This window comes from Lytechinus variegatus, chromosome 1 (genome assembly GCF_018143015.1).
Source record: "Lytechinus variegatus isolate NC3 chromosome 1, Lvar_3.0, whole genome shotgun sequence".
Taxonomy (NCBI): Eukaryota; Metazoa; Echinodermata; class Echinoidea; order Temnopleuroida; family Toxopneustidae; genus Lytechinus; species Lytechinus variegatus.
This window is the reverse complement of record NC_054740.1, coordinates 79,637,547-79,756,786: the sequence shown is the minus strand read 5'-3', so window position 1 is coordinate 79,756,786 and position 119,240 is coordinate 79,637,547. Positions and strand designations below refer to the sequence as shown.

The window sequence follows — 119,240 nt, the reverse complement described above, 5'->3', positions numbered from 1 at the left end:
AATCTACCGGTTTGAGGCAGCCCCTCACTAAGCATAATGTATAATCAGCAAATCGTTTGATAATTTTTCTTTCTATATGTATGCTACTTAGAGTTGGTACATCTTGATTGAATTCAAACGCTTCGACAACTGTCTGAGTGATTCGTGTATCAACTTGCAGGTTCTTTTATATAAAATAACATGAAGGTAAAAGGACTATCATAATAAAAATAAAATGAATGTAGACTTTGAACACCGAGTGTGTGAAGAGGGCCCAGTTTTAAAATGGACTATACGGCCTCTCCGTTATTATATCAGTATCCAACCTTATTTAAATATGTTATCATCATCATTATCGTTATCATTTATTCGGTCATTAATAGTCATATAGTACAATGTACAAATTTTGTCAATTACAATGTTGATATGAAATACTTACGAAATGACAGGAATGTTCTCGATGGGCCGGGAACGAAAAAGTAATATTCAATATTGTTGTCAAGCTCTCACGGAAAATGCATCATTACAATGCGATATATAAAATTTATTTGACTGAATGTGAATAATATGTTATGTTTATTAACATACTCTTCATTGTGGGATATTAAGATAAATCGTCAGGAACTAAATATTGATTATATTTTTTGTTCACAGCAGGGGAAGTGCTGGTGGAAATACAGTTTAGAGTCGTCAGAATTTTTCAACCAACAATACATTTTATACATTCCAGGTCAGATAGACCCTGAAATTAGTGGGCTATTTTCCATTTTTGATATAAAAAGAAAAAAGTAGTAAAAAAAGAACTGGCCAGGAATCATCTCCCGGACCATTATGTGGCCCCAACTACATACGGATTTCTTGGTCGGATCGGACCTGGAATTTGGAAGATTGCCTATTTTTTTTAAAGCAAAATGCATTAGATTTCATAATCATCCAGACCATAATCACAGTGTGGTCAAGATAATTCATTATTGACCACTCGATCTGCTACACATCTTATGATCTGCCCAAAAGATAATAGACAAATAAAAGATAGGAGAAAAGGCTCGTCATATAATAAGACGTGTACAAAGTTCATCTTGTTTTGTTGGGAAGGGAGGCTTCTCATCACCCTTCTTTCGTTTCTATTTGCCCCATGTCTTTGACGTTGGCTGCTTATTTGAATCTTCTTTGCCTCATCATTAATATTCTTCTCTTCCTTTCTTCATCTTCATCTGCATATGTGTATAGTTCTTGCTCTTCCTATCTATGTCTCTATCCCAGTAACATGATTTGATTCAAAGCTTTCCTATCCCTGCTATCCTTTATAATTTTATTGGTTTTTAACAAAAACTTACTTCAGAGATTTCCCAAAACTGGATTTTCGAGAGAGTCGTCCAGGAAGTCATCTTGAAATTTGCAGTATGGCTTGTTCAAGTTTCAGTAACGTGTTACGATAGTTTTCTTCTTTTTTCTATCCCCTTATTCATTCATCTAGGAATAACATTTAATTGTTAATCGATAATAGATTATTACTAATGCTAAGATGTCGGAGACAGGCAAAATGAATTTTCAAGTTCAAATAAATATACCAATCCCTTAATTCTAAGCTTGGTCAAATTTAGAATGTACTTTGAGGTCGCATAATAATGCGGCACGCCTCATTACGGCATCACGAATATAATTAGAATAGATAAGAATTTATTTTGTCACGTATACCACACCCAACCTGACCCTTTGTTTCAAGAGTTCATTTCGCTATCGAGCAACATTGACAGAGATTTCTCAACAGTTATTAGTTCACTATTTTCGTTTTCTTTTTCCCTCTTTTGCTTGTTAATTTTTTGGGAGACCCAATGTATTTCAGTTGGGAGTGATGAGTTTTTTGTCCTTGTCAATTTTTTAGGATCACACGCCCCCTTCAAACATTGAAGGGGTGCGGAAAATGGAATGTATGGGGCAAATTTAATATTTAGTTGCGAGTAAGGAAAGCGATCGAGGAAACAATTGTGTGACTTAAAAAAAATGGCAATCCCAGTTTGTGATAGATTTTGACATGATATATTCGGAAAATCATTATGCCTTTTTTTTCTTTCTTTCTTTTCTTTCTTTCTTCCTTCCTTCCTTTCTCTCTTTCTTTCTTTTTTTTGCATGGCACTTTTCCATTTTTTGGTGGGGGAGGGAGGAGGACCCCAAAGCTTCCCTTTTATACGTCAGTGTGTGTGTGTGTGGGGGGGGTATTTTGAAAAGAATATTGAGAGAGAATGAAGCGAGCAAAAAAGAACTTTTCCTATATACCTAATTAAATGCATGACTATAATGGATTTTAAAGACGGCTTGACGATTTAAAATGATTTATTAGCGGGCTAGCAAAATACACATTTTAGTTTGTTTTGATTTTGAAAGGGGGCGTGGTTGCCCGAGAAAGGGCTCGTGACCCGACCCGTAAAGGGCGGGGCAGCGCTTTTTGCGCCCGCGCCAAAGAATTTGGGCACAATGCCAGACATTTGCCGCGGTTGAGCTATGCGCGGATAAAAGTGCGGGGAATGCTTCATTTTCGTTTTGGCTTTCAATGAAGAGAGATGACGGTGCATGTGTAAAGCGTGCTTACAAAATTTTTTGAAAATTTTCTTTCGGCACTGGCAACTAGGCCTAGGTGGCAGATATTTCGACATTTGTCTAGCTACCTATACCGGATATCTACACAAAGGATTCATACTTTTATTGGATTATACAGACGCTGATTTCAGTTTTTTACTGTCTTCAGACTTCAGCCTCAGGAATTGTTGCCGTAGAACTAAGGCTAAGTTAGCTGTGCCGATTTGTGGACCTAAAAGATTCAGTTTGCAACTTCAGGATTGAATTTTTCTTGGCGGTTCGCTTGATTGAACTTTGGAGGTGATTGCATCCAGGATTCATTGGACTTGGGCTGAGTGACGGAGCTTCGAGTCTAACTCTAGTTTCGCGAGTTGATCATGCCAAAGGTTAAGGCCAAGAAAATAACGACCGCAGGTGCGAGGAAGGGAGATGACACACCGAAGAGGAGGCCGGGTCGGCCGAGAGGTCCACGGGCGACGTCAACCCCCGCAAGTGTGGATCTGGGGCTGGGAGGCGGCAACAACGGGCCAGGAAGGAGCGGTGAGTTAAATCCCTCTCAGTCTCAAGTTGTCGATGTTGATGAAAAAAGTGGTAGGCCTAGGTCTAAAGTTGGTGATAAAATGGCAGAGCTAGATCTAGATCTAGTGGGGCGGGAAGGCCAGGCGCCCGTGGGCAGATCTATTGCTTGGCATGAGATAGTAGCTCAGGAGTCGGATACCGGTAGCTCGGGGCAGGCTCAGCCAGCAGTTTCAGTGCCGGCGCGGTCGGCAGGGGTAGCCGAAGATCTAGGCCTAGATCTAGTGGAGGTCGGTGTTGAGAGATCTGAGCCCCAGGCGCCTAGGCTTTCTGCCGTGTTGGGGGCACCGGAACCATTTATTAGCGCATGCGACCCACTAGGTGTGGAAGTGGCTATCTCACTGAAGGAAAAAATTTGGGCAAGTGAATATATAGATTTGGGAGTGCTCCTTAAGCATAATAATGCACGTGATGAGTTTGGGGCCTTGAGTGTAGGTGACACCACTTTGAGTTTGTGTCAATCGGGATCTGGTCTTGGTTTGCAACTTCAACCTCAATCAAAGGCTAAGAAAATCATGTCGGTAGAGCAGTGGACTTCGGTGTTTCTAGTATTTGCCTCAATTTACGCTGAGAAGCACATTGAAAGGAGCAGGGAGCTCATGAAATATATGGATTTGATAAGGCATGCAGCCCGTGCGTTTGCAGGTTATGGCTGGCGTGACTATGACACTCAGTTTAGGAGCAAGCAGGCGCGTTTACCCGGGCGATCCTGGGCGAGCGTCGACGCCGAGTTGTGGTTGATGCTGGTGGCCTCTAATGGTCCGCGGCAGCGCCACAATTTACCCCATGCCCCTCGCCATCAGTTCTACAGAGGGGAGTACGGCGCGAGAAAATCTTTTCCCTTCGGAGGAAAGGGACCCGGAGCCAATGGCACACCCAGCCGAGGCGTGTGCTTTGCCTTTAATAGAGGCAAGTGCATGCGAGGCAAAGCTTGCATCTATGAGCACAAGTGTTCCCGCTGCCAGGCGACAGGTCATGGGGCTAAGCAGTGTAGCCAAGGGCGGGCCGGTTCCAGTCCCGCTGGCAGTAAATAGGTCTACGGCTAGTGCGGTGTCGTCTATTGCTCCGACCCCTATTAAGTTAGCACGTTTGGTGCCCATGTTAGCTACTTATCCTAATCAGGAGCATGCTCAGTGCTTGTATAATGGTTTTAAGTTTGGTTTTTCATTACATTTTGAAGGGACAGGGTCCCATTGGTTGTTAAAAACCTGAAATCAGCATTCGAACACATGGATACGTTGAAAAAGAAATTGAGGGATGAAATAGACTTAGGTAGGATAGTTGGGCCTTTTGTTGTTCCTCCCTTCGAGAATATGAGGTGTTCACCAGTGGGGTTGGTGCCCAAAAAGGCCCCAGGGGAGTTCCGTATGATTCAACATTTATCGGCACCCAGGGGAAATTCAGTTAATGATGGCATACCGGAGGGGCAGTGTACAGTAACATATTCGTCCTTTGATTCGGCGGTAGATATTGTGACGCAATTGGGGCGGGGTGCCCTTATGGGAAAGACTGACATTAAGTCAGCTTTCAGGCTCTTGCCTGTTCACCCAAAAGATTTTGAGTTGCTTGGGATGTATATAGATGGTCGTTACTATTTTGATCGTTGTTTGCCGATGGGCTGCGCAGTTTCTTGTTCCACTTTTGAATGTTTTAGTACTTTTTTAGAGTTTTGCGCGAGAAAAGTTGCGAAGTCGCAAAATATTGTCCATTATTTGGATGATTTCTTTTTTGCAGGCGGCCCTGCCTCGGAGGATTGCAGGCGGGCAATGCATTGTTTTGAAGCAATTTGCGAACGATTTGGGGTGCCCATAGCGCGAGAAAAAACGGAAGGCCCGACCACACAGTTGTCATATCTTGGGCTGGTAATAGATAGCGTTTCTCAGCAGGTTCGGGTACCGGAGGACAAAATTGAGAAATTAGTAGGGAAATTAAATTGGGCGGTACAGAAACAAAAAATTTCCCTAAGAGACATTCAGTCGATTGTAGGTAGTCTAAACTTTGTATGTAAGGCAATTGCTCCAGGGCGAGCATTCATGAGACGGCTCATTGACTTAACTAAGAGCGTTAAGCGTCCTTTTCACATGGTTAGGTTGACGAGAGGGGCTAAGGCTGACTTGCGGGTTTGGTTGGAGTTCTTGGCACATTTTAATGGTCAAGTTTTCTTCCGGGCTCCAGGCTGGTTTGGAAGCGAGGAAATTCAGTTTTTCACTGATGCGGCGGCTGGCATTGGTTTTGGAATTTTCTTTGGAGGCAGGTGGGCTCAATCCAGGTGGCCTGCTGATTTCCAGGCCGGTAGGAGGTCTATAGCTTTTTTAGAGCTATTCCCTATTTGGGTAGGCTTGGAGATTTGGGGCATGGAGCTAAAGGACAAGAATATATTGTTTAATTGTGATAATCAGGCCGTGGTGGCAGTACTTAACAAGCAGTCGGCGCTATGCCCTGATATTATGGTTTTGGTGAGGAAGGTGGTGATTATATGTTTAAGCAATAATATAGTGTTGAGGGCTAGGCATGTACATGGATGTGATAATGGTATAGCTGATGCACTATCTCGATTTCAGATGCCGAGGTTCCATGCGTTAGCACCGGGGCCGCCCGGGCGTGGAGGTTCCAGTCCGTCTTTGGAAGAGCTGGCTATCGAGAGAAGTCGACTGCTGATGGCTTCTAGGGCAGCTCGAACACACACAACTTACTCTATTGCCTTGGGGGCATACGTGAAATTTTGTAAAGTGTACGGATACGACCCCCAGCTACCCCCTAATGTAGAATGGGTGGCGCAGTTCATTTCTTATTTATCCTTTATGGGATATGCAGGGTCTACTATTCAAACATACATATCTGGGTTGGCATTTTATATGAGTTCATCTGGGCTAAAGGATGTGACCAAGAGTTTTGTGATTACAAGGTTAATTGAAGGGTGTAGGCGAAGTACTTTGAGAAGAGATGCTAGGCATCCAATCACATTGTCTGTGTTAAATAGAATGCTCGCCTACTTGAGGCATGTTTGTGGTAGTCATTACGATGTTTTGATGTACTCTGCTGCTTTTTCAGTGGCATTTTATGGTTTGTTGAGAGTTAGTGAGTTGACAGTAGAGTCCAGGCATAGATGTGAGTCTATTCTGCAGCACACAGATGTTAGGGTCACTGGCGATGCACCGCATCGCAGGGTGGAATTATTCCTAAGGAAGTCAAAGACTGACCAGCGGGGAAATGGGTGCACCATTTCGATACCAGAGTTGGGGACAGTTAGCTGCCCTGTGATGGCGGTTATTCGTTATTTAGAAATCCGCCCAAAGAATGGTGGAGCCTTCTTTTGTTCATATGGTGCTCTCCCGCTAACTAGGCGTGAATTTGGAAACATGATAAAACGATGTTTGACATACGGGGATATGCCGGCGGCAATGTTTTCATCGCATTCCTTTCGTATTGGGGCGGCTACGACCGCTGCCATGGCCGGTTGCTCGGATGAGGAAATCCAACGCATGGGGCGTTGGGTTTCGAGTGCACATCGGAGATATATAAGACTCGACATGGTTAAGTAAAAAAATAAAAAAAAAAAAAAAAAAAAAAAAAAAAGAACGAAAATATATATGAAATGATGATTTTAGGTTATTTGACATTTTGACCAAAATCAGGTGTAAGTTATCTTCCAATAATGTCACAACGCGTTTACTTTACACGAGGACATGTGCTTTAATCAAAGCCGTGGCCGATGGGTTGTTGGATATTTGGGTGTATAATTCTCAATATATCTGCTTACATGGTATTGTTTTATTTTATTCAGCCCTATTCAGAAGCAGGGTGGTATGTTCAGTGCCAAGAGGCTTGTTTACAAAGGAGCCCTTGTTACAGTATACATTATACATTATACATTATGCATCATATATTATACATTATACATTATACTTTATTACATTCTTTATACAAAATGAAGAAAGAGATGGTACTATATTGATGGGAATGTGTTTATACGTTATACATTATACATTATACCTTATACATTTTACATTATACATTATACCTTATACATTTTACATTATACATTATACATTATTATAAATTGATTGGAATGTGCTCAGACATTATACATTATACATTATTATATATTGGTTGGAATGTGTTTATACATTATACATTATTACATTATACAAAAGGAAGAAAGGGATAGTACTATATTGATTGGAAGGTGTTTGGAACATCAGATTGATCATAACGACCCCCCCCCCCCCCTGTACATGTTGATATCAATATACATGTATCATCAAAATAACTCTGGGCTTAATATTGAATGAGTAAGTGCGGGTTTAATGATATCACACAATTACGAGCATTCTGCTTTTTAGAGAGAATGTTACAACGGTATAATGACGTGTTTAATATCAATGCTTTCAGGATTAAGGGGAGGGGTCAAAAATGTGATTACATACATTGTATCTTGGAGGGGAAAACCCCGTGATGAAGGGGTGGTGAAGGGTAGCAGACCTTTCAGGGGGAAATTTTCATACTTCAAAATTCTGCCCAGCCCTCTTTTCTTGTTTTCTATTACAGGACCTGTGGTGTGGATCATAGGGGACTCGATAGTGTTTTGGGCACATCGCAGGGCGAAGAACAACGGCGAGGCTGACCTTGGACTTGGAACGTCGGTCCGCTGGTTGGGGAAAAGGGGGCTACGAATTGAAGGGGTAAGCGATTGGTTAGATAAGATGGGTCGGAGTGAACCAAAGCCTTCAGTAGTAGTATTGCATGTAGGAACGAATGACATTGAGGCACTGTCCAAGAAGAAGCTGGCTAGTTTGACGTATAGACTTTTTGACGCCAATAAGGACAAATTTCAAATAGTGTGGTCGGACATTTTGGAGAGGGTTTGGTACCCCGCTGGCTGTACAGGAGATCAAGGTAAATTGGACTTAAAGAGAAGGGCGGCCAATAGGTACGCCAAGGCTTTAGCTGCAAGATTTCATGGTAAAGCCATACCGCATCCATCAATATCCCATAATGACATTTCGCTGTACAGAACTGATGGCCTACATCTGGCCGATGAAGGGTTGGACAGATTTATCAGTGAGTTAAAAGTTGGTCTTTCATATCTTCGTTGAGTATGTATTTATACATTTTACCTTAGTCGCTCCGGCGTGACCGACTCCAGACCGTCCGATCCGATAGTATGAATAAGGGTTTTGGCTGGTCTGGAGCCGGTTTCACCAGTGTGTCTATGCTTTCATAATGTATCATTTGTTGTTATTTAGCTGCTCATGCATTTACGTTCGATGTATGCATGCATTAAATCATGTTGGGGTCAGTTATGGATAACCTAGATATACATTGTAATGGAGGAATGAGCAATGTTCCCTGGTACCCCCCCCCCCCTGGTAAAAGCACTAAGGATGATAACGTTGGTGAATACTAGTAGAATGATCCTGTAATGGTTGCTAAGATTTATTGAATATCTTGGTAGATACGAGTAAAATTTTGACGTGTTTGTTGGCGGTCGATCATATATAAATAAATTATATATTCTCGTTTGGCGGTAATTTGGCAATTAGGCCACCTGAAACACGTATTTTCCAAGAATAATTGGGTATTTCTGGTCATGCCAGGGCAGGCATGTGGATTTTAATCAATTATGTTATGTTATTATGTAAGTTGCAGGTCCCCACTCGTTACCTAGGTGAGGGGGACCTATTTGTACATACAAATGTTTGAGAACGCTGTTAAACTGAAATAATTGTGTCATGCTTAAAGTTTAATCTTAGCCTGACCTGATCTTAAAGGCGGGCAGGCTGGTCTATAGTCATGGGCATTCATATATCTCTATATGCTATATTTATGTCATCTGTAATCCACCGATAGCTCATAATTAATAGCTGTGCTGGGATTCCGGTCCGGCTAGCAGGGAACCAGTGGGAAAACAGCCATGAATTTTAAACATTGAAGAACTTACGAGGGGGGCCTTCTAGCCGGGGGTTTAACCCCTCTCCGAGGAGCTTATTAAACAAGGGTATCGGTTGGTTACAGACATTATCGGTATATGTATATGTGATGATATTCATACACTGTACACAAAAAGCAGAATTGGTAAAGATGCACATTCATCTCTATTTTCATTAAAGCCACGACAAATCGCAATTCACTTGTTCTTGTTGTTTTGTTAGCCGTGAATAATTATTTAAAATAATAATAATTGATAATAATTAAGAAGGTTAACAATGATATAAATAATAATAACGACTATAATAATAATAATGAAGACGATAATGATAAGAACTTTAAATTTATATCATTATAAAGAATAAACTTGTAATCACGTTTTATTCCTTACACTATGAAACCTGGGGGATGATTGTACACGTCGTCCCCACCCGGAAAGTAAGCGGATGCATCCCCTACCCCTCTGTTGTCAACGCCCCTGCATAATTATGATTCATGCCGAATTTTACATGAATGTTTTACATGAATTCTGTTAAACCGATATTTTTTTCTTTAATTGGAATGATGCTCTCCTCAGACGTCTTTGGTCAGAATCTCTTACGGTTGCACAACTGGAGCGCACGCATTTATTCGTTTAATGTGTAATAAAACAATTAAAGGGTCCCACCAAAATCTGCTAACCTTGTGCGACAGGGCGTCAATATGTTTACACTGTGTGTCGATTATCATTAGAATTATCTCATTCCTTTAAGATTTTTACAATGATCTTGCCAGTCACACAAGCACAATTAATCAGTTTATACAGCTTAATTCCTTCTACGTATACTTTAATTGATTCTTCTCTTTCAGTGTCTTCTTATACAGGGCCTGTTTCAGAAAAAAAATCAAATCTAAATGTCAAAATATGTGAAGGCAAATTGAACAAACCAGAAGAGATATAACTCACAAATGCAGCTCTTCTTGAAGCGGCACTCGTGGAAACATTTCTCTCAATACTTTCCCCATGATCCTTGCATTTTCACCCAAGAAGTTGGGTCCTAATATTCCAGTTGTTTAAGAAATATATACTAATAAATCATTCCACTATACCCCCCAACAAAAAAATAGAACTTACGCAAAAAATATGTATATTACAGTCTTTTTATTTAAATTTCACGCAGAATAATCTGAACCGTAATTTTAATATCAATCTAAATTTCCAAGAAGGTGAATTTGTTTTTATTAGGCAAAAATGAATGTTTAAGATCAAGCTCAAATATCCCTTATTGTTATTATGCGTATAATTAAGTATGCGATATAATTATATAGCTATGAATAGAGTGCTCGGGCTCATTATGTTCGAAACTTCATTTTGATGCGTGTCACTGATATCAATATTGATACATTATGTTGGGCCGAGATAAATCAATCCAAATAAAAGCATGTATTATGCCAGTATAGCTTGATTTTCAGCCATGGCTAATCATTATCGCAGTCAGATGATTCTTGACTATTTATTTATCCTTCTAAACACACCCTAATACCTGCATGATAAGTCAATAATTAATCTTTGATTCGAAAGGGCATCTACAAGTAGTCCCCAGCCAAGATTGATCTCTTGATAGCGACAGTGTGAACAGAAGCAGGCCTTCCGAACGCTTCTAAGTCCAGTTCCTCTCAAAACTTGGCTGAAACTTCTTCATGACCCAAGCCTGTTTCGTATCCTTTGGACTACTGAGTTTAAAATGGATGGCTAACGATCTGAAATAAAACTACTCAGTCACATATTGGGAAGTGTAACGAATTCTGATTATACGGGAGGAATCGGTATCATCATAGAGATAAAACAAAAGTGGGTATATCGATATACGATCCGAACTGACTTTTGGAGGTGTAATAAGCACCGAATTACACTATAAGGCTGCAACCATGGCTACGTCGTGGATAATATTCGCTTTGGTCGTTGTCTTGACAACTTCTACTTCATATGGTAATTTTTCTTCATTTCCACAGTTTTAACTAACTTTATTCCATCATATCCATATCATACTTAATTCATGTCTATACAACCCTTTAAAAATTATACATGTAGGCTTAAAATAAATCCTATAGAATGTTTCTTACTAGGAAAGTCATTATTGCTTATTTTGGTCATTTATATTGTATGAATTTGTAATTAATAGCCTTCGAGGTATTATTTTGGCAATTCCTAATAATTCCTTTAAAGTATATAACCCTCTTGTGAACTATATAATTTTACTCCCGGTGTATTCTACTTTGTTCAAAATATAGCTTTATACATGAATTAATTGTCTTTCAGTTATTATTGATTGATAAAAGAAATATATAAATCCTTTTCCCCAAGTTTATCGATGCTTTCTCACATTTTAATAATTTTCTTGATAATTATAAATCACATATTTTACTAATATTAATAATAACAAAGAGCGCTCACTCGTATATAGAGGTTTTGGACTAAGAAGGTACGTCAAATATCCTTAAAGATAGTTCGGGGTAAATGTTTATATGTAGAAAGTTACTTTAATATATTTTTTTTTACTTAATTAAGAGCTAAATGTTATTTTTTTATCGCTGTGAAGTTCAGAGGAAATGCCTTTAACGAGAACACGAAACATCCATTGGTGTTTTTTCATAAAGCCGTTTAAAAAGTCACCTATAACGCTCGACTGTAATAATGTTTGCCAAACTGATGTATTTAGTTATGTTCTAAGTTAGATCAATTTTTTTGACGGATATCGCCTAATACATAATAAATTATTTTCTCTTTTATTCATATATTTATTATCATTATTTTAGTTTTATTTATTTATTTATTTCATTTCTTGTGTTTTTTTTTTGGGAGGGGGTGGGGGTCACTCTATTTACTTTATGAGTATGTAATTGATAATTCCAAAGACACCCATAATGTGCCTTTCATGAACTGTAGATATTTCGTTGAGTGGTTGATTTATTAATGTTTCCAGAGACAATAATTGAATTTAGTTGATGAATGACTCGATAAGCCAACTAACTAATCAACAAAATCAATAAAAAAATTTAATAATTATCAACGGTTGGTTCATGTGATATGCACAATATAATATAATACAAATTGAATTTGAAGGGTTTGTTGGATGGGAGTTTTCGCAAAAAATCAATAAAAAATCAAACATTCATGGGTAAAACTCTTGCACTTATAATAGCTATCTTGAACATGTACAGTGTTATGATGTAAGTGCAATGCACACATGAAAGTGTTAGTAATAAGTCTGAGTCGACCAGTGCAATAATATTTGTTCTTTTATACACATCTGCCTGCTATATTTCTACGTTTATGTATTTATTGCACCATCAAATAATATACACAATCGAACTCCCACTCTAAAAAAAATTCAATGACATTAGGCAACGATTAATGATCAGTATTTCTATTCAGTGTATGCTTACTATTATAAAAAAATAAGTATTGCATCAATTGGACCCAAGAATAATTATTGTTAAAAATCTCATTCATATTTTATCAAAATAATGTAGAGAAATTTGTGGAAGATGTCTGGTATCAATTTAATGAATGAATATTGACAAGTATACGTACAAGTATAGACAATAATTAAAGCATATTTTTCCTTTTCAAATCTTTATTTCCGTATCGATGTAATGGAAATCACACTCTAGCATTACTTCTGAGTTTAAATATTGCGTCCTTATTTTTATAATGGTGGTATTTAGTGATAAAAATTAATTACTATTATCACGAGGTATAACTATTAAGGAAAAAAATCATGTTTGCGTTTTACTCGTCAATAGCACCAGGCGAAGTTTTAATTTTCTTTTCACTACTTTTCAAAGTCGGAATCAATATTGATTCCCATAAAACAAATAGAACGGTTTGGACTAAGTATAGATAATAGATTGATAACTGCTTAAATTGTGACAATTTCATAGATAATAGAACTCTGATCGGGGGGTAATTATTGCATTGGGGTGATAAATTCCATCTAACAATGGATATATGACGATCTTGATAATGTTATGGGGTCAAAGGCCGTTCATTTTTATTGCAATATGGTATATATTAAATAATTCATAAAATTTTCTTGATTGAAGAAAATATGTAATCCCCTAAAATAGTATATCGACATGAACAAACTACATAAATGCCTAATTTCAAGCGTGATTTTCCGATATGATATTGATCCATGCATATTATGTAAACAATGAACGACGCTTATCAAAGTTCATAATCTTAAGTGCGTTGTTTAAGTCCGTCACTCTAACAGGTATTGTTTGAGATTAAACAAGTTGTTTAAAACAGTTTTAACAATGGCCTAAAAGTTTTAACAACTTTATGTTAGAATAGGTTTATAACAACGTGTTTGAACTTTTAAACAGCTTTTTAAAGTGTATAAATGTGATTCCAGCCTTGGTCATAAAATGTGTTGGAAAGGAGAAAAAACACACAGAATGGTGAAAGTTTGAAAGAAATCAACAAGCAATCAGAAAATAATGACTGCTTTAAAATTGAGATCCCTAAATGTAGATTGCAAATTGGCAACTGGGTAAGTAAATTATGAAGAGGGGCGAGGACAACTTTCCCCTAGGCCATGTGGTTTTCTCCCGGGGTTTTCTCCTTAGTACCCATTCCCCTGGGGCATAAACTGAATGAAACCCAGGTACATGTAGTATACATGTATTGTTTTATATCCTCATGAAAGAAAAATATATTTTTAGTAAAAGTTTTGAAAAAAATGAAAATTTATCAATTTCATTTATATAATGGAATAAACTGAAGAGTAAGTCCTTCCTCTACATCCATGGGAATTATTTCCGTTACCGCTTACATCACTAAGTCATATGGGGCCAATTTGAATTATGCATGGGTAGGCTATAGTGATTACCAATATTTACAAATTTTAAAAATTCATAACTTTCTTACTGTTTGTCCGATATTGTTCAAGCTTTCACCTATCAACTTGTCTGATTTGTTTTCCTCTATCGCATATTCTTAAAGTATCATTCTTTATCGTTTACGTCATACATTATAAAGAGCATATTTTAAACGCTCGTTATTTTTAATGATATTTTAATAAAAATTACGCAGAAGTAGTAACAATATCCCGGATCAGTATATAGTTTATTCCAGTCCACTTTGAGCTAATCCTGTTCTTATCACCGTTGGCATTGCAAATAAGCACCACTCGCTGTCACATGATATATAGGTTCATGCAGATCGTATTTACATTTCTGTTTACCGGAAATAAGCCAATCTTGGAGAATTCAAAGCCACAAAAATATGACGTCATGATGAAAAAAGATTATCGTCTTCAAATTTGAATTTACCAGTCCGAATTTTTCGATATAAGTATATGCATTTTCTTTTCTAATTTACCCCCCCCCCCCTCTCTCTTTCTGCTTTTCTCCTTTTTCGGAGAGAAGGAAGTCGCTTTTGAAAGATCTTTTCATCTTAAATCTATTCAAATAGCTTATAAGTTTAGACTGGCCAAAGGAATTATTGCCACGTCAGGAGATTCACTTTAGTATCAGTACTTCTTTCTCTTCACCCAAGTGATCGGACATTTTCATAAGAATTACTCAAGAATGTTTTTATCAAAACTGACTAAGCCCACTGAGAAATCAGCAATGATAATACGAGGGGGAAAATACTATAGTGAAATATTATGCATGTTTATTTGGGTAAATAATTATTGTATTGTTTTAGGACCGGTTTAAAAAAAACTTGATAACAAACTTGCAATAATGTAGATGTGTTATAGAAGTTGTGCATTTGTAATGATATAAAGTCTTATGATACGGGATCTTGGTCAAGAATGGCGCTATAGAGGACGAAACCCTTAATGCCCTGTAATCAAACCAGGAAATTGAGAAAAGGAAACTTAAAGAAAAAAAATGTAGTTCTGGGGGGGTATTCTGAAAAGTCTCGTAAGTTTCCACTTAAATATCCTTTTAAGTTACCCATTTAATGGAGCGCTAATGTACCTCCAAATTCGTATTCTGAAAACTCTATTAGCGCTCAATTAAGTCCCTTTAGGCCACTCCCCAAATGAGCCGAATTAACCAATCAAATGCGCTCTTACAACGTAAATTTTTCTCCTAGCGCGCAGTGTCTCTTCACTTTGCTGCCTTGCAGCGCAGCGCCCGGCTGCTGCAGGTGCACTGCACCACGATCTTGATACAAAGAATTTTTGCTGAAAAATAATGCTTAAGCATATTTGCTTCGGAGATTAGAGGTTCGTTATGTTGTTGAAATTAAATGTTGTCTTTTCCCTTTCTCTCTCATTTATTGTACCTTTGAGCTTTTCTCTTTTTTCGAACGCGTTCTGATTTTCACAACCCCCTATCCATTGAATCCATTTGTAGCTTTCTTTTTTTTTTTTTTACAATATTTTATTTGCCTCTGTCTCGGGGCCATGATAGGGGGGGGGTCTTCTTTAACTTAATTCCTACTTATTTTAAAAACTACATACTTTTCATTTATATGAGAAATCTTCTCCAACAAAATTTGAATAAACATATTTTAAAAATCAAACAAGCATAATTTAAAAAAAGCCGAAATTTTATTTAAATTTGATGTACAAACGCTATGACATAGGTTTTTATAGGTGGAGAAAACGATGGCATCACTTCACTATTTTTTTTCTTTTGTATTTTATTCTATATTCGTTTAAATACTAAAGGGGTCTATGCTTATTTTTTCATTGTCAGAAACAAGGTTTAATTCACTCATGCACATTGCTGCATCTGCCGTGATTTGGCAATTTCATTATTGTCAAAAAAGGTGTGCAAAAACAAAATAGTTTATGATGCTAATAATAAAAGAAAATATAGAAAAATAATAGTCATGTTTTCCCTATAAGTACACAAATATTTCTGTCTCCTTTCTCCCCCTTTCTAATTTATTTATTACCAAATATATTATCCCTAGGCCCTATTCCTTATTTTACTTGTTTCTATACACCACCTTTTCCCCCTATATTCTATTCCCTTTTTAGCTCTCTCTTTTATTCTCTTCCTTCCTCCTAGTATTAAACCGATTTGATGATATTTATACGAAATGAAAGCAACATTTAGCAAGATATTGTGAGACTTAATGGACCTCTTATCACCATTATCTTTCCCCACTGGAAAGTCCGCTAATTGAGCGCTATGAGACTTTTCAGAATACCAAAAGTCTCGTAACTACTCAATTAAGTCTTCGCGCGGTCATAACGCGTAGTATTGCAAGTGCGCGCAACGCAACCCTGCCAAATAAGGAAAGGGGCACTTAAGTGATTTTTCAGAATACCAAAATGCTACTTGAGCGCTAATTGACCGCTAATTGAGCTTTCAGAATACCGCCCCTGGAAAAATAAAGTGTGAGTGTGTATGGGAGAAGGGGGGGGGGGGGTGGAAAAGGAACCTTATTTTTACTCAGAATTGTTTTCTCTAGATACGCCATGCAGACCTTCTTATCGTCGAGTATCTCCTTGATTATTTATCATTCTTGTCACTATCATTAAATATGTATTTTAATTGATTTGGTATTTATTCCTTTTCTCTGGATACGCCATGCGGACCTTGTTATCATCGAGTATCTCCTTGTTTATTTATTATTCTTTTCACTATATTATTAAAGATGTTTTAAATTGATCTGGTATTTATTCCTTTTATATCTTTAAATAATTTCATTTCATTCTATACTGATTATTCTAATTAATAGTTTTGTGATATAGGACTCTGTGTGGTTTGTCTGTTTTATTTTCCGCTTTTATTTCCCTTTTTGATAGAAATATCAAAATCAGTATCAACGTGGATTATATTCATATGGGTGTTGTAGGCCACCATTTCTCTTCACTTTCAAAATATGTTTATTTGTTTTTCATTAAGTTAATCAATTTTTTTAAAAATCTATTTGTATTTTTACTACACTGCTTAATGGTATCTTTAATTTTGTAGTTTATTTTCTATTTTTCACATTATTATTTGATATTGTTTTATTTACTTATTTATTATCATATTGCTGTTATCATTAATAATAATAATAAAAATAATGATAATAATGATAATGACAGTAATAATGATAATGATAATAGTAATATCATTATTAGTTTTATTAGTATTATCATCATTATTATCATTATTATTACTTAATAACAAATTAATTAATCAACAATCTATTTATTTATTTGATTTATAGGAGTGGTTTATTTATTCTATACTGATCGAGGCATTACCATAATTTATGCATTTATTCCTTTCCCAGGCGAAGAGATCTGTAATCCACCGAGCACCATTCCTGGCGTAATTACGTCACCGGGTTACCCCTCACCATACGAAAATACAACGGGAACGTGGAACTGTTCTATAGAATTACAAGCTCTCCAAGATCGCTTACGATTACAGTTCACAGACTTCGATCTCAGGGAAGGCGACGACTACGTGATGGTGGTCGATGATCACGGCACACAAACGGTATATCAAGTGAAAATATGCATTATAATGAGAGCTACTAGTCATATGAATGAAGAAAAGTTGATCTATTTCTGAAAATAGAATACGAGCAGCGAAGCGATATAATTTACAATTCTTTAGATTGCTAGGAAAAACTGATTAAAAATATAAACAATCTAATAAAGTTAAAATTCAATCTTATTCTTAATGTAATTTGGGATTTCGGCCCCACCATAATCTAATTGATTTCCAAATTAAGAAATTTGACATTATGTAACCTAATTCACTTTTGATGACTTAAATAGGCATCGGTGCTATTTTGGGGGTTTGTTTATAACTTCATCGACCATAATCTCTTTCAATTTCATATCTAACTTCCTGCCTGTCAATTTTCCCGGGTCATTCCCCCCCCCCTTCAAACCCCCTTATTTCTCCCCACTGACACCCTTTCATCATCTTCCTCGTGTAGATGTTAACAGGGAGTTCACTACCAAAGGATTTCATTGGGAGTGCTTTCGAAGTTACTTTCATTTCTGATGGAGTGGAGAACAATGCCACCGGATTTAGTTTTACTTATGATGAGTATACCAGAGGTATGTTTCAAATTTTTTTATATATTTTCTTTCTTCATGAACACTACAGTTTTTAAAGCAATATTAGTTGATAAGCTTTGTTTGTTCTTTATTTTGTAGTTATTCTCCAGACAGTATTATGAAATACGTTTGAAAATAAATATTGACTTTTATGATTTATATATACATGTATTCTCATTCAAGTAAATAATGTTTCTGTAATTCATCTTCTAGAATCTCACTACTTCCTTGCAATTAACTTTGTAATATTTCCCAATGTGAATAATGTTAGTTTTGTAAATACTTCTTAACCGACAAATGTACTGTCGTAGTTCTCACTTGCATCGAGTTCGGTATTTCGATTGGTGATCCGGATACTGCCTGCCCTTCGAACCGTTTATAACTGGAGTGGCTATATATCCTGGGTAAATCAATACAAGATTGAACTTATTTTTCCTACGCTGTTCAATAATTCATCCTTAAAATAAAAGAAGTTCCTGCAGCAGAGTCTCTAAAACACCTACGTAATCTTACATAATATCGTGTAAAATTACAGGAAATTAGTATTTGGTGTATGGAACCTTACAAATTTCCTTTAAAAAACACCACTTTTCCCTTTTTAAACAGACTTGTTCTGTTAAATTGTAGAAAATTTCATGTTTCATGAACTTAAAGAATTATTCTGTAATTGATTTCTGCAAAATCTGTTTTTTCCCCCTGTAAATCAGTTTTTTTTAACCATGTTAACAGTGTATTGTTATTGCACACACATAGTATTCCTTATTTAGTGCGAATTAGTGCGTTAAAAAGGGGGTAATAATGTGAATTAATATTCGAGTAAAATTCCAATCATATAAAAGTGTAGTGATCTTTAGATAATTTTAAACCATTACAATTCAAATTTGTCATTTTTTTCAAGCAATCCGCTTATGATGACAACCCTTCTCCTGCAAATTTTGAATATCATATAGTTAATCATTTTCGTCTGGAATATCTTTTTAGTACTCTTTATTTATAATTCATGACAAAAATGTATTATGTTTATTATGTTATGAAAAATGTAATATACGAATGTTATGGATGCAGAAGAAAACAATAAATCAAATCAAATCAAATTTGACATTGCTCCGTATCTATCGCCTTCTCAATGTTTTCCCCTTCTTTTTATTGGACTCTTTTGGAGTTATCTTACAACTTTGAGTGATTACACAGAGACCATATTCTGAAACTTTAGGCCCATTACATGGAAATGAATAGGTTTTAAATCAAAAGGTAAAAGACAGGTTTAAATTTTATTTGATCGGGAATCCGATCGAAGTTCATTTTGCAGTAAAATCGCAAATTTGTTCATATCCTCTGCATTTCGGGCATATTATTCATGTATTGGGATAGTGAATATAATACCGATGCTATAAAGATAGGCATTAAGATAGGATATTGGGTAAGATAATTTTTTTCCTCACTTTTCTGCCTTAATATTATTTCAGATCCGATCTCCCCTAAGCAAATTATGGACGATATCGACCTAAAACCGGGAAAAGCACTTCATCTCTACACCAATGACTACCCAATGCTCTACGACGATAATACGTATTATTTATGGAATCTTACGTCATCAAGCACCGGTGTCATGGTTATGACCATCGTTGACATGGACACAGAGGACCAACGTGATTGGTTGAAAGTTACTTCTTATTCAATGACGTCGGGCCCGGAAGTTCTGCTCTACGAGTCCGGAACGCCTACCGATGATGTCGGCCAATTGACTGTGAGGGATGCAGATTACGTTACAGTGGAATTTATGACTGATTATTCTAGAAGTGGGCGTGGTTTCCATTTAATCGTTGAACCAGATAGTGGTAAGAGCTTGTTTGAAGTCCCACACATTAATTATTCTGAATTCAAAGGGAAAGAAATTACTTTCCATTTTATTGTTTTTGTTACGAAGTGGTGGCAGAGATCAGAGAGGGCAATTTTCATCACAAATTTACAAACATGACAAATTGGGAGCAACAAGAAAAACGTTTTGAGCCGAGTCGATCTCTGTGACATTTTCCCCCCAAAATACTCTGACCGTTTCCACACCTGGTATTTATCTACATGTATTCATCTTTTCGTGGGGGTGTCGTATTCTAGTGATTCTGTCTCACGTCTTTCAATCAGAGGGACATGGGTTCGAATCCCAGCCATGGCATTTTTTTTCTTTCACCGTGCACTCGACCCTGGTAAGGTGAATGGGTACCCGGTAGGATTTATTCCTTCGATGTTTTAGCGCCTACACGGCGGCTCAGCTCTACAGCCGGGGTAATAAAGCACAGCAGTTGCGCTAAATAGTCCATATTATTATGATTATTATTGTTATTGATATTATTATTATCATTATTCACTTTCACATAGGTTCCATGACTCTGTGGTAGAGCGTTTTTTTTTTTTTTTTTTTTTTTTTTACCGGGCATGGTGGCTCAGCGGTAGAGCGTCCGCCTCATGAACGGGAGGTCGTGGGTTCGATCCTCGGCCGAGTCATACCAAAGATTTATAAAAATGGGACCTCTAGGCGCTCAGCATTTAGATTGGAGAAGGGTGATAATAACATGTTATGTTATGCAGGGCCCGCTGGTAGAGCAGTTTCCTAACTGAAGTGGCTACCCTGGGTAAATAAAACGTTATTATTATTATTATTAAATGCGAGGTTGTGAGTTCGAACCCCGGTCGAGATAAGCAAAGAATACAAAGAGGGCATTCTTTTTGCCAGGATTGTGTTTCTTAAAGCTGCAAAGTTACGCACAAATTAATGAACGATCGACTGAAACATGTTCATATACATGAGTCAGCTACATAGCGCCAGTCGTGAAACGGGCCACGAGAATAATACTAATAGTATGTCAAGAGTAGGATCCGCTAGGTGGGCAGTCGACTACTAGTATTATTCACCTGTTTTTCAATTTGATTTCATTGCCTTTATACTTCTTTAAATGCAAACAAATGCAAGGTAGGATTCATGTATCCACTTTACACCTTTTTTCGACAGCAATGGATATCATATCTGATGGACCTGATACTGGCTGTGGGGGAGACCTTAATTTAGGAAATGAAGGTAAGTTTATACATGTATGTAATAAGTCAAGAATGAAATAATAAGAACATAAACTGCTCTTTCCCGAATGAAAAACCAAATAAGCCATGCTGTAATATTTCTTCTATTATGTTAATTGTTGTTATTATACTAGTAATCAAATTTTGAAGAAAAAACAAGTGGGTAGGCCTACGTCATCAGTTCGTCATCATATGCTGACCAACCTCGATATTTATGTTACTGTTCTGTGAATGTTCAAAAATTCAGTATTTCAAATCCGAAATTGATGAACTTTTCAGCCTTACGTTTCATTCCCAGCGTTTATTAGAGTTTTCTTTCTCCATTTAAATCAACTTGTCGGGGAGGTCCTGGAGGGTGAGAAAACCCTCGTACGCTACTGTAAAAAAAAAAATCCGAAGGGGGCGGAGATATGGAGGTATGTCCCCCGTCCCCCGGGATCGCCGCACCTACTCCTCAGTCATTTCTCCATTCTCTGTTGCTTTAATTTAGTGTGTGAATCAGTCTCTGTAAACAAATTCATCCTGTATATTTTTAAAGGGCGTCCAAACCATTTAAACAAAAGTGACCTGATTTTTTTTATTTAGAAATGATTCATAGTCTGAAAATAAAAGAGGCGCTCAAACACTTAAATTAGGACAAGGAGATCTGTTTTGGTTTTGGAAAATTGGATGGCCATGCATGCTGTATATGACCTGTATCCAGATCTTAAAGTATATTGTCATATATTCTTGTATTTCTATATACTGAATGATTGCATTTCAGATTTATCAGTCCATTTGCCAGAGGAGACATCAAACCTGCACTGTATATGGAGGATCGAGAATAGTTTTAAAGAAAGGATCAGTGTTGAAGTCCATGGTCTCTTTGTTGAAGAAGGGTAAGACCACTGCTCCCATAACTAAAATGGGGATTCCCCTAAAACCCCGGGGAGCCAGATTTTTCAAACCAACAACAAATACACGTGAGATTCTTACGTACCTTGTTTTGTCAGTCAGCAAACACTTCCCTGGTTCATTCAGGGTACGGTATAAAGGATCTGTTCAAAGAAATTTTTATTTTTAACAAACACACTTCTCTCTTCGTCGATCATTCCTCAAGATATCATCAAAAACTTAGTTTCAAAACACCGATGGATTCGAGAGGAATATATCATTTATATTTATCATTTACTTCTCTCGCCCCATTTGAACTATTTTTGTTATGTTATTTTCCCCTTATTTTTGACGAAATAAATTTGAGGACTTGATTTGAAACTGCGTATACCCCAACTGGCCAAATCGTTTTGCCTGGCGGCAAATTCATCTTAGAGAATAAGTAAGGATTTGGAGTCTATTTTTCAATTTTTATCAATTGCTAACCAAATAGAACATTAATACTGAGGTATAGTTTCAAAAGAAAATTGAGGAATTTTGTCTTGATCGCTTAAGATCAAGCTTCTACTTTCTAGTCAAAACTAACGTCGTAACGCGGCGCGGTGCGTCGGTGATATTCGGAGCAATCACATAATTGTTAGCGGGGAGCGTAGGGGTACAAACTGCTGCACCTGTGTGTTGCAAGGCGCACCGTCGGACTGCAGCTAGGCCAAAAGAAAAAAAAAGAAGATGGTTAATGTCTGCACAGAGTGAAGAACCGGGGTGACGTGAAGAAGGCCTAGTACGGATACCTAGTTGTTGTGTGTCCGGACAGGTCGTGGGTCTGGACGATCAATTTTAGAAAGTCATTTGGAAAATTTACAAGCGAAGTTTCATCAATTTTAGTACAAAATGTTAGGAAATATTATAGAAAACAAAATAGAAGATGATTGAATTCATGTTTTTAGTGTAATCCAAAGACACTAAAAAAGAAGGCTTCAAAAATATAAAGTGTCCGGACACCTGACCCCCCATCCTACTAGTAGCCCTTGCCTTAGCGCCTACAAATGGACAATCTATAACGTTAGTTGAATTTATAGAAAATGCATGAAACATTTAGAGAAGAGCATGAAGAGCCATGCTGTTATAGCCCAGGGTTATATGTGCTTGCCGAAAAGGGGAAAAAGTATAGGTCTAGAAACTTTTGAATTAAGTTTATTGGCAAGTCAAGAGACTTCTGTAATCAGGAGACCGTTCTTACTTAGTTCAGTTTATATGCTCAAAATGAGAAAGTGCATGTGAACAATTTTACTTCTGCCCCTATAGCACAGAGTACCTTGAAATCAGAAGCGGGCTCAATCATTCAGACTGGAGAAGTTATCGCCGTCGCTTGACAGGGGTTGTTGCTTCTGAGACTGTCTTCATAGATGCTGATGAAAGTGTTACTTTGATCTTCTCTTCTGGCAGTGCTGACTTGAATAGAACCTTTCATGCCCATATTGGGCAAATGCAAGGTAAATGGTGGTGATTTTTTACCTAATTGCTAAGAAAGCATAAATGCTTGTAAGCAAGCAACCAGAGTACCGACGGCTTAAGGTCCTCTTCATGGGACTTGGTAATGAGGATTAATGCCTTACCAAAGGGCACTAGAGTACCAAGTTTGAATCAAACCGGGGTCATTGGAATCTGAATCCCCCACTCTACCGACTGACCATCTACCAACAGACTGGTATCTTTAATTCTTTAAATCATCTTATATCTGCTGTAGCAAAATTAACCTTTTTATTTTAACAAATAAAGTATGAATTATGCCAGTTGAATGAGTCGATTAAATTGATTTTATCCAATTGAAGCATGCACATGTAGCAATTGTATATTGGTTTGTTTCATAGTAGGAACTTTATGAAATTAATGTATTAATTCTCTCATTTGTCTATAAACAATGTTCTAACCTCGAGATATTTCTCTAACGTTTCTTCCTTTGTATGTGTCTAGGGACAAAAAGCAATGGAATGTGAGGAATGCGAAGTATGGTTTCACATTAGATGCGTGAATATGAGTGATGCATTATACAGAGTACACATGCAACACAATTCTTACTTCTGGATATGTTGTAATTGCGGGCTTCCAAATTTTTCTGGCTCGTTGTTTGATTTGACTGATTTGCGGATGTCGAACTCTTTTGAACCCCTGTGCTCTCTTGAAAGTCAAAGTAGATCCAATAAAAACTCCTCTAGATCTACTTCTGGCAGTGACAGTGGTGCCCCCACATCAAATGCAAATACTGGCATAGGACACCCAGTGCACTCATCAAGTCCGAAAAGAAACGAGAGAACTTCTTCACGCAAATCTAAATTGAATGATGGTTCAAATAAAAAAACAAGTGGAAACTTATTGAAGATACTAAACATTAACTTTCAAAGTGTTTGCAACAAGATTGCACAATTTCAGGCATTACTAGAAACTGAGAAACCGGATGTGGTTGTTGGAACTGAAACATGGCTTCAGGGGTCAATATTCTCATGTGAACTTTTATTACCGTCATCATATCAAGTATATCGCCGTGATCGTAACTCTGACACTAATGGAGGAGGAATATTAATAGCAGTGCGTTCAGACTTAATTGCAAAGGAGGAGCACACTTTTTCACAGCATGCCTCCTGTGAAATGTTATGGGCTAGTATTCATGTTAAAGGCCGCCCTACTCTATTTATAGGCGCATTTTATAGAAAACACTTTGGTTCATTGGCTTTAGACCAGGACCAGCTAAATGACCTCGAGACAGCAATTACTAAACTTCCTCCAAACAGCCAAATTTTCCTAGCTGGAGACTTTAACCTTCCCGATGTCGATTGGTCAAAAAATTGTTTTATAAGCGGAGGAAGATATCCTGCTACTAGTAAACAGATGATAAGCATAGCCGAAGAACAAAATTTACATCAAATTGTGGATAAACCGACAAGAAACGAAAACATTTTAGACTTGGTATTCACAAATGTTCCATCTTTACTTCAAAAGATAGAGGTACTCCCAGGCATTTCAGACCATGATGTCGTCTCTGTTCTGGTGGAATGGCCCCACAAGAAGATCAAAGTAAAGCGTAGAGAAATTTATTTGTTGAAAAGGGGAAACTTTGCTAAAATAAGTGATGATATGGATGAGTACGCAGATTCACTTTCTGACGAGGTTATAAGAAGTTCGAGTGTTAATGATCTGTGGATAGGTTTTAAGAACTCCCTATCTTCTTCAATGAAACAGCACATACCAACAAAGTTGATTTCGTCAAACAACGACTTGCCTTGGCTCAAACATACTCACAAAAAACTCATTAATCAAAAGAGGAAAGCATATGATAAAGCAAAATGCACTAAATCTGCAGACGACTGGACTATTTTCCGACACCTACGCCGAAACCTGGATAGAAGTCTAAGGAAAGCACGCAGTGTATATCTGCGCGAAATGGGGGAAAATCTAACTACAGAAAACAAAAAGTCCTTCTGGAAATTCATAAAGAGCTTAAGACAGTGTTCTACTGGAGTAGCCTCTCTGAACACTTCAAGAAGTATTGCCGTAACTCCGCAGGAGAGGGCAAATGTCCTCAACTGCCAGTTCGAGTCTGTGTTCACTCAAGAGGACTGTCACAGCCTACCTACACATGTAACTTCTTCTTGTCCATCTACATGTATAACTAAAATTGTGATAACAAGCCAGGGAATTGTAAAACTCTTGAAAGAACTCAAACCACAAAAGGCACCAGGCCCAGATGGAATCCTACCATCAGTTCTAAAAGAATGTGCAGACAGCATTGCTCCAATTCTAAAACAGATCTACCAAAAGTCAATAGATACTGGAGAACTTCCTGAGGACTGGTTAAGGGCAAATATCTCTCCTATATACAAAAAGGGGGATCGCTCCGAAGCAAGCAATTATAGACCTGTCTCGTTGACGTCTATTCCGTGTAAAGTGTTAGAACATATCATCCACTCAAACATTATGAATCACCTTGAGAAACATGGAATACTAAATAAAGAACAACATGGCTTCCGGAAAGGTCACTCCTGTGAAACTCAACTTGCAGAAGCTGTCAACGACCTGGCGGAGACTTTGAATCACCAGGGCCAAGTAGATGTTATCATAACTGACTTCAGCAAGGCCTTTGACACCGTCCCTCACCAGAGACTTCTTCTAAAGCTGAGACAATCAGGCATCACAGGACCCCTCCATATATGGATTAGAAACTTCCTTACTAAGCGGTCTCAGAGGGTAGTACTAGAAGGCGAAGCATCAGCCTCTGTTCCAGTAAGATCGGGCGTCCCCCAGGGTACAGTTTTAGGGCCTTTGCTATTCTTACTGTACGTCAACGATCTTCCCAAAGATATACAGTCACACGTTCGACTCTTTGCAGATGACTGTATACTTTACCGTGAGATAAAATCACAGGATGATGGGAAAGTTCTACAACAGGACATAAATACTCTGTGTAATTGGGAAGCTACATGGCAAATGAGATTTAACACCGATAAGTGTCATGTTATGCACATCACTCATAAAAGGAAACCCCTTCTAATCACCTACGATATGAATGGGAAACGTCTAAACGTTGTCACAAGTCACAATTACTTAGGTGTCGAGATAAATAGCAACTTAACCTGGTCGGACCATGTTAATACTACCATATTTAAAGCGAATAGGGTTTTAGGCCTCCTTCGAAGAAACTTGTATACTTGCCCCCGAAATGTAAAAGAAACAGCCTATAAAGTGTTAGTACGTCCAAAGTTGGAGTATTGTGCTTCTGTGTGGGACCCATACACGAAAGACCAGATAAGTAGACTAGAAGCAGTTCAACGAAGAGCCGCTAGATTTGTCTGTAAAGATCACAGGAGAACCAGTAGTGTTTCCCAGATGCTGAAGTTACTTGAATGGAAATCTCTCGAAGATAGAAGGGCTATCTCAAGACTTACACTTTTATATAAATCTATAAATCATAGTGCTTCGGTCGACGTAGGTCGATACTTAACAGCTCCCTCTCAAGATTCTGTTAGGACACGGAAATCATCGTCAATCTCTTTTTCCCGACCAACAACAAAAAAAGATTGCTTTAAGTACTCTTTCCTTCCAAGGACCATGGCAGAATGGAATCTGCTACCAGTAGACATACGTGAAGCTAAATCGGTCGATGGTTTTAAGACAAGGCTTAACAAAATTCAAATGTCTACTTTCATCCGGGGGCACATCATTAATTCAAATTCACCACTAGCCACACACGCCTGCAGCAATTATATCCCAATTGAGGAGTTTGCCTGCAGTAACAGGAAGATGAAGAAGAAGACTGCTAGATTTGTACAAATTTCCCTTTTATCAATTCATTTGGTATGCAGTTTCTACATTGAAAGTGACATTCTTCTACCTCTTCCCCATACAAATTGCCCCCACAAATTTTGTTTGCAATTGATTCCATTAAAAAAACATGAAAAAAACCCATAATTTATGTGTTTATTTGACTGTTGTTTATTTTACAGACTATGGCTGTAGTGGTGAGATTGACCTATCAATTAATGGCCGAGGTTATCTGGACATTGGAAATTTCTCAGACATGTCCCACGTATACTGCCAGTGGCTCATCAAAACTCCATTGCTCACTAACATTAATTTCCATGTTGATTCTCTACATATTGGTGAGTTTTCTCTGTAGTCTGTAGTATCTTCGCCAAGCTACTGTACAGCTTGGATTGGATGTCTTGTAACAGACTCCATATAGCTATTCTGCCATTAACTCTTTGTCCGCCAAGTTCGCGGATTGGCACACTTGCTGCTTCGCCAAGTACGCCGACCAGCACAAATCTCATGACAATCCGATTACATTGATTTAAACAATGCTATCAATCACAAAAGCTAAGCTCCCTAAGCTGCACTTCCTACCTTGCCATTGACAAAAATGGCCTAGGCTTGGAGTATTTGGCCTGTACTCTTATTCTTTGACAAAGGGGTTATAGATAGCTTGTTCTCACATTTTGTAAAAATCTGGGAATGAATAGACTGTACACGTATAGTTTGCCAATTGAAGCTTGAAGATTTCCATTGATCAGAGATATATCTTCTAAACATGAATAAATATTTATGAAATATACATGAAAGATAGCTAATTTCATACTTTACAACTTTACTGCAGAACATTTTTCTGTAGGAAAAAGCATACCAGAATTACAGCCATGTAAACTACGCATGCAAATCCAGAGCACCCATTTCTGATGTCCACAGAATTAATCCGGCAATAGGTGATTCCGTGCACAGCGGACAAAGAGTTAAGAGATCCATTAGATTGCTTTCAATGTTTGATTATACAGAGTCATGATTAAGAAAAATCTGAGTGGTCACATATTAAAATGAGTGAATTCTTGATTTTTTATAAAGCAAAAGATATTGTTCTAGCATCAGTTTTGCATCTAAGTAGACAATGACAGAAAGATGTGTTAAAAATCATTTCTAGCTACTTGCTTGGTTTAGCTTGAAAGTATAAAGAGATGGTAGCTTTAAAGAAACTTACATTTACCAAGGAATAGTCATGATGCCATGCTCAGACAGTAAGAAGATACTCATTTTATTCCTGAAAGAATTATCAACTCGAAACTGTCTGATTGTCACATTAACACTATCTTTTCTCTAGGGCTCATTGAATGTATTCTACCATTTGGATTATGCATGTCAGTAGAAGGTAATCCTATATCAGATGCCAGTTTACCATAAAGAATGAAAAAAATAAAGTATTTGACTTTCGTGTATTTTAGAACACAACTATGACGTCTTTGAAATTGGAACCGGGATGGATCCTACGGATGTTAGGTCTCGTCAGAAGCTCATCACACGGGACGTCATGGATCAGACCTTCTCAACGTATTCAGGAGAGATGTGGGTGGTCTTCTCAGCTGAGGATCTTATGCCAGGAGATGACATCAAGATCTCAGTATCACTGGATGATAGTAAGTTTGAGATGTATATATTTCTAGAAAAGTTACCTTTTTTTGGCTAGCGCTCTTGTTGCAATGCTGCAAACTTTTAAGATTTTCATGAGGACACAAGAAAACATGGTTTTTGACTTTGTCATGATCTTTGAAAATTTATCTGTTTCTGATAACTTTTGCCATGGTGCTGCATACTTTGTCAGATCTGTATCAATTACATTGGAAGTAATTCAAAAGTTGTTATTTTTACGTCACAATGTTGTTTTAATGTGCCACATTGGCAATATACAGAAATAGAAATAGTGCAATGTCGGACACATGGAATTAGGGAAAGCATAAACACAGGAAGAATTCTGCTTGTACAGTATGACGTTTATGAATATGATATCTTTGATGTTCTGTTAAACATATTGTTATTCACAAGCAAAAAATATCTAATGGTGTTGCAGGGTCTAAGGCTTACAAACTGCAGCAACATAGGCATCATCCGAGATCGCTCTGTAATCTCATTTTTCATTCTTTTCCACAGATGCTTGTATCCTCAAAACCATCCTAGAGAGCAACGGGGAGATTGATTCTCCCCGTGGTCTGAATGGAATGTACCCTGATGATGCAGACTGCCAGTGGATCGTTCAGGTCCGTGGGGGGTTCCAAGTACGTCTTCACTTCTTGGAATTCAATCTGGAGTATGGCCACGATCAGTTACTCATCGGAGGAACAAACCCTGATGAGGATGATGTGGATTCATCCTACTTGGTGAGCCTTACCTTACTTTCAATCCATTGACAAATAAATCTTCTTTTTCTTTCTTTGGTGATATATAAATACTACGTGGCTCTAGTAGCAATTGGTTACTATGTAAAACACAAGTCGAAAGTACCAGTATGCTCTCAATATATGCAATTTAGTGTAAAGGTAAAGCCTTGAAAATTCCTCTGAAAGTACAGTATCGTCAAGTGCTTAATGACTATGCACTTGTAGTTAGTAGTTGGAATTACAAGATATTTCTCAGAATAAATTGTAATACAATTTGTTCGTACATGGCAGTTTTATGCATGGTCATATTCTGGCATAGATAAATTGATCGTCATATCATATTGTAAACATCTTTACATTCATGGTCATGCTTTATTGATCCAAACATAATGGCATTGTTAGTTATGTTGTGAATTAATACAATTTTTTACACAGTGTAACTTTATAGGAATAATGGTTGACTTTACAATAGCAAAGAAGATTGATGAATACCTCTGAATATCAAACATATAGCATAATGATCCCTTGTAATTTTTAGAAATCGACTATTTCAATCACTTTCTATTTGGGCTTTCTGAACATCATATCAGATACTGACTGGTTCTGAAGTTCCGGATGATGTTGTGAGTCGCTTTAATGGTCTTAATCTCCGCTTCAAGACAGACAGCTCCATGTCTAGCTCTGGATTCAAACTCATCTTCCAAGAATTCTGTGAGACTTTGATTATGATTTGCTTTTTTTTGAAGGGCTACACCATTTCTCAATAATATTGAAAAGGGAAATGCTCTGTCACCAAGACTTAAGTGAAGAATAATTGGGTTTTGTAATAACATGATGTACCATCCTTCACCATCATACCCATAACTTGATTATGGTTTATTTCTGTTGATCACATTGATTTTTCACTAATAGTGAAGGTGATGAAGATTTGTGTTTTTACCTGGTTGCTAAGAAAGTATGAATGCTAATAAGGGACATTATCATCTAAAGAATGCACTTTTTGTAATATTGTTTTTTTAAAGAGGCAAAAATTTACCATAGGAAGTATCAATGTTCCCCCAAACCATGAATCATTTTGTCAGATACTTAAGTATGTCAAGGTTCCTCATGTCTGCACAGCACCCGTCTTCTGCACAACTCTTATAAAACAAGATATATCAATAATCACAAATTGCATCAAATGGACAGATATTCAATGAAAAACAATGAATCAAAATAACAAGAAAACATATTAATACACAGGGCTGAAAATGCAATCTCTCCCATCTGAATTTAATGGTGGTCTTGACATGACACCATTGGCATTTTCAATGTCAAAATGTTATTGTCCGTCAAATTTTATATTCTTGTATTTTTTTTAGCCATATGGCACACTTATTCTTCAGAATTCAAGCAACATTATGAAATATATGATGTCTTGTATTTTTTACTTTGTAATGATATGTCTATCATATTATGAACTGTGAAATGGAAATCAATAAACAGAAAGTCGAATTTGAAAACAAAGCTTTTGAGGAATATCAAAGAAATTGAGGTTTTATTAAATCATGTTCACATATACAGATGTCCCTCTTCATACAGATATGCTTTTTTGAAAATGTTTATATGTTGTCTTTCTTTTGGGAAGTTTAGACAGATGAGAATTATCCATGATCTAAATTTTTTCCAACCCAGTTGACTGTCCAGAGGGGTATGAATATGACCCAGCAAATGAGACCTGTTACAAGTTCGTCAAGACCCCAGCCTCATGGTTAGATGCTCGCTACGACTGTAACGATGTTGCCGACGGTGACCTGGTGGTGATCGGCGATAGTGATGAGAATGACTATGTATTGGAGAAGATCAGGTCGATGCAGGAATCCAATGAGACCGAGAATTGGTGGATAGGTAAGTTGTACTGCCATCTGTTATGCAGAGATGCTCACGCCTCTATCTGTTTTCCAGTAGAACCTGAAATGCATTGATTCCACCTACTGTGAATGTTGTGAATCAGCACCATGTACATGTAACTTTGGTAAAAATATGTACTAACTCACTGATGAATGAAATCGTGCTCTCTTATTCTTTCAGGTTTCTATGACCTGGCCATCAACGGGGAATGGGTTTGGGTGGACTGCGAACAGTCCACCTTGTATGGTGATAGCAACTGGCAGACTGGTGCTCCAAACAACACCGATGATCACCACTGTGCCTACATCTCTACCGAAGATGGAGAGTACAATGACGACATGTGTAGCAACAATCGGAGCTATGTCTGTGAAATCACAAGAAAGAGTGAGTTTTTTAAAAAGCTTGAGGGATATATTTGGTCTCCAATATAAATTGCAGACATGCAGATGATCATGATTTTCAAAGGAAATGCTGAAAAAAAAATTGCCAAGGAGGTCTAAATAGGGAATTACTTGAAGAGCCATGGAAATATTAATAATGTGAAAGGGCTGTTGCCGATAACGACTTTATTGCTAGTCCTGTCGATAATCGCTTGTTTTTGCCACTTAGCGATATCGATAACTTTTCTCTCATTGTCAGTAATTCCCGCTATTATGTAGGGACACAGTGATTTTTCGCGATTTCATGGAAATGGCCCTTTGAAAGTGGCTTTTCAAACAGAAAATCACAGAAAACATATTTTTCCTAAAACTGCACAGAACAGCAACAGAAATTACTCCAAAATCTCAACAAAAGACTAGCCACAAAACACGATCTCATCCCCACTTTGCTATTATTATAGCAAAGTGGAGGTGAGATCATGACAAACCAAACACTGACCGCACTTGACTTCATTCGATCGAATTGAAAATATCACAAGCGCAAGCTTAATTTTATCAAAGTACCAACTAACGTAGAAGGCAGCTAGCACACAGCCGTGTGTTGCTGCCCTCTATGATCAAAGATGTACAGCACGATATCAAAATGGCGGATAGGCGATAGACGTTGACTGCTAAGAACGATGTCCAAAAAGCCCCCAAATTATTGATAAAACTTTATCCAACTCTAAAATAATGCTAATAACGTGAAAGGTGAGGATTTATTAAAGCTTAATATGTTTGTTAATAGATGTTATGTAGTCATTTACGTCCAATGAACACGGATTTTAAAGTGTTTTTGGTACAGTGGCAAATACAAATTTTGACTAACGCGAGTATGTGACATCGCTGTAATGCATAAAAAATGCAACTTAGAATCAAGATCTCAATATCATAATAAATGAAAATATGAAATGACCTTTTCAATGCTTTAACACAGGACAACCCTTCTGGGATTGGAGATTTGTCTATTGGGAGTTGTCTTTGGAGAACTACCCTTTGGAGTTCTTAATAGAGCTGTCTTTTCTGTCATTCTTTATGTTACATCCACCAGGGCCATATCTTACAAAAAGTTACAATTGATCCAATCAATCGTAACTCTATTAAAATCCATCAATGTCATAATTCGCTTGCAGGAAATTTCCTCAATGTCTTTTTTAAGCAAAGAAAAGCACACTGAACTTGCAAGAAAAGGATGAGTGCATGAATATACAGCATATCTAGAAAATATTTTGAACCAGCATGCATTGTAGATGTTGCTGGCTTTCCATAGTTGCGATTGATCGGATCAATTACAACTCTTTGTAAGACGGTGCCCAGAAGTATATATTAAGTACATGTAATTTGCCAATGAAATAGATATTTTTTGCAATTTGTTTGGTCTTGTCTTTCTTGTCTGTCAGACTACGTGGATTCTGATTGCTATCCATCTAACTTCAGAGTCAGAGAAATATCATTCACCAAAGCTGATCTCGGGTTTACTGTCTCTGACTATCTTTGTGATGTGTCAGGTTACAAGGTATGAAGGAAAGAAGAGCAGATTAAAAGCTCTATTATGTTATTGGTTGTCTTCTGCTTCTCCACTTCATCCTGTTTCTCACCCTTCTTCCATTTTTTTAGTTCATCTAATTGATGTTGTTGTTATTGATTTCTTTCTCTGTCTTCCTCCTCCTTCTTCTTTTTTCTTGCCTCCAATGGAAGAATAGCTGAAAAAGATTTTATTTTGTCTCTGTATCCACTGTATCTTTCTTCTAGATATATATATATATATTTATATACCAGTATATATAGTTAAAAAGTGTGCTTCATGCAGTAGTGCACTCACAGCAATCCTTTTTTTTTGGCATTGTCCCTCTTAGTCAAAGCATAATATAAATGACACATTTCAGTGATGTAAATCGGATTTATCATCATAACCCTGGCTCAATAATTATCATTATTATTAATCATCTATTATGAATTTTACCCATAAACCTGATTAGATAAACAGGTATAGTTTTGTTTGTTTTGATGTAGATCCGTTATAATACCAGCATTCCTGGTGAATATATGGAAGAAGAGCTTCTTGGGGCCAGGACCAACTCCATTGTTATTGATGGACTAAATGCTTCAACCACCTATCACTTTGAACTGACAACATGCACAGTCTCGTATGGTTGTTACAGCTATAGAACAGCATTATCCATCTTGGCCTCAACTGCAGGTCAGTATTTGCCATCCTCTACCCTTTTATTTTCCTATTCTTTATTTCCCTCTCCCTCTTCTCTTCCCCTCTTTCTTATTTTTCCTCTCTCCTTTTCTTTCTATCCCTGTCACGTTATTGCTCTCTCTCTCTCAAAAATGCCAACTTTTACTGTTGTGTTGATATGACCTACTCTGACGTACTTATGAGATTGTGTTTTTGTCTCACCTGCAGAGTGAGACTATAGGCGCCGCTTTTCCGACGGCAGCGGCGTCAACACCAAATCTTAACTGAAGGTTAATCATGTGAAATGACAGCATAACTTAGAATGTATATGGACCTAGTTCATGAAAGTTGGCAATAAGGTTAATCAGGTATTACTGAACATTCTGCTTGAGTTTCAGGTCATATGACTAAGGTCAAAGGTCATTTAGGGTCAATGAACTTAGACCATGTTGGGGGAATCAACATCAAAATCTTAACCTACGGTTAAATTTTTGAAATGTCATTATAACTTAGAAAATATATGGACCTAGTTCATCAAACTTGGACATAAGATTAATCAAATATTGCTAAACATCTTGCTTGAGTTTTCAGTCACATGACCAAGGTCAAAGGTCATTTAGTGTCAATGAAATTTAGCTGAATTGGGGGTATCTGTTGAATTACCATCACAACTTGAAAAGTTTATGGATCTGATTCATGAAACTTGGATATAATAGTAATCAAGTATCACTTAACATCTCGTGTAAGTTTCAGGTCACATGACCAAGGTCAAAGGTCATTTAAGGTCAATGAACTTTGGCCATGTTGGGGGTATTTGTTGAATTACCGTCATATCTCTCTAAGTGGTCTAGTTCATAAAACGTTTACATAAGAGTAACAAAGTATCATTAAACATCTTGTGCAAGTTTCGGGTCACATGAGCAAAATAAAAGGTCATGTAAGGTCATTGAACTTTGGCCATTTTAGAGGAAATTATTAGATTGCTGTCATAACTTTGAAAGTTTATAGATATGGTGTATAAAATGTGGATATAGGGGTAATCAAGTATCACTGACAAGTTTTAGGTCACATGATCAAGGTCAAATGTCAATGAACGTAGTATTGTATCATTATATGGATGATGTTTTTTGTGAATAATGATTATTGTATAGTAGTCAGCACTGCTACTATATTGAATTGCGTGATACAGATGAGACAGTCAGAGGCATTCCACTTGTTTTTATTGGCGCAGCTTTTCCAACGGTGGTGGAGTTGTCAACATCAAATCTCAACCAAAGGTTAAGTTTTTGAAATGTCATTATATTTTAAAAAGTATATGGGCATAGTTCATGAAACCTGGACATAATGGTTATCACTTAATACGGAACATCCTGCCAGAGTTTGAGCTCAGATGACCAAGGTCAAATGTCATTTAGGGTCAATGAACTTGACCATGTTGGGGAAATCAAAATCTTAACCAAATGTTAAGTTTTTGAAATGTCATCATAACTTAGAAAGTATGTGAACCTATATGGGCCAAGTTCATAAACCGTGGACATAAGGGTAAGTATTACTGAAATTCCTGCCTGAGTTTCAGACCACATGACCAAGGTCAAAGATCATTTCCGTCATGACTTTGAAAGTTTAGTGATCTGGTTCATGAAACTTGGACATAAGAGTAATCAAGTATCATTGAATATCGGTTGTGATTTTCAGGTCACATGCCAAGGTAAAAGGTTATTTAGGGTCAATAAACTTAGATTATGATTGGGGAATCAAAATGAAATCTTAACCAAGGTTAAGTTTTTTAAATGTCATAAGTCTGAAATTATATGGATCTAGTTAATGAAACTTTGACGTAAGAGTAATCAAGCATCAGTGAATATCCTGCGGGAGTTTCAGGTCAAATGACGAAGGTCAATGAACTTTTGCCATGTTGGTGGTATATGTTAAATTGCCATCATAACTGAAAGTTGATGGATTTAGTTCATGAAATGTGGACTTAATTAAGGGTAATCAAGTATCACTTATCGTCTAGCACAAGTCTTCGGTCACATGATCCAGATCAAAAGTCATATAGGGTCAATGAACATAGTATTTGTCTTCATTTGAATGGTGTTTTTTTGTAAATGATTTTTCTCTTCATTTTCAAAGTCAACGCTGCTGCTATATTTAATCGCATAATGCAGGCAAGAGTGCCAGAGGCACACACTTGTTCAAAAAAAGTATTTGATATGGATAAAAAAAATGCCTATTACTATTAGTAAGTGATTTCTTTACCATCTCATCTTTGTTTTTCCAGAATGCCCAACTGGCTATGACTATTTCTTGGGAGAAAGCTGTTACTCTATCATGCCAGCCAGTTTGTCTTGGGTGGAAGCCAGAGACCAATGTATCAGTGGAGTAGCAGAAGATGCAGACCTTGTGAACATTGAGACAATGGAGGAAAACCAGTACTTGGGATCCATGCTTCCTGCTTCAGGAGATTACTGGATAGGTAAGGCTAGACTCTAGGGCCCGAATTCACAAAATTGGTTTTTAAACCATCTTTTGAACCCATGGTTTATGCAGATTTCCTGAATAAATTACACTTATTTACCGTACATATTAGAAAATATCCATTTTATTACCCCAATTTGTTTTGGAAAGGATTAAGTTATTTTGAATAGAACATGTACAGTGATTTGAAATTGCTTTTTCATACTCGATAGGGTTTAAAACAACATTAAGATTATCAATGGTTATTTAATTTCATCAGTTAAAGATTCGTCATGAAGATATAGAAGAGCATTTTAATAAAAAGAAATATTTTTGTGCATTTTTTTTCTTCAAAATTCAAATGAGATCATGAGATATACATGCACAGCCATGTTTTTTTAAAGGAATATTTGCACAAAATGATAATATTCAGGTTGATCTTAAAACCAGCTTAATGACACATCCCCTGTATAGAGAGTGGCAAAGTTAGAGTGATGTCTCTTCAGGAATTTCAATGAACATTTATGAATTGATATCAAATCAAAACAGCACCATATCACTTTTTGTTCATTTTCATTGAACTGGTTTTGTACCATTAAGACTGACAAGAACATTGAAATCAGTTCACTTTAACAAGGAATAAATTGGTAGTATCATGCCTTGAACTGGTTCTCATTGTTTTCTTAATAGGATATCAAACATTTAACTTTCAGCTGTATTTAGAGTTTAAAGGATTGTTCCTACTTTGGAATACATTGGGTTTTTTTTTACCCCTTCACAGGACTGTATGATGTAGTGGAAGAAGGAGAATTCTTATGGACGTACGAGTGTGTCCGACCCCCCTACCGTAACTGGGATGGTGGAGATCATCCTAAGGATCCCAATGAAAATTGTGTTACCATGGATACAACTGGACTTTGGAACGATGCAAACTGCAGCAGCCCCGCAGGATACATTTGTGAAGCAACAGCCAGATGTGAGTAGATGTTATGAACTTTTATTGCTATTCTAGAATGTATGTGATGTAGCATAAGTGGGCTGTACTGGGCTAGCGTGCTGCCCTTGTAGTCTCACAAAACCTGGTCTATATGCAATCATGCATCTCATTGAACTGATCAGATTCTCTCACAGACTATTTGCTTGGCCCAGTACATTAATGTAGCAAATGCCACATTCTAAAACAAATGATTCATACCTTTCAATCAAATAAACTAATTTCCTGTATTTATTTTGTTTTGCAGCGCTAGGTTCGGACCCAGAAGATGTTATTCCTCGCTTTTTCCGGGGAACACCCATCAACGAGACAACAGTAGACCTGACATGGAGCCCTCCTGCCCAATTTTGTGACATCACAGGATACAAAGTTTCTGTCTTCAAGTCAGGGGAATCTACGCCCTTGTCAGAGATAGACGTCGAGGGTGGAGAAACAAGTGAATTGAGGGTTGGCGGTCTAAGCAAGGGAATGTTCTATACATTCCGACTGGAAACATTGTCATTTTCCTTCACAGATGTTGTGCCTCTCGAAACTTCAGCTCAAACGACTGGTAAGGATTGTCCTCCTTCTTTATCTTTCCAACGAAATCATCCATCACTACGTATTAAATAAACGTATTTCCAAATCTGGGCCATAGCCAGGAATTCTTGTGGGGGAATCTTGAATAAGAAAACGGTGAACCTTCTTCGGATACACATTCTGAGCAAATACCAAGAAAACTCTTATTTTTCTGTTGGCAAGTGACAGGGTTACCTGGAACCCAGGGACCCCCCCCCCCCCCCCTCCTCCACCTGGCTACAGCCCTGCAATTATATTGTTCAAAATTATTGCATTCTTCTGCAACCAATAAAAAGAAATCCAACATTAATATCCTAAAAGGATTTTTGAGAAAGCTTGAATATTTTATAAATGGAGTAAAAGATGAAGAAAGTTTGAAAGTGATTAGACAAGGAATATTCCAGTTATGGCTGTTCACCATTTTGATCACCAAGACTGTGAATCTCAAATGGGCGATTAAGTAAGATTGTGATAAATTCAAGGGGTGACTCTCCCTTTGCTCATCAATTATGTGATATTATTCAGAATTGGGTTTTTCGGAATTCGGAATTGGGTTTTCCCATATTCAACGGATTCCTTATTATTCCAGTGATTTTGTTGTATGTCTCGATGAAAGACATTCTGAATAAATCTTTTGTAAAAAGGTGTCATTTTACTCATGTATTGGAGCAGATAAATGAATTGTTCCTAACCTACATTATCATGATTTGAACAAGTGATGTGTTACACAATGACTCACAGTAGCGCTTAAAGTCACACTGAACCCTTTTTGCAAAAGCTCAGCTGATAATCTATCCATTTTCTCTTCACGCAGGTTGTCCTCGTCTTTATGAGGGATCGGAAAATGGATTCTGTTATCGTTACTCTTCAGATGAGTTGACGTGGACTGAAGCTACGTTGGAATGTCGTCTTCAGCTGGGAGCCGACCTGGTTACCATTGTTGATGAGAATGAATTAGACTTCCTTAGAACATTTAGTGACAATGATGGATGGATCGGTATGTAGCAGTCCTATTTAGCAGTCCTATTTACTTGATTAAAAGGAACAAATTTTAGGGAGCGATTTAAAGAACATTGGGGTCTGAAGTTAGAGGTTCACTCAAGCATGAGATCTGCATGCTTGGGCTAGATCTGTTATAATGGCAGTCTGGACAGATAATCTTAAACAAAATACTTTTATCTTGATATAGCTTGAACTCACAATAATCAAACTTTGGGTGTAAATGTTCTCTATAGAGCTTTCTTTTTCAGATACACGTAAGCTTTGATTGTGGACGTTTATCATTGGAAGATTTATTGGCCTGTATTCTGAAGTTAGGTTTAACTTAAACTCAGGTTTAAAGTTGTGGTTTAAGTATGGGAAGCCAAAAGTATCAATTTTTTTTTATTAAGTTGAACGTTTCTTATGTTTACTGTGCTCTTCCTGATTCATCGATGGTGAAGACATTAATCTATTTATACTTCCCAGACGATTATATATGATTTGAGAGCCAATTGAGCTTAAATATGATATCTCTACCGTTAGTGATTTATGTAACAATTGGCTAGCCGTACTGAAACCACAACTTTAAACCTGCTATCAGAATATGGGCCATTGACTATTTTGGCTTATTACAGAGATTATTGTTCAGCAAGTTAGTGTGGATTTTGAGGTGAGTGGTCACAGCAGCAATTAAAAAAAACTAAAACAAACATTATGCTATGCTAATGATATCAATGGTTTATTATCATCCCCAAAGGAATGTCTGACTCTGAGACTGAGGGAGACTTCACGTGGTCGACTTGCTTGGATTGGACTAGAGATACTTGGAACACACCATCAGGAAACACAGATGACAAGGACTGTGTCTACCTTGACATTGATACAGGAGTCCTGATGGCTGAGAATTGTTCGGCTCAGTATGCATTCTTATGTAAATACGATGAAGGTAAGCTCATCTACATGTTTCTGTTCTGTTGAAGGAACTCCCGCAGGAACGAGGCAAAACTGCTTTCTGCCGCATTAATGCCATACTGTTATATGTTTCCAATTACATGCAGGAAACATTTTACGTCTATGACAATCGGTCATAGTTGACTGACCTTAGAGATGACAGATATTACTGTTAGGCCGTTTTCGTTAAAGTGGAGACAATTGTCAAGCTGAGATTCAAACTCAAGCCTTTCAGTCATGAGTCCAAAGCTATATCCACTAGACCACACAACCATCAAGACCAATTTTAAACTTATAAATCATTTGGGAAACATGATGTATCATTAAATGGTTAGGATCAAAGTGAAGCAGAAGCTTGTGAAGAATGGCCCACACATAAGATACGTAACACAAAAACAATAAAAATAAAGAATTAGAAACAAGTAATAGTTAGGAAATAGTTCATAATAATGAATAATAATTAATAGGAAATAAACATATTTGAGAAACAAACACACATACAGGTGTGGTGTCCATGTTATATTTACGTGAATAAAGAAATAATGTCAGGAATAGATAGAGTACCTTGGTGTAGTATAGTTAGGTGTAGTGTCCATGTTTTATTTATGTGAATAGAGAACACTCGTGACCTAGAGAACATTTGCAACATAGAGAATCATATGGGTAGAGTAAGGTTTAGGTTTGGGGTTGGGGATAGTTTTAGTGTTAATTGCACTTAATATGATATGTTTACTGTAAGGATTAAGCATATGCTTTTATAGGATCATATATGTTGTAAGAGTAAAGATTGGGGTTAGGTTGTATTGCTAGGATTTGAGTTTAATGTAGACAGTGGAGATTGTGCTTTAATTGCTATATGTCTTTTTAACTTCTCTAGACTTAGCAAATGACATCTACCCAACTGATTTTGAGGCAGAGGTTTTGAGCTTCTCTGAGGTATCCTTGACGTGGACCTTACCAACAAACCTCTGTTCCGTGACCGGTTACCGCATTCAGTACTCCACAAATATCATCCGTGGGGAGGTTCAGGTACGCACATAAATGTGAAAAAAGAATATTTTTAAAAATCCTATCTCAGTTGCATTTTTATGTGGTTGAAAGAATCATGCATTGTTGTTTTAGAACAAAAAGGATGAAAAAATACGGCAAAGATCTTTTGTTGAGTCTTTTTTTCTGTTTTTGAAAGGATATTACTGTTGACAGTGTTTCAATCATGCTTTGCAGTGTCTAGTGTATTAAATATGTAATGTTCAAGGAGAAGTCTGGCAATATTTAAATAAAAAGTAGAAGAATTACAGGAAACATAATAATGAAAGATTGAATCCATCAATGAATAACAGATTTTTTTCAGAGGATTGGTTTTATTGTGTCACATGCAAGCAGCTCATTAAACACATACACTTTATTACATTCACATTTCATTTTCAATCTTAATGTTCAACTTGATGTTTGATTGGACTTCATGATTGCTTTATTTGAGATTGATTTGTTTGTAAGATCATTGATCTAACAGTTGATATAATTAACTAGAAATATTTTGTATCACCAATGTTGCACAAGTTTATGCTCTCAGGATTTTACAATGTTGTGCCAAAGTATTCAGTGCTAGTAGTATGTCATTCATGTTTCTCAATGCTAAATACACTTACGTGCCCTGCATTGCAACTAAATCTCATCTGTGCATTATTTGTATTATTTACATTCAAGGTTGATGGTGCTCAAAGTGATTCCGTTGTAGTCATGAATCTTGAAGAAGATACACGCTACTTCTTCACCATCTCTCCCATCGTCCCTGGCTCCGCCTACCCTCAAAGTAACCCAATCAATGCTACAACACCTCTGGCTCCACGTAAGTATCTCAAAGCTCTACCAAAATTTATTTTTACATTATTAAGTGAAACAGGTACATTAGATGGCTATTTTACACTGTGCTTTATTTCATATCACTACCCCCCCCCCATCCCCCTTCCATCCATTTGGTGAGATGGACAGAATGGACGTTGGTTTATAACGATGAAAAAACTATCCATAGAAAGTAAAATGTAGGTGTTCACTGTTAATGTAGTGAAATTATTTTTATTATCATTGATTTTATTATGTTTATTGAAATAGAAACAATAATCAATTGGTAGTCTGAAAATTCAGACCACTGTAGTATGTTTCAATAAATTTGCCCATGGAAACTAGGCCTATGGGTTAATGAGTTTACTTTGTTTTATATATTGCTTTACATTGTTATGCAGCCTGTCCTCCTGACTACGTCCTCGGCTTTGCTGGTAATTGCTTCAAGGTTAGCATGGATTTTGCATCTTGGACTGACGCAAGAGCAGACTGCCTCCAGACAGAGAATTCAGATCTGGTTGAAATCACAAATGAGACTATGACGGCATACCTACAGGGACAGACAGGAAATGGACAATACTGGATTGGTAAGTTAACCCCCTGCCTACTGTGACCCTGGGTGGTCTGTGTACAAAAGTCCATGGGAATGAGAGAATTCAGTATTCAGAGGGTTAAAGTGATTGTTTAACTTTGGTTTGACTTTTAAAAAATCTGAGCTAGAAGGTCATACTTGTCACCTGTGTCTAGGATATGTTACAAAAATGAAGCCCAGAAAAAATTGCGTTCGAAAATAATTATTTAGTGCTTCAAAAATTGAAATATAAAGTGACCGGAAACACCATCTTAATTTCATCCCATACACTTATGTGTACTATTTAGGTGTCTATAAGACGCCTAGTTACAAAATCGGGGTTTGCCTTGTAGTTTTAGCTTTTCATTCTAAAAAATTGTTGTTTTCAGGGTTTATTAGTTCTAATACATGCACTGGTACACATGTTTCATCTTGGTTTGAGAATTTTTTAATTCGGCTTCTCACAAAGTTAAACAATACCTTTAAGGGTGAGATGGGATGTGACAAATTTTAATGAAAGATCTCAGCAATATTTTGTGTAAGAAGTCAATGGGATATGAGGCAACCAAAAGAAGGTCACAGGGGCAAACATTTGGAAACACCTGACTATATCAAATTAGTGGGTCAGTGAAATTCTTTTGAAAAGTAGTGGGAAATATGACATTAATAATAACAACACGCTTTGGAATAGAATACAATATTTCTAGATAGATTGCGCTATATAAATCATAAATACCTATTATTATTATTATTGTTATTTTTGATGGAAATTAATTCCTGTAATATTTTTATGTGAATCTAATTGAATCAATATTCCTTGTATTCTTGAATGAGGAAAATTATTTTCTATTCATCACACTTTGTATTTGCCAGGTCTTTATGATGCAGTGAACGAAGGTGACTGGCGATGGGGTTCGGAATGCACAGCGCCCTCTTACACTGAATGGGGACCAGGTGAGCCAGGCAACAACGAAGATGTAGATTATGACTGTGCTACATTCGATGGTGTAACAGGAACATGGAGCGACCAGGTTTGCAGTAACACTCTCCTTTATATCTGTGAGATCAAAGACCGTGGTGAGTATTAATGAAATCTTTGCAATAGCTAGCGGTATTATTTTCCAGATAGAAGTAGAAATTTCTACATTTCTCATATGATTTCCTTGAAAGAAAACATGTTTTTGTGTCCAAAAGGCAAATTCTAGACATATTACCTTCTATGTTGATTCTTCAGAATCTGCAAGTGTCATATGTGACAATCTCGCTCAGAACCTTCAGATGTTAAGACAAAATGAATTCTGAGTTGTTCCTACAGTTGAAAAAAAAAATCACAGGGACTAATATTGAAAATAATTTATTATTTTAGTTATTAATTCATTTATTTGAACATAAAAATATGACATAATGCAACATATTTAGGATTAGGAATAAATCCAAACTACATTTAATAGCATTAAAATACTGAGGGTGCTTAAGAAGCAAGACTATATATGTATACAGTACCAAATAGAATTGAACCACTTGATTTAGTTCAGAAGCAGGAATTATTCACAGATTAAAGAAAAAAAATTGTGTTTGAAGCTTGAAATTCACTCAAACATGACAAGTACATGTCCATAGGCCTACTGTGCAAGATGTGTGGAAAATCTCAGCGGTGCAATGAAATGGTCTTCAAAAATGCACGTACATGTACATTTAGGTAAAGTGTGTATTAAACAGTTACCGAATCACATTTAATGGGTTAAAATGAATTTTGATCTTATTGCAGATTCGTCTCCTGATAGTGTGTCACCCTTGCTGTTAAGAGGCAACTCCCAAACCCCGTCTTCTATTACGGCAACATGGTTCCCTTCTTCACAACAGTGTGACATCCTGGCCTACATCTTAGGCTGGCAGGGCCAAAATGGAGATACCGGAACGCTGACCGTCCCTGGCGGAGACACTTCAAGCGCTATCATCAACGATCTGACCCCGGCCACAGACTATGTCTTATTTATTGATACTCTGACCTTCAGTTTTGGAAATCTTGGTAATTCAGCTGGGGTTGAGGTGTCTACTCTTGAGGGTAAGTGTCTTGAGTCTCATAGGGGAAAATAACAGCATAAAAGTGAGCTATTATCAGTGTATCTTGGTACAAATAGCACTTTTTATACCCTTGCCTATTGTATGTGGTTGCCATCCATCTGTCCGTTCGTCCATCCATCCGTTCTTCGGTCGGTCGGTCCGTCCGTCTGTCCACCCATCCATCCATCTACCTACTTACCTACCTATCCATCTATTTATTCATCTCTTCCTCTGTCCATCTTTCTACCTCTATAAATTCAGTGTGCTCTGTTAAGCCACTACTAGAAATATGAGTAAGAACTCCAAATTATGCATTCTTATTGAAAATTGTACTGCATTGGCAAGTATCTACACAAACTGTATATAGTGGCAGATACGGCATATTGCATGTGTGGCGTAATGAATCTCCTAATTGACTAAAACACATTGGCCTTTTTAATTTTTAGATTGTCCTGCAAATTACGAGCTTGGTCCAACTGGAGACTGTTATAGATTTGTTCCTGGTGTGGTTGAATTCCATGATGCTCGGGAGGTTTGCCAACAAACCAGTGGTGGAGATCTGGTCGTCATTGAAACCCCATTCGAACTGGAATATATCCTGAATACAACAAGAGGGGGTGATTGGTGGGTTGGTGAGTTGTCATGCAATCTTTGTGTTTTATAATACATGCACCACCAATGTCAATCGTCATGAGAGGCCTGTTGGTCACCCACCTTTTCCTGAAGACATAAAAGACAGTGTGGGCCGCGAGTGAGAATGAACAATTTAAGAATATTTAACCAAATGATGAAATCCAAGTGCCAAGGGGAATAAAAATAAATTAGTAGAACTTAATAATTTTGAATGAGAAATACTGGGATCACTGGATGGGTTTGAATACACTATGGAGGATAATTCTCTTTGGATTAATACATATGTATGACATCACGTTAAGGGCGCATCATGCGCACATGTATTATTAAACTCACACATTGTAAGGGAAGGTTTTTTTGAAATTACATATAAGTTATAGTAATGTAGTTTAATCACTTTGATCTCACCATCAGCTATGTTGAGATTTCATTAATTGTACATGCCCTGAAAGATGGGAGTTACAGACTTCAGCAGGCATTACAAATTAGAGGCTTCTGTAACCGGATGACCCAGTTCAAAGTCTGTCAGCATTCTTCAGGAGTCAACATGTTAAGAGAACTACTTGCATGAATAAACCTTTCGTTATTTGAAGCCTTTTGTGTCACTGATGACCTCTTTGTCCTCAGGATTGTACGATGTTGGAACAGAGAACAACCATCGATGGGTTGATTGCACCGAGATGAACATCTGGCAGGTGTCCAACTGGGCTCCTGGTCAGCCAGATGATTCTGATGGGACTCAAGACTGTGGTCAGATGATCTCTAGCGGAGAATGGATGGACTGGCCCTGTGACAGGCCAAACATGTATATCTGTGAGCTCGATCCTCGCAGTAAGTAATCTCAGAATATGGGGAAGCACTAGAATAGGAATATATTCTTGTATTTTCAAATAGTTTGAGGTAGTTTACAAGATGTTATTTAAGATTATAACAGAATATTTTTGTTTGTTTTTGTTGATGTTTTTTAAAAATTTTATTCTTTGTGTAAATATTGTTTTGATCATTATTACTACATGTACAGTCCTATAGCCTCCAATTTTGAAATGACAAAGGGCAATTCCATGAGATAAGTACATCAGACCCCATGTATGTGAGCCCTTCATGAAATTTTATGCCTCTGATTTCTGGTTCTTTTGACAGTCTGTAATGTTCTCAAATGATCATGACATGGTAAGGTTATGAATTGAAGTAAAACTTGAGAAAAATGGGGGTTGGATGGTTAATTATTTTATGGAATTGCCCTAAAACAATTACACCTTTCTCCTTTTCCTCTGTAAGATCTTGAACCAAGAGACCTAAGTCCCACAGAGTTCACTGCCAGTCCTCTCTCCATCGTCAGCATCCGCTTGTCTTGGGTACCATCTGATTTCAGCTGTGATGTGACCGGCTACCGAATCCTCATCTCTCAGGGTCTACTTACAACCACCGTTGACATTGATGGTGGAGAAACAAGCAGTTATCTTGTCAACGATCTGCTGATTGATACTGAGTATGGCTTCAGGATTGCTGCTCTGACGCTAAACGGGCCGCTGGCATACAGTGAACGTGTCGATGCAAGAACCAACAATGAAACAGGTTAGATGAAAGCCCTTTTTTTAAATGTCTTGTCAGAAGAAATCTCTGATGTCTATTAGAAGCTACTAAAATCTTGGCTTGCATATACGTGCAGATATCAGCCTGTGCTCTACGAGTTTAGAATGATCAGAAATTTATCCTTGTAAGCTTCGAGTTGCTTGCACTGCAGACAGAAATCCTCCCATGGGACTGCATGCACACATATGTTAGAAGAGCTGGACATTGTCGTGTTTTAAATGTAAGAGAATCTGCAGAAGAATTTGCAATAACTGATATCACCTTTCCTACAACTTGAGAGTGTGCTGTTATCTGTAATACTATGATCTCATCCTTTCAGTTGGTTGCCCAGCGGACTATGAAGAAGGTTACCAGGGTGGCTGCTATCGTTTTGTCAAGGGTTCTCTGACCTGGAGTCAAGCTCGTCTGGAATGCAGTAAGGACTTTGGAGGTGAATTGGTCGTCGTCGACAACCAAGAGGAATATGATTATATTCTTGATAAGACAGTGGAAGGAGATTGGTGGATTGGTAAGTAGCCAGACTCTCCAGGACTCAAAGGTTAGCGATCAATCGCTGTAAAATGAAATCAATGATCTTGCCACAGGACTTATATACGCTCGCTTGATTGGTTCACTCTCCATCTTGCATGTCTAATCTGTATTAAAAAAAAACAGCTTTACTACCAAACTAGCTGCCTTATGAGGCCATGATTACGGTGTATAATACATTCAAAATGCTATGGAAATCCTGATTATTTATATTTTAGTTGTTTTGTTGATATCATTATTATATATTATTACGATAATGTAATACCAGGATTGCAAGACCAGTGGTCGGAGGGTGACTTCCGTTGGACTGACTGCTCATCGATGACTGCATGGCAGATGACCAACTGGGCACCTGATGAACCGGATGAAGCTGAGGGTGATGTCCAGGACTGTGTCCAGATGATCTCCAGTGGTCAGTGGATGGATTGGCCATGTCAGAGGCCAAACCAATTCATCTGTGAGATCTTTGCCAAGGGTTAGTGAAGAAATCTATTTTCTTTTTCAGATTCATTTATCTATCAAGGTATACACATAAAATGCAATGAAAAATAATATTTATTTGATTGATTTACACTTGATCATTTTATATTATGCAGAACAGAGTGCTGTATAAGAAAGTAGAAGATGTGAGAAAGAAATATAAAGTCACAATAGAATTTGTGTGTGCGGTAACTCCAGCAGGATCGCCCTGTAAGTAATAATGTGGCAGAACATTAAATACCAAGCTTGTCAAGTAAAGTTCCTGTTATCAGGGGGAAGAGAACTTTAAAAAATAAAAAAAGATATCTTGGGTAACAAAGTTTTACCAGCAAGTTCGTTACATTTTTTCAAATTCATGTAGATTTTTGTCTTTATTTTTTTACATGGTTCTTTGAGCTGCAAATTGTAAACCCAATGGTAATGTTGAATATTGTATCATATGTAAGGCACCTTTCTTTTGTTTTATAAAGCAAGCATATTTTTTATGCAACTTTATGGTTAATACTGTAATCTGATAACCAGTAAATCAGAGACTGACACAATTTAAATACAAATTCATGTTGCAAACCTGATTCGCTATAAACATTCTTCAAGATATTCTTAGTTAATCCTACATTGATTGATGTCGGAATACAATCTATCTCCTCTTTCTATACCTCAACAGACTATGTCCCAATCCAGACTGCCCCAAGTAACTTCAGTGGTGAGGCGATCTCTGATTCAACCATCCTCTTGACTTGGGTTCCATCAGAGTTTAACTGTGACGTCATAGGGTACATGATTGAGTACACAGACCTCAACAATGCTGTAGAATTCATTGTGGAAGGTGGTGCCTCCGACAGCAGCGTGGTGAGTGGTCTTCGTGCAAGCACAGCGTATCGTTTCTCCATCAAACCAATGCTTCTTATTGATAGGAACTTGGATTATGGACTTCCGATAGAAGCAATCACTCTTCCTTATGCAGGTAATATTTTTGAATGATTTTCTTTAGTATTTTGTGAGAATTTAATAGGACTGAGCCAGTCGTGTCGGAGCAACAGAGTCCATCTAATGCGATGGATTTCGTTTATGTTCTTCCATTTATGGTGTTTCAAAGAAATAACTGACAGAAGCACCATTCTTGATAAGAAATTCTGTTTAAGAATAGAATATTTGGTCCTCTTTTCTTCTTTTTTTTTACTTTTCATTCAATATTGCAATTCAAATTTGAAGCTTATATCATTGAAATTGAACAATGGAAGTAGAATTATTATGACATGTTTCTTAATTTTCTTGGCCAATTTCTTCATCGTCTCCTTTGTTTCTCGTAAGTAGTGGTTGTTTTTCATTGCATCATTGTGACATTTGTCAGTGAAGCAAGCTCATGTTTATCGCTTTTATACAAAAAATAACGACAATAATCCAAAGAGTGTGAAAAATAGGTATTTTCACATAGTGGGTCATTTCATTAGATGAAGTGATGCATTTTTGTTTGCGTTTAAAACATTCTTTTTTTTTGCAGGATGCCTGGAACCTGTCATCATCACCGATGCCCCTGGCAACATCTCATCTCCCAACTTCCCTAGCAACTACCCACCCTCTGTGGATTGCGTATATACCATCTCCTTGGATACCCGCATCCAGCTGAGCTTCCAGCTCCTCTTCCTCCTCCCTGATCCCGAAGACTATCTAACGATCTCAGAGATGGGAGAGAATGGATATGAGGAGAGAGTGGTTAGTGGCTTAAACAATCTTATCTATAAGACTTGCATTGATAAGACTATCTTACCATCTCAAAGATGTTAAGAGAATGGATATGAGGAAAGAGTGGTTAGTAGCTTAAACAATCTTATCTATAAGACTTGCATTGATTTGAAGAGATACATGCAAATTTCTTTTGTTTTGGTTTAGAATTTGCAAATATGGAGTAAAAATATGGAAATGGCATCCATCCATAATGATGCAGTTAGTTCAAAGGTTGTTTAAGGAGTACAAGGGTCAAATAAGGTCAAATATTGGAAATGCACTAGCAATTTTCTACATGGAAAAGTTATATAACAACCTTTATGTTTATTCTTTTATAACCAAACTTTGGTGGTAAGAGTTGTTTAACCACATCAATTTTTATTTAGAGTCAAATGTCACACAACTAATGATGCAGGTCAAAGGTCGTATGAGGTATACCAGTGTGATATACCACAAACAGTGATCTATTGCACATGTTCTTTATCGTACCACTCTGTCAGTTTAAATTGTGAAATCTAGTTTTTTACCTGTCAAATGGGTGTGACCAGATAACCTTACATTTGGGTCAATCACTACAAGTGCATCCTCCATCCAAGTGTGTAACCCAATCCTCCTTCTCTCCTCCTTCACTTGCTTTTTCCATGTCTTGGGTCATTTCTTCCTCCCCGAAGATCAAATTTTGAAGCTATCAATTCTAGTGTATTCATTACCTTTGCTTTTTCACTTGTAATCGTTTTCAGAGGCTAAGTGGAATACGTTTGCCCAAGTCTTACATCAGTGAGGCCACGTCTATCCAGATCAGGTTTGTGACAGACGATCGAATTGAAGGATTTGGTTTCTTCTTCACCTACACTCGGTACAACGTTGGTAAGTATTTGTTTTGATCTCTGCTTGTCATTGACATGGCCCATGTTTCTCAAAACTAGTTATCAATGACAAGGCAAAAGCAAGTGTTCAACACTACCGAAATGTTACCATGTTACTGGCTCAGGACTGATTTTGTAGTTTTTATTCTCACATTTGTTATTGTTAACAAGATTTTTGAAACATGCACAAGCTTTTAAATCATAAAGTTAATTATCAGTAACGAATACAAACTTTCTGAGACAAATTTGCTAAATAATTCAATTTTCAGACCAATTTTCATGAAATGGGACCCTTTTGTTTCTAAATGCCATTGCACACCTTAAGATTGGTTCGTGACCTGAATTTGGAATAAAACGTAGCAGAATATGATGCTAATATTAAAACATGGAATATCTTACTGTGTAATGTTTAAAATCATCTTACAAATACAATGTACCTATGTTCAAATCTATGCTATCATTCTTATTTTTTTCTTAAAAATAGAATTACCTGCCGAGAAGCAGTGCACCAATGTTTACCCTCTCAAAATGGGACCAGTCCCATTGTTGTTCAATTCTCCTGGGTACCCCAATGGTTACGAAGACAACCAGGACTGCGCCTATGTCTTCCAACAATCCTCAACAGCTCTTGGCGATGTCAAGGTCGCTGCCGATAACTTCATTGAACTCAACTTCACCGACTTCAGCCTGGAGAACAACTATGATATCCTTATCGTAGGTTATGGCATGGATCCGTCCAATGGTACAACAGAGATTGATCGCTACTCCGGAACCAGCAAACCACAATTCTTACGTTCCAGTGAGGATGCTCTTTGGGTAAAGTTGGAGACTGATTCTTCTAACGCTGCCGCAGCTCGGGGATTCTCACTTACTGCTGATGAGAAAACTCCTAGTAAGTAATAAGCAAATGTTTCTCCCAGTGTCTTTTCCCAATAGGGAGACAACGTTCAATATTTTAATTATTTTTTTATCTTTATATATTTACTTGCAAGACCTGCATGTTTTGCTCATTTTTTGTTTGTAATTCCAGGGAAATCAGGCAGTGTATGTGCCAACAATTTGACTTTGCTGATATTGATCGAATATAATGAAGCATAATTTTATCAGGTTGAACCATGGGTATCCAATTCAAAATCAACATTAACCTGCTTCCTAACAAAAGATAATTATATTTTAGCAAGGTTAGGATTAAAAGTTAGTTAAACCCAGTAGGCAGATTACTGTGTCACACGTTATTCCCATCTTTCATCATTGTGTGGTTTCAGGTGAAATCCCGGGCACCAAACAGCCAGCACCGACAGAGAGCCCGGTCACAAACCTAACCTGCGGCGGCACATTGATCGTCCCCGTAGCTGGTTACCAGAAGGTCCAGTCTCCAAACTACCCTCAAGGTTACCCCACAAACCTGGACTGTGTCTGGTACCTACAGGCAGATCAGGGTGGCAGGTTTAGGATTGGTATGGACACCAATGCTTTCTTTACAGAATATGGGTAAGTTTTCAAATCATTGTTTGTCCGTCTCATAACAGGTCTGCACCCCTCGATATTTTTCGTGATTAATTCACCACACGAAATTTTTTGACCGCGCTGCTCACTGATTTTTTTTTCAAGTGTTGCGCAACTTTTGAGACCAAATTTGCGATGCCCAGGTATACGCGGTTACAAAATTAGGCAACATTATGAAAGTGCATGTCAGACCCAAAAGTGCTCAAAAATGTGAATTCATGTACAAATCCAATGCATATTGTGTATTTAGCCAAAATTCATAATTGTATAATTATTTCTACTTTTACTGATTAAAATTAATTAATTTTGTCTTGTTTATGATCAGAAGAAAATCTGCAACAATTTCCTTAAAAAAAACAATATAAAAAGTAAAAAAATAAAGAAGTACATAAGAAATTCAAAACACAATTAAATACACAAGAAAAAATTTGCGACACCAATTTTTTTTATGTACACTTGATCAGAATCCTACAAAGAGTTTGTGGCCATAATAAGTTAATTAGAACAAATGTTTTATTTCATGCATATGTTATAAATTAGCATTATTAATTCATTAACAAAAAAAAATTATTTTTCAGAAAAATCATACGGCCTTGTAGATTTTATCGCACACTACCACTGTGCAAATTTTTGCAGCACTCGTGCGATCGACAGCTGAGATATCGAGGGGGGGGTGGCGGAATCCGCCCCGCCTCGGCTGTGAGATGGGTCCAAATAACCTGGCGCGTTTAAGGGTTAAGGCTGTAACTCCAGATGCTGTTAATCAAAACATCTTATAGCCATCTTGATATCATTCTAAGGGTACCTATAATCGGTATGCTCATCTTTGTCACTAGGTATGATGTGGTTGAGATTGGACGCGGTAATGATGCATCCGATCCCACTTCTCACTATGTCTCGCTCTCTGGTACGGTGGAACCATTCTCTATCATGATTGAAGAGTCTATCGGCTGGGTCAGGTTCACATCTGACTACTCCACTGTAGATATAGGATTCTCACTTGATGCAGAGCAAGATAGAGGTAAGAAAGTCCTGTTCACATATGGATTGTAATTAAAGTACATTTCTTAGCCATGCAACTACTTGGTAAAAGTTTTAATCATACGAAGTACTGAATTGAAAATTATCGGGATAGAACATCATCTTCTCAAGATCACTTCGATAATTATGAAATCATTCGATTAATGTAAAGTTTAGAGAATTTTTTGTGCTTAGACAGGAAATGTTGTATCTTCATTTTAGAAAAATGCTCAGGAGATTGAAAAACATGTTGAATTCTGTATCCAATGGGATTGTCTTCCCTTTGATATGGTGCATTGGCTTCATTATTTGAGATAAGGAACTTGGTTTTAGACAAGATTAAAACGAAAGTGACCCCCCTCCATTATGAATTATGAGGTCTTCGAAGTGTTTTACTAAATGGACTTGTCAGACATTTTATCCGACAAGTCCTGTCTTATCTAGGTTACCATAGGATCTATGCTCCATAGCCAATTAAAATCAAGGAATTTTGTCAGATCTGACAAATTGTTTGATATAGATGTTGATGAAATGCTCCCTACATTACCCTAGGCCTATATGTACTAATGTTGAATTACTTTTTAATTGTTCTTTTTGTTTAGATTGTGAGGAGACAATCCTAATTTCCCCTCTTACCAGGACAATACGATCACCTAACTATCCTTCGCCCTATGACATCAACGGCTACTGCCTCTGGTCTATCGTTTCATCGTCTGGAGCCCCCATCAGAGCTGTCGTCAATGATTTCAAATCTGGTAATTTATATTTCATTCATTCTATTTAAACAATTAAAATATAGCAGTGATATTACAAAGAAAATTGGATGATTGATGATTCAGAATAAAAGAAGATAAAAACCCCATTTTTCTTTATAATTTCAGGGGGTAATAATCACAGTCCAGTCTCGAAATCTGCAACATTGTATAACCCATAATTGCAGTGAATGTGAATTTCTGGGGCCTTTTTTCATTTTCCAAAGTTCTTTTGATCATTTGGGGGGCAAAATTCCATGGTTTTTGCCCTTTAATACTTAAAGGAACGTTTCACTCATTAAAACTGAATTATATGGCACCATGCCTGATTTAACCTTTACGTTTCCCTTTCAGAGGGTCAGTATGACATCTTGGATGTAGGAACCGGTCGAGGTGACAACGCCGTCTCCTTGGATACCCGTGTTGCTCAGCTCTCCGGCCACGTCAACGAGTCCTTCACCACCAACTCTAATCTTATGTGGCTTGCGTTCACCACTGATGGCAGCAACAACTTTGGTGGATTTGAAATTACATTCTTTGATGGTAAGATTAGATGCATTTTTCTTCTATACTAGACTATATGCTCTCAGATCACAATAGGTGTGATATGAACATTGTTTTAAACACCAAAAATATTCATTGTAACATTTTTTGTGTAAGGTTATAAGCACTGTGTTTGAAAATGCACATATATGATGGACACATTATAGCATTGATGGCTCTGTAGGGAGAATTGACTTATTAGTATAATTACCCACCCTCCTAATATTAAAACGTCATCTGTTCCTTAAGCATTTTATAACTGTTCAGAGCTTGCACATGGGCAATATATTGATGAATCAATCACATTCCTTGTATTCGAAGCAATGGGGTGTAATGGTTCAGACTCTCGCCTCGCAATCAGAAGGTCATGTGTTTGAATCCTGTGGCCTTGCGTCACTTGGCAAGGGTGTTAAAAGGGTACCTGGTAGGATGCGAAAGCCTATGTAGTATGCCTAGAAATTGAGTCTTGGAACTCTTGTTGGAATGCTCCCCAGGGAGCGGAGAGAGTGCATACATTGTGTGCAGGCATGCCAGGATTCGATTGCTGGGGTAATAGTAATTACAATGTAAATCGCTTTAATAGAAACAAAAGTGTAGTAAGCACTATATGAATTATTCATTATTACACTGGTCCTTGTTGCAAGAACATTTGCTACCAATCACCAAGCATTCGCATCCATTCTATGAATGGCTTCACATGACTGAATACACTTTCCAACCTCCAAGTATTTCCCCTTCTTTCTTCATAGACATGTGTTCCAATGAGCTCATCACCGATGATTCAGGGACTATCCAATCGCCTGGCTATGGCTTCCAGTATCCTAACTACGCCTCCTGTAACTGGGCCATTCAGGTGGAAGAGGGTTACAACATCCGCCTATCCTTTGAAGGCTTTGACCTTGAGACCGGCCGTGATACGCTCAGCATCGTGGGAAGCCGTGCCAACCCTGTTGGATCCCTGGTATGTGTGTCATTATTATCCATTGTTTTGATATGTTATGTTTATCCCTCTAGACTAACTGTTTTTCTTCTGTTGGATATTTTGTCTTCCTGCTTTTATTGATTGTATTTTTGTTTGACATTCTATGAAATACCATCTTTCTGAAGAGGAATGTGCTTTATATCCTGCTGTAGAGTGGAATTGCATGTAATTGAATTTTCAATTTTTACAAACTGATTTTTCAGGCTTTTTCCTTAATTGTATTTTGTAAATTATTGTATAAAGATGAGGTCTTTCTCCACAATTTTTAAACAGATCCTTGGATGAGAGGGTTTGAACATTTAACATACATGTTTTACAAATCCATACAAAAGAGTAAAGAATGTACAATAGTTCATACTTTTGAAAGTGACCATTTGATATGAAGTATTTGAACACTTTATGAGTGAAATCGAGAATCCATTGAAAAATTTCTTTTTAAATCTGACTTTAAGCTGACTTAAAACCTATGAATATCAGGTTTCAATTCGCATCTTTCACATAGAATGTTTTTTATGACATACGTCTGAATTTTTCGTGGAAATTTTTTTAAACTTTGAAAACGAATAATCAATAAATAATCAATAAAACTTGATAAGGCATTAACGTTCACCTTGTTTTAAAATTTTTACTATTCTCGTAGCTCGAAAAGTTAGAATCATCCACAGTATTGTTATATGTAGAAAGAAAGAGCATCTCCGTATATACCTTATATGCCAAGTTTGGAAGTGATTCATATTTGATTTCAGGTTCTAACTGGTTCTGAAGTACCTGAGGATGTCATTAGCTCTATCAATAGTCTCATCATCCAGTTCACTGCTGACTCCTCCGTTGTTGGACGCGGATTCTCATTTACCTATGAAAAATTCTGTGAGTATTTAAAATTTTCAATAGGCATAGAACTCTAAATACATTGATGACGTGTGTACGGATATATTTTTTACACCAATATTTTGGTTTGGCAGATATATTCTATAGTTGTTTGTACACATTCATGGTTTCTATATGATTCTGATGCCCCTTTCTTGAAGCGACTGCAGTTACTTTGCTATTATGGCAACTACCATGGAAACAGGGCTCAGCGGCCAATCATGATCAAGATTTTCATGATAGTTTCTGTTATAGAAATATCACCATAGGGCCCATGTGTTTGTTTTGTATTTCATATGCAGCAAGAGTGATAGATACAAGATTGGTTTACCTATCATGGTTTGGACTGATATTATTTTTAGTTTATGTCAGGGCTGCATGATAAGACGATGGTATTGAAGTATCATGACGTTTATTGAATAAATGATAATTGTTCCATGATATGCTATCCCTGATAATGTCATAATTGCATTTTATGATCAGGATATCAAAATGTTGAGACATTAAAGCTTGTTTCGTGTAGATAAGATAATATGGGTTAGATAATATATATCACCTGCCATGATGTTAAATATTGGGATATTGATATGTTTGGACATTGCTCATGTTGCTATTCATTTGTGAAAACAGGTCATAAGCTACCGAAAGCCACAATTAATATCTCACCAGATCCAAGTTAGGGTAATGTCAACAAAACATTGGTTGAAAATCACTCATGGGGGAACCTCATATTGCCCTCTTGAAATTACAGCCAGTGATAAACAAATAACCTGATATGCTGTTTTGACCTGCCCTTATTTATGAAGAAAATTTCATTATTTAAATATTTTTTCCCTGGTGCAGTTGATTGTCCTGAGGGTTATGTTGAGGCTGATGTCAATGGCCCTACCTGCTACAAGTTTGTTGACAGGACATCCACCTGGTTGCAGGCCAGAGAAGACTGCCGTTCTACCCCTGGTGCTGATCTTATCATGATCAACAATGCGCTGGAGAACCGGTATATCAGGGATGTTTCTAATGGGGAAGAGTGGTGGATTGGTGAGTTTGATGCAGTAGATTGCATATCAAAGCTAACATTGAGTTAGATTTAGATCTTGTAAGTTCTGATATAATTCATGTAAATTGATTTTTCTTAATTAAATCTTTATTTAAAACCTAGTAGGTGTAAGATGGCCAACATAATCTTATCATTACTTGGAAAAAGATCTGTTTATCTGACAGAATGCCATGCTTACTTCCTGATTACCCATTTTTTACTAAAGTCATAAGACACATTTTGTAATTGTTTTATTTATGAATGCAAACATGTGAGTGGTCACTTTGTTAAATGTGTCGAATCATATTATTTTGCTTAACGATCGAATAACCCCTGCTCTTTTTTGATGAAAGGTTACTATGATGGAGGCCAAGAGGGTGTCTTCTCATATGTAGAATGTGACACTTCAACCACGGGATGGGCAATCTATAATTGGGGTGATGATCAACCCAGTCGCATACCTGGAAATGAAGAAGACTGTGTGTATATCCTTGGTACCGATGGGTATTACTATGATGATGAGTGTGATTTCGCCAAGAGGTACATCTGTGAAACAATTCCAGGTACACTTTATCTTCTATAATTAATCGTGTTGATGTTTTACCCTGCAGTTGTATAATTTTTTTCTGTCTCTGAAAGTTCAGATTATGTGTAAAATAATTCAATTTCATGTATTTTTTTAATGTAAAACTCTATCGCAAAATTCGATTTTTATTTTTAAAAAGTTCAAATTTTTACTCCCTCACTCGCTCGCAACTTTTTTTCCTGATATGCTATATCTGCCCCCCCAAAAAAAAACAATTGGCTCATTACTCAACTGGCATCAGGGGATTTAAGTATAAAAAACATTATGCATAACTTCATTATTGAGATAGAACAACAAAATATAATCATGTTATATTTCTGCTTTGCCACTTAATTTCCTCAGTTCCTGATGTAATTCCGGATGCATTCAATCCCAGTGACTTGAAGACGGAAGCACTATCCCCTGACACTATTCGTGTCAGTTGGACACCAAGCTCATATCGTTGTGATGTCACAGGATACACTATCACATACTCGCCAGTAGGCATTGGTGGAAATGAACTGGTCAGCATCTTTGTTTATCTTCAGACTTTATAACTTCTCAAATTCTTTAACATTGTAAATTGCTACATACATTTAAATGGTTATCTGACTGGTTGGATGTTCAGATAAAATGATTTCTTTAAGCAGCAAAGAATATTAGAATTTCACCCATTTCATGGACTTAAGCTTGTTCAAGTGGTGACTGCTGTGAGTGTGATTGAAGTGAAGTTATGGCACTTGGACATTGACTGTCCGTGTCAATGAATGTTGGGGCATGTGTAGAGTATCCCTTTCAAAGTGGACTCTTATATGATAACATTCTTTCTAAAATCATGTAAATAGGATTTGACAAAGGAAAGTGATTGATTTTTCTTTATCTTGATCAGTCCCCCAAATACAAGCTCACTAAATTGTAAAATGATTTTTAAGTATACCTATCAATATGTCTATAGGTGGGGGCGGAGTGACGTCACATCAGCTTAACGACAGCAGTGACCTTACTTTGATGAAACAAAGTGAATGTAAAAACACAATGAAATAATGTCAGAAACAGATCTGAAAATTTCAGAAAGATTTGTAAATGTCCAGATAGTGAAATGAGTAAACTCAATCATCACGATGTTCAGCAAATATTATGAATGGGATGTATTATGCATTGTAGGCGTGCCAAAACGTTGCGCTGCTGTACGGGTCGCTATTGTGTTTTCATCGGCCGGTCAGTTGCTAGGCTTGAGATTATAAATGCCTATGTTCACCTCAGCCTATTACCAAATATTGTTGTCCATGTTATAATGATACAACACTTCTTGAATTTATAGACCGCGGTTGTCGAGGGGTCAACCACTAGTTTCTACGATCTGAGTTCACTCAGTCCAAACAGGGAGTATATCATCACCTTAAGAACAACAACGTTTAGTTTTGAAGATCTCCCAGCCTTGCCACCTATGATGCAAACAACACTACCAGAAGGCAGTAAGTAGCAACCTTTCAGCAAGAAAGGCACATGTACACATCCTTCATATTTTTGAATCTCCACCAGAAAACGACTAAGCCATAATGTGTCTTGTATTATAATGAGCAATAAGGGAAATTAGGGAATGAAAAAATAGTCTTTATGGTTTTCAGGACTATATTTCAAATTTAATAATCAGCTATGAGATATGGTCTTCATTTATCAGGGTTGGAAAATGACATGCCCCACCCTCTTTATATTAAAATGAGAAACTCAAAGGATCATTAATCTATAGATAACTCTGAAGTAATTGACCGTAACTTAATGAAAAAGTGTTTTCAGACATCATATTATTATTATGAGATTATAATAAGCAAATAAATGCTGTAGTACTTGAGTCCAGACTATACCAGAGTCCCTATTTCTCAGGACTTGGATGCTTGGACTCAGACTCTGGTTGGAAGGGTTTGACTATATCGCTGATTAAAAGTCAGATATGATTCCAAATCATATTATAGTTTCAATTTTTCATTACTCTTGTTTCATCTTCGTATTTTCCAGCAACCAATTGTCCAACTGGCTATCAGCAGGGACCGGACTATACTTGCTGGAGATTTGCAGTGAACCCATCCACCTGGTTTGATGCTCGACTCAGTTGTCAATCAGATGATCCAGAGGCAGATCTAGCCGTCATTGACACTCTTGAAGAACTTGATTTCGTCAACAACACCCGTCTTTCATTATCATACTGGATTGGTGAGATTTCATTCATGCTTGACAGTATGATAGGCCAAGTGAATTTGCAAAGTCTTTGTATAGGAATCCTTCTATAATTGCACAAGTATCTTCATAGCAGCTCTAATGCATTCTTCATTTGTTTTGTCTATGATGAAACTTAGTAACTAGCGATTAAAAGATACTGAAGAAAGACTAAGCACTGACTTTAAGAGGATGTAACCCCCCCCAAAAAAAAATACATGAAATAAAGTAATACATAAGTAAATAAATAAATAAATAAATTAAATAAATGAATAAATAAATAAATAAATAAATAAATACATAAATAAATGAATAAATAAATAAATGAATAAATAAATACATGAATAAATAAATAAATAAATAAATAAATAAATAAATAAATAAATAAATAAATAAATAAATAAATAAATAAATAAATAAATAAATAAATAAATAAATAAATAAATAAATATAAATGAATAAATACATGAATACATAAATAAATAAATAAATAAATGAATGAATGAATGAATGAATGAATGAATGAATGAATGAATGAATGAATGAATGAATGAATGAATGAATCAATCAATCAATCAATCAATCAATCAATCAATAAATCAATCAATCCTTGGCCTCAAACAACATCTTAAAGAACCTTAACAGTCTTCAATATGTCCATCCTATCTGGTGGTTTACATGTACTTGTCTACAGTCGGTTCATTTCTAGCTAACAATTTTAAGACAATCAATGCTCTAACAAGTCATATTAAAGATGTCCACCTCATTCTCACTCTGTCTTATTTCAAGATGGGGAACACGACAAATGTTGATAAGATGTTGCGCTCTTGCACCATATCTGAACATTCTTAACCAATGTTGAACAATAACTTTATCCTTCTTTAGGTTTCAATGACCTTGGAACCGAGCGGTTGTTCCGTTGGATGGACTGCCAGGCCCCGGACACCTGGCAGACACTCAACTGGGCTCCCGGTGCGCCCTCTGATCTTCTTGGTAACAATGATTGTGTTGAGCTCAATGAAGCAGGCCTATGGGATGATATCACCTGTGATACCACCAGACCTTTCATCTGTAAGGTCCAGGCTAAGGGTGAGAGCAACTCTTTCATTACTATATATGCACAAAATGGCATGAAATATTTTACTTTGTTTCGAAAGAAAGGCTATTTTGACAAGGGTTTATTAATTTTGTTTGAATTTAGGTCAAAATTTGTACCTTTGCCAATAAAGAACAGACTGGGAATGTGATTGTAATTATACAATGATAATGATGATAATAATTTGCAGTAGGAGCAAGATAATGATGGAGAGATATTGAAGAAAATTGAAAGTAAAGATAAAAGATGAAATGTCAGAATGATAGAAAGAGAGAAATGAAGAGAGAAAGAGAGAGAGAAGAAAAGATTCATGCAGATACAGTAAGACAAAAAGAGGAGAAAATGGGAGAAAAGAGCCTCCAGAGACGGAGAGAGGGACTAAATAACAGAAGAGAGCAGAGGCAGATACAGAGATAATAAAGGCAAAAAGACATGACAGTAATGTACATTACATTTAAAGCAGGAGATAAATCTGTTGAAAACCCAGAAGAACCACATTGACTCCCATATTACTGTTTCCCACCAGGTTTCACCGAGGAAGACATGTACCCATCCCAGTTCACCGTTCAACCAACCTCTGCCCTGACCGCATCGGCAATGTGGTTACCATCCCTCTCCAGCTGTAACCTCCTCGGGTACTACCTCATTGCTTCCGATGGTGGTCTCAATGATGACATCATCACTGATGTTGTTGGTGCCCTGTCTGTACAGGGGGAGATCACAGGTCTCTTACCAGGCACTTTCTACGTCATTTCCATCGTTCCATACTCTGCTCAGCGTACTTTGGAGAACAGATACGAGACCCTGATCGAGACATTTGATGAATCCAGTGAGTTCAGTGAAACTGCATGATCTTTTTGCCAGTGAACATTTTTAGTGTAAAGTCTATCTTTTCACACCATATAAATGAAATAATTTGAAGTACAGTCATGATTTCGTAACAAGAAGATTCACCACGTCATAATTTTTAGCGTACTGTAATGTAATGTAATGTATGTCTTGGGGTAAAAATTTAGAAACGTGCAGCCTGTCATTAAACAATGCAAATACACTTAAAAATATCATTTGGCATAGGAGACTTCATTCTTCACCCATCAAATCTTTCCCAGAAAACAAGTATGGTCTTAAAATATAACAAATCAATCTTTATACTTTTACGTTCTCTGTTAACCAGTGCATTTAGTGTCATGAATCTTTTTAGTGAAATCAGATTAAGGTACCGGTAATCAATTTTCTATATTTTTTGTTAATCTTTAACACCCCCTCCCCTATCAGCGATCTGTCCCGACGGTTTCGAGCTCGGTTACAACTTTGGATGTTACCGCTTCGCTACTGAACCCAAGGATTGGGACGCTGCTCGCATGGACTGCATGAATACTACAAATGCAGATCTTGCTGTTGTCGACACGCAGGATGAGATGGATTTCTTCATCGAGAAAGGATTCGGTGGCTACGACTGGTGGGTCGGTGAGTAGATGATCATTTTAAACTTTGTTGCCTGACTTCCCTCTTTATTTATTTAGGTGGAGCAGATTAGATTAAAACTGAATGAGTTCCCTCCCTTAAACCTGACACGAACATTCAGAGATATTCCACAAACTATAGACAAGGGATTGTTCTGAATTACCACCGATCAGCTTTGTATGAATTCAATTCAATTCAGTATTTATTACCAATTCATGAATAGAAAAAACACAATAAAACAACCAGTCTCAGTAAGTAGGGGTTTAAAAATCAAGACAGAATTGGACTTGAGAACACAAGGCAATAATATGTCATAGACATTACGTCAGACAAAGATGTAACACGGTACTGCTGGCTACGAATCTATTTGGAATAGTGCGTACCCATCATGTTATTTTTTGGATTACTGCACATTAATTTGCAATTTATTGACATTAGAACAAAGAACATGAATATCATAAAATACTCAAATCATCTGGATACATGTATTCATCTAGGGATTTTGGTATTTGTTCCCAGTCTTAAGCCAGTACATATCAAGTAAGCTTTGATTTTCTGAGACCCTTTTCGTTGTTGTTCCTTAGGTCTGTATGACAGGGCGGACGAGGGATCCTATCGTTGGGTGGACTGTTCTGATCTCTCAAATTGGGGTCAATCCCAGTGGGACGTAGGTCAACCATCGGACATTGATGGCAGCGAAAACTGTGGTCAGCTTCAAGACAACGCCAAGTTCAATGATAGGGCCTGTGAAAGGGCCCTGCCTTACGTATGTGAGATCATCGTCAAAGGTAACTTGTATTGTAATTAATTGCTACTTAGGGGTTGTTGCAAGAAAACATTTGCAAGTGATTGCAAATTTCAGTTACAAATTTACAAGTGATGGAACAGATTTTTAACTCGAGAAAAATCAATCTATAGTTATTGATAATAGAAGCAGACCAGCAATCTATTCCAAATTTGCGATTAATAGCAAGATTTATGATTGATTTTGAGACCTGAAATTGACTTGCAATTGTTTGCAAGTTTCTTGCAACACTCCATTAGTCTAATCCAAAATACCTTATGATGCCCATTGGTCTGATTTTATCAGGGCCTTTATCACAAAACTTTGAGATTGATCGTATATGTAAATTTTTCATGTGTTTGCACATAAAAATCAATGTAATCAAGCACAAATATCAGCCTTGCGATCAATCGCCAAGATTCTTTATTGGCCACTGGTCTAGTGATGCCCATTTATGACAAAGTCACAATATTAGCATTACTTTGATGAATTATTTGATCTTTACAAAACGTAGTGTATTTAATACACAATAATTATTATTTTCCACTTATTTTTATTATTATTATCAGTATTTTGTTTGATGTCATCTATGCCTGGGTCCCGTGATTCTCTCCTTCGGACCGTTGTCCACAATGTATGATTTTTATATTATGTAAATAAATTGATAATTGATTGTTTGATGGTTTCAATTGTACAAATCGAAACCAAATAAGATTGGTGCTAAAACAGGCTTCCTACAAATTTGCGTTAGGTTATCAACTTTTAACTTTTTCCCTTTGAAATGCAGATTTTGATGATGAAGATGTAGACCCCATTCTGTTCACAAGCACGGCCGTCACAGAGAATTCACTTCTGCTTCGATGGTTACCATCAGATTACAACTGTGACATTGTTGGATATACGTGAGTAAAATGCCATTTCTAGCCCTCTAAATCTGTGCTACTCTTGGAAACTGTATTCTTCTTATACTCTGTTACTCTTGTAAACTGCAAATATGAAACTTTGATTTTATTTTTTGTAATGATGTTTGATTTGATGATATATAGTAGTTTTCAAAGTCAGCACTGCTGCTGCTATATTGAATCGCGTAATGCAGGTGAGACTGCTCGAGGTGCTCCACTTGTTTTTCAAATTATAGCCAATCGTACGATTGCTATGACATCATTATGACTAGGTATTGAATTAGCCTTTATTTTAATAAGGATTACAGCATAGTCACAGATTTGAACATCAATATTTGTAAGATGATTCAGAATATTACAAAGTGAAATATTCCATTCTCAATATTATCATCAAATTCTACTCCGTTTTATTGAAAAATCGGGTTGTAGACCAATCATAAGGTGTGCGATATCCTTTTAAAATTGGAATAAGTCATATGTGTCCACCCCAACTAACTTCTCTTCCCTGTCTGATGCACTTGACTAATGATTTTTATCTAATTAGATGTAGAAAATAGGTGTTGGAGTATTTATTTACAGCGAAGATGTATTATTGAAATACAACTGGTAATATCCCAAAATGCAGTAACATGGAACTAAAGTATACCCAACATTTATCCACCTTTTTTCAGTAATTTTATCTTACATCATTCCTTTACAACTCCACACCATATATTGCTTAGCCATATCATTGTGGGATCAGGAAAGTTATTGTGAAAAATGGTCATGCAGTGAAATTACTTCTATGTATGCTTGCTGGTTGCAGTCATATTTTCTGTACTCTTGGTGAAATATGGAAATGAAAGGAGGTTCATCCGATTATTGAAAGATTTATATGAATCCTTTGCATCAAATTAGAATTACCTACACCAACGATGGTCCCCAGATTGTTGATGTGCCAGGAGGTGACTCTAATAGCCAGCTGATCACGGATCTCATGCCAGAGACTACTTACACATTTACCCTACGTGCAAACACATACATGGGACCAAGGGATACAAGTCGAACAACAACGGTGACCACATTACCACCAGCAAGTAAGTTATCACACTGTTGGTCCTTTATCAACTGGGTGGGGGAGGTTGAGAGGGTCAATTTGACCCCCTTGCATGAATTTTGTGATAGCTCTGCAACTGTTCAAACTGCAACATATTGTGACATGGGTCTTTTTATTTGAAATCTTGCGCTCTTTTTTATACCAAATTTTGCAGATTGGACAAGTCTTGGTAGAGTCATGATGCAGTTTGTGATTACATGCCAGCTAAATAAAAAAGGGGGGCAGTTGCAAGAATTTGTGTATGAACAAATTAAAAATCCTGATGTTCATGAAATGCTATAAAACAGTGCTTATTTCACATCTAATGCCATAATGATTTGAATCATTGTTTAGACCTTTAATGTTCAAGGTCGGATGTGGTGGGGAGCAGTCAAGAATAGTTTTTTAGAAATCTGCCCTATCTTTCTTGATCTTTCATTAAGATCCGTGTCCTGAGGGCTGGTTTGTCGGTTACGAAGATCATTGCTACAAGGTCGCCAAGTCCCTTGTCACCTGGGATGAAGCCCGTCAGGACTGCATGTCTGTCGAAGATGGTGATCTAGTTGTCATAGAAACAGAAATGGAGAATCAATACCTGTGGAATGAGACTCTTGGAAATGACTATTGGATTGGTAAGCAGAAAATCACTCTAGTGTCTTAATTTGACATTTTATGTTATGATGATTGGCAAACTTACATATACTTTTCATTGATCAGACATCAATGTTCTAAATGTGAGAAATAACAATTAGACCATATAATAAAGTAGTCTTATATTCATTTCCCAAACTGTATATTAAATATGATGTAGGATACATGTAAGTGAATGATCTTGGTGTTATATTGGTGGGAATATCACTATTCATATTATGATGTATAATTTACAATAAACTTTTATATCTAATCTAAAAGAAATTGAAAAATATGATTAGAAAAAATGAAAATTTGCCATAGCTGGTTTACTTTTCATTTCACTTCAATTGGACTCCTGTGATGACAGTTTTACATTTTTTTTTGCAATGTCCTCTTTCATTCCTCCAAATCACCATTACCATTAAGCTGTCTACTCATCCATTCCTAATCATGTTTTTTTTGTATGTTTACCACAATTTTTGATTTCACTTTTTAATGAATTTTCCCAATTTCGTTGTTCTCTCATTTTAGTAATAAATGTTTGCAAGTATGTTCATTCTTTTATATGTTCAATGCAAAAAAATTTCAACTCGAATTCTGAACTCCAATATTCCTCAAGGTTACTATGATCGAGCAAGGGAAGGCCAGTGGAGCTGGGTTGACTGTGGAGCAGATACCGAGTTTGCCTTTTCCAACTGGGCACCCGGACAGCCTAATGACCTCAATGGCGTCCAGGATTGTGGGCAAGTTACCAACTTTGGGGAGTATAATGACTGGGAGTGTGATCGCACTATGATGTACATCTGTGAGATTTGGGCAAAGAGTAAGTTGAGGAAATGCTTAGTGCTTATAACTTGAGTCTGTCTTTAAATTCAAATTTGTACATCCTAGGTATGGTGCATTAGTAGCAGACTCAATCAGTCAGTTTCATTGCCTTTTGAATATATTGTATTTTCTTATTTTTGTAGGAAGATTCGACATCGCAGGCGTATCTAGTATGTGCACCTATATAAAACGCCGGCATCCAAGTCTTTGCCGTAGCCTTTTTCTTTGAAAAACATGTATTTCAGATCGCGTCTCAGTGTTATTTTTGATGCGCTATGGGGAAATTGATGGACCCAAAATGCATGATGCTGCACAATAAATTCATAGTGCTGCAAAAATAAAAAATGTACGGCTGGGAGGTTGCATGGAATTAAATCATGAACACGTGACTTGCATATGCACTCACTTTTGGCTTCATCCTTGAACCTGTCTCATAATAGAAATTAAAGTAATAATAATGTTGACGCTCATAGTAGTAGCAATGATGATACTGATAGCGATAAGAATAATTCTTATGATAGTAATTGAGATGATGATTGTGATGATGATGATGATGATGAAAAATGAATTATGATGATAATTATGTTCATAATAATAATGATTATGATTACATTAATAAAAGTGCTGATGAGAACAGTCAGCAACAAGAACTACAATGCTGAGATGATTTGTAATTCACAATATCCATCTTAATCAGATGTCCACTAATATGTCTGCTTTCCTTCCAGGTTACCTCCCATCACAAGCCAATCCAAGTTTGTTCCGTGGAGAAGCAATCAACCCCAACACAGTCACCCTTTCCTGGACTCCGTCTGTCCGCTACAGCTGTGACGTCGTCGCCTACCGCATCACCTACGAGGACCCAAGAGACACCATTCCTACAAGTGTAGATGTTCCAGGAGCAGATGCATCCTCGGTAACACTTGGAGACCTTCAAGATGGAGTGATGTACAATTTCTCCATCTCGTCGGTGCTTGCTTCTGGACCGGTGCTCGCTGCTCAGGAAACCATGGTCATGACTCCATCGATGGATGGTAATGCAAGATTCCCGAATCATTCAATTATTCATCAACCTATATTTAACTATGTCAGTTGGATTTACTTGAATTATATCTGCATTTGAATAATACAGTTGAATTGAATAAAAGAATAGCAGACTTTCCATGATTTGGATATCCTCACTGATAATACGGCAAACAGAAAAGATCTTTTCCCGCCAATGTCAACAGGTCCTCAGCAGAACACAAGGAATCACCAGTATAATATATTTATGCCTTCGCCCACCTTTCGTGTTGACAGCTACACGTGGGTGCAAAAAAAAAGGCGGACAAACTCTTAAAGATATTAATAATGCTTTAGCAGAATTACAGATCGTGAGAGCTGCTTGTAATACCCATAACTTTGGAAATCCAATGGATGTATTTTTTGCTATAAATATACCCCCCAAAAATACATTACCTTGTTGTTTTTTCTTTGAACTAGATCTTTGTGAACCAGGCTGGTTTCCAGGCTACAACTATGTTTGCTACAAGGTAGTCCTGGACCTGGTTACCTGGGACGAAGCTCGTGCTGATTGCCAGTCTATCCAAGATGGTGATCTGGTCATCATAGAAACTGAAGAGGAACTCAACTATATCCGTGAAAATGTGAATGAAGGCGATTATTGGATAGGTAGGGATCGTCCCAAAACTATTCTCATTAACTCGTTTTAAGAATCCCATCGTGAGTTTTTAAAATAAATTACTTAAATTGGATGCCATTGGTTCTTTTATATAAATGCATCTCATTTCTTAAAATATTGAAATCAGTTCAGTCAATTTAATCAATTAAATGCAAATCTGTAGTAGAATATTCTGATCAGTTAAAGTCATTAAAATTATATTAGAAGAATAATTTTAAAAATTCTATGCAGATGGATCCCACTTTAGGATGCAATTCATTTTTGTTGATGATCTCAGGATTTCTTGTAATATCAATTTATGCAAATATACATGTATAATCAGTTAAGAATGAGATAAACAAGTTAAAGTCACCTAAGCCTCCACCATAGCTTTGCGATTTAAATGTTGCATTTACTGTCTAAATCCAAATTGGCAACTTTTTACCTTTGAAATAATTCTTTATCAATTAATTTTTATGTATGGGACATTATATTTCTAAGGAACAGCAACAAATAAAACAATTTGTACCTTTGCCAATTTCAAGGGTAAAATCTGATCAAATAAGGCTTCAAATCTTAATGTTTGGATTAAGTAAAACAGTTACGTACTTGAACAGGGTTTCACTTTGAAATATCTGTGGGAATAACAGAATAGCAGGAGCGTAAGGGGCAATTCATAGCCATGAAAACAGAAATAAATTCTTTATTCTCTCACCTTTTAGGCTTCTATGAGGGTAGCGAGGGAGACTGGAAATGGGTAGACTGTGCCGTTCCATCCGTCTGGGCCAGGACCAACTGGGCTGTGGGTCAACCCAACGACCTCTCTGGAACCCAGGACTGTGGTCAGATGACAAATGCTGGAACGTGGAATGATTGGGAGTGTGAACGCACTGGCCAGTACATCTGTGAGGTCACCCCTAAAGGTGAGATGCATGTACAAATGTGATGGTGTGTGAATGACAAATGTATTGTTTTAATTTTTTTCCCCTTGTGCTGTTTCTGATTCTTTGTATAACTCTGAAAAGACTGGTGGAGCGGGGCTGATTTGGACCTGCTGACATTTTTAATAATATATTTTTAATAATGACTTTGTGATCTTTTTTCATCTTTTATACCAGATTACTGACAATAGGGTACCTAGTTCTTAATGTATGCATGTTATTTGTTTCTGTACAATTTTTTGTGATTATGATCTTGCCAAAAATTATCATTATAAGAAAAATAGAACAAAGAAAACAAGGAAAACATAATAGATTGAAAAAAAACTATTCAATTTTTTTTAAATCAAATTTACTTAAGATCAATTTGAATATTTATTAGCTAGATAAAGTGCCCCAAACGTATTTGTTTCCTGAGCAAAATCGGCATATATTACCATCAAGCTTTATCTCTAATGATCTAGAATTGTGTTTATTATAAATCAAATGTCCATTCAAAAGCATCCTTGGTCCATAGTCCTTGAACATTAGTTCTTTTGCAACAAATCTTTAGAACTTGAAATGTTTTCCCAGCCTCACTAATTGAGTTCAAATGTCATTCTTCTTGTAATTTAAATCCAATTAAAATGAATTGAATTAAAAAGTGATAAACCTTGATTCATCGCAAAACCTTTATCCCATAGATTGGGGCATTTTAGATCAAAATCCATCTCGTCTGCGCGGAGAAGCCATCGATCCCCACACCATTCAGCTGGAGTGGCGAACCTCTAGTACCAACTGCGAGGTCACGGGCTACCGCATCTACGTTGTCGTAGAACCTGACGAAGAGGCGTACAGTGTGGATGTGGTCGGCGGAGAGACGGACTCATTCCTCATGAAGAATCTGATGGCCAATACTGTCTATACCTTTGATATTGCTGCTATCACAACAATCAGGATCCTCCCACCGGTTGGAACTTTGGCTCGTGTCAGTACTCCTGCAAGTAAGCGCTCTCTCTGAATTAAACTGTCATTCAAACATGCATTTCACCAGCAAATGTTCGATAAATTTACTGATATTAAATCCGTAAAGTCAACATAACTCCAGGAAAATTAAGTGACTAAAGTTGAAGCAATTAGAGGGTCATTTGTTCAAATCCCACAAGTGTCCCCAATTCATCTTCACTATTTCACTGTTTGCCTTTGTTATAATAGGTACCTGAAGCACTGGTTACTTTTGGCGACATGGCTTTTGCTGAGGTGATGATGTTTAATACAATACAAGGGATCATTGTCACCTGGGGGGGCTAGTCAAATGTGTTGCTGTACACACGCGTAGCCAAGTTATTTCCAAACACCCCCTAAATGAGTTTTTCTCTGTGTGCAAAATAACCCCTTATATACAAGTTTTTCGTGGGCTTTATTTACACATTGTCCCTAAACAAGTTGTCGTCAGAATATAACCCCGGGGAAAAAGCTTGGGGGAAAAACATACCCTAAACACGTTAAGCTAGTCTTAAAAAAAACATTAGGAAAAAAAATACCCTAAATATGTTTGACCCTGCGATTGACCATCGACCAGTCTTTCAAAACTGCCCCTTTTTTTGTTGAAAATCTGTGTTTTTGATACCCTTATCGAGTGCATGCGCGGCTCGCTTTAAACGCATTCTTGGTCATGCATGTGATTGCAATATATTTGACTCCCCCCCGGGCATTATCATCATTATAATGATTCAATAATTTGATAGATCCATGCAAGAGCATAAATAGCCCAGATGTCACACAATGTCACCTTAACTTCACTGTTAATGATTGCAGGCGGAGAATGTGGCATCACTGAATTCCTTGAGGAGTCTGGTTTTGTCATCTCACCCAACTACCCCAATGCTTATCCAAACAACCAAGACTGCGTATACACCATCATGCTTCCAGATCCAACTAAGGTGGTGGAGATAAAGGTTGAGACCCTGGAACTTGAGCAAGGGTTAGTGGAGGAAATTTGCTTGCATTTTATTCATTTAATTGTTTATTTATTCGTGTATTTATTACATTGTTTTATTTTTTTGGTGTATCAAATCTATTTTCTTTATTTGGTTGTTTATTTATTAAAATATGACATTTAAGATTCAAGATTTAAGTGTACACAAATATTGATTGAATGAATAATATATTATAGGAAATATGTTCATTTGAAAATTTAAAAAAAGATAAATAACACAGAATTGCATGGCTCTCAAAGCGATATGAACATAGATTTGCATAGTGTTGAATTTTTAGACATGATAGAACACTATTCTGAAATCTTTTTATTATCTCATCTCATTATAATACATGTAGTCCTGAATCAAGTTACAGTTCTGCCTGAAAAAGCATACTCTTTGGAGAATCAACTAATTAAGAAGTAAAGATGCACTTGAATTAAGGCTAAGGGAAATGCTATTTGATATCATACCATTGCATGATATTCCACCATGAAGTCCAGAGTGAGCTTGTCCATGGTCACATATTTAAGAAGCCCTTCCCACCCACACCCTCTCCACCCTCACTTCAGATGATGAGAGCTAATTGGGCTAGAATCTCAGAGATTGAAGAAAATTTTATCCTGACAAAGATTTAGAATTCTCCAACTTGTGGTCATGAAGAAAAGGTTTTATTAATATCAAACAATAATCCCCACGAATGTTGACCATGTCTCCTTCAGGTGGATACTCCTATCCACCGTCATTGGATTCAGATTGAATTTCTGCCCAATCATAGCTTGAAAGAAACAAGGGCATTCAGGAAATTTCTTGATTTCTATGGCTTCCTGTTGAATATTGTAGATGGATGGATTCACTACGTGGAGTGAAGATGAATTAATTACCGAACAATTTTAATGAGTTAAAGAAAAAATCAACATGTTTGTAGGACAACCATTTTTTTCCAGCTTAAATTGGCAATATCCCACATTTCTACTAATGGTGCATTTAAAGATATGATTATTTTTTTAAAGTAGAATAATGCTATGTATGTTTATCATTATGATGGAAAATGCTTGCTTTTATTATTTTATGTTGAAAAATGATTATACTTGTACACCCCCTTACACCATCTACCTACGTAAAAACTTGCTCTTCCGCTTCCTATTACCTTCTCACAGCCATCTTATGGTTTCTCTCTGATAGTATTCTGATTTAAAATTTATTAATTTTTTTTTACACTAGTCACCTGTCAAATATGCCAAATTTTGTATTTTTTTCTCAGAAGTTTGAAAGTTTAGAAGAATTTAGATAAGCAGTACAAAATTTGTAACTATTTTATGAATAAGATTAAATGTTTTGATCTGTGACAAACAGTGAATGAAATTTGTTTTTTTATAGCAACTCTATTATTTGTAGGAAGTGCTCTCTAACTTTTCACCAATGGTAAACATATGAACATGTGAATGAAATTAAAAAAAATATTGGATTCCCTGTAAAGTATTTAAAGGTATTTCTTCAATCTCTCCCCAGGCAAGATTTCTTGCTCATTGGATCAGGTGCTACAGTTGATGAGGGCACTCTTGCCACCCTAAGCGGTGATACCATTCCAGAGCAAACCCTCATCACCGACTCTAACTATGCCTGGATGAGATTCATGAGTGATGAATCGATTTCCTCTTCAGGGTTCTCAATCTCTTATGAGTCCAAGACAGGTATGAGATTTCAAAGCCAGTAGGCCACACCCCCCCCCCATTGAATAGCTGCACCTTGAGTTGCTATTACAGTTTCTTTGCCAGCCAATGTTAACTGACATGAAATCCTTGATTCTGATTGGCTGCTGAGCACTGTAACCATGAAAATTACCATTGGATGACATTTTTGGCATTATAGTTAGCTTTATGCAACAGGCCCCAGAACTGCTCAATGGTTCCCATAATTTACCCACAATGCAACATTTTGACTATGTAGTTCTATGATCCAGCATCCATGCCACATAAGCATTGTCTTTTCCAGTGCCATTCAAATAGCCATCATGGTTTATACAGTTTACAATATAATTTTCTCTGATGATATTTCATCCAGACTAGTTCATAGCTCATGAGTCTAGTGAGACAATTTACTTCTTTGAAGGATGAACGCCATTGTGATAATCATAATAAATGATACAGAATGGGCAAACATACCAATGCACTATTCTACTCTCACTCCTTGTATATTGATGTTCCGTGAAGAAGTCATTTTGATAACAGCTGTCATAGAATAATTTGCTTTCTGTCTTCCTTTCAGTTGAGAAGGACGGAGAGATGATCGGTAGTGTAACCATCTTACTAGTAGACGAAACTGCAGAAACAGTAAGTCACTCTTTTAACTCTCTCAAGAGTGATTAAAAAAAACCATCAAAGTGATACATGCAATATTTCATGTAATGTAATGGAAATGTTGAGTGTAGCTTTTGAGTTTTGTATTTAAAATGTGGTATTTACACATCAGAGAATGATTTGTCAACAAGGTGTCTCCCTTTGTTGCTTGATTTCATCTGTTTGAATTCTATGGTTATTAACTCAATGCTTTTAGAGTTCTTGTTTGGATGATTAAATACAAGTTTGCATTGTAACCATCATCATAAGTAGATAATTAAAAAAAGCAAGGAAAAGGTTACTTTTGATAAAAGGCAAAAGACACAAAAATAAAACTGAGAAGATTTGCTCTTTCTAACTGCTTTGCAAAGACAAATATTTAGCTATTGTATTAGGAATGTTAGTGCTTCCAACATGGAATTATTATTTACAATATTTTATTTGAGTTGTGTTTCATAACCAGGTATCGATATTGTTGTGCAGAGGCGTAGTAATGTGATGTTACTATATTCAAGTATGGGAGGGAGATTACACAATAGATTATCTCCCCTGAAATAAAGATCTTCTCATCGATTGAGTCAGTTGTTTTGGAAATTTTTCTTTCTGAAAAATCAACTGAAGATACTCTGAAATTCAGAATAATGATGATGTGGCTGAATCATGGAGTCTAAAACGTGTGTTATTGAGATTAACTTTGTATGTTCATGATAAGAGTTGATTTGGTGAAATGTCAAGAATGTTGAAGGTAAAAGGTTTGACATTAATATATACATGTTTTTCTTACTCTCACATATAGTGCATGAAATGTCAAGGACTGAACCTTTGATTGACATTTATATTTTTTTTTTTTCCAGCTGACTCCCGAGGACCAAGACATGTTTACTTCAAGTGTAGCTGAGCAACTAAACGTCTATTGCATGGCTTCACAAGAAAATTGTCTGGCTGACATGAACGGAAACGAATTCACGTAAAAAAAAAATCTTATACACTTTTTTTGATAAATCTAATTGATGTTTTTCTTTTCTCTGTTGAAGTATTACAATTTAATGAATGGATAAAGGTGGTAGGGTCAAAATGATATTGTTTCCATGTGGAGTGGTTAGAGCATTGGACTCAAATTGCAGGTTGTGAGTTCGAGTCCCTACTCTGCCATTGTTTCCACGTTGATAAGAAGGCCTGAGAGTAATTTCTGTCATCTATATGGTCAGCCACTATGACCTAGAAGTAAAATGTTTCTTAGGTGATTTGTTATATACCAGCTAGGCGTTAACCAGCAAAACGATGTCCTGCGGAGTTCCTACTGGTGTTACTATTTAACAGAAACAAAAATGAGTGAACTAATGATGTCTCATCTCTTCATTTCCATTTGCATTTGATAGCATATTTTCTTTGTTTATTCTTTATATACAAGTGTAAACAAAATGATAGCGGTGCCTTAAATGGCATTCATTTCTGCCATTAATTATAGCTACCTATAATGCAATCCAGCATTTCAAGGAATAAATTTCTTCCGGATACCCTTATACCATACCTTTGTTGAGTGCTGTTAATGTAGAGAAATACCTTGCCAAAGGAGATTAGTGCTACAGCAGGAAATGAAACCCTCACCCTAATAATGTTATCTATAATCTGTAGACATATCCAGTAGACCACAACACCTCCACAAAAAGTCTGACCATCCTGTTTTGTTTCATTTTCTTCAAGCAGGATCATTCAATGATTGAAATTATATGTCATGAAATAGAAGAGAAAATTAGGGACATGTTGGCATCAGATCACTCATTGCACTGTCATAAGAAATATTGAATAATTTAGAGATTCACAACTTTTTCATCAATATTTTTCATCAATCTTAAATTGAAGTATCAATTATTATTTGAGTGCTTAGTTTTCAATTTATATTTATTTCAATCTGAAGTGCCACTTATCATTGCAATTCCACTATTCTGCATCAAGATTGACATATTTATATCTCTTTGTCCATCAGCGCTGACAACGTCATCATCACAAGCGTGGTTGAGGTCAGTGAGGGTGTCGAAGTAACTTTCTGGGTCAGTGATCCCAATGACCCCACAGGCAATGCCGCTGCATTGAACAGCGAACAGCTTGAGAACTTCCTAATTGAAAATGAGGCTCCAATCGAGGAAGGTGGACCTAACTTTGATTACATCATGCGACCTAAGGTTACCAACGCCATTGAAGAGCCTTGGGTTATTGCCGTCATTTGTCTCCTCTGCTTCTGCTTCTTTATCCTGTGCGTTGTGCTCGTCAGAGACTGTTTCAAAAAGATGTGAGTATTTTCATCTACCTATCCGATCATCCTGTAAGCCACCTTAAATCCCAGCACAAACTATGTGACATGATTGCACCAAGATACGATTGCAACAACATCACAGTGTTTGCGCCAATCTACAACGGGCTGCAACTGCGATCCGCTTTGTCGCATTAGGATCACAGACCAAATGTCAGTCATTTGACAAGTCAAATCTTTCTGCGATTTTGCTCATCTCAGCCAATCAGACCTTATGGCCAATTTGCTGCGCCTCTGCAGCGCAGACAACATACGCGCAAAACAAGAGGCACCATTAGATGCAGTGCGCTGCAGAGGTGTTGTAATGTGTGAGCTGGCCCGCAATGCGATTGCACCGAGATGGGATTGGCAACTTGTTGCAATCGGATCTTACTGCCATTGCATCACATAGTGTGCACTGGGCTTCCTTCTGCAGGAATACTACTTAGCATCTTTTCATTTCTAATCTCATTTCAGCTTAGACATCATAACAATGGAGAATGTGTGACAGTTGTGATGATAGGTGCTGGCCAGAATTCCTGCTTTAAAAAAAAGAGGCTGTACAGACTTTTTTAAATTGCGTGATTGGTTTGGGTTCTTGGCCTGTGCACTACCTGATGGTGTACTCCCAATAACAAAAAGAATGTTAAATTTGATAACAGCATAGTTATAGTAACGTTAAAGCAATTGGGCACTGGTGTGTGTTTCATGATGCTGGTCGTAAAGCTACGAAAAACTTTACGAATGACTGGAATATGTTTGTAATTTGCTAAGTCAATAGGGATATATCATTTAGCACAAGAAAAGGTCATCAGTCGTGCATAAGGTCATTCGTAGCTAACAGTTTTATGAAACACCCACCAGAATGGTTTTAGTGATCACCAGTCAGGGCATATCTTATCACATTTGGGACACTATTTTAATCACTTTCTAAAGTCCTTATAGTAATAGGCCATATTTACTGCTACACAGTCATATCTTTAATCAAATATACCCTCTTTTATAGTATATTAATTTTATATTACTCTTCTGACAATCATTTTCATTCATATCACTTCTTTAGCAATCAAAAAGAAAAATAAATATTCAAAAATTGCAGTGGTTTTCTATGTTACTGAAATATTGAATGATTAAAACTTCTTCAATGAATTAGAATGATGTGTGATGCAGTAGAGAGATATGTCACATCAAATACCACTTACCATATCTTAGAAAACTGATTTAATTCTCCTACATTTAGGTCAAATTCATATCAGATAGATAGATCTCAAGTGAGTACCATAAACATTAGGATTAGCTTTCATCATCATCATCTTCGTTGTCATTATCATCGTCATCATCATAGATTCTGTTGAATAATCCTGGAACTCACTTTGGCCTTTGCAAAAACCATAATATGTATTCCAAATTTGCTATGAGGTCCCACATGAGCCTAGTGTTTCCATTTTATATTCTTATGTGGTGATAAGGCCAATGCCACATTTTTAATAAATCATCAGTGTATAATCAACAATTCTACAGGAAATGATGTGTTTACCAATTTCTCTACTCTTTCCAGATTATTACTGATTCATCTTCCCACTAAGAATTCTGATATGCAACTAATTTATCGGTTCCTTTAACCTTCATTATTTGCAATGTCTATCCTCAGTAAAAGGTCAACTCTCTAAAGTTATGTTACGACATACAGATTGCTTGTTTAAGGCTCCAAGAAGACCAGTAGTGATAAATACGGTTCACTTCAGAACATTTCATCAACCTCAGGGTCAGAATGGGGGGGGGTCAAAACCACTTTGAATTAGGGCACTAAAGAAGGGCACATTGCCTAAGATTCCTTTGTGGGTCACAAAGTCTTATCAATCATTATATATGTACGTTTATTAATGCAACAAAAGCAATATGCATGGCAGTCATAGAGCTTGTGAAATAATATTGGAGATGCATGCAAATGAATCCATATTGTAGCGAGGCAATATCTCCTTTCTTAATTACTATGAAAACATACTAATTGATAGGGTTATTTTTATTCACAATAATGTCAGGTTTAGTATTGGGATTTGGAGTAGGCCTAGAAGTTAGTTTGAGTTTTATTTTTTAAAGCTTGACTTTATGTGCAGATTTGAGATTGTTTATCGAGCAGTTGTTTGCCTGGGCAATGTATCATCCAAACATTAAAACTATATGTAACTGTGTACAAACACCATATACATGTACCATTATGAACATGACTACAAAACTCACCCAAGCATAATAAAGATTTTGACATGCTTATCTGATGTTATTAGAAAATTTACAAAAAATAAAAATTAATCGTTTATGCTTGCTGCTCACATAGTGTCTACTGCTATTCTTTCATTTCATTATAAAAAAATCAATATTCATTTTTTTTTTGACTGGTAATGGGTGGATCACATTCACTGAAGAATACAAATGACCATCTGCAATATCATTTGAGACAGTGAAGATAATGCTGTAAATCAAGTGAGATAAAATAAAAATAGGAATGATGATTAGGACTCTTTTAGCAGTAGCAATCATCGTGGGCTGCTAAGTAGTGGAGGAAGTGTGTAAATGTTGTATGACTTACCGGTAATCCAAATCCTGATAATTTGTATATTCATTAAGGGCAAAGTAAAAGCCGGATGTTGAATTACCAGAGTAAAATTAACGAGGTAATAATCCTCACTAGAATTCAGAGTCAGATAATTATGATGCGGAGGGAGAGAAGGAGGTGGTGGGAGAAGGGGGTTTGTGGAAATTCATAAAACGAAATTATACAACTCAGAAAATACTTTGGATGATGATCATGACTTGGGTGGTAGTGGTTGTGATGATGATGATGATGAGGATGATGATGAGTAAGAGAATGAGGAAGAATATCAAGATTCTCTGTGTAGGGAAAATTGCTCACTTTAATGACAAAGATGGTGATGATGACAGGGATCAGCGTATGTCCCATCAAAATCACCCTGGATGTTGATATCGATAGTTGATATCACCTAGTATTTTGGCTACATGCAATAAGGATAATGGAAGCTTTTATCAGAACTCTTATGCCTCGTTTATTTTCTTTCACTTTGATATACAGAGATGAGAAGACACCCTCGGTTGATTCATTGCAAATGATGCCAAACGGTAAGTCGATAGATGCTCCTTAGTTATCATCCTATGTAGGAACACTTTCATAACATACTAAATATAGAAAAATTCTTGTCACTGCTGCAGGATCAGTGTGTCTAGGTCAAGCTGTTGTAAGCTGTTCATCAACTTTCTGAAAATATTCAGTGTTTCCATGTAGACTTGTATCAAACATTTAGACACAGTTCTCATTATACTTTCTAAGATTGGTTTAATGGAAACTGGTTCAGGAAATCAATTTAGAAGATCGCATTGCTAGCGTTCCCATTTGATCATTGGAAAGGGGTTTTCAAAACCACTTCATGAAAAGCAATCTTGTTGCTATGGGAACACTCAGTGGGATGACAAGCTTCGCGCAAAATTTGAAACCACAGCGTAAGCATTCCACAGTGTGTGGAGTAGCACGCTCGAAATGTGCGAAGATTGCTTCCCGAGGAATGGTTGTGTCCTCACTTGCGCTAAAACCAATTTAACCAGGCAGAGCGATCTTCAAAACTACATCGCGAGGTGGTTTTCTGAACCGGTTTGGAAGATCGCTTCCAAGACCGCTTCGACTGTTCTCATAACACGTTAAACTAGTTTCCACTAAACTAGTTTTGGGACAGTAGTGAGAATGGTGTCTAAGATTTCCATAGCTATGATTTCGTTATTTCAAACTTCAGATTCAGCAGTGTACTGAATATTGTGATCTCAGTACCCCCCTCCACATTCAAATTTCTGGGAAGTTCTTCGACTGTACAGAACATTTGAGAATTACCTTGGCCTTTGTATAATACACGTAGATACCAGGAAAACGCTGCCCTCTAAACAAGAATCAATGCAATGATTTATCCTGAGGTTGATTAATAGGATTAGGAAGTGCATCGTGATTATTGTATTAGGGAACGCCCTTTCAGATTAAATGATGTGTCCAGTCATTGCCTTGAGGATCTTGTGAGAGTTCTAGCAAAAAACGAAAACAAAGCTCAACAATAACTATAGCATGATTTATGAAGTTGGTTGGTTATTATTTTACTTTGGAACACTATATCAGATTTGAGGTGAATAAAACTGATTTAATCCACTTCTCTAGATCTTATCTAACTAGTCTAGTCTTCCAGTTTCACCACGTTGCACTACTTCCAAAATGTACAATTGTATATCATACATTCCATGCTTTTTATCCATGCATAAAGACTGTGTGTGATTACTGCCACTATATCAAAGCTTTTTTTTATATTATTCTATAGAGGGGTGGAAGGGGGCTAGGTGTGAACACAAAAATGTATTCTGTAATATTTCAGTTATTGCTGCTTAGATGACGAGGCCTTTTATTGGTGTTCATCAAGTAAAAAAAAAAAAAACATGGCTATTAGATTTTATGCCCAATGCAATAATATTCTCTTTGACATGGCAAAGTGGCTTGGCAGGGATAATGAATGAATATCCGGGTAGGAATGCATACTAGTCATTAAGATTTCCCCTAAATTTGTGATACCTGTGACCCGTAACACAAAGATTAGCGATGAATAGCAAATAAGAAAGAACACTTCTGATTGGTTCCTGGTCAGTATTTTAAACCAAATGCGCGTGTAGCATTGATATAATTGATTGGTCAGTCTATTTAATCTGTTGATCGCCAATCTTTGTGTTATGGAGCACTGGACTTTCTAAATGCAAGATGTTTAAACATTTGTTTGAACCATCTCCATACATGTATGTAGTATGTACATTAAAAACATTGTGAAACATGTAAGTTCTTCATGTCATGAAAATATGCTGAATTTTTCCATTTCATATCAAGTCAAGGCTTGTGAAGTGAAACTGGTGCCAGGCCAGAATTAGCTGGAATGATGAAGAACTTTTTTTTTCCATTTGGGAGAGGGAATCTTCATTCTATCAATGTAGAATTTTATCACAATTTTACTGTATGAAGTATGATATTGGATGACAATTTTATTATTATTATTTTTTTTTGGGGGGGAGTTAGAAATATTGACACTCGCTGCCAAAGACAGTATTGTACTCATCTGCATCTTGTGATATATTTATTTCACAGTTAAATGTATCCCCCTCAAGTCCATTTACTACCATTTAATTATCCTACAAATTCCTATTCCGATTAAGGTACAAGCTCCTTGTACCCCCCCCCTTCCCCTTGCGGATTCATGCAAGAGAAGTCAACTCCTCTTTTTTATAATTAATCTTGTTTTCTACCTTTTTTTGTTTGCATTCTTTGGGAACAGTCACTGCAACCGTTGACTCAGAAAATAATGAGAAGAGGTGAGATATGATATTAAATACCGGTATTGGTAGAAATGTGCAAGTTACAAGAAATACTATTACATGATAATAAAGTATTCCATGAAAGATTACTTATGATGATATAGATGTATACATGTAGTTAATTGAAATTATCGACAATGATGGCAGTTGGGTAAACTAACATACAAAAAATATTTTTTCAGAAATACTTAATTCCTTCTATTGATTTTTTTCTTCATATTTTGTGAAAAAAAAGTTTTGCTTTTTGCTGTAAAATTATAAATTGCTTTTTGCCCCATATATCATTGTACCGCTTAATTTTTCATGAATGATTCAGAAAAAATGCAACACTGATCATTATTAGAATTAGATTATGTAAATTCCATAGGTTCATTTTGTTTTTGCATTCAATTGATATCACATAAAGTATAAGCCTCTATAAAAAAAATTGTGATTTTTAAATACATAACACTTGAAATGTACACAATAATAATCAAGTGTACTTTCCTTTTCCCTTCTTTTATCAATTCTCTCTTATCTATCTATCCCTATCTCTATCTATCTCTCTCTATCTATCTATCCCTATCTCTATCTATTCCTATCTCTATCTATCTATCTATATGTCTGTCTGTCTCTCTCTCTCTCTCATTATTTTCCTATGAAACAATATTCAATTCTTCTACTGGCTTTCTTTCTCCTCCTCTTCCATTTTTCACACTTTCTTTCAAATCCTCTTCAATATTCCACCTTCCATCCAGAAGAGACAGCACCTACAACGAAAATGTCTATTTCCAATCCGGAGAACGCATTGTAGAGGACGAGAAGGACATCAAGAAATCAGCCCCGCCCTCCACCACTCCCCAGACCAATGGTCAAGCCTATGAGGTAGCTACCACCAGCTTCTCCACCACGCCCACATCTGCAGACCCCACCTATGCTGCCCCGCAGAAGAAGGCGAGTACCAAGTCGGTGAGGGCCGACGTGGAGGCCGGCGTCGAGGCTTCGGAGGACGAGGAGTGATGGAGGAGCCAAGCTGCATCTGGCTTTAAGTATTCTATGTTTTAAAAGTTGATGTTTTATTCCCCATCCCTTGATTTATTATGATTTGTTCAGTTGTGCAACTGTACCTTGCTTGAGTTTATACAATGATAAGATTACTTGTGTAAAACTGTTCATGAGTATTTTATCCCTTTGTGCACAAATTCTGTAAATTTTCACATTTTCTCAACTAATAACAATGATAGTAATGAATAGAAAAAAAAGTTTCTCCTTCGTCTCTGGACAAGAGAAACTTAAAGTTGCTATGGTAACTACGTAGACCTATATATATGTAGTCTATTTAAATTGATTACCCATTATCACTGGTGCATTTAGAATAGATGGTTTCAACGAAAATATTAAATTTATCACCTTATGTAAGTGCGCAAAGGGTTGAAAATTCAGGATATATGTTTGCTTACAATGTCAGATGTTTACTTTGAAATGAAAATATGCTATGAATTGCATTCCTATACAATAATATACATACATATACATTCCAACTGAAGTGCAGAAGTATGAAACTATTATATGCTGAATATTTTCAACAATTTTTAAGGTACATGTAGTACTTCAATAACTTTCTTATTTCTCATTTTTTTTGCATTGATAATTCAGCTGATTTCACATTGTAACTCAATTTGACTTGGTTTTCACTGCATAGACATCCCAGTATTACTGACTACCGCATCATATTCAGGTATTAGCTTTCTGTACCTGTCAATAGCTACCTGTTTTCTATGAAAGTAGAATAAATATTTTATACATGTAATATCGGGGAAACTTGAACAGCGTGATATATTTCATATATTGTATGATTGGTTGTATCCATTTTTGCATTGTTATCTGAAATTTTTATATGGTAAGGAGCCTTGTTTATTATTGCAGAATTATTTGGTGAATGATGAAATCCGCATTAAATAAATTTAATTAATTCTAATTTTCATAAGATTTTTGAAATTTTATTAGCATCTGTGAAGAATTATTGATCACGTTGAGAAAAGTAAACAAGAAAACATTTGAAGAACAATCAAAGAGGTGAGCTTTGAATATTGCATATAAATGTTTCTTCATTCAATAGCCAAAGTTCGAGGAATCAAGCAATTACATCAGCCCCAAGTATCCCGAATATCACTTTTTAGTATCAAAATACTGTCTTAAAATCACTCTAAAGAGAGAGTTGTATTTCAGCCCTGTTGGGTGTACTAATGGCAGTATGAAACCCAAATGAAGATGAAAAGCACCAACAATTCGAAAATGTTTATTGGTTTACAGACTTTAGATAGTGCATTGATATTAGGAATTTTAATAATTTGAAATATTTTTTAAAACATTTATAGCAGAAAATTCAAATCTTCATAGATTCAGGCAAGGAGGTTTTCATATAACACTACCTTTTGGCATGGAAGAGAAATTGCAATTTCAATTCATCTGTGAAGAATGATTTCATTTTTTTTTCCAGATAGCACCCACATATCATATAACTCTATTTCCCTTACCTTTTTTTCTCAGAAATTGTACGTTAATTTTTGCACATTGTTGTCTGAAAATGAGAAAACTTCAAGTCTTACTTGATTGCTCTCAATGATTCATTATTGCTGCATAGATTATATCAAATAAATTCAACAGAAAACTATGAAATGTACTTCTGTTATATATTTAGAGTATTAAGAGAGTATTGTAGAATTATGAGTGAAATTCAGGCTGACAATCTCACCATGCAGAATCTCTGAACAGAAACGCATTTATTTTCACAAACAGATTGTCTATCACATGTGTTTTATTGCTAACAATAGCATTTTCAACATATTCTCTACACAAAAAAAAAACGTTGCCCTTTTCCCAAACAATGAATTTAGTTACTCTTTCTCCCATTTACTTTGTACAAGAGATACAGTCAAAGACCAAGGCTTGTTGAAATGTAGAATTGAGGCCGACCTAGAATACACCCTACTTCTGATATTGCACAAATATACTTCATTAACCCTGCAGGGCTTTAATATAAATTCCCTTCTTTCAATCTTTCTAGGATTTTCAAATATAAAAACTTTTCAAATATACAATATTATTATATATTGGTGTAGATGGAAATATTTTTTCCAATACCCATGATTTTACATGCATTACATCAGATCATTCAAAAATGAAAAGGAAGGTAGTCCAGATTGATGGCAGGGTGTTTTGCTCATGGTGAGGCAAGATGACCTAAAATTGACATTTTTATTTTTAAATGGAATAATATAGGGGTATTATCGTGCTACATGCGACATATCACTCTGTTAGATTCTTCTTTCATCTTTTCTCCCACATTCCCTCTTTTCTCTCCAAGAAGGTTTTTTTTTGGTGGGAGATGGGGGGGGAGCTCACCGCTGCTCACCACATGGCACCATTCCTGATGGTAGGCTATGCGAAATCTTTGTATCAAATGTCAGCATACCATATGCATGCCTGTATCCTATGGCACGAAGAATTGTCATCACCATCTTTGCTGCTTGATACCATTTTGATCATTTTAGTTTTGACCAATTATAATGTAATCATGACATACCAATGACACTGTGAGTGCAACCGCAAAGGTGTAAATGCATTAAGGGATTTATCAAGATCACATCATTGTTGGTTCTGTCTTTATGTAAAACTTCGCTCCCAGGACCTGCTTTTCTCTTTCTATTTGCTCCTGTTCAGTTCGTTCTCTCTCTGTCATCTTCTTCATCTTCATGCGGCGGTTCTGGAACCAGATTTTCACCTGCAGCAAGAGAGAGAGAGAGAGTGATAAGTAGAAAAAGCGATAGATATAGTGAAGGAGAAAGGCAAAGAGAGAGAGAGGGGGGGTAAGAAGATGTAACTTGTCACCAGTGAAGACATCTGATTTCAGGGGAGCGTTACATGAAAGTACTTGTCGGACGTTTTATCCGACAAGTCCTGTTTTATCCGACAGTTACCATGGTAACACTGCCTCTCAGCCAATCAAAATCAAGGAAAGATGTCAGATCTGACAACTTGTCGGACAAAAATGTTGATGAAACGCTCCCCTGGGCCCCATTGCTTAAAGTTACTTTGCCATCCAATTGTAACTACCATGGACTTGGTGACAATGATCAACGGCCAAACAAAATCAAGGATTCCATGGAGGTAACTTCTGTGAAACGGGGCCCATCTTACAGAGAGTTGTGATTGATCCAGTCAATTACAACTATGGAAAGCTAGCAACGTCAACATCTAAAATAAATCTTTGTTTAAAATATTTTCAGGAAATGATGTATATTCATACATTCACTGTTTTATTGTCAATTCAGTGTGCTTCTTTGTTTTCAAAGGACCATGTTCAAATTTTCTAAAGAAGAAATTATTGATATTGATGGATTTTCATATACTTGAGATGGATCGGATCAATTGAACTGTTTGTAAGACGTGGCCCAGATGTCCCCTATTAATCTGCCAGCAAGTTGACATCTCCCAAACTATATATGCATCTAACTTTTATCTGTTCTTCCGTCCATCAATCCACTAAGCTATCCATCCATCCATTTTTAAATCTATCTATCTGTCTGTCCTACCATCAGTTTATCTATCCATCCATCTAGCTAGCTATATCTATCTGACAGATCTGTATTCTGTATATGTACATATCTTTACTGACCTGTCGATCCGTGAAATTAAGAGAATCTGCTATCCTTGTCCTCCTCTCCCTTGTCAAGTACATGTTTTCTTGAAAAGCTTTTTCGAGTTCGATGGTCTGGAGCTTCGAATACGGTCTCCGTTTCGTCCTCCGAGTCGAACTGGACGATGACGGCGGAACCCAGTTGCTGCCATGGCTTTGTGACGCTTTTGGGGAAATAAGGAGAGATGTTCATATTATTATTATTATCATTATTATTTATTCTGTGAGATGTGCATGTTTAAATGGTGGTGGTGGTGTGGAAATGGTAATGACGTAAGCGGTAAATGTAGTGGCCATGGTGGCCATGAGTCAAATATTTTGACGAAGGGGGCCAGACATGGCGTACAGGAAAAGCTGTAAGCGAGCGACCTTTTCAATAAAAAAAAAATCTAAGTTTATGATAGATTTTGATACATAATCTAGAAAAATATATATTTCACACCTTTCCTTCCCGTTTTCTTGATCGTGGGGGGGGGAGGTGGTCCATGGCCCCAGACCCCCCCCCCCCCCACCTCCACTCCTCATCTGTACGCCAGTTGCTGTGGTGGTGATGAAGATATAGCAACAACCATGATGAGTTTATGTTGATGATTATGATCACGACCATGATACTTCGATTGACGATGAATAATAATGATTATAAAGATGTTAATGATGACAATACGGTGACGACTACAATATAATGAATATGAAACTACTAGTATATGAATATGAAATATGAAACTACAACAGAGGAAGCTGTCTGAATTTTATTTTAAAAAGATTAAATAAGAGAAGAGCAACTGATAGCAACGTCAAGTATTATTATTTTAAAAAACCCATTGTAACTAAGATTATGACTTTAACTAAATAGTTTGTCCTCGTAACTAGTTTGTGGATTATCAGAAAAAAAAAATCGATAAAAAAAGTTTGATTCCTGTTGTCATGAGACGGCATTTGTTGCTTATCGGCGAATAAATTCAATGTTTTTCATGGGATCCTAGTGCAAGACCAATATTGCGAGGGAAAACAAGAGTGTACTATGAAACAAATTTCAAGATTGCACAGAAAAATACTGTAGCACGTTACTGTCGTAAAAAAATGCTTAGAAATGCTTGAAATGGAAATTTTTACCCGATGTGCTCATAGATGTAATGGGGTGTATGTTTGCCCTAATTATCATATGAATAAGACGAAGACTTGGGCCCCGTCTTATAAAGAGTTACGATTGATCCAATCAATCTTAACTCTATGGAAATCCATCAGTGTCAGAATTTTTTCTACAGGATATTCGTAAAATGTCCTTTGTATACAAAGGAGAACACACCAAATTGTCAAGAAATCAATAAATTTATGGATATACATTCATATCTAGAAATTGTATTTTATATGTTGACTTGCTGGCTTTCCATAGTTGCGATTGATCAATCAATCGTAAATCAATCCTAAATCTTTGTAAGACGGGGCCCTGCTGTAAAAAACGGTGTACTCTGAACTATTTATTGTAAGTCTGCAATTAGAAAATTAGTTAGTAAATGAAGCCATCTGAAAGAGAGATGACGGGAGAAGATTGCAGTCTTTTCTTTGTTTCATTTTAAAGGTCAAGTCCACCTTAGAAAAATGTTGATTTGCACCAATAGAGAAAAATCAGACGAGCACAATGCTGAAAATTTCATCAAAATCGGATGTAAAATAAGAAAGTTATGACATTTCAAAGTTTCGCCTATTATTAACAAAATAGTTGTATGAACGAGCCAGTTACATCCAAATGAGAGAGTATGTGATGTCACTCACTATTTCTTTTGTTTTTTATTGTTTGAATCACACAATACTTCAATTTTTACGAATTTGACGATTAGGACCTCCTTGCCTGAAGCACAAAATGTTAAAATAATGGAATCCCTCTTTTGCATACCGACCGAGATGTGCATATAACTATTTTGTGAAATGAAGCGAAACTTTAAAATGTCATAACTTTCTTATTTTACATCCAATTTTGATGAAATTTTCAGTGTTCTACTTGATGAATTTTTCTCTTTGTATTCAAATCAAGTTTTCTTGGGGTGGACTTGTCCTTTAAAATGATTATGAAAATCTTGACAATAAAGTAATTATTATAGTGATAATGATGTGGATGATGACGATGAACATGAAGATGATAATTCATATGAACTACTACTACTACTAGTACTACTACTACTACTTCTACTACTACTACTGCCACCACTACTACTACTACTACGACTACTGCTACTACTACTACTACTACTAATAATAATAATAGTAATAAACATAATAATACAAGTAACAATGATAGTAACAATAAATGTGATGATGAAGATGGTAATTGTGGCGATGATGATCATTACAAAAAATACGATGAATCTCTCTCTCTAATATAAATACTCCCTCTCATTATTCCTTTTACATACCATCTGACAACCAACTCTCTTTTTCTTTTCTTTTTTTCAACTCATCTCCATTCATCATTCTCTTTATTTTCTTTCCCTCTCTCTCTCTCTCTCTCTCTCTTCTATCACGCATTCATCATGTAGGATCTATGTGACAGTCATACCCGTCAATCTAATCATGCTAATAAACTCGATTTCAGGGTATATAGCCTTCAATTTATCTTCTCGTGACTTCATAAAAAAATATTTTCCATTCTATCTTATTTCTTATCGTATTCTAGTATACCATGTGCTGGTACCATTCATATAAACGGAATACCGACACACTACCTCCTCTTCGTCTATAAAACTTTATATCCGCTATTTATTTTCTTATGATCCAAGGCCCTCGCCCTGTCTCTAACATTAAGCGGGTAGAAATGCGTGCAGTAGTTTGCACTTACGTACTCCGAAAGCACACAGCATTCAGCCATTCGCACGTTCCCACTGTCTCTACATAAACATTGATATGTGTCTTTTGAATATCAGTATTTGAAATGGTTTTCATGTGGCGTCATAAAATGCGAAACACTAAAATGCTAAACAATCCTCATTGGACCCATGCCGTGTGAACGGTCTCCATAGAAGCCCACAAGTCTGTGTAGTACAGTGAATGAAATTGGGGATAATTTTTTGTTATAATCATAAAAAGTAACAATCTCCATAAAAGTTGTAATCTGTACATTATAGCCTGCTATTTTGTTAACTAGCGTATTAAACAGTAGATTAGGACATAGCGGTAATATTAATAACGTTTAATTTCATTATATTGTATAAATGAAATAAAAACCAAACACCTGTAAAAAAAAATCAGCGCTAAGTGACTGACATCTAAATCGTGTTAGAAGAATTCCTTTTCCTCAGCACGTCATTAAAAGTATGATGTGACAAATGATGTTCTATAAACTTCTATCAGAGGATATTTTGATGAAGAGAAGTTTACACTTTGACTAGCATCCGTTTGCAATTAAAAGGTAGGGAAAATAGCTGTAACCACGATCTTTGTGAAATCTGCAGGAGTTCTAAATGGCTGACCGAAAATGTGTGAAGTACATGTAGTCTGATTTGACGTAGTTCTGGAAACACTGGTTCTTTCTCATAACCATCTAACAAATAGAAAATATTTATTAACTTCCAAACATTTTTATGACCCCGATTATAAAATTTAAATACCGATAGTTTCCATGGTTTCAGAACGCGAATGACATAATGTATGTTATCTATAATATAAATATTAGAAAAAAATCATATTTATTATAGTTCATAGTTAATGGCCAATTAATTATTAATCTACCTCATCAAAACGCGTGAATTAACAATATATCATGAGAATGTTATTTGTATAGAATGTTGATAAATTAACTTATCAAATTCTTTGGAATAAGCAGTTTTCCACAAACTACAGAAAAGAACGATGAGAACGATGAGTAACCACCGTGCCTTGCTTATTTAATCTTATGGAAGCTTGAAATATATATGAAAACTACCAATGCTCTTACGCTGCGAAGTTTATGCTTTCTTGTTTTTAACTATTTTTCCGGATATTAATTTAGTTTCTGATGAAAATTTATAGAGTCTCTGAATGGCAAATGGCAGCTATCTTAGCAAGTTTCTTTTTTTTAAAGCAATAATTGGAATAGTGATAGGAGCATTTTGGTGGATTTACCAAAACTATACACAAGCTTTAAGACAATGAAGATTTACAAATTTTGAATTATTTGCCAAAGCAACATTCAAACATAATACACACCGCCCCAGTTTCCACCAATGTTCACACAACATGCTCCCAATAAGCAATATTGTTTTTTTTTTATTATCAATAACAAAACACCAACTCATTTCAAAGACTGGTTTACAGTCGGGTAAACAAGTCGCTTTATTGGGTGATAATTCTTCTCGATATTTCTGAGTTTTTGGCGAAAATCTCTCTTTAAAAAATCAGGCTAAAAAGTACAAACATATTCATTTTATGACAAATAAAGAACTTTTTGAAGTGACCAAGCATCCTATTGGAACTTAGCATATTTTGTCTTCATTCTATTTGGTCTTATCCAACACGGTCTAAAGGCCTGGTCACACCGCCCGAGCGGTGTTGGAGCGGTCGTGGAGCAGTAGGAGGAGAGGGTCGAATTTCGCACACAAAATTGGGGGGGGGGAACCCGGGGGCCACTTCCATTGACGAGTGGATAACATACGCGACCATGGGTCTCGAAAAGCACCTAAATACGTCATTTCCATATTCTGAAAATGCACCCCTTAACAAGTATTTCCTGTAAATGAACCTCTAAACAAGTACAGGAATACGAAATAGGTTCATTATTGCGGTTTGAAATAATCGCTAGAGGGCATTCATTTGTCTCGCAATCTACTATGGTCAACAAGGAAATTCGTGATCACTCTCGCAAAAAGTGTTCACTGGCTTTCTAGGAAATTTGTGATCACTCTCGCAAAAAGTGTTCACTAGCTTACAAGTTCACGAGCTTTCGAGTGCCGCTGCAACTCTTTATCAAGTGACGAAAATTGTCCGATATCGTATACTCTATTTATACTAATCTCCAAGACACACTTTTTGCGAGTGATCACGAATTTCCTAGAAAGCCAGTGAACACTTTTTGCGAGAGTGATCACGAATTTCCTTGTTGACCATAGTAGATTGCGAGACAAATGAATACCCTCTAGCGATTAAGTACAGGAATAGTAAACCTATGTCACGGGTCCATCAGTCGTCGGTTTTACCTTAACACATCATTTTGGTTTAATACGACCCCACCTTCCACACCTCGCGCAAATTGGACTCTCAGCGTTGGGGCAAAAAGGACATCCTTTATAAAACATTTTAATTTTGTTTTATCATCCCCGCAAATTTGACCCTAAACACGTAACTTTCCTAGCGAAATAGATACCCTTTTTTCATTTTTGATCTTTTTATCCTTTTTTTCATAGTTGATTGTGTGGTTATTATCTGGTAAACATGTTTACATGTTGAGTGTCATGTTATGGTGCTGTTTTTTAGCGTAGCCTCTTTAATACAACTATAGGCCTACTGTACATTATACATGCATAACTAAAACATGTAATTCACTGCAACAACTTAGAAATCATGAGAAACTGGGAATGGGTTTAAAAATTCGGGAATTTTTTTAACTGCATCAGAGAAAAATCAGGATATTTTGTTTCTTGAAAAGTTGGGAACCAAGATTTGGTTAAGCTAGCGTTAACTATCTACAGTAGATCGTATACATAGATGTGGATAAATAAATATATTTTTTCCACCTCTATATCAGCGTTATTTTACAGAAAAATGGCAAATTTGATTGTTTTTTTCACCAAAACCTTCAAAAATCCCCTGAAACAGAAAAAAAAATACCCAAAGTTTGTTTATCCCCCATATTTTTTTCATCCCCACAGTCTTTCGAAAATCCCCATATTTTCAAAATTCAGTTTGGGACGAAATATACGTCACTCTAACTGGACTCCAATATCGAGGGGCGCGGAAAGTATAACTTTAAAAATTTCACCAGAAAATTGAAAACAATTAACCATGCAGACTTTACAAAATAGCCCTAATGGCATGCAGACGAAATGAATGTTAGACTATCTGGAAATTAGACCAAGTGGACATTGGCAGAAATGGAAATTAGACCAACTACACATTAGACCAACTGCAAAATAGACCAATGAATAATGGTTCAAGTGAAGATTAGACCAACTAGTATTAGACCAACCCACTATTAGACAAATGGTATTAGACTGAATGCAATTAGACCAAGTGACAATAAAATACATTCGACGAAATGGCAATTAAACCAAATGAAAATTAGACCAAGTGAAGATTAGCCCAACTGGGCATTATACCTAGTGGCTAATAGACCAAGTGGTCATTAGACTAATTGGCTATTAGACCAAGTGGTCATTAGACCAAAAGAGAATTGGACTTAGTGGGTTTAGCCCGAATGTTGTTAGCCCATCTGATGATTAGACCAAGTGATAATAGACCATCCGTCAGTAAACATTTCTTTAATATTTCGCATCAATTATTAGCTTAAATAGCTTATTGCTTTTATAATAAGGGAGTCGCAAATCTTCGAGTTATGAAAGTTAAAATGCATGTGTTTCTTTTACTTTTTCTTCTATTACAAACGAATGTATACTGTTTTCATTTCGACCTTTATAAACTGTTGATCTTAGTTTTGATTAAGTGTTATGTAGGCGTAATTTTCTTAATTAGCAAGTTTTCAATACTTCATATAATACTTACTGAGAGGATGACGATGGGAAATGTTGACGAAGTTGCTCCCTGAGACCGCGGCCGCCGCTGCTGCTGATGCCACAGCCGCTGCAGATAGCAGCGTGTCACGGTGCTGTGAACCAACGCCCATGGTGGCAGCGGTGGGATTAAGACCGGTCGGTTGTGGGTTCGGTGTCATTGCAGTTGGACTGTGATGGTGAAAGTGGCCATGATGCACGGCAGCTGCAAATGGACTCCTTGTCGCTTGGTGTGGGTGGGGGTGGGTCGTCGGCGATGAAAAATCGAAGGAATTCCACGCAGAGTACTCATCGTTGTAGGGCGGGATGGTGGCCGAAGAATTACTCGAGCTGCCATCCAGATTGTTGTAGAAAGAAGTATAGCGATGGGTTAGCGGTACGGCCGATGTCGGGTGATGAGGGGTGGTCAAGTGGCCAATGGGGGCAGCTTCTGGACGAGGAGCAATGAGATGTCCCGTTATCGCTGCAGTCGATGAGGAGGTAGATGGAGTTCTCTGGGGATTGACTGGTATCCAGGTTTCTGGGCTGTAATTTTGCATTTTTTTACCAGAATAGAAGCTTGGCTAAAAAACAAATTCTTCTTTCCGCTTTCTTCGAACTGCTTTTGTGTCCAATCAATAATTTCGTCACTGCTTTAAAAACATTAAACAAATTGAGCCATTAAAGTTGTATTTATGTCCCAATTAAGTTTTAACACATGTTGATGTACTAAGCTCTACTTGCAAGTTACGTTTATAGCTCTTTAATGCAGCTACATCAATGTTTATGTAGCACCCTTCTATTAACGTCGAATGTTTCTCTTTTGTAGGAAAAACAACGCGTTTCCTTAATGGCTTAAGTGATCAGTTTCAAGACAAACTAAAAGCCCGAAAATTTTATCATAGCGACGATCATTCACCATAGTTCAATAATCTTGTCAATTTCGGAGAGAGTCACCTGAGCTTTGCAGATTTCATCCAAAGATCACTGTTGCTATCGCTATGTCCTCTGATGGCATTGCCTTTCGGAATGCACTTGACGAATCTTGAGGAGGGTTCTCCTTAATCAATGAGCCTATTGGCCTTAGAGTCTATTTTACAATAAGCTGGTGGTGTCGTTTTCAAACCGATATCCCTGGGTATGGGCAACGTTAAGAGGGCATTAGCAAATATACGGGTACACGTATATAACAAAGTGAACGAAAAATAGTTGATAATATACATTCATACTCTTGGCTTTGAAAAACTAGTTCTACTTAAATCTACACAAACAAATATGCGCATTTTAATCATTTTCCATATTTCAATTTTAATGTTCAATTCTAACCACTTTAATACGAGCTCTTCATTTATCATTATGCAAAGCATTCCCGAAAGAAATATAAAAGAAAAACACACTACCACACCCCTACGTTCTCAAGTTCGTGCAATATCAAATGCCAACATGTAAAGAGCTTAAACCTCACGCCACTTTCCATTTCTATCGCTATATTCCTGTGGAAGACTTTAATCTAATGCATTTTTAATCGGACTGAACAGGATATATTCTTAAAAACATTTGTAATAAATAAATTAAATTATCTACCCATTGAACACATACACCCCCACGCGCACCCTAACCCACTCCCACACACTCTAACACACACACGCCCATAAGTGAAACTCGCCATGAAATAAGAACTACTTGTACTTTAATATTGCAACTATGTATGTTCATTAATGAAACGAAGCCAAAAAAAAAGTCACGACTTTAAACCAACCATTTAGGAATATGAAAGTAATTTTTTTTGTAAGCATTTAAGTAACTTGATTAATACGATGTTGATTACTTTTCTTATGAAAGGAAATAGTTTGAACTTTTCATTTAATTTGATGTTGTATTAATATTTTTACACTCATAATTTAATATGATAGCATCACCGCAGCTGATTATTACTCCAAAGATTCTACCCGAAGAATTACCATTTCATTACACAATGAAAAAGGGAGAAAAGAAATACGTATCGTATTAGTTAAGTTTTGCACTATAAGAGACTTCCAAATTATTTTCTTTGTATATAGACAGAGGGGAGAGATCCGATGGGAGAGGGGGGATGCATTTTGAAAACAGAACAGACATTTTGAATTTGAAGCAATAGAAAAACAAAAACGTCATGAAAACATGAACAACGCAGCTGAGTGACATTTAAAAAAAAGAAATTTCAATAGTCAAACATTATAGGACTTCCTGTTACGTTATCTGACGTTGTCTTATCATAATCATCATATGACTTTTACAGGTTTTCATTCTTATGATACTCGATCTGCCAAGGACTTTCACTTTTTGTAAAATGTGAACATCATACGCAAAAGCCACTCTCTTATTTAATGCCCCCAATTTGTGGAGTTCTTTACAAAAAGATATCAAAACTTCAGTACCATTCCGGTTCTTTAAACGTAAGGTGATCTAACTGCTTTCGTTTTGCCAGAAGAAATTTAAATAAGTCTTCATCACTCGCCTTCTTTATATCTTTGTTGGTAAGCTAGTCTTGAAGTATAAGTTTACTTAGCCGTTAAATTTGCTCGAATACATTTGGGCAAAAATAGAGTAAAATATTGATAAGTTTTAACGAAAATCCGTCAAAGAATATTAAGAGAGTTTAATGTTTTACATTTGCTTTATATTTTGTTAGATCAAACACGCGCATGATACCTCATGACTCACGCAATTCACTTTAATTCTCACATTTTGACGGTCAAACTGGTTACATAAGCATGTTTCTTTGTAATTCTATGAAAGAAAATATATTTAGTTGAATTTATATTATAATACATCCTATATAAATAATGATAGTAGGTATTCATATAGCGCCATCTACCTATAAATATTCTATTCTGAGGCGCGTTGTTATTATTATTACCCCGGCTTTAGCTCGAACCGCCTTTCTGCTCTCATGCATTTAAGGAATTAATACTGCCGGATACCCATTCACCTCACCTCGGTTGAATGCAGCAAAATGTGGATAAATTTCTTGCTGAAGGAAATTACACCATGGCTGGGATTCGAACCCACGACCCTCTGTTTCAAAGTCAGAAGACTAATCCACTGGGTCACGCAACGCTCAAAAAAAACTACTCTACAAAACAGGTAGCCGCTTGTGCCGTTGCAGATTTTTCCCCAGTGGGTCCTGTATTTGTCCATGGCTATTATACTTTTCACACTGCATTTCCTTAACCCCGTACTATCCTTAACCCCATACTATCTTTGGGAGTTTCACATTGTCGTCTTATCTCCATACTATTTGCTTAGCCGGGGTTAACGCCTTAACTATTGCACGGTTCATGGATATTGATGATTTTGCCACACAGAGCGTGATTAACGTGAAATTGTGACTTCTGTGATTGGCTAATGTTTAGCCTCACTCGATTCTTAGCCCGGTTTCGTTTCACACTGCATCTCTTAGCACCGCAATTGGCCGGCTAATCCTGTTTTTTGGCAGGGCCAGATAGTACCGTACTATTTACCGTGCTATACCAATCTGCTAAAACGTAGTGTGAAGCTGAAGTGGGACAACCTAGACCCCAGGAAATTGGTGGGGCTAAGACCCCCCCCCTAGCCCCGCCAATTTCCCAGGGTTAAGGAAAATATGTGCAGTGTGAAAAGCATATAAGTATAGTATGAAAAGCAAGCCTTCTAGCTAGACGACATAGGGTCCCACGACGTATCATAATGCATATGGGGCGCTGCTGGCATGCGACTTCACAAAAATTAGTTCTTTGACGAATTTCCTCCAAAATTTTATGAATCTTTTGGTATTCTGCTATTATAAATACCACCTTTACGAAGTGGATGTATCTTTTTTAATTCTCTAACTTCACATGAATCCAATCTCTTCCTGTTCTAAATTTTCCTTTAGTACCACAAGTCCGCCAACAGGCAGGGTATCGTGTTCCTTGGTTGCATGCAGTCCGGTACCAGGACACATCCCATTCTCTTTAGGGCCGGACCGGAAGTTACCAATATTCTTGGACTTCAGTTTGTCCACTGTCACCATGGTAACAGCTTCATCCGAATGGCATCGGTCTCGGATGCTATCAACTTCGATCCAAGACGAAGTCTTCATCCGGCGTAAGATTTCAAACATCCTGCGACAACGTGGAAAACAATAGATCAAAAAGAGCAGTGCAGTTGGTCAAAAGGCGTTCCCTCCAGATATATTGATGTGATTGAATCACACAATGATCAACATCTTTGCATTAGGTAAAGTATGATTTCACCTTTTTTAAAGTTTCTTCATCCTTTTATTTCCGATGTAAATATAGGCTATTTTTGTACTTGAAAAACCCATTGATTTTTACTTTTTCAATCCACAATTTTACAAAATAGCAGATGTAATCTTTGAATACAGCTTTTTTTAAAATATGCAATCACTATCTTGTTTTTTTTTAAATACCGAAGGAGGGCGCTAAACATCCTTACGAGTCAAATTATAATTTATTGAATGGTCTTAATTCAGGTTTTGTATTGGGAATGATATGGAAGCTTAAAAGTGCCACCGAGATGTTGAGATAATTATCTTGGGAAGTCGACATCATGATAGCAAAAGATCAGATAACGAGATCCTGGATCTCATCATGTCCACATCTTTTAGAAGAGATGATCAGACGACAAGATCCCGGATCTCGTCATGTCGACATCTTCAAGAAGAGATGATCAGATGACAGGATCACGGATCTCGTCATGTTGACATCTTGTAGAAGAGATGATCAGATGACAAGATCTTCTATCTCGTCATGTCTACATCCAGTGGAAGATATGATCAGATGTCATGATCTCGTAACTCGTCACGTCTACATCTTTTAGAAGAGATGATCAGATGACATGATCATTGATCGAAGATCTTGTCATCTGATCATCTCCTCTACAAGATGTCGACATGATGAGATCCGGGATCTTGTCATCTGATCCTCTCTTCTACAAGATGTCGACATGACGAGAACCGGGATCTTGTCATCTGATCATCTCTTCTAAAAGATGTCGACATGATGAGATCCGGGATCTCGTCATCTGATCTTTTGCTATCATGATGTCGACTTCCCAAGATAATTATCTCAACATCTCGGTGGCACTTTTAAGCTTCCATAGTATGAGATATACAATATAATTAGCATTAGCACCTTTACCAAAGCTTTTGACAGTCTCTATTGGCTAAGTGCGGAGCCTTTAAAGTGCCATTGACTTGACGACTTGACAAGATACTTTATCTTGCTATTTCGACATGATAACCTTATTATGTCGACATGGCGAGATATGTTATCTTGCCAAGTTGACTTATAAAAAGTTATATGTCAACTTGGCGAGATATTTGGACTCTCGCTGGGCCTTAGAAATATCATATCTTGCTATGTCGACATAATGTTTTATAAGTCGACTTGGCAAGATAAAATATCTGGCTATGTTGACATATAACGTTTTATAAGTCAACTTGGCAAGATACTGTATCTCGCCATGTTGAAATATAGATTTTTACAAGTCGACTTGGCGAGATAACGTATCTCGCCATGTCGACATGATAAGGTTATTATGTCGTCATGGCAAGATAAAGTATCTCGCCAAGTCGTCAAGTCGATGGCACTTTAAAGGCTCCGTAGCTCAGTATGAGATATAGGCAAAAACGATTCACATTTTTTTTTCAAACCAGAAAGGTTTTTAACTTACAGTTGTTTGGTAATGCGCTCGCCACCGCTCCGGTTGCTCTTGTGTCGTATGGCCTTCTTGGATCCAACTAGTATGACTACGTCAGGCTTGGTGAGGTCCTGTGGCCACTCATACACGAAGTGATCTTTCGGTGGGAGGTTCGATACGCCTCTCTCAATCTCCGACGCTATAGAAAAAGCAGCAGTGCTGTTCCAGAATCTGAAAATTGTACAGTTGAACATTTACACTCAGAGCGTCTCAAAAGCCCAGGATCGGATTTGATCTGGATATCAGTCAGTTGGGGCCACACTCGAACTCCGTTTGGGTTTTAAAAAATCCAAGAATAAGGTCAAAGCTTCCAAGTCATTATGTGACCTGAAAAAGGAGCATGGTCCTAAGTGACTGATATCCTAATCAATGCTCTTCTCTGATATGCCACTGCAAAGAAGAACGAGAGGATGGGTGTATAGGTATAGATGGTATCTCATTTTAGGAAGTAGTATAGTAGCTACTAGAAGCTCATGTGAAGAACTAAGCCTATACTAAAATAAATGAGCGAGAGTGGGGTTCCACAGGGTACCGTTTACGAACCTGTCTAGCACCACAGGTGCATTCTTTCTTGCTTTCTCTACGTACGAACCCAGGATGTAGTTACCCACGGTGTAGTAAGCTGCTTGGACCAGCTTGTTCTGCTTCTCAAACGTCTCCCTGAGATGCTGTACGCAGGATGGTGGAGACTGGAGACGAGTTCCGCCGATCGCTTGACTAAGGCGGAAGGTGTGGTTGGATAAACCTGTAAAAACAATCGATTGATTCATCTTTATTTCTACGCAGTAAACAAAACACAAAACGTTATATGACTGGCTACCATTTAGGAAGTAAAATGATGAAGATAAAAAAGTTGATATTCAAAACAGTAACGGGAAGACATTATTTTCAACAAGAAAGGATAAATACAAAAGGTTCATACACTTTAAAAAAAGATTGACCCAATATAGGGTAAAATGGGAAAATGCATATTGGTTGGGTAAAAAGAAATTTTACACGATGTTGTTTTGAAATAGCCCAATACGGGGTAAACAAAATACCCAGGAATCATGCATGTTCCCTTCCCACCCAAATATTGGGTAAAAATTTACTCATTGTTTTTAGGGTGTATCGCTCTTTTCAAAATGCTTTAGCATGATATTGTAACCTTCATAATAATTATTCACCACGACAGAAGCTCCATTTTGGGTGCCATTAAGCATCATAAACGTAAGATTTTCCACCTTTAAGGAGTCACATTATTTTTTGCACCTTTTTGCTGCGACTGTGGTATTTAGGGTGCAAACTTGAACCTCTTTCTTAGTTTGTTAAACAATTCAAAACATCGCTTTTGGAAATAATAACAGATACATATTACAGAAACGCTTGTAAAAGTATACAAACAATATCTGCGCAATGAAATTTAGGGTAAATAAGAAATAAATGGATGTCTTTGTGGTTTCATATCCAGATTAAGACGAAGTCTCACGACATTTAATAACCAAGAAAATAACGACGAGTGAAGTTTCTGAAGGCCTATCACCCACCAGTTTATTCATTCATGAATATTCATGAGCATTACACATCGGCAAAATTGAAAGATTATGTATTGCTCTTTTTTGCTTTCTATAATAGTCTTCATAATCATTATTTCACTCTCTACATGAAATGACTACAATAATAATAACAATAACAATGATGATAATAACAATAATGAAGATGGTAATAAAGGTAATACTAACAAAAAGAGCAATAACAATATGATATTCATGATATTAATGTTAATGATAACAAGGAGGATATAGATAGCCATAATAGCTAAAGTTGTAGCACTTTTACAAGTAGAATATAGATGTCTAGGAAAGAAGGAGATGGGACAGGACTAAACAAAGATTGAACGCATTGAAAATGGAATAATCGGTTTTTCAATCAACTATACAGTGCGTCCCATGAAACAATTAAAGGAAACTGTGATTCAGTGTAAATTTTCCGGGAATTTTTCCTATCATTATCATAAATTTGCTTCATAAAAAGAATGTACGTGAATGGAAAGATATACTTCTCTTCTTTCATTTGAGACCAATCTCAACATTCATAATGCACGCATGACTGGGTTAGAATAATGAAATGTGGTGGTACAAAATTGCCATTTGCACAAGCAAATTATGATTTTGAGTGAGTTTTGCTCGCTTTTACTGCTATCTATTCAGAAAACAAATTTTATGACTTAAATGTCATTTTTTCTCTTCCATATAAGATCTTATGCGTAAAAGAGAATGAGAAAAAATGCATGAAAACATGCTCGATTTTTATCTATTGGACGGAATGTTGAAAACCAAGCAAAATTTGGATGTTGTTTGAAGGTTTGCATGGTGGCTTGTAAAATCGCTGTGGTTTACGGTACACTATGTGGAGTATTATAGAACACTCCTGAAGACGGACAGTCAACCTATCCGAAACATTGAGTCTGTACTGCTTCTGCTCATCATCTCTACTCGCCGACTCAAGCCAGCACCTCCTCATCCATCCTACTACTCAAGCTGTTTCAACTCATCAATCTCTTCTGTCCTTTTCAGGACTACATTCAACATGTTCAAGAAAGATTACTCTTAAATTTCCACTTTCTCGCCTATCCAATTCTTTTTCTTCTATGTTACTCCATATGGTGTACCGTAAACCACATCAGCAAGCAAAATTTGTTTCCACCAACAAAGCAGCAGCTGGATTAACTGTGAACGCTTTTTCGGCCCGGGGAAGGACAGCCGTTTATTGTTACGGACTGCATGAGTCTATTGCTATGGAACTCCACCCCGAGAAATGCTAGAGATGTAATTGAAAGCAAGTCTGTTAGGTCATTCAAAAAAAGATTGAATCAGTTCGTAAATATGTATAATTATTTTCTTTCTTGTAGATTGACACCTTTTTATGTAGTTTTTTCTGTTTTTTCTTTCTTGTTTATATCTTATTGTTTCTCTTGTTCAAGTTCAAGTTCAAGTTTATTTTCCATTTCCATTATCAACATTACAAGCAAATACAAATCAAACATACATTATAAATATAGACAAAAACAAATGAAATGTGATAACAATGATTACAAATCAATTACAAGTTACAAAATATTTGTAAAATAGTTTTAACAGAATCTGATATGGAAATGAGGGGATCCACTAAAAGCATTGCTTGTAGAGCGTGGATCCCCTAAGAAAGTATATCAAACATTTGTCATCAATGTTTTGGGAACTGAGCTTACACAAGGCCACTTGGCTTTATTTATGCAGTTCCCCATTTCATTTTCATTTTTTTACTCTTGCTTGTAAATATACTGTTTCTCATACCTTGTTTTATAATTTTTTTTATCGAGAATGAAATAAATGCAAATCGAATCGAATTGACTTAAATGTTTTGTCCGATAGTTACCATAGCAACGGCGCTTAATTCTCCGCCAATCAGAATCAAGGGAAGTTTTCAGCTGAAAATTTTGGAAAAACGCTCACCAGGAGTTACTGAGCGACACATTTCAATCACTTTGGTTAGGATAATTTGCATCAAATTTATGCATAATTAATTTTAACTGTCTCCGATAGAATCGATCGTCCAGTGAGCTTCTTTGTCAAATGTACCATACACCTCTCAACAAACATTCCTTGGTGAATTTTTATGATCTCTATATGAGCGATCAGGTTAACATTTTCGGTTAACATTTTGAGGTAAAAAAGAACTTGCAGGAGCGTTTTAAAGAATAGGTGTGGTTCCCGTGAGTAAAAAAAGGCAAACTGCAAGGGGGTTAAAAAAATAGAAAAGTGAAAAGTCCTTTAACAAAACTTTGTCGTGAAACTAAAGAAGACACTGCACTATAAAAGACGGAGAGGGTGAAACTTCAGCTTTTCCCTGAAAGCGCGTCACAGAAGCTGCGTCGTAAAGTGACAAAGTTTTTAAAGTTACCCCCCCCCCCCCCGATCACCATTTTGAAGTAAGCTTTACGTACCTGCTTCACTTGTTCCTTCCATTACGATTACTGGGTGATTATAAGCTCTTTGATTTCCAATGTTACAAGTCGTCGTCAGCTCACAATGGGCTATTCTCATTAATTCACCAGCCTCGGGTAAATAGTCACACTGTGGAATGGAAGTAAGAAGCAACGCCAAATTTCTTATTATCTTGATCTTTATTACAACAAACACAGACAACAAAAGAGTAATGGAAGGAATCTGAATCTTTTACCTTACAAACAATATATATTTTTTGGAAGTGTATTAACCGTGCATAATATGCTAATAATTTAAAAGTGGGTATTGAAACAAATAATAAATATGAATTGAATTACTAAAGTATGAGTAAAGACCCTATCTCACTAACGGAGACGTCGCCGCGACAGTCTCCAACTTATCAGTCGCTGCAGTCGCGGAGACGTCTCGGAGACAAAAATGGCTTGCGCTCTCACCAAGGAGACGTCTCGATGGAACGTTTGAAAGATCATACACCTGACTTGGAGCAGGAGGAGGGATATCAGCACGCGTTCAGTCACGTGGTTTCTGAAGTGGGTCAAACAGTGTGAAGAAGTGTCGCGGAGACGTCTCCGCAATGTATTATAATTTTTTTTGGTCTCCAGTAGGTCTTCGCGATGTCTCTGAGACGTCTCTGAGACATCGCGGAGACATCGCGGCGACGTCTCAGCAGTCGCGGATATCATTAGTCTCCGAGACGTCGCAGCAACTGATGGAGACTTCTCGGAGACGTCGCTGAGACTACAAACAGTCTCCAAAAATATTAAACATGTTTAATCTTCTTGCGACTCCTCGGAGACTCTGTAATTTTCATGAGACGTCTCAGAGATGTCGCGGAGACGTCTCTGCAACTAGCAAAATTTGTAGTCGCGAACTAGTCGCGAACTAGTTTCAAGCCCAGTGAGATACCCCCTTAAACGAAGTGCGCGAAAATTATCATTTTTGTTTGTTATTGAATGCTTTCTAATCGTATATTACATTTCGATAAATTTCAGTGTAATGTAAGGCTTGTTTATTTTTGTGAATTTATTCAACTGATCTTGATTGATGGGGTGGACTTGACCTTCAAACTTTGACGTTTTGTATACATACTCCAGTTGTTTCTGGGCCAGAATAACCCCTGGTCTTTAAGGCTCTACATGATTGACAATATATACATATTCCCCCCGGATATCATCCCCAACGAACTCATAACTATTATCATGATGATGTAAAATTTAGAATAGACGATACCATATGGTATTTGAATGAAATCAATATTTCACCATTTCACGCCTTTCAAGCATGCGGTGACGTGAAGAACACGATGTATGATCATAGTACGTGGGCTAAATTGCCACTGAGTCTACACCAAACTTATTTACCTTCCGTTGGTCTCACCCTACATGGTCGCGTAGCCAGGGGGGGCGGTGGGGGCGGTCGCCCCCCCCCAAAACGTCCCCAAAAAGAAGAAAAAGAAGGGGGAAAAGGGAGAAAAAGGAAAAGCGAAGGGAGAAAAGTGAAGGAGGGTATAGCTTTATTGTTTTTTCTTTCTTTTTTGTCAAAAGAATAAAAACCTAAACGAAATGTTCTTCTCTCTCTTCATACAAAATTTTGCTTCCGCGCTCCGCGCGGGAAAATATCAAAAATGCCTTTCCCTTTGTTTCCCATACCTTTTTTTCTACTCCGTTTTTCTCCTTCCCAGCCATGGGAATTGCAATCTTGCCAAAAATTATAAAGTATATTTGGGTGTGAAGAGTATGAGAAGTATTTTTTTTTTAATTTCACTGACACAAACTTTTGGGTCTTCTGTTCAGAGCGGGTAAACTTTTATACCGTCACTCGATCCCGAAATCCCCAATTGCTATTTCTTCCGCTTTTCAGAACGCAATTTTTGGCTAAGTTCTGCTCAAAGGGGGAGCATTGAATTAGTGTCGTGCTATATGCAAACGTTGGTACGATGAAACTTTATTCTAAATTTATATCGCTGCACATCCATCTCCTGTCCTGTTTTTGCGCCATTGATTTGAAATTTTGAATATCACAGAAGTTTCTTAATCATACAAATGAAAGCGCTTAATATTATGAGCGAAGTTACACAATTTTTTTTTCTTCCAAAATAACTCACAGAAGTTTCCGTGTTTCGCGTACATGGGAAAGGAAAAGTCGCTCTTCAAGCTAATTGCATCATCCGGGCATCATCCCTTTCTCATTTTGAGCTACATTTTTCTTCGTATTATCTATAGAAATATCAAAATTAGAGCAGGTTATGTTTCAAATAAATTTCTAAAATTCAGAGCTTCAAGCCATTCGCGGGAAGAACTATTTCCTCCCTGCATATACCGGCTTCTACTGTTTTACGAGTTAAAGAAATCTAATGTGGATAAAGTTTTTACAATAAAATCTAATGTGACTAAGGTAGGCATTTTATATTCCACTTTTGTTCTCAATTTCTATTTATAAAACGTCTTAGCTTACGCGCTTTGCACGGTAAGAGGAATTATTTGAATTCCTCAATCTTTTCCCATTTTGGAGGCGCTCATCTTTTCTTTTGAAAACAGGTTTTGTCTTTAATCACAGCAAGTCAAATTAATTCGAGTTGATAAGGGTATTAGAGACGCAAGAGACGTCTTCTTTTGATCCAAATTTGATGAGATATCAAAAACTTCGCGCTCCGCGCGGAAACTCCCCCCTCCCTGCACCCTCCCCCCTAGGGAGCGCGCTTCGCGCGCTCTGTAAGTGTTGGCACGCTTATACTTACCGCCCCCTCCAAATTTAAATCCTGGCTACGCGGTTGTCGTTGAGTTCGTCTACTAATACCATGGTCGCATTTGTTCTACGGCGGCCGTACGGCGAGTCGAAAACAGCCGTTTTAACATTTTTGTACCAGCTAAACATAGGTGGTTTGAATAAAAATGAATAAAACGGCTGTTTTCGACTACGGCCGCCGTAGAGCAAATGTGACCAAGGTATAAATCATCTTTTCTAATTGCCTCTTCGCCCAATTACCATACCGTCACCATTTTGTCTACTTTCTAGTTAGGCTAGCATATCAATTTCGTCTGAAATTGGTCTAACACCTCTAAATATATATGATTAGATGAACTATTTTATGAACCAAAGCTAGCCCAAGAGAGTATTACACCAAGTGAGTATGATAGTTGGCTTAAGTGACAATTAGAATAACCTGATATAGTTACCAATCAAAATTGGTTCAGTTATGATGGTGTTAGAAGATGTGAGAATTAGACCATCTGCCATTAATAGTAGCCCAAGTCATGTGTGTGTTGCATGCCAATCAGTGATGGGGGAGGGGGAGGTGGAGCTTCCAAACTAAGCGGACAGCTAGAATACACGACGAATCATCAGATTTGTTTTTTTTTTACGAAAGGTTATTCCGAAGTAATTAGTGATTTTCAGATGTTATTGCAAGCTATATAGTCATAAGAAGTACATCCAAACCGGTGTCGTCACCCCATCCGCACGCCTCCCCCTCCCACACACACCCTCACATACCAACGCCTACACCCTCATGCACATATTATGCATGATGGGAATTTTTTTCTTCAAATTACCTTTGAGAGTACGCTCAGAGCATCATGAAGTCCATGGAAGACACTGTTGTTCTTCCTCGTAAGATAAGCAGGGTGGTACCCTAATCGCTTCACCACGACGAGGCTTTCCTGGACTTCTTTAACATACTCCTCAAGTAGCACAATGGTTTGGGTGCTCCTTCCATCGGGTAGAATACGGCACTTGAAATAGGCTGCTTGCTTGTACTTTAGGGCAAGATTGTGAAGGATACCTTCGTGATCTTTTTGGTAAGTCAATGGTAGAACTACCGTGTATCCCCGTTCGAAGTGATGTGGTCTACCTGGAAAGTAGGAAAAGTTCTTGAAGACGTCACATTCAGGGAAGGCGTACTGGAGATCCGCGAAGAGCAGTTGGTTGCTCCTGCAGTTCTGGACCTTGTCTTGTTGCGTGTCTTGAGGGTTGTAGGCGGTGATCGAATACATGAAACATCCTTGACCTAGTCGGTGAAAACGAGACACAAAGTCTGTCACAGGGGTTAACAGAGGTTTAGTTGGCTTTCCCTCAAGTACCCGCCCTTTCTCAGAACACACCACACTACTGACTTCCTTCGGTACCTTCCTAACCTTGACTTCATTCTGTTTGTAATCGAAGGTTGATCCTTCATCTTGCTCGCATCCTTGTAATATACCAGTCGGGTCTGCACCCTGTGAAAAATATTCGACGTTACAAAAATACACAACTCCTTTGTCGGTTTCAATGGCGGATACACAGTCTAGCCAGTTGACTTCCTCGTCAACGGTGTCGCCACCCTCACCCATCATGTCGATGTTGGATGAAGTAGGCATACTGAGTTCTGATGCAATAATGAGAAGCTTTCGCATCGTGTGCAGTCGAACTTAGATCGTTGTCATTGAGGGGTGTTTGATTACTCATTGAACGAGCGTGGCAAGTCTACAAGCGCGCGGCGTGCATTGCCAGCTGGTGGATAAACAGAGGCATATTGTATGTACTGTAAACATTACAAAACATTGAATTTGTTCATGACTGTGACGTTCTTGTTTGTCCTAATATGTGAAGGTAACAAATCCTCTGTTGGTATGTCAATCCTCTTTTCATCCCAATAAAATGAGAACTAAAAAAAAGAACAAGAAAATGGAAGGAACCAACTGAATCATTATTGGCCCGTTAATAAATCAATATATGAATGAATGGATAGATAGATAGTGATAGGCCCGAATAAAAAAGGAGGTCCCAAAAAGGTAAGTTTATAACAAAGAGCGGCACATTATTTGTTAAAAGAATTAGGTCTTCATTATTTATCACACTAAGGCATGACCATGCTAAGATAATTTCATTTAACAAAAATGTATTTTATAAAAAAACAAAATACAGGGGCACGCCAGTCAACTCGGATAGGGGAGACCACATTTTATTTCATGGGTAGATTTATACCTCGGTCACATTTGCTCTACGGCGAGTAGAAAACAGCTGTTTGATTAATTTAAATTCAAACCACTTATTATGTAGCTGGTGCTAAAAAATGTCAAAAGGGCTGTTTTCGCCTCGCCGTACGGCCGCCGTAGAGCAAATGTGACCGAGGTATTATACGTCCCAGACCTCTTAAAATACCTTTCCAACCCTTTTTTCCCTCCTCCTTTTCTCGTACTTAAAAAAACGAAAGAGGGACAGTGACCCCTTGCAGCCCGTTTAATCATGTCGCAGTCCATCCCCAGATGAGCTATATTGGTATCAATAATACTGATATACTGTTAGGCATCATCATCATCATTTTCATCATTGCCACAATCACCCCAGAATCACCACACCACCACCATCAGCAACGTACTTTCATTATTTTGTAAACAGAGTACGCCTATCAAAAGCCCACACGTTTTGTTCCTCTTTTTTCTGAGACATACGGTATAGTTGCGTGTGACATTATTTACGTTCCACAAATGAACAAATATATACCTCGAACCCAGACAAAATACCCAGCTGCGCGACCAAGGACAAGTTCAATACCAGGAGGCACATCGCGCAGACTGCATGCATGATGAAACATCACGTTTCAAATGCATGTCCATTATAATTTATGCTTGAATAATCGCATTCATTCAAAGCAATGTGTGTCGGGTTAAATTATTGCGATTAATGACAAAAGTTAATTCTTATAAATCACTTCAATGCATTTGGGTATCATTATTTTCTCTCTTTTTTGGGGGGGGGGGCAGGGGTGATTTTTTGGGGGGAGGGGGGGTAGGGGTGAAAATATCTTAACATCTGGTAGATTTGTGGACTTTTCTGCTTCCAATCACATAGGGTTAATTCATGAAAGTGCACAAAATTGTTATTCGTGGGATTCTGCTTTGCGGATGCTAATAAACTCAGTTCAGTCCGGGACACCCCAATAATGGATAGGGGAAGGCGGGGTATGCTGAGCAATTTTTTGTATTTTCATATTAGAACTTATATGATTCATAATCTTGTAGAAATAATTTCTTTGAGTTCAAATTTAATTATTGGGAAACATTTTTTTACCTTTATAATAATATAACATTCTACGCCCACACTGAAAGTCACTGTCACCTTTGAAAAAAAAGGTCAAATGGCTTAACTTGCCCCACCGTGGGGTAAGTTGAGCCACAAAAGGTATGGGACAAGAACCACCATGACAATATGGTTATTTCAAAGTCTTCCACTTGCTAATTCTCTATAAATGACAACATCCTCTTAAAGTTTAACAACTTGGTCCTTTCTACCTGTCTGCCTGTACATGAACATTACCATAAGAATTACCATGGCTCAACTTGCCCCAGGTTGGCTGGCTCAAACTTAATGTGACATTTTCACATCAACACATTTCTTATGCATCCATCATGTAAAAGACTACGACAAGAATGAAGATCCATACCTAGACTAACAATATAGTTCTTATGCCTTTATTTCATTTCAATATGCATGTGGGTAAAAATCACTATTTCACACCCTTTTTACTTATTTTATTTTTTACTGAAATTCGTATTTTTCCCTCTGAAAAATTATGTTTTGTTTTAACGTTGAAAATAGTGGTGTTATAGGGTTATGCAATGGGTCATCAATATATGGCACCACCACAATGTCTGACTCATTTATTATCGGCCTGGGTGTGGTAGCTCAACTTCTCAACTTACATCGCCTTCCCCTACGGCCAAATTTTACCCTGTATATCCTTCAATATTGTTAGACCTACGATCAATAGTCAATAAGTCTTTACCTGCTAGTGGCGTACCATGGGTCACGGCATGGGGGGGGGGCACCAGCAAAAATTTTGAGTGACTTGGTGGACGCGCGAAGAGCGCTCAATAGCCAGGTATACTGACCTAATAGAGACATTTTACAGACTTTGCCATTTCAAGGATATGTATCTCATTGATCAAACAACGCGAGGGAAAAGCGCGAGCTGAATTTTTTGATATTCAGGCCATAAAAAGGACATTATAAGCATTTTTTATCATCATGATACGTACCTGTCTCACTAAACAAACAATGCTAGCGCGAGTTTAGAATTTTGTATATATGGACCCCAAACAGGGAAATTTTAAGGGCTATTTTTTATGGAATTCATGAAGAGCATACATATCTCACCATAGTCATCTAATGCGAGCGCCAAGTGCGTGCTATTTTTTTTCTTTTAAATAGTATACCTAAACACAGGAAGCACTTTTTGTAGTAATTTTCATGGACATGATACGTATTTCAGTAATAAAATATTGCGAGCGCGAAGCGCAAGCTAAATTTGTTTATATTCATACCCGAAGAGGGGCATTCTATGGTTTGCTTGTAGGAGTTCATTATATTTCACTATACAAAATGATGCGAGCGCAAAGCGCGATTTAACAAATTTTGATATTCAAGTCGGACCAGAAAAAAAGGACATTTGAGGGACTGGATTAGGAAATTCATGAAGAGCAGAATATCTCACCAATCCACTAATGCAAATGTAATCACGGACTGGAAATGTTAAATATTCAGACCAAAAAGGGGCACTCACTTAAGTAGTCATGAAAAAGATTGATTGATTGATTGATAACGAATTTATTCATTCCAAAATTTCAACAAAGTTACAAAGTAAAGCAAAATATAATATAACATTTTGAAATGAAATAGGAACCTTCTGGAAAGCAAAGCTTGTTAATGAAGATTTCCTTCAATAAGTAAGACATATTAATGCAAAAAACAATTTATTTATTTATTCTATTTATTTATAATATTTACAATATATATATAATATACAAATCATATCGTTCTTGTTGAAGTTCAAAATATATATAATATACAAGTCATCATATCTTTCTTGTAAAAATTATATGTAAATTCTTGTTAAATATATATTTTTTTTACATATTCTCCCAAGTAAAAGATAAACAAGACTGGATTATATTACAAGATATGAAGAAAAAGTGAAAAGGACACACAAGACAAAACGTTACGAAAACAGGACGTGACAGAACGGTACAAGAACAAGACATGACAAAAAAGTTATACCAAAACAAGACAAACGAAATATTACAAGAACAGACAAATTGAAAAAAAAAAAAAAAACAAAGGACAAAAACGAGTAAAAGAAAACAAAGAACAAATCTGCAATGTACGTAGAGCGAATGAAAGGAGACGCGAAAAGAAGCGAAGTAAAGGCAGGGGGGGGGAATCCGGAAGAACAGAAGATCCACAAGATATCCTAAGTAGGATGAATGATGTGAGTGTTATAGTTATTGGTTAGATTTTTTTAAGTGCTCTATTGAAGCTATGAATAGTTGGCTTATTTCGTAAAGTTTGCGGAAGTGAATTTCAAAGTTTGATACCAGAAGATATGAACAGTTTGTTTGTTAATAATGTCCTCGTTCTAGGTAAATGGAAAAGTCCAGCAGATCTTGTAGGGTAGTGATGTACATTGATATTTCGTGTAGACATAGAATAAAATACGTCTGGTAGTTCATCTTTACTCAGGTTGAACATAAAAGATCCAAGATTATAATGGTAAAGATCATGTATCTTAAGAATTCCATGAGTTTTAAAAAGAACATTCGTATGTGCCCGATAATGAGAGTGGCAAATAACGCGCAAAGCTTTTTTCTAAAGTAGCAAAAGTTCAAATGCGGGAGTATCAGCGTAGAGTATAAGTTTAAAAATATACGAGTCGGAAAACAGAATTTAACTTTATTATGATTATGACATTATGACAAGATTATGACACTACATATAATAATAAAAACTCGAAGTGCGAGGACATTATATTTGATGTATATTTACTTAAAAACAGAATAATTTAGTACCATTTAATCCTCTTGAACAGGATTATTTATGTCATTAAACAGACAATGCTAGCACCAGGAGTGATGAGCACATATTATTAACCGTATCAGACATCTGAGCAGGGCAACTTTGAAACATTGTTGCCTGCTTAAGACTGGGATCAAATGGCCGGTCAATAAAATTCCAATTGTTTATCCACGAGCCCAATTTATTGCCCGCTCAATGAAGTCAATGAGAAAATGCGTGGAAATTTGGCGGGCAATAAAAGGCAGCGCTAACATCCGGGTAGGCCTATTCTACTCGTTTTTGTACGCGTCCTGAACCGCACAGTGCTATACGTCATAATGGTAATCAAGTTGATACAACACTGGATACTGCTTCCCTAGGCTATGGGACGCGTAATTTCAATTACGTCACAATGGTAAAGTTCAGAGGCCCAGTCTGCTCAACATGAGAAACTAGATTCTCATTCTAAAAATTTGAAATATCTAAATTTTGACGATTTTTGCTCTAGATGTCTGATTTGGTTAATAATAGCAATATTGACTGGCCTGGGGGCGAAAGGACATCGCCCTCAATAAATTGATATCATCCTCGTCTACGACTCGGGCGATATAAATCTAGGCTGTTTGGGCGATATATGTCGTATCGACCCGAGGCCAGTCAATATTGCTTTAATATTTCATAAAGTTATTACAAAATTCCAATGTAATATATGTAATATGACATATTATTACCTGAATGAGGCATTTTGGAGACACGATCGATATAAACGCGTATTTTGTCTAACTGATTAACTCAACATAAACACGTCACAATGGCTCGGTCAGCGATCAGCTGAATGACGAGTGACCATAATATTCGTACACCCCTCCTCCCAGAAAAGAGTAATTTTCCTTTTGCACCTACGTACAATAATTAGCGGTCAATAATATCAGTATTCCGAGGCTCCGAGCTCATCAATCCCCAGCGCATTAGTGGATGCGTATAAAGAGATACGCTTCATAAGGATCCGCGCACCATATACGTCATAATAAAGACACCGCTGGATCCGAGCGCTTGTAAGTACGTCATAATGGTAAAGTGTAGAGCCTAGACCGATATTAACCTGACACAATAGAACTCTATTTTAAAAAGAAAAATCCCCATTATCATGATTTTTGCTCTAGATATCTGATTTGGATGATAATAAAAATATTGACTAGCTCTTCTTTCAGCTTGCCATTGCCATTAACAGTTTGTTGTTGCAAGCTTGTAAATAGACATACATGTACATGTAGGTGCATATTTACCAGCCTTTGTGGAAACATTTTCAGCACTGTTTGTGGAGATCATAAAAAGGAAATACATTGCAGACATGACAAGAATTGACACTAGAGGCTTGACCAAGGTAAGTCCAACAATTTAGTTATATAATCTATCAATATGTTAATTTAATGTACTAGAAAGAGTTGAACAGGTAATAATAATAATATTGACTTGCGTTACTTTCCGGAGATCCCAAAAATATTTCCCTCACTAGACCCATATTGCCCTCGTCTTCGACTCGAGGTAATATGAGACTAGTTTGGGAAATATATTTGGTATCTCCCTCAAGGCCAGTCAATATTATATAAATATTACATAGGTTATGTAGATTCGAAGAAGTGATAGGTCAATTATACAGGGGCCGTGGAAGCGGGGGGCGGGGGTGGGGCTTCACCCCCCCCCCCCACTTTTTTCCAAAACCGTGTACAAAAATGTAAAAATGACCAAAGGGTTGTGATTTTTTGCATGGTCAGCCCCCCACTTTTGGCTCAGCCCCCCCCCCCCCCCGGCCCCAACTTTGAAAACCGTTCCGCGGCCCCTGTTATATACGCCATCACGTGACCATATCTGCGAGGATCGCATTTGTTATATTCTAGGTTTTGACGTCACCTCAGTGAATATAACCGCGTTGTATTGTCAATTGCGGCGTTATATTCACTAAGGTGACGTCACTCGCTGCTTACAAGTTGCGTAATCGGGTAGTTTATTTGATGTACGTGGTAGTGCTAACGCGTCGATTGCATGAAGAACGCGTTTGAAGTATTTCAAAATTTGTCTATTATGACGTAGATAGATCAAAGCTGCAAAAGGAATTTTGGGTTAATCAGAGAGCGAGAATGATGATGAATGCAATATCTGATGGCGAATCCACATAGACTATAATATAACAGATATTGCCTGGTCTATCTTTTATTTCAACTCCCCTCCGAAGCTATATTTTTCCCTCGGGAGAATACTTTCCCTCAGCGCTGCGCGCTTTGGCAAAATATAATCCCTTGAGAAAAATATAACTCGGGGGAGGAAATGTTACATTCAAACTGTAGGTAGTCACTATCTGTATAATATGATATGATATGATAACATACTATAATATTTATTTATTCATGCATGTTCACAATTTAAATATATACGAAACACAAGTATATAATGAACATACAAAGATGTTGCAACATAAGCTAAAAGCTTGATTGGTTGAAGCACCTTTAAACTTGTCTTGCATCCAAGCAAACAAAATGAAAATGGAAGAATAAGGTAGAGAGGAAAGAAAGGGAAGAATGTAAAAGACTGCCGAGATATAACAATTAAGTTTCAAATGTTATGAATATATGGTATAGTCATTCAACAAAGCTTAATACAATATAATGTGATGTTTTTTCGTTTATTCATCTTAGGATGAACATCAATAACTTTAGGCCCTGCTTGAAAGTGTAATGAAAGAGCCAATGAATTTAAACCATCTCAAAATACTATGAACATTACAAAACATAACAATATATACATGTATTTACATAAATAACTTGCTTTTTTTGTTCAAAGAAAGAAAAAGTTTATCTAGAAAACAGGTAAACCACAGGGGGGACGTTCCACAGTTACACTACAATTCTGCCAAAATTTGCACATACCGTCATCAACCATGTTAACGTATATAGTATCTATAAAGACCAAGTATGAAAAAATAGAGGTTCATGTACAGTATTTCTACTACAATTTCTACCGGACTTTGTACAGTTGTATGTGACACTTTGGTAGAATTACACACTGGATCCCCATAGAATAAAACCCCTTGTTTCTCCGACAAGCATATTTCATCAAATGTATCATGGCTCTGGGAAGCGTGGGTGCTGGAGGGAGGGAGGGGGGTGTTGAAGCAACCCCCAAGATAGGGGTTGTTGTGTATGTTATACACCGTGGGAAGCACCACCTGTAAATGTGGTTGGTATGCTAAAAAGAAATTTTCCAAAATCAACTTACTTTTGGAGCGAGAAACTTTTTTTTTTGCTTGTCAATTTTTTTTCTCCAATCTAGCACCCCTGTTCAAAATCATTCCCATGCATGGCCCTGAAATAAAAACTTGTGAAATCGAGTGTGCTTGTAATTAATTAAAAATGGAGACGTTGAAATTGTCCTACAAGTGAACTTTTTTATAGAATATAAATGATTTCATAGAAATCATGATAGATTGCATTTTAAATAGTAAAATAAATAAATGTGACTATAAATAAGTCTTTTGACCTTTAAGTGTCACATATAGGCTTCCTCTCATTGGTGCATTCGAGGCCGGTTAAACTGAGATATGGGTCTCCGAGCCCGAGACCAATGAAAAAAAAAATTGGGGTTTGTTTCACATGACCAATATGTATTATAAGGCTTGTTTGTAGGCCAAACACCATACGTATTTCACTAACCAAATGATGCGAGCGCGACCAGGAGAATGGGCAGGGATTGGTTTACGACCTAAAGAAGGAACATTATAAGAAATTTTTGCAATCATGTAATACCCGTCTCACTAAACAAACAATGCAAGCGCGAAGCGCGAGTGGAAAATTTTGTATGTATTGACCCCGACAAGGACATCTAAATGATAATTTGTTAAGAATTCATGAGAAGCATAAATATCTCACCATAGTAATAAAATGCGAGCGCCAAGCGCGTGCTGACCCTTTTTTTCAGAATTACACCAAAGCACATGAAGCACTTTTGTAGTAGGCCTAATTGTAATCAAGAACATGCTACGTATCTTTCTAATCAAATATTGCGAGCGCGAAGCACGAGCTGAAAATTTCTGATATTCATACCTGAAGAGGGTCATTCTAAGGCTTATTTGAAGGCCAAACACCATACGTTTTTCACTAACCAATTGATGCGAGCGCGAAGCGCGATCTTAGATTTTTCATATTTAGACCAGAAGAAGGGACATTTAAGGGACTGTTTTTAGGAATTCATGAAGAGCAGGCATATCTCACTAATCCACTCATGGAAACAAAAGCACGTACTGGAAATGGTTTATATTCAGACCTAAAAGTGGGCAATCACTTCAAGTAGTCACGAAAAAGAAGCATATGTCACAAAATAGATATCAAAAGCTCGAAGCTCGAGGAAATATAATGTATATTTCGTGTATATTAATGCATTAGTACCATTGAATCCCCTTTAACCGGATTACTTATCTTATCAAACGGACAATGGCATAATTATGTTGAAAAAATAAGAAAAAAATATTCTGTAATATGATATAATATGTGTTATGTAAATGATGATAAACAATTTCTTTTTTTCTTCTATTGTTTTGCCAGACGTGTAGCCCACGTAGCTACACCACTGGATCAACTTGGTGATCGCCGAGATTTGGTGTACTTTGGTGTTCTTATTCATCCATTCTTTCAAGTTTCTGCGACCACAGAGCTTATTATTGGTTAATTCACAAATCATCACTTATTGGAGGCCTTATGGAGGGCTATTTCGGTTCACTCGGTGAGCATTAAGAGTCATTCCCTGTAACCTTCTTTCAGGACATGGTCCCGAGGGCAGACGAATCGTCGGTGTACTAACACAACGAGCCAAATCTACATCAGTGTTAAGGCTAGTCAAAGGCGAGTACTCCAGACGTTCTGCCCTTGAAGCATATGTTTTTCGAAGGTTTGAGGAGCTCATCAGAATAGATCCGTTCATCATGGTCTGATCCTCAGTACACTGTGTCTTGATGGCAGCAAGTTTGCTGTCGCTACTGTACCTGACATTGTGTTTGTCACGTTTGTTCACGCTATATTCCCGAAAAGATGGTAGGGAACGGGGTAGGGATGTATTCTTCTTTGTGGCACGTTTGACGAAACCCGTCTCGTTGCTACTAACATTCTTTCCGGCAATAAGTTCACGTGTTGATCTCATTAACCCGGATTTAAATTGGTTTTTAGGTGTACTCTGAACCTCAGAAATATTTGCCCCTTCGCGGAATTGTGGTTGTAAGTTCTTGACAGGTGATTCCGCTGATCCCCAAGCCTTTTTCTTCTTCGATGTACTTTCTCTTGGGGTACGAGGGTGAAAATTTCTTTTGGCGTCAATTTGAGGCAAAACGAGAAGCTGGGTTGGCTGGGGTGTGCAACTGAGTTTAGACATTTTCATATCCTGTGGATGTACGTGATCGGAGAGGAAGTGCCTCCCGACGTTTCCATGCTGAGCTTGGCACCGATCTCTTTCTTTGGTAGAAGTAATAGCGGGAGAAGGTGGGCAAGAATTATGCTTTACAATACGCACTTTCCCATCGTTCTTCGTTTTCTCTGAAGGTAGCAAAACCATGGAAGCAATGTTTATAAGAATGTCATTGACGCGAGGTTTTGTAAGTTCATCATCTTCATGATTTTGATCGAGATCACTTTCAAAATCAGATGTCTCGCATTCCCTGGTGCCCGACTGACACACGCCTAGACTCGTATAATAACATTCTTGTAGCCATGGGCAATCCGAGATATACGACGGAATGTTGTTGCCATTGTGTATGAATATCGACGATGTCGTGTTAATTGTAGGACTATGCCGATTTAAATTTACATGTTTCTTTTTAAATCTCGTTTCCTTACACGTGACCGATTCGTCATTCGTATTGCTTACCCGCTTACATGTCTTTTCTTTGGATTGCAATTTTGTAGGTCTGGTAATCGGTTCATATAACGACTGTTCCTTGAGACCCATGCTAATTTCCAAAATCGGAGAGATCGTTGGAAACTCCATCCTGTTGAAAAATTACAAAATAAAAGAAGGGGGTCAAAATGTACACATTGATGCTAGAAGTCAGCTTTATGTCATGCTTTAAACCAGCGCTTCTAAACGTTTATTTTTTTACTCGAGGACCACTTTGACTCTCAAGAGACTACTTGTCTCGACTCAAAGATAGACAGTGATTATAATGGGCATATTAGTGCTTATAGCTTTCAGCAGCCCGGCCTTTGGGTCCCTCCTCCAAACGTATACAAACTACCTTCAACATTCGACACGCATTGCTTATGGTTTTGCATTACTGCCAGTCCTGAATGAATCCAAATTTAATGTGATCAGGGTCATATTTTCTTACAGTTACATTCAGAGACTTTTAAATTTGTTTCCTCCCTCGCCCTTTTCAAATTGCTTTAAAAAAGGGGGGTCAAATTTTATGAAAGTATGTTTTCGTGAAATTTGAACGCAAAGCCCTGAAGCACGTTCGAAACAAACAGTTCAAGAACTGACTGCATTCGCAAAGGTCCGGTAAACTAAATTCTACACAATATGCACACATGATGAGGTTCACATCAAAGGTAGATCGGAACCATTATAATCTGTATGCATATTGCAACATGCTTTATCTTTGTTTGACTCACGTAGACCGATCAAACATAACATATTTGGGCTGTCGGACAGGTCTGTAAAACATAGTCCCCCCCCATATTTTTTTTTCTTCCTCTGGAGCTTCTCGCGGCCCACCGTTTGAGAAGCGCTGCTTAAAACCATCCGAATGAATCATGTAACATTTATTTTCCCGATGCTGAATAAAAACATCAAAGGTCTTACTTTTTCATTTTATAAAAACAGTAAAATGTGCAGGGGCGGATCCAGTCTTCGCCAATAGGGGGGGAGGGGGGTTCAGACACATTTTCGCCGATCGACCGCTCTAAGATGATTTGTGTTTGTTTCTCTAAAGGGGTAGTCCTAATAGCAACTTCTAAGTTTTATTTTTATAAATCAACATTAGAACATAACTATATAATGTCATAAGCTTCATTTAAATAGTGCGAGCTATTTTTTACATTTCATGCATTTTGTCCTAAAATTCAAACATTCTGGGCAATGTTTGTGATCCAACTAAATGATTACTGCGAGCGCGAGCAGAATTTTTTAGTATACATTTAGATCTGATCAAAAAATTATCTGTTGACGGCTGCTTGCAGGTAGCCATGAAGACGTTACACATTTCAATAATCAAATAATGCATGCGCGAAGCGCGAGCTGACTTTTTTTTACATTTCTACGTGAAGAATTGAAATTCTGAACACTCTTTGCAATCGTGAAAAGGATGAGTATATAGCTAAACATTTTATTTATGCGAGCGCCAAGCGTGAGCGAAACGAAAAAATCGAGATTTACACCTGAAAATTGGACACTCTATTCGTGTTTTGTAAATCATTAAAAGGATAAGTAATTGGAAATCTTCTTATAATGCGAGCGCAAATTAAGCGCGATCAGATTTTTTTTATATTGTGATCTGAAACTGGATGATTTAAATAGAGAAAAAGCTGCGTATCTGAATAAACATGCTCGCATCGCCTTTAAGGTGATTTATTGCTCAATATAGAGCTGAAATATAGAGAAACATATTTCGACCAAGAATCTGGGCATTTTTAATCATAAAAATCAATCAGGTTAGCGCCGACCGCGAGCTAAAAATATTTGATATTCCGATCTGAAAAGGAGGTCAATTTAAGATCTGTATTTCAAGCATTTTGTAGGTAAATTGTGAGGTGGATATGAATCACAGTTAAAAAAAAGAGTTGATATGTTTCATTATTATTACTTGAGTTTGACATATAGGACCGGGACATTTTAAGACATGTCATCACATGAAAATGATGGCAATCTTCCTATTTCTCTTCCCAAGCGCGGAATGAAAATTAATATCTTATTTATCAATATAATAAGCCTAATAAGAGCGCGAAATCTGTTTATATTATGGCCTGAAAACTGGACAGTAAAAAGCACTTTTGTAATCATGAATAAGATGCATGAATTTATTTAT

The 119,240-nt window shown here is 37.0% G+C and overlaps 5 protein-coding genes across 5 annotated transcripts in view; 2 read left to right on the top strand and 3 right to left on the bottom strand.

The window, feature by feature from the left end:
* Nucleotides 1-2,787: 2,787 nt before the first annotated feature.
* Nucleotides 2,788-10,001, top strand: LOC121431944. The gene is made up of 3 exons (XM_041629735.1): nucleotides 2,788-3,096; nucleotides 7,681-8,094; nucleotides 9,925-10,001. The coding sequence occupies exons 1-3, from the start codon at nucleotides 2,934-2,936 to the stop codon at nucleotides 9,999-10,001; spliced, it is 654 nt and encodes a 217-aa protein (XP_041485669.1). The 5' UTR covers nucleotides 2,788-2,933.
* Nucleotides 10,002-10,670: 669 nt separating this feature from the next.
* On the top strand, nucleotides 10,671-83,951 carry LOC121424455. The gene is made up of 65 exons (XM_041620152.1): nucleotides 10,671-11,029; nucleotides 17,300-17,508; nucleotides 17,957-18,080; nucleotides 19,547-19,918; nucleotides 21,088-21,153; nucleotides 21,916-22,030; nucleotides 23,331-23,518; nucleotides 27,524-27,679; nucleotides 28,790-28,981; nucleotides 29,493-29,719; nucleotides 30,310-30,430; nucleotides 31,394-31,606; nucleotides 31,790-31,993; nucleotides 33,429-33,544; nucleotides 34,042-34,228; nucleotides 36,495-36,689; nucleotides 37,452-37,646; nucleotides 37,912-38,214; nucleotides 39,037-39,219; nucleotides 39,961-40,149; nucleotides 41,032-41,183; nucleotides 41,862-42,003; nucleotides 42,398-42,583; nucleotides 43,441-43,644; nucleotides 44,336-44,632; nucleotides 45,078-45,263; nucleotides 45,892-46,095; nucleotides 46,543-46,839; nucleotides 47,177-47,365; nucleotides 47,654-47,860; nucleotides 48,530-48,829; nucleotides 49,367-49,578; nucleotides 50,331-50,457; nucleotides 50,941-51,348; nucleotides 51,722-51,947; nucleotides 52,799-52,983; nucleotides 53,585-53,737; nucleotides 54,089-54,277; nucleotides 55,027-55,238; nucleotides 56,006-56,126; nucleotides 56,970-57,164; nucleotides 57,516-57,725; nucleotides 58,091-58,251; nucleotides 59,049-59,202; nucleotides 59,744-59,938; nucleotides 60,827-61,030; nucleotides 61,564-61,866; nucleotides 62,313-62,504; nucleotides 63,086-63,289; nucleotides 64,073-64,187; nucleotides 65,085-65,263; nucleotides 65,706-65,894; nucleotides 66,515-66,718; nucleotides 67,449-67,754; nucleotides 68,203-68,391; nucleotides 69,103-69,303; nucleotides 70,002-70,301; nucleotides 71,116-71,281; nucleotides 72,789-72,970; nucleotides 73,545-73,609; nucleotides 74,470-74,582; nucleotides 75,603-75,905; nucleotides 78,994-79,040; nucleotides 81,269-81,305; nucleotides 82,049-83,951. The coding sequence occupies exons 1-65, from the start codon at nucleotides 10,969-10,971 to the stop codon at nucleotides 82,305-82,307; spliced, it is 12,486 nt and encodes a 4,161-aa protein (XP_041476086.1). The 5' UTR covers nucleotides 10,671-10,968; the 3' UTR covers nucleotides 82,308-83,951.
* On the bottom strand, nucleotides 83,291-93,778 carry LOC121424447 (homeobox protein Hox-D9a-like). Its single transcript, XM_041620140.1, has 3 exons — nucleotides 92,674-93,778; nucleotides 85,966-86,150; nucleotides 83,291-85,071 (listed from the first exon to the last, which is right to left on the bottom strand). Exons 1-3 carry the CDS (start codon nucleotides 93,218-93,220, stop codon nucleotides 84,931-84,933), a joined length of 873 nt encoding a protein of 290 aa, XP_041476074.1. The 5' UTR covers nucleotides 93,221-93,778; the 3' UTR covers nucleotides 83,291-84,930.
* A 2,733-nt stretch (nucleotides 93,779-96,511) lies between these two features.
* On the bottom strand, nucleotides 96,512-106,985 carry LOC121424440 (UMP-CMP kinase 2, mitochondrial-like). The gene is made up of 5 exons (XM_041620127.1): nucleotides 105,922-106,985; nucleotides 102,349-102,478; nucleotides 98,928-99,129; nucleotides 98,358-98,555; nucleotides 96,512-96,784 (listed from the first exon to the last, which is right to left on the bottom strand). Exons 1-5 carry the CDS (start codon nucleotides 106,759-106,761, stop codon nucleotides 96,514-96,516), a joined length of 1,641 nt encoding a protein of 546 aa, XP_041476061.1. The 5' UTR covers nucleotides 106,762-106,985; the 3' UTR covers nucleotides 96,512-96,513.
* Nucleotides 106,986-114,271: 7,286 nt separating this feature from the next.
* The window catches only part of LOC121406562, a 6,337-nt gene continuing 1,368 nt past the window's right edge, over nucleotides 114,272-119,240 (bottom strand). Inside the window, exon 2 of the mRNA XM_041597573.1 lies at nucleotides 114,272-117,206. Within this exon, the coding sequence (XP_041453507.1) occupies nucleotides 115,925-117,205 (1,281 nt within the window). The 5' untranslated portion in view covers nucleotide 117,206 and the 3' untranslated portion in view covers nucleotides 114,272-115,924. The remainder of the gene's footprint in view (nucleotides 117,207-119,240) is intronic.

Excerpts from the sequence above, each read along its gene's own strand:
- LOC121424447 (XM_041620140.1), bottom strand. The coding sequence starts at position 93,220 with ATGCAAAATTACAGCCCAGAAACCTGGATACCAGTCAATCCCCAGAGA. Across the intron at positions 86,151-92,673 it reads TTCCCATCGTCATCCTCTCA|CGTCACAAAGCCATGGCAGC; the intron begins GTAAGTATTATA and ends TTTCCCCAAAAG. Across the intron at positions 85,072-85,965 it reads TTAATTTCACGGATCGACAG|GTGAAAATCTGGTTCCAGAA; the intron begins GTCAGTAAAGAT and ends CTCTTGCTGCAG.
- LOC121424440 (XM_041620127.1), bottom strand. The coding sequence starts at position 106,761 with ATGCGAAAGCTTCTCATTATTGCATCAGAACTCAGTATGCCTACTTCA. Across the intron at positions 102,479-105,921 it reads CTCTGAGCGTACTCTCAAAG|TGTGACTATTTACCCGAGGC; the intron begins GTAATTTGAAGA and ends TCCATTCCACAG. Across the intron at positions 96,785-98,357 it reads GAGCGCATTACCAAACAACT|GATGTTTGAAATCTTACGCC; the intron begins GTAAGTTAAAAA and ends ACGTTGTCGCAG.
- LOC121431944 (XM_041629735.1), top strand. The coding sequence starts at position 2,934 with ATGCCAAAGGTTAAGGCCAAGAAAATAACGACCGCAGGTGCGAGGAAG. Across the intron at positions 3,097-7,680 it reads CAACGGGCCAGGAAGGAGCG|GACCTGTGGTGTGGATCATA; the intron begins GTGAGTTAAATC and ends TTTCTATTACAG. Across the intron at positions 8,095-9,924 it reads TTTAGCTGCAAGATTTCATG|GGCCTGTTTCAGAAAAAAAA; the intron begins GTAAAGCCATAC and ends CTTCTTATACAG.
- LOC121424455 (XM_041620152.1), top strand. The coding sequence starts at position 10,969 with ATGGCTACGTCGTGGATAATATTCGCTTTGGTCGTTGTCTTGACAACT. Across the intron at positions 18,081-19,546 it reads TTATGATGAGTATACCAGAG|ATCCGATCTCCCCTAAGCAA; the intron begins GTATGTTTCAAA and ends ATATTATTTCAG. Across the intron at positions 58,252-59,048 it reads GCATTGGTGGAAATGAACTG|ACCGCGGTTGTCGAGGGGTC; the intron begins GTCAGCATCTTT and ends TTGAATTTATAG.